This window comes from Microcebus murinus, chromosome 20 (assembly GCF_040939455.1).
Source record: "Microcebus murinus isolate Inina chromosome 20, M.murinus_Inina_mat1.0, whole genome shotgun sequence".
Lineage (NCBI taxonomy): Eukaryota > Metazoa > Chordata > Mammalia > Primates > Cheirogaleidae > Microcebus > Microcebus murinus.
This window is the reverse complement of record NC_134123.1, coordinates 34,826,136-34,959,781: the sequence shown is the minus strand read 5'-3', so window position 1 is coordinate 34,959,781 and position 133,646 is coordinate 34,826,136. Positions and strand designations below refer to the sequence as shown.

General features: G+C 66.9%; 2 protein-coding genes across 3 annotated transcripts; both read right to left on the bottom strand.

Moving 5' to 3' along the window:
* Positions 1-16,209: 16,209 nt before the first annotated feature.
* ZFPM1 (zinc finger protein, FOG family member 1) lies at positions 16,210-78,864 on the bottom strand. Of its 2 annotated transcripts, XM_020282744.2 has the most exons (10): positions 78,742-78,864; positions 54,720-54,824; positions 52,309-52,434; positions 33,483-33,616; positions 24,798-24,900; positions 22,873-23,088; positions 18,967-19,200; positions 18,577-18,672; positions 18,354-18,500; positions 16,210-18,160 (listed from the first exon to the last, which is right to left on the bottom strand). In XM_020282744.2, exons 1-10 carry the CDS (start codon positions 78,779-78,781, stop codon positions 16,389-16,391), a joined length of 2,973 nt encoding a protein of 990 aa, XP_020138333.2. In that variant the 5' UTR covers positions 78,782-78,864; the 3' UTR covers positions 16,210-16,388. The 2 variants fall into 2 exon arrangements, with proteins under 2 accessions (XP_020138333.2, XP_075851978.1); XM_075995863.1 differs by lacking the exons at positions 54,720-54,824; positions 78,742-78,864 and adding an exon at positions 52,557-52,757.
* Positions 78,865-86,462: 7,598 nt separating this feature from the next.
* ZNF469 (zinc finger protein 469) lies at positions 86,463-130,963 on the bottom strand. Its single transcript, XM_075995862.1, has 3 exons — positions 130,724-130,963; positions 101,046-101,110; positions 86,463-99,200 (listed from the first exon to the last, which is right to left on the bottom strand). The coding sequence occupies exon 3, from the start codon at positions 99,073-99,075 to the stop codon at positions 87,802-87,804; it is 11,274 nt and encodes a 3,757-aa protein (XP_075851977.1). The 5' UTR covers positions 99,076-99,200; positions 101,046-101,110; positions 130,724-130,963; the 3' UTR covers positions 86,463-87,801.
* Between the last annotated feature and the right edge of the window lie 2,683 nt (positions 130,964-133,646).

Genomic DNA, 133,646 nt, shown 5'->3' with positions numbered 1-133,646 from the left:
TGCCTGTAGTCCCAGCTACTTGAGAGGCTGAGGCAGGAGGATCGCTTGAGCCCAGGAGTTTGAGGTTGCTGTGAGCTAGGCTGACGCCATGGCACTCACTCTAGCCTGGGCAACACAGTGAGACTCTGTCTCAAAACAAACAAACAAACAAAAAAACAGCCCTGGGGGATCCTGGTGCTAGATGGTGTGTGCTCACTACTGCTTTGAGTATCTTTTGCTGTGGGCACCAAGAGACACAGATGAGGCTATTCATAGATCTTTTAGTAGTAACTGAAATAACAAAGGAAAAACACCTGAACACCCCCCAAATACTTACCAATAGATGATTATAATATTACAATAGATGTAATATTGTAATAGTAATGTATATTTATAATATTGTAGCTGTTAAAAATTATAATATCTGAACTCCAGCTATATACATATATAGATATAATATTCACGTGGTCATTTGTAACGTTGAACTCAAGAGGCAAGCGGCAGAAGAACAGGGCACTTCCATAAGATTAAGGCCATGAGCCTTTTTGGCACCACACCCAGCTAATGTGGTCCTTTTTATCAGCAAGCCTTGGTCGGGAACAGTGGCGCATGCCTGTAATCTCAGCACTTTGGGAGGCTGAGGCAGCAGGGTTGCCTGAACCCAGGAGTTGCAGGCTGCAGTGAGCTGTGGTGACACCACTGAACTCCAGCCTGGGTGACAGAGCGAGACCGTGTCTCTAAAACTAACTAACTTACAAAAGCCTGCCTGTGCTATGGCTTGAATGAGTCTCCCAGACTTCATGTGTTAGAAACTTAATGCTCAAATTCATATATGTGGATGGCATTGGGAGGTAGGGCCTGGGGGATAATCAGGATTAGCTAGGGCCATCAGAGCAGGGTCCCCATGCTAGGACCGGTGGATTTACAGTGGGAGGAGGACAGACCTGAGCTGCCACGCTCCTGCCCTTTCAACATGTGACGAGACACAGTTAGGGCCCTCGTCGCATTGCCGGCACCGTGATAGTGGACTTCCCAGCTTCCAGAACTGCAGGACATAAAGCTCTGTCCTATCAATTACCCAGTCTCAGGTATGAGCTACAGCAACAGGAAACAGACCAAGACACCTGTAAGTTTCTATCTGATGCTGGACACTGTGGATAGATGATTGCAGGGGTGCCCGGACGGTGTTATTAATGTAAGGACGCCTCCTTACTGGCGGACAGACCATCAGATCACCTTGGCCCTGTGCAGACCCGCATGTGGAACGGCAGCCCTCACCCCGGGGAGTGGAACGTCAGTGCCTTCAGAGGACGGCCCGTGACAGTCACCAGCCTCACCACGCCCGGCTGGCCTGAGCCCGTCCAGCTGCTGCAGTTCCCGCTAAAGCCCTTGGTCCTCCGGGACCCTTTCTGCCGGGTTTCTTCCCGGGGCCGTGCAGCTCAGGGGCAGACCCCAGCTCCCTGGGGGATTTGCAGTCTCCACTCCCCTCCACTGCAGGGTCCCCTCAAATCCCCCCGGGGGAGGGGGGTTGGAGCCTCCAGTCCTGCTGCCCAGCACAGCTGCACCTACTGCGTTCTGCCTCCCGGGGGGCAGGCCCTGGGTGCATGTGGGGGTTATTTTATGTTCCCCCTCATAGCCCGGGTCCTGCTAGTTTCAGTTGCTCCCCACGTGCCCCGATGCGTGCGTGTGCAATACAGTCGCATACGTCTGTCTAGCGCCAGAGCTGCCTGGGGGGGGTCAGCCCGGGAGGGTTGGCCAGGGAGGGTCAGGCTGGCTGCAGCGAGGTCGCTGTTGTTCCTCCAACGGCCGTCAGAGAGCGCCGGTCGGCCCTGCGCGGCTCTCAGCTGGGGCGGGGCTGAGGCGGGGCAAGGTGGGGGCGTGGCTAGAGCGGGGGCGGGGCCGGGTCAAGGCGGGGGAAGGACCAGGGGGCGGACTGGAAGGGAAGGCGGGGCCAGTATGGGGGCGGGGTCAGGACGTGGTCTGGGGAGGGCGGGGCGGGGACAGAGGAAGGCGGAGCGTGGGTGGGGTCAAAGGCGTGGGCAGGGCTGGGGGCGGGTCGCGGCAGGGTGAGAGTGGGGAGGATGGGCGTGGCCCGTAAGGGGGGCGTGGCCCGTACGGGGCGTGGCCGGGGTAAGTCAGGGGCGGGGCCAGGGCGTGGTTGGGGAGGAGGAAGGCAGGCCCGGGAGAGACCCCACTCCCCCACCCCCACCCGCAGCCTGGCCCCGCCTCCGATGCGGAGTCCGCCCCGCGTCCGGGCCTCGAGGTGGGCTAGACCGCCTGGAGCTGCCGGTGCGCGGCACCCCCACAACCCCCACCCCCTCCACCCACCCACGGTACCATCTGGCTGCCGCGGTTCTCAGGCCCCGGGGTGTGGACAGGATCCTGTGCCTGGCGGGGGTTTCTTTTGCTCCTGGACGTCAGCCAGCACCAAGGGGCCTCAGCAGGCTGGCCTGGGCGAGGGGATGAATGAATGAGGGAATGAATGAATGAGTGAATCCCACCTTAGCTCCCCGATCCTGGCCTGGACTTACTGCGGGCCTGGAGTTTCTTCTCAGGGACACAGTGCCGCGGAGCTCGGCCAGTGCAGAGCCCACGTGGACCAGAGTGGCCACCGTGGCCAGGCCAGCAACCTGCCCAGCCTGCCACCAGCCCAGGGATTCCTGTCCCTTCCGGCTGGGCTGGCCCTGTGACTCTTGGAACCCACGGGATCCATGGGAGGGGGTGCCTTGCTCCAACAAGGCCTGGAAGCTTCCTCATTTGTGCTCCCTCTAAACCGCTCTGCGGGAGGGAGACCCTGGTGGACAGCCAGAGGCCCAGGCGTCCGGCCCTCAGCACGTGGAGAAGAGCCGCCCAGCTGAGCCCAGCCAGCCCGACAGACAAGAGGGACACTAACACGGTGGCTGCTCTAACCATCGCCTCTTGGGGTGGCCGGTTCCACGGCCACAGAACCAAAGCTTCGAGTGGACCGTAGTGTCTTTGGCCACAGATTGCCGCCCACACGAGGGCCCAGCCTCTGCTAACAGGTTCACCGCCTGAACATAGTAATAACTTTTTAAGCAACCAGCCTGCCTCCGAATCTTCATGCACAACTTTGTATGTCCGCACCTGTCGTCTTTCACGCACTCCCATCACCTGAAGTCCACAGAGCACTCCCCACCCTTCCGTCTGTAACCTGCCACTGCCCACGTCCCCTGACGGGAGATCAGTCTCCTCCAAATGTCCAGGGGTGACACTCAAGATGTGTCATCCAGACACATGGCCACTGACCAACCAGAATGGGCACAGCTGTGGGACCAGACAGTAGCTCTTTGATTCCTGGACCACGGGAGAGGTCTAGAAGCTTTCAGGGGGGTTGGGGTAGCTGAGAAAAACTAGTGTGGAAATAGTTTGCTGGTTTCATGGCCAGTGTGGCCACACTAATGTGTGGGTGCTTGGGGCCCCCATGAGTACACCCTGGGGTGGGGTGCTGTCTGCCACACAGGTTTGGAAAACCTCCTCCCCAGCCAGGTGTTCACACACCTGCCAAGCCCCTGGGGTCTGACACCTTAGGAAGTGTCCCTGTGGCTCCTCCCCACCCCCCACCGCTGGAAAGCAGAGCTGAGCAGCCCCTCCTGCTGTGCCCGCTCTGGCCCTCGGGACCCAGTCCAGGAAGGACGCCAGGAGCAGGCAGGCCCTTGCACACGGCCTGTCCATGATCTTTCCAATCACACATCCACCCACACTTACAGCTGCTGATAAAGAAGACAAGGCATCCCAGTCCCTGGGGGGTACATTCCTCCCTTCGGGCTTTTCTGGAGTCCTGGGGAGCAGGAGAGCCCACCGTGCCCCAGGGGTGGAGGACACCAACCTCCTAGAAGGAGAGATTTCCAACCCCAGCTCTGCGTTTACTAGCTGTGTGACCTTGAACTTGTCACTTTGTTTCTGAGACTCTGCTTTCTCTTCTGCAAAATGGTGACAATAGCAGTCTTGTCACGTGGGCGTAGCTGTGATGGCCACGGAAGATGCCGGGGAGCTTTGCCAGCGCCAGGCACACAGTGAGCTCCCAATCAATGGTTGCTGTTAATATTAAATGTGCACACATTGTGCAAACAGGAGAGAATACTCACCTGTGATTCACATTCTGCCTTTTCACTCAACCTATCGCAAACATCTTTAGGTGCCAACAAATACTTCTCCACAACATCATTTTTAACAGCCAGATGTCCCACTGCAGGGATGCAGCAGCAACCCTCGCCACTTTGAATGGATGTTCAAGTAGCCAGTGAGCCGTCCTGATCGTGGACAGAAGCTATGGAACCCGGGGAGACGCTGTGGGTTTCTCGGCTGCTGCAGGTGGTGGCCTGTTTGCCACAGGACTCTGGGGTAGACAGAGGGTGTGAAACGTGGCCGTGGGCAGAATTCGTGTCGGTGGCAAACGCAGTCTACAGTGTCGGTGGGGGTGATATTTAATGCTGCTCTGACCATCACTGTCCTGTCCTGTCTTACAGAGACGACAGACCCACCGAGATCGAGGGTACGGGAGTGTCGCAGAGGAAGGGCCCCGGGTGAGGCTGGAGACGTGGGCTCCAGCCCCGGCCACGCTGGTGACAGATGAGTTTTCTCCTCTGTCGAGGGGGTGAAATATCAGGGTCCAAAGCTTGCCGTGTGGACTGAGACAGCCCGTGTGTGAACACGTAGCACAGTGCCTAAGCATGCACGCAGTGCTCAATAAATCCCAGCTGTCCTTTGTTATTCCTGTGAGCTCTGTGACTTTGGTAAACCACATCCCCTCTCTAGACCTCCAACCCACGCTGTCTGAGCCTGTCCCATTCCAAGTAAACTCAGTGCCACAGCTTCTCTGTGGGATAATCGGGGTGATTTCAGCACCGCAAGGACAGGACAGCAGCCAGGAGCTGTCTGTGGAGCTGAACTCCCAGGGGGGCTGCCTGGAGGTGGAGGCACAGGGGTGTGGGAGGCAGGCCGGGGACAGCAGAGGGGGTGGCCAGAGGCGGGGAGACCTGTGTCCACTGGGCACACTGAGCCTCTCGTGCCCAGACAGCTCACAGAGTCAGCCTTCCCCGCCCTTCCAGGCAGCCCCAGGTGTGGCCATCCCCTCTGCCACGGCTTTCCCTCCCCCTAAGCCCCCTCCACTCGTCTCTGTGGCCCCGACTTCAGTGGGCCCTAAAAAACCACATCTTTTGGCCAAGCTGACGAAGACACCACTCAGCCAGTGTGCTCAGGGCAGCCTCGGTCGCAATACCCCAGACTGGAAGCTGCCCAGTGTAAGGCTAGTGGTGGGCCCCCCCCTCCCCTCCCTAGAGCAAAAAGAAAAGGCTCACGAGACCAGACTCGCCAAGGACAACAGCCAGGCCCCACTGAAAACAACCACACTTGGATGTCCACCCAGATAAGAAAGTTTTCGGTTCCGGGATTCCGCAAATACCGCCAGCCCCTCCTATTTCTCAATGATTGCCAAAGGTCACAGTGGAAAATCCCCAGCTCTTCTTGCCAAAAGTCCCCCGACCACCCCAAACAGTATAAAAGCCCTAACCCCCTCCAAACAGACAGGACTTCTTGGCCCCCCCCCTTGGGACCCGAGAATCTCGCCTGGGAGCGCTCAATAAAACCATGTTGTTTTGTGTGTGTGTGTGTGTCTCTCTCTCTCTCTCTCTGTTTCTTTCGCCGCCAGAAAACTTCACACCCAGGAGCTCATCACCGGGGCTGTGGATAGACATACTGCAGTCTGAGTCGGTCGTGGAATATTACGCAGCAGCGAACACAGATGAACTGCCCTGAGGCAGGACATGGATGCATGTCTCAATCACATGAAGCAAAGTGAGCAAGACTTAGCTCTGTGTCACTCTGGCCATAAAGCTCACAAAGGGGGCATTTTCAGACGCAGATGCGCACACCAGTCGCCCTGGGGGGACGTTCGGTTCCAGCTGGGTGTCTACGAGGCTCCCGTGTGTGCCGAGACCCAGGCTCCGGCCGGCTCCCTCACCTGGAGGCACTTGCCCCCTCAGGTGTGGGGCTGTTGGTGGGACGCTCACCAGGAGCACGAACGACTCTTGGTTGATCTGGTGACTGTTGTCTCGGGGCTGATGTCCTGCGTACGCCCGACCCCCACGGGAGGCAGAACCGGCCACCCCAGGCCCGCAGGCTCCCAGCCATCAATCCACGTTCACCTCGCCCAGACAACACGTGGCGTAGACTGGGAGCCGTCTGAGTTTGCATTTGCCTCGCTTTCTTGTACCCCTCCTCCCTCGTCTTGCCTGTGATTGGCGAGTGACGCATCCCCTGTGCCCTTCTGGGCTGCCCTGAGCTGCTGTCTGGTTTGCCTGTTATTACTGCAAAGGGCAAAGAGCACGGGGAGAGCTGGCCAGGCACGAGTCTACACCCGCCAAGGAGGTGACGCCCGCAGCCCAGCCCTGACCCATCAGGGGCTATGTCGCGAGTTTGGCGCAGTGGCAGGAGGTTCCCGCGGCCGCTGGAGCAAAGCCACACCCTGGTCTTAGAGCAACACACCGATTCCCGCAGCTCCGAGGGTCACAGGTCGGCACGGACCTCCCAGGGCTGAACCAGGGTGTCGACGGGGCTGGCCATCCTTCTGGAAGTTCCGGGGCAGGGTCCTCTCCTACCTGTTCAGCTTCTGTGGCCACTGCGTTCCCGTGACAGCCACCAGGTCCTCCCGTGGCCCGTCCCTCGGCCCCTCTCCCCGCCGCTCTCGTCCGCTAAGGAGAGCCTCGTGGTTACATTGCGCTCACCTGGGTGATCCGGCATAATCCCCTCACCCCTCGGTCAGTCGGCTGATTCCCAACCGCAGCTCCACCTGCAACGCCCGCGCGCCTCTGCTGTGTGAGGTCACATGCTCCCGGGCCTGAGGATGAACACAGGGACATCTCTTGACCTAGCAGAATAGCGAAAAACAAAGCAAAAAACACCCCACGGACATCTTTGGGGCCGTTCTCCGCCGACCAGTGCTTGTCCGCGTCTGCCTGCCGCGTGCATTAGGATCCGTGTCCCTCGCGGAGTCCGCGCTGCGCTGCGGTTTCTCCGTGCCGACTCGTGGAGCCAGGCGCTGGCCGAGTTGCCGTGGGGCTCGGCTGGCGTTGCCTCTGCTCCCAGCAGGACGTTCGTGTCCGCTGCAGCAGTCCGGCTGCCGCGTGAGCCTGCGGCCTGACCTCCGGGCGCTTTCACCCCCTGGTTGAGCGTAGGAAACCTGCCTCCTGGCCTGCATCGCCGCGGAGGCCCCTGGGCAGGTGAAGGGCACATGCCAGAACAGCGGAGCAACCCGGCGGAGGGATATGTGGTCCCAGCCAGCTGCGGAGCCTCGCTGGGGGGCCTGGGACCACTGACAGCCCTGTCTGGCCCCCACGGCCTCAGTCCAAGCCAGCCCCGTCCCGTCCCACCGCACCGCATTCCGCCCCGGACTACGGGCAGGGCGCGCGGTCCGTGTGACCCGGCCCAGAATCCAGTCTCAGACTCAGAACACCTGGCGCGCGTGGGCGGTGGGCGGGGCGGGGCCGGTGCGGGCTGGCAGTGGGGGCGATGCGTTTTCAGTCTGGATTTGGGGACCCGAGGCTGTGGCGCAGCGGCCAGTGCCCCCTGGTTCCTTGGCCTGCGCGTCCACCTTGTGGGGACGCCTTGTGCTAGGTGTGGGGGCCGGGTCGGGGGGCGCCAGCTGCGTTTCCTGCTGTGTTCTCATCAGAGATATCGTTAAAGATGGAATTCTGAGGACTGGACTCAGAAGCCAGTGGGGGCAGGTGCCGAGACTCCTGCCTGTTGGAAGAGTGTGTCGGCATCCGAGCGGCGGGCCGGGGTCTGGGGCCCACAGCACTGGGCTTCCTGGAGCCACGCAGGTGCGGGCCGGGGTCTCCACTCCACACCTGCCCGGGAAGGAGCACCTCACGTCTCTCTCTTCTCACCTCTAGACCTGTCTGGTTGTCACCGGGGTCAACAGAGCTCTGCCTGCCTGTGGGTAACGAGGAGTGGGAGCAAACGACCTAACCCGCCCCCCCAAGACGGCTTGCCTTCTGCTCCTCCCCCATCTGCCGTGAGCCGGGGATCTGGCTGCACGCCAGCGTGGGCTGGGGGTGCGGCCCCTCCGGCCCGTTGTCCAGCAGAGACGTCACCTCTGTCTGAAAGACAGTGGCCTGGGGACCCTCACCCTTCTCTGCAGGTGGCTTCTGGTTCCTGCAGGTGCCAGAGCTGCCCCCCCAGGACCACAGGTGTCTACCCCAGCCTTCCCCCAGGAGGCCCTGGGCCACCTCCCTGCCATCCTCCTGGGGAGCCACACCCTCACCATAAAGAAAAGCCTGCTGGTCCATTGAGAATGACACATAAACGTGATGTGGACACCTTGGGGCCCTTAATCCCCCCATTCCCTGACTCTGTAACTCCCAGCTCAGGCCAGCCCCAGCCCTGCCATCACACCAGCCACTGAGTCACTGAGCCCCAGGCCCTCCTGGCTGCACGGGGTCCTCCCAGGATGTCAGGGGAGGGGATGAATGAACTGTTCCAAAGTGCAGCAAAGAAACCAACGCTGCCCTTGTGCAAAGAGTCAGTGTGGACTTGGGCCAGCCAGGGCCGACTTCCAGGGGCAGCTTGGGAGCAGGCTGCTCATTTACTTTTTCTTTTTTTTTCTTTATTATTGTTGTTTTTTTCCCTCCACATATGCCATAAAAATGAGAAAAGTTTGCTCATTTAGACCAGTGTTCCACATGCAAACGGAAAGGATTTGTAATGTCATGTAAAACATAACGGTTCGATGCCACTTATAACACTAAACACAGTAATTACTTAGACTGTGGGTGTGAGGCACCGGCATTCCCAGTCGCTCCACATGGTGTCTACCTGTACCCTCATGCAGCCTCCAGACCTGAGGTTTGGTGACAGATGGTGACAGCAGCCCTGGAATAGAAGCCACCTAAACACAAACCTGTGATATGAGAGGAAACCCAGATTCCCCCAGGCTGCAGAGACGTTTCATGAAAGTGGATTTGGTGTGTTCTGTGCTGCATTGTTTATGATTGTGAGAACAGGTTTCCTTTTTCTTAGCTATTTTCTTAGCTATTTTCAAATTTCACCGATCCTTTTTATATTAAAAAAAAACACAGTGGGAGGCCAAGGTGGGTGGATCGCTCAAGGCCAGGAGTTCGAAACTAGCCTGAGCAAGAGTGAGACCCTGTCTCTACTGAAAATAGAAAGAAATTAACTGGACAACTAAAAATATATAGAAAAAGTTAGCCGGGCATGGTGGCACATGCCTGTAGTCCCAGCTACTTGGGAGGCTGAGGCAGGAGGATCGCTTGAGCCCAGGAATTTGAGGTTGCTGTGAGCTAGGCTGACACCATGGCACTCTAACCTGGGCAACAGGGTGAGACTCTGTCTCAAAAACAAAACAAAACAAAACAAAACAAAACACAGTAGAACTTAAAAAAAAACAACAATGAGAGTCTCACATGGATACTCAACACAAACCCCAAGGGAAGAGGAGATGTTGGTGATTTGGGATGTGGCCTTTTGACTCCTGAGGGGAGCGAGGGGTGTGCTGAGCACTGTCTGGAGAGCTCGGTCCCAATGATCGGGAGGCTCAAACAGACCTGCCAGACTTATGTGCATGAAACCACAGTGCAGGCCACAGCGGTTAATGTTTGGTAGTTTAATTATTCTTTGCATCTTCACCACCACCTTCATCATCACCATCATTAGTAACATCACCAGCACCACCATCAACACCTCTATCATCACCACCATCACCACCACCATCATCATCACCTTCATTATCACCACCATCACCATCATCATCACCAGCACCACCATCATGACCTCTATTATCACTGTCATCACTAACATCATCATTATCACCATCATCACCACCATCATCACCAGTACCACCACCATCATCACCACCACCATCATCATCACCACCATCATCATCATCACCACCATTATCATCATCACCACAATCATCATCATCATCACCTTCATTATCATCACCATCACCATCATCATCACCTTCATTGTCACCACCATCACCATCATCATCACCACCATCATGACCTCCATTATCACCGTCATCACTAACATCATCATCATCACCATCATCACCACCATCATCACCATCACCACCATCATGACCTTCATTATCATCATTACCACCATCACCACCATCATCACCACCATCATCATCATCACCACCATCATCATGATCATCGCCATCATCACCATCATCATCCCCATCATCACCACCATCACCACCATCATCACCATCATGACCTTCATTATCATCATTACCACCATCACCACCATCATCATCACCATCATCACCACCATCACCATCATCATGATCATCACCACCATCATAACCACCATCATCACCATCATCACCACCATCACCACCATCACCACCATCATGACCTTCATTATCATCATTACCACCATCATCATCACCATCATCACCACCATCACCATCATCATGATCATCACCACCATCATAACCACCATCATCACCATCAGCAACATCATCAGAATGTGCCTTTTCAATTTTAGAGATGAAAAATATTCCATCACTAATATTCACGGACAGATCAAACAACAGATAACACGCAGATGAAGAGGGAGTTTGTTGAGTACAAAGTAGATGAGAAGAAGTGACCCAGCAGAGAGGAGGGGATGGTTGGAAAGGGGACCTGAGAGGCACAGAGCAGAGAAGCAGGGAAGCTGAGCCTCAACAGCCCTGGAGGCAGAGATGGGGGGCGGCAGCATCCACACAAGATGACTGAGGATTTCTCGGCACCGATGAAAGATAAGAACTCTCAGAATCCCACTACTGGGCATCTACCCAAAGGAAAAAGACATTCTGTGAAAAAGACATCTGCACTCGAATGTTTATGGCAGCACAATTCACGATTGCAGGGATGTGGAAACAACCCAAGTGCCCATCAGTACAGGAGTGGATTAATGAAATGTGGTGTGTGTATACCATGGAGTTCTACTCAGCCACAAAAAGCGATGGTGATCTAGCACCTCTTGTCCTACCCTGGACAGAGCTGTAGCCCATTCTGCTAAGTGAAGTATCCCAGGAATGGAAAAACAAGCACCACGTGTACTCACCATCAAATTGGTATTAACCGACCACCACTTAACGTGCACATATAGTAATGCCGTTCATCCGGTGTTGGGCAGGTGGGGGGAGGTGGGGGGAGGTGGGGGGATGGGTGTACTCACACCTCATGGGTGCGGAGTGCACCGTCTGGGGGATGGACACGATTGAAGCTCCGACTCGCGTGGGGCAGAGGCAAATGTATGTAACCTAGACCTTTGTAGTCCTGTAATATGATGGAATAATAAAAAAGATACTGTATCATTCAGAGAAGGGGAAATGTGCAAACACAGAGCTCTGTCAGCAGGTGAGGGGGAAAGGTGAGATCTCGCCGCGAGATCGGGGACGTGGAACTGCATCCCGGAGGAATGAGGAGAGTGGACCAGAGAGCCGGAGTGAGTGCTCCCGCTGACTTCTTGTTCAAGGACTCGGGGGGAAAGAGAGGAGCGTGGTAGCTTCTCCCAGGGAGAACCTTGTTAATGGGACGTGATGGGGCACAATCTGGCCTCATCTCGGGAACTGGGAAACGGCAGGAAAGATCTCGAGTTTGGGCTCTGCCAGCTCCTTCTTGGCTACTTGGAGCGAAGCTCCGCGTGCAGGCGGGGACGGAGGGATGTGGGATCCTGCCAGTGCCGGTACTTCCCGTCCCTGGCCCGCCGTACACAGAGAGTGGAACAATCTGCAGCTTTGCAAGATGAAAAAGCCGGTCACTCTGCTCAGCAAAAGCGGGACAGCTGTGAGCCGTACCTCTGCACGTGGCCTGTGCGAGGAGGAACGCCAGTGCCCCACCTGCCACCAAAGATGGGGTTCAGGGTGCTGTCTGTCCTCTATGCCAAGCCTACCGTGTTGGCACGCGTGAAAAATCCAGGCAAAACCACGTATGAGCCATGACCGGAGGAACAGCAGGAGCTCTCAGAACGGCTGGTGGGACACACGGCCGCACCGCGGGGCATCGTTTGGTCAAGTCAGCACACACGTTGCCAACGGCCTCCCTCCCGGGTGCACATGCCAGAGACACGCACGTGTGCAGGGTGTGTGTGGGTCAGGAGGTCTGCCCAGTGCACCATTTGTGCCAGCCCCCTTCTCGGGGTGGCCAGGCTTAACGGCGGTCGGCACGGCTGCCAGGAGGCTCTTGAGGGGGGGGCCGGGAGCCACCTGCCCCTCGTGCGGCTGCCACCTGGCGCCTTCCGCCTGCGCCGCGACCGCCCACTGGGTGTGCGCGGAATCTATGGCTTCTGCAGCCCCTGAGCTGTTCTAGGCGAGGCGTGTGGCCAGGCGTGCAGCACCTGGGTCCCAGGCTCTGGCACCGCGTGTTCTGCCGCAGGCTGGTGACATAGCCCCCCGCCAGTGACCTCTAGGGGTCCTGAGTTGGGGCACCTGCTCTGGCTTCTCCTGGCTGCCTGGGGCTTGGGGTTCGACATGGAGCAACAAGACTGCCCAGGACACCTCCAGGGCACAGAGGCCCCTTCCACCTCCCCATCTCAGGCCCAGAGCCGCTTCCCTGTCCTTCTCCCTGCCCCCCTCGCTCCCCCCACTTTCTCCTGGAACGTGCTCCTCCCTCCTTCCAGGCATCAGCAACCGTCCGTGGCTGCCCTGCTCAGCCGCAGAACCCCTGGGCGCTCACCCGCGTGCCGGGTGAACCTCAGAGCAGGATCCTTCGGGGTGTGAGAAGCAGGGCTGGGGAACGCGCACTCCATGCAGGAACGTGGCGGGCGGCTCTTGGCTCTTGGGTGGGGGCCTGGGTGCAGCCCCGCCCCAGTCAGCACAAGTCTCCTTAGCCCGGCTGAGTCTGCACCTGCGGGAGGCTGGCGGGGCCAGGTGCTGGGGTCTGGGGGGAGAATCTGCAGGGAGCTTGTTAAACACAGATTCCCAGGGCCTGGCCCCACTGGGGGCCCCTGGAAAGTGACTCCTCCACTGGCTCAGGTGTCGGGGACCAGGCAGCCCCAGGAGAAGAGTGCTCTGGGGAACTGAGCCGGCTGCACCCCCAGAACCTAACCCTGCCCAGCGGGAAGCCCTGCGCTTCCCCCTGCCCCAGAGGGAAGCGCAGGGCTGCGGCAGGGCGGGGGAGGCTGGGGCTCAGAGGGGACCCTGGCGGCAGATGGGGACTGTGTGGGTGTGTCCTCTTCTGTCTCTGAGCCTCCTGCTCCCTGCTCCAGGACGGCTGCCAGAGGGAGCACCTCCAGGGACTTTGCATGAGCAGTTCTGGTCGGGATTCTGCTGGGGGCCACCCTCTTTCTCCCCTGCTGTGGCCCCTCGCCCCAGGCCCTAGCCTGGTGGTCAAGCTCCCCCCATTGGGCGGTCACCTCTGCTCCCACCCAGAGGCCCAGACTCCCCGAGGTGCCTGGAGCTGTGCTCTGCCTGGGTGACAGGGCTGCTCCAGCACGTTGGTGCTGATGGCGGGCAGGGATGGGGGGCTGCCTTCCCTGCTCCCCAGGGAGGCTTGTGCAGGACGATGGGTGGACAGGCACTGAGGCCGGCGCACACGAGCCTCTGCTGCCCCCTGGTGGCCTGAGGCACCACCTGCGGCCAGTCCAAAGCCAGGCTTTCCTCGGGTCTGCGGGAGGGGGTGGGGGCAAGGGGATCTCAAAGTGGGGGGGGCCTAGGACCAGAAATGACGCCCTGCTCTGCATGCTGGGGTCCTGGGCGTGGCCGACACACAGCCCAGGAGCGGGGCCCCGACCCTCCTGCCCCCCAGGCAGCTGGGGTGGGCGTCGTCCTGCTCAGCTTGGGCTCTTGCAAGCAGGGGGTGTGGGGGGGTGGGGGGTGGGAGGAGCCAGCGCCCAGGGTGGGGCCAGTGGTGGGAACCGGCTGGGAGCAGGCAGACAGGTGTGGGTGTGACAGATGGCAGACACTAGTGGCCGTGGCGATGCCTTGGCCCAGCTGACCCTGGAGTCCTCACTCATGGAGTGGGTGGAGCACCTGCCCGCAGGGTGGCCGGGAGGCTGGACACTGTGCCCGGCAGAGCGAGGTGGCCCTGCGTCCATCTCATGGACATCTGTGTCCCAGTGGCGGGAGGGACTTGGGGGTGGGTGGGCTGACCTTGCAGGGACGCTGCCAGCCTGGCCCCGGCTCCCGCTCCGAGGCCCACCCTGCCCGCAGGCTCTGGGGCAGACCAGGGGCCTTTTGGGCCAGCCTGGAGGGGAGGAGGGTCAAGAGCAGGGCTGGGGCGCCGGGATGGGAGCGGCTTGAGACTCAGGGGTCCGAGGCGCTCAGGGGTGCGGCTCTGTGACCAGCGCCGGTCACATGCAGGATGCAGGGGACGGCAAGGTTGGAGACAGCGGGCCGTGGCCGTGTGCTGTGGCCCCGTGCCGTGTGTAGCGAGTGTGTGGTGTGGTGTCACTGCTCAGAGCCTGCTCAGGGAGAGGGAGCTGGCGGGACAGTGTCGGGCACAGCTGCAGGGACTGGGCGTGGGGGAGGGGAGAAGCCTGGGAGGGGAGGGGTGTGGGGGCTGATCTCAGAGCCTGTGATTGGGGGGGAAGGGAGGTCAGGGGCTGACCTTAGAGCCTGTGATTTTGGGGGGGAAGGAGGGTCAGGGGCTGACCTCAGAGCCTGTGATTTGGGGTGAAGGGGGGTCAGGGGCTGACCTTAGAGCCTGTGATTGTGGGGGAAGGGAGGTCAGGGGCTGACCTCAGAGCCTGTGATTGGGGGGGAAGGGAGGTCAGGGGCTGATCTCAGAGCCTGTGATTGGGGGGGAAGGAGGGTCAGGGGCTGACCTCAGAGCCTGTGATTGGGGGGGAAGGGAGGTCAGGGGCTGACCTCAGAGCCTGTGATTGGAGGGCAGGGGGTCTGGGCCACACTGAGTCACCTTGGCGGTGGACGGTGAGGGAGCCAGGCACCAGGGGCAGAGGGTTGGTGGGGACGTCCACACAGGTGTGAGGGACGCAGTCACTCGTGGACATGTCCAGGCCCTGGAGGGACACCCAAGGGGACATCCCAGGGCAGTGGGGCCAGGTCTGGGGCCCAGAGGAGGCGTGGCTGGACTTGACAGAGAGTCAGGGAGCGTGGAGGGGCTCTGAGGGGAGGTCCAGGGATGGCCCTGGGGAGAACCAGCTGGTGGGGGCAGGTGCAGAGGGGGTCCGGGACAGGGGCGCCAGGCTTCCTGGACAGAGGTGGGAGGAAGCCTGGGTGTGGTCCCCAGGCCCACCTGGGAGAGCGGGAGCCCTGTGTCAGATGAGCAGGGCTGGTGGACAAGGGCATGGGAGACCACTGGTTCCCGTCTGAACCCAGGCCCTGAGCCCGTCCCACCACCCGGGGGCTGCGTGGGAGGAGGACTTGCCAGCAGGCTGCAGAGCCTCAGGGCATCTGGGGCAGAGAAAGGCCACAGCTCAGTGTCCGCTTGCATTTGCTGTTGAGCCGCTGGGTAAAACTGTTCGGAAAACACGTGGCTACTTCCAGCAAAGCTGGAGATGGACAGACGTCTCTGTCCTCCAGCAGAAGGGCAGGCTGGAGGGCGCCCCCACCAGCCAGCGGCAGAGTGGCAAGGCCACGGCTGTGGCTAGACTGTGGTCAGCTGTGTTCCCTGAAGTACCCACAGCCCAGCGGGGACAGGGCAGATGGGGGGGGGGTGCCCGGCTCTGGACGGACCCAGCCACCAGAAGTGCCACCAGACCTGGCTCTCAGAGGGAGGGTCCACCTGCCGGTGCTGTGTCGGGACCTGCCCCCTCGTGGCCGGGAGACCCTCTGGGCCTTGGTCCCCCTGCCCTGCCCACGTCCAAGCCTTGGTGACCACAGGGCTTCACCCTCCCCATAATACACCCTCCCTGCAATCCCTGGCAGTCTGAGATTGGACATGTGACATCCAGGCCCAGAGACCAAGTAAGTGGGAGGATGTCCCGCCAGGCCACAATGACACCCTCCCCTTTGGTGTCTGGTGGCCAAGCTGGCACTGCTGGTTGGACCCTGGAGGGAGGCAGCAGTGGGGCCGGACAGGGGTGGGAGGCGACCCAGGGCAGCTGGGCAGGGCAGTGGTTAGTGCGTGCATCGTAGCCTCAGACTGAGCCAGGGCTCCGTGCAGCTCTCAGGACCACCAGTGTGTGGCTCCCGCAGGGGCCTGTGTGCAAGCCGGGGGTGGCGGTGGGCACACACAGGGCACCCAGGCTCTGGCCAGGGCCCCTCTGCTCACTCAGAGAACCAGGCTACTCCGCCACTGTGCTCATCAAACTGAACTTCTTTATTAAGTGCCAAGGGTCCGGGCGGGCGCTTCCCACCGGCAGCCCCCTCTGCCGAGGCCTGTGCTTGGTGAGCTTCCGGGAGCAGGAGTCCCGGCCGGGCAGGGGCGCCCTGCTCCCGACGGCGTGCAAAGCTTCTCCAGTCTGTAGTGTGGCGCTCACTTCACATGCTCGGCGGCGTGCGAGGAGCAGTAATACTTCTTGTGGGCGATGAAGGTGGACAGGCTGCTGAACTTGATGTTGCACAGACGGCAGTACCTGTGGTTGCCGTTGGGCACGGGCGCAGGCGCGGCCTTGCCGGGGGTCTGCACGCCCTTGTCCGCGAGGGAGGGCTGCGGTGGTGGCGGCGGCGACGCGGGCGGGCCAGGCAGCGGGCTGCTGTTGGCCCGGCCGGGCGGCGGCTCCGGGGGCTCGGGGCCGGGGCCGTCCCCGGGGCCGCGGGGCCCGGGCTGCGGGGAGGCGGCTGGCGAGGGCGAGGGCGAGGCGGCGGGCGGCGGGCCGCGCTCGGCTGGTGTCCGGGCCTCAGCCCCCGGGCCGGCCAGGGGCGCGCCCAGCAGCAGGCCGTGCGCCAGGCCGAAGTGCTGCAGTAGGTCCCCGCGCACGGGGCCGCCAGCCGGGCAGTAAGGGCAGGCGGCGGCGGGCAGGCCGAGCGCGCCCGGCGGCGGGGCGGCGGGGCACGAGTACTTCTTGTGCGCCAGGTAGGCCTCGAGGCTGTGGAAGCTCACGCGGCAGGCCGTGCACTCGTGGTAGTCGGCCAGCGCGGGCGGCCCGGGCGCGGGCTGGCGCCTGGGCTTCTTGCTCAGGTCGATGGGGCCGTCGGCGGCGGGGCCTGGCGAGAGCGCGGGGCCGGGGCCACCGCTTGCGCTCGCAGGCCGTGGCGACGCCGGCGGCTCCGGGGGTGCGGCGGGAGCCGCGTGCAGCTCGTAGAGCTTGCGGCGCCGGCGCGTGCGCACGGGCGCGGCGGGGGGTGCGGGGGGCGCGGGGCGGCGCGGCGGCGGGTCGTGGCGCGAGGCGCAGTAGTAGCGCTTGTGCACCGTGTAGGTCTCGTGGCGGCTGAAGCGGATGTTGCAGGCCTCGCACAGCGTGCGGCTGGGGTCGTCGTCCGCATCGTCCACAGAGCTGCCCGGGCTCTGGCTGCCCTCGCTGCCCCTGCCGCCCGCGCCGTCCTCGGGCGTGGCCGCGCCGCCCGCGCCCTCCTCGCGCGCCCCAGGGCCTGGGGACGAGCGCGCAGCGTCGGGTTCCGGGGGCGGGCCCGGGGGCGCGCGGGCCGGGACAGGGGCCGCCTTGGGCCTGCGCGCGGCGGGCGCGTCCTCGGGCACTCGGCGGCCCGAACAGTAGAGGCGCTTGTGCACGTAGTAGTTGTTGACGTTGCTGAAGGTGATCTCGCACTCGAAGCACGTGGCGCCCTTGGGGGTCCCTGCGAAGAGTCCTGGCTGTGCGCCCGCCGCGCCCTGCTGCAACCGGCTGTGCACCAGCTCGGACATCTTGGCCAGGATCTCTGAGGCTGGGGGCGCCGGGGCCGGGGGCGCCGCACCCGCGTCGGGCCCAAACACGTACTGTGGCAGGAAGAGGGCTCCGGCCAGCCCCAGCTCCCCGGGCACTGGGCTGGAGCCTGGCGTGGGGCTGGACAGCTCAGCCTTCACCCTGACCGGGGCGGGGCTACGCGGCGACGGGGTCCGCGACGGGGCCTGGGGCCCTGGCTCGCCCGGGGCGGCGCGGGCCACCTCGGGCTCCTCCGCAGCCTCCACCTTGATGCTTCTGGGGGCCGCTGGGGACTCGCTGCTGCTCCCATTCTGGGGGGCCACTCCATTGGTGGTCTCCGCCACCGCCTTCCTGTCCAGTCCTGGCGACAGGGCGGGGGCCAGACCCAGGTCCGCGGAGGCCAGCGGGCCGTGCAGGGCCGGGAGCTGCTGGAAGCCCGCCAGACTGTCTGCAGGGAGACGACAGGGGCCCACTTCAGGCCTGGGGCAGGAGCCAGCTGGGCCAGAGCTGGAGGGGTGAGCCCCCGCAGCTGGTTTAGGGCCAGGGCTGCAATGGGCCCCCACCTGCCTTGCTGGCAACCCCCACCCTCCCCACTCCCGGGACACCCAAGAGGCATCAGTGGCGTCAGCCAACCCGCTCACCTGGGGGCAGCTTGGCCGCGGGGTGTCCGGCCCCGGGCGAGTAGATCTCACCCTTAGAGCCGGGCTGGCAGACCATGTGGTTGGTGACCAGGTGGCTGTAGAGGATGTCCCTTGTGGTGGAGATGAAGCCACAGCTGTGACAAACACCTGCGGGCCACGCGGTGGTCAGGGCCCTGGGGCCACGTGCAAGACCCACAGACCCTCGGCCCGCCCGCCCACCTACCGCTCAGCGTGTCCGTGTGCACCTTCAGGTGCCGCTCGCAGTTGGCCTTGGTGGTGAATGCCGACAGGCAGATCAGGCACACGAACGGACGCTCCCCTAGAACACGCGAGAGTGAGAGTGGCGCCGGCAGCCCGGCCTGCCTGGGCTCCAGCGACCGGGAAGGCGGGCACTGGCCCCGGGACCTTGATCTGTGCTGGGCTGTGTGTGTGGGGGCTCCTTAAACTCCTGTCTCTCGGGACGGAAGCCAGAGCCCAGCCCCCAGCTGGGCATCGGACAGCGGCGTGGACCGCCTGCTCCGGGACCTCGTGGGCACGCAGGGCCAGGTGGGATGGGAGGTCCACCCAGTGCCAGTGGCTGGGGAGTGGGCGCGGGCGTGGGGGAGGGGCTCACCGCTGTGGCTGCGCATGTGGATCTCCAGTGAGCTGGCGCTGGGGCAGCTTTTGCGGCACTGCGGGAAGGGGCAGATGCGCTCGTTGGGGTAGGTCTCCTTGGGCTTCTCGTCCGCGGCCGCCGTGGCCGGGGAGCCGGCGCTCTGGCGGCTGGCGCAGTAGTAGAGGAGGTGGGCTTGCAGGTTGCGCTCGCTGCGGTACCAGATGCCGCAGTCCTTGCAGGGGAAGACGTCTTCTGCGGGGGAGGGGTGGGAGGGAGAGGTGGGCGCGGCTGAGGGGGCATGGGTGGCAGGGGGCGGCTTGCGGCGGCAGAGTGAGGGCCTCGCCCTGACCGGCCGCGTGTGCTGCCCGGCTGTAACCACACTGCCTCCTGGACTGCCCTCTGATGGTCCCGTCCCCTCCTGGGGACCTCTGGATGGAGCGGGGCCTCTGAGTGGCCTCCCAAGGGAACTTCCACCAGTGGGCCCTGCAAGGATCGTGGACATGCTAGTGTGGCATGGCCCAGTGCGGGCGAGGGCAGCGGGTGTGTGTACCCCAGGGACCTGGGAGGTCGCGGAAGAGGAGACACGTGTGTGCAGGCGTGTGTGCAGGTGTACAGGATGACGGGATGCACAGGGAACCCACGTGCAGGATCCCTGAGCGCTCAGCCACAGGATGGCAGAGTGTGGCCTTGGGGGGAGGCGGCAAGGCCCAGACACCCCCCCCTCGCCCCCGCACACCTGGCCAGCTCTGCGCCAGCTACCAACTGACTGGCAACTGTGGGGCATCTGCCAAGTTTGCCCCCAAATAGGCTGCTGGTCGCTCGCTTTTCAGGGTTCTGGGGGCCCTGGACGGTTTGGTGTGGTTTCCCCAGCTGGCGAGGTCTCCTAACAGGCGCGGCGGGCGCGTCTCTGTCCTCAGCGTCTCCACGGCAGGGTGTCAAGGAATGTTCTGCTCGTGCCGCCCCTGGTCCCCCCAGCGCCCTTGGCTGAGGACAGGGAGGGCTGGCTCTGCCCGGCCTTGACCTTGGTGTGGGACCCGGGCCTGGGCTCCCTTATCTGGCTCGTAAGCCGGGGCATTTCGAGAGCCCTTGGTATCTGGTTTCTGCCCCTGCGAGTCCATGCCTGTCTCTCACCTGCTTTGTCTCACGTGCGTCCCGATGGTCTCCCCCGCCCCTTTCCCTGCACGGCCACTTTTTCCTCTTTTTTTGAGTGCCGTGGCGTCAGCCTAGCTCACAGCAACCCCAAACTCCTTGGCTCAAGCGATCCTGCTGCCTCAGCCTCCCAAGTAGCTGGGACTACAGGCATGCGCCACCATGCCCGGCTAATTTTTTCTGTATAAATTAGTTGGCCAATTAGTTTCTTTCTATTTATAGTAGAGACGGGGTCTCGCTCTTGCTCAGGCTGGTTTCAAACTCCTGACCTCGAGCGATCCTCCTGCCTCGGCCTCCCAGAGTGCCAGGATTACAGGCGTGAGCCGCTGCGCCCGGCCCACCTTTTCCTCTTGTAAGGGAATTAAGTACGGGTCTGCTGTGGGTGGCCTCTTCCTTCCCCTGCAGTTTTTCTGGTGACTTTTCTGACTCAGATCTCCTTCCTATTGTATTGCTTAGTTCTGTTTCTAGAGTTCCCTTTTATCAGGGCCCCCGGCAGTTCTGTTCTCTCTGCTGAGGCCCTGAGCTGGGATCCAGGACCTCGTGTTTTGGTGCCTGCAAGGTCGTTGCCGGGACTGTGCCTGCCGGCTGGGACGTGGGGAGGGGGGCCCTGAACGTGGCTGGGTGGTGACGCCCCGACCACTGGCCTGTGCTGGGTGGTGCGGCCTGGGTGACCTGCACCCACCCGCGCCTCTCATAACGGGACACAGACAGGCCCAGGATGATGGCGGCGGGGTCCCCAGCTTTAAGCCGGGTCTGACGGGGGCTGGGTCCCAGGGTCCCAGCTGGGCAGAGGCCGGGCCCGTCAGCTGTGCAAGAGCCGGGCCGGGATGTGGACATGTGGACACGACACCCAGCTCACCGCGGCCTCCCCAGTGAACCCTTCCTGGGACGGCTGCCTGGGGCCGGGGCACTGGCGGGAACCCCGGGCCCCAGAGGAGAAAACTGAGGCCGGAGGGGCTGAGCCGGGGCCACGGCTGCCCATCGTAGCAACCAGGGGGAAAGGGGCACAGAGGACCTGGTGGCCACCCCAGCACTCGGTCTCTGGCGAGCCTTGTTCTCACTGAGCGGCGGTTGCCCTGGAGACCACTATGCTGCCAAGCCCTGTGGTCACTTCCCAGGCCCAGCCTTGCTACATCTTGGATGAGGCAGACTCCAGCCACCCCCTTCCCCCTCCTCAGTCCCCCCTTGTCCCGATGCTCTGTCCCCGTGGACTCGCCCCTCCCCCAGACCAGTGTCCACAGGCCCGTGGAGTTCTGACCACGGCCCTGGTCCTCATCCCGTGTCCCTCAGTAGCCTCTGTGGCAGGGGCTCAGGACGCTCGGTGGGCCCTTCTCCCCCAGGGAGGGAGCTGACCACTGTCTACCCTGGCGGCCACGCCTCAGCCCCGGCCTCACGCCTGCTTCCCCCCCAATCCTGGCTGCCTCGGGCTGCTTCAAACTCAGAAAGGTCACTTTTCTTCCAGTTGTGCAACCCAGCGGTGGCCATCGGACAGAAAGAGGGGTTTTATTTTTGAGACAGAGTCTCTGTTGCCCGGGCTAGAGTGAGTGCCGTGGCATCAGCCTAGCTCACAGCAACCTCACACTCCTGGGCTCAAGTGATCCTCCTGCCTCAGCCTCCCGAGTAGCTGGGACTACAAACATGCGCCACCATGCCTGGCTAATTTTTTCTATATATTTTTAGTTGGCCAATTAATTTCTTTCTGTTTTAGTAGAGACAGGGGTCTCACTCTTGCTCAGGCTGGAGTTTCGAACTCCTGACCTTGAGCCATCCTCCCGCCTCGGCCTCTCAGAGTGCTAGGATGACAGGCATGAGCCACCGTGCCCGGCCCAGACAGAGGTATTAAACTAGACCGGGGTCTTACTTTTCCACCTCCAAACCCTGGGGTAAGGTCCCTGCACATCCTGGGACCCCCAAAGTGGCCCCCATGTGGGCCTCAGCCTCGCCATGGGGTCCCCCGAGCGCTTGCCCCCAGCTGCTGCCTCTGCCACTGCATGTCCCCGCTTGGTGAGGCCCCATCTGTCCCTGGAGTGGCGGCTGCCCAGACAGGACAGTGCCCGGCACTGCTGGGCTCAACAGGTGGTATGGGGGTACCCGTGGGATGAGCGGGCCCGGTTCCCAGGCCCCCCCCCCCGCCCCCCGAGGCTCAGACAGCCGCTGGTGACGGGCTCCCCACCACAGCGGGGCTTTGTCTCCCTGGGACACGTGGCCACAGCTGGAGCCACCTTGGCTGCCACAGCTGGGAGGTGGGGGTGCTACCGGCATCTAGCTGGCCCGGGGCCGGAACACCACTCGACGCCCCGCAGGCACAGGGCGGCCCCGCTGTGGGATCTCCCAGCCCCGGGCATCGGTGATGCTGGGCCGGGGGCCTGCTCTGCTCCGAGCCTGGGCCGCCCCGCTTCCCACCGTCCGGCCGAGGCACTGGCCTTCCGGTTTGGCAGGAGAGCTGGGCAGAGGCAGGTCCGTGCCTGAAGCCTGCCCACCACCTTTCCCCACGGTGGGACCCGGGCTCGGGACCCCCCGTCCCCCACACCGAGGACCCGTCTGGTCTGCCCCGGTCTCCGCAGAACTGACGCCCTGCGGTCACTCGGGGCAACCGCGTGGACCTCCCTTCCCTGCCTCTCCTCTCGGTGTTCCCTGCCCCACCAGCCCCTCAGCTTGGTGGCCGCCCCACCAGCCCGGCAGGGGCGGGCCTGTGCTGTGGGTCACTAGCCTGCGGGCAGCACCGCAGCCCTGTGCCGGGGGCGGGGACTCCCGGGGACATGGTGGCACACTCACTGTTGACGACGGCCGTGGCGAGGATGGAGGCCATCCCGGCCTGCTGGGGCAGGAGCTGGATGTCGCTGTGCGCGGGGGCGGGGGCGGGGCACGCGGGCTCTGCCGGCTCCTGCTTCACGGGGTGGCTGGGGGCGCCGCCGGGCTCGGCCGTGAGGAGCACACTCAGGAGCACGCCCGCGGGCACCGGCTTGGTGACCCTGCACCAGAGGGCGTCATCTGCGGGGACACAGGCACGCGTGACGCTAGGACCGTGATGCCCTTTGACCCTCCTGCCCTGTGGCCCCCCCCCCATCTTAAAGACAAGGGTCTTAGGGCCTGCGTGGAAGTGGGGTGAAGGCCACGGCCAGGACGTGGCCGCACCCCACACCGGGTCCACAGCTGTGGCTGGCCGGCTGCCGTTTTGCCGCCCCGGGGGGCCAGGCTGGTGGTCCCCGGCAGGGGCTCAGGCCTGACCGGTCCCTCGGCCTCCAGCCCTGCGCTCGCCCCGGTGGGAGGGCCCCCCTGAGCACATTTGCCAGGGAGCGCCACGTGCAGGGCAGGTGGCAACCGGGGGGCGGGGGGGAGACCGTGGGCAGCCACTCGGGCCACAGGGCGAGACCGCCGGCAGGGGGGTGAGTCGGCTGCGGCTCCCGCGGCGGCCTGCAGGGGGCAGCCTCGGCCAGCAGAGCGCGGGCTGAGCGCGGCGTCTGGCTCCTGGCGCCGCGGTCGCTGTGCGTCCCTGGGAGTGGGGAGCCGCCACCACCTACCACGGGCACAGCGGCCGCCGCCCTGCACGCAGGAGGGGACCCCGCTGGCAGGTGGACGCTGGCCACGCCCAGAGGGCCTTTGGGGCGCCCCAGGGGCAGCGTGGCCGCAACCGCGTCGGCCCTGCAAGGACCCCGTCCTTTCTGAGCGCTTGCCCGGAGGCCTGGGCAGGGAGGGTGGTGCGCACCGGCCACGTCCCGGCCGCTCCTCGAGGCCTCTCCTCGTGGCTCCCTCTGGGTCCTTCAGTGGGGTGTGGGACCCGGGGTGCCCTCTGTCCACAAGCACTCAGGGTGAGGCCCTGGCCCAGGTCCCTCGGAACCCCACTCTGCACACCACCACCCCGAGCAGCAGGGGGGCCGTTCACAGGGATGGCCCCTGCCCCCGCCCCCAGCGGCCTGTGGCTCTGAGGAGCCTGCGTCCTGTCCGCCTGGACGTGTGGCGGGGCCACTCCCTGGCCGAGGTCCAGGACACCCTGGCGGAGCGAGCCCTGTGGCGGGTAGCGACTGATCACAGCCGCTGGCACTCGGCCCTCCCGGGGACCCCCTTGCACCGATGGCCCATGCTGGCGTCCACGTGCTCCCTCCGGCCTGAGCCTCCTCGTCTGTAGGGAGGGGGCCCCAGCCCTGACCCTGAGTCCCACGGGCTGGGAAGGCTGCGCCTCAGTCTCCCCGGGGTCAGCATCTCGGGTGGTGGGGGGTGGGACTGGGGCGTCCCCAAGGCCGAGGGGGCTGCTGGACAGGGCAGAAGCTCTTGTGCCTCAACCCCATTTTCCAGGCAGACAGACAGAGGCTCGGGGAGGCGAGGGACTTGACCAAGGCCCCACAGAGGGTGAGTGACACCGGCGGGCTTGAGCGCCGTCCTCCCGGGGTTCCTGCACCAGCCGGGCCTCGGGGCCCTGCCGCTGGCCCTGTGTTCTCCAGAGACCCCGAGAGCAGGCTGGGCCAGGCCAGGAGGAGGTGCAGCAGGGGCCCCGGCGTCTGCCTCGGTTGCAGCTCTGTCCCCCAGAGAGGGCCAGGTCCGGCCCCCGGCCCCCGACGGGCGGTGGCTGTGACGGCCCAGACCCTGCTGTCCTCCCCCCTCCCCGACAAGCGACAAGCGGGCTGGTTTCCTTTAAGGGAAGAGGAGCCGGGGCCCCCACCTTCCGGAAGGCCGCGGCAGGGGCGGCGCCGCGAGATACCGACCCTTCCTGTAGATCTCCGCGTTGGCTTCGGCCGGGGTCAGGGCCCGGGGCAGCGTGCTCAGCCAGCAGGCCTGGTCCGCCAGCAGCAGGGTCAGGGCTGGGCTCTGGGGGCAGAACACGGGCGTCAGGCGTGCGGCGGGGGGCTTCCGCGCACGTGGGGCGCCCACGAGACCGGCGCCGCCGCCTGCCTCGGGGCGTGGGGGGGGAGGGCAGCTGCCCTCACGCTGTGGGAGGCGGGGGCCCTCCCTGGCTGGGCGCTGCGTTCTTTTGGAACCAGGCCCAGAGAGGTCAAGCGGCCTGGCCAAGGTCACACAGCTGGTGAGTGGCGGGCGGAGGCTGACTTCACACCCGGGTCCCTGTCCTCTCCCCCTGCCCACCTGCTCGGCCCGGGGGCCACGGTCCTCCGTGCGTGGGCCTGTCCACACGGCCCGAAGCCTCCAAGATGAGCTCGGTGGGCCGGGGCCAACCCGCACCCACCTAGACACGGAATTCCATGTCCCCCCAGGCCTGGTGTCCTCCCTAAGGCTGGCCCGGCTCCCGCCCCCTTGCCGTGGGCCGCAGGGAACGGCGGCGTTGTGTTGGGTCAACTCCTAGCCCCCCAGCCTCATGGCCACCCTGGAGAGCAGGGAGTGCCTTCTGCTCCATCGCACAGGCGGGGAAACCGAGGCACGGGGTGGGAAGAGAGAGCTGGTGCCAGCACCGCCTGAGGCCGTGCCGGGCTGTCCCTCTGTGGCTCAGGCTGAGAGCCTGGAAGGGAAGACACTCGGGCCAGGCGGCCCCGCCCCCGCCCCCCAGGCCCTGGCCCCCAGCCCGGCAGCAGAGGAAGCGCACGTGACCCCTGTCCCGAGGCAGCCTGGTGCCCGGAGAGGGCTTGGGTGGGGCAGGCGCTGGGCCAGACGTGGAGGGCACAAGGCAGAATCCCGGCCCGAGAGGGTGGGGGTGGCTGTCGCCGCCCCACCAGCCTCAGCCCCCTCCTAAGCCCCAGCACCCACGTGGGGCTCTGCGCCTGCCGCCCGCGTGGTGGCCCCAAACTGCACGCATGGGTGCCGTGGCGAGAAGCATGCACACGTCCACGCTTGGGGATTTTTCTGCAAACCCGCTCACTTTTTATGCTGTACAGATACATCCTTGTAATGAGGGATGCCGCACGTCACAACCTGGGACCGCAAGACCGGTGTCCCCTGCTGCCACCTGGGAATGCTGCTCCCAGGGGACAGTTTTGTGCACCCTTGTTGTGAGCAGGCGGTCCGCTGGCCGCTGCCGGAGTGCAGGGTGTCCCCAGTGGGGTTCTGGGCCACCCCTGCTAGGCCTGAGCCCCTCAGCTCTCTTGGGCTTTGCTGGCATGCGTGGGGACCACATGGAATGCAGGGCTGGGCCCCGTCCAGGCCTGGCCTCCCCGCTGTGGACCTGCGGCGGCCACTGCGGACCCCACACACGCAGACCTGGGGGCCGGCGAGATAAGGCCTTCGGGCCGGGGACGCCTGGCAGCAACTCCCGGCAAGGTCGGGGCGGCCTGGCCTAGCCAGCGGGGCAGCAGGCTTCTGCGTCACCTGCCTGCAGGTGGCTCAGTCACAGAACAGGCGAGCCAAGACAAGCCAGCCGGTGGGCCGGGGACCGTCCCAGCACGACGTCCCTGCCAGTCCCAGGTTTCTCATCTGAGATCGGGCGCTGCCGCCGTCTCCCCGAGTGCTCTGGGCCTGTCCCCGACCTGCCAGCTCCCACCTCCGTGACCGTCCTTCCCAGGGCCTCCGGAAGTCAGTCGTGACCTGTGTGACGCCCACCTGGCACGGCGCCCGCACGTGCCCCGCCACCGGCTCCGCCACCCCTGCTCTCCTCTCCCTCTGGCCTGGCAGGACGGGGTGGGGGGAGCCGGGCCTGGCCCGGGGCAGCAAGTGACACCCAATGTCACTTTTGGGTGGCATCCCCCCAAAGCGTCTGCTTCGGGCAGGCCGGTGTTGGGCGGGCACCCCACTTTTTCCAGGCGCCACGGGGACTCTCAGTGGGGCAGGGGCAGGGCCCCCCGCTGGCTCGGACGGGGTGTCTGCTGGTCACGTCACGGCTGGGGGAGGGCGGGGGCCGGCGCCTCCCGAGTCCCTGCTGAGGCCGAGCTGGGCGGGCGGCTCTTGGCGGCGGTGGCGGCCCGGGCCTCCCTCCCCCCTCGGCCTTCCCGCGTCTCTAATGAATATTAATGAGCGGAGGAGGTGAAAAAAATTAATCTGCCTGATCCTGCGATGGGTGCCGCGGTAACGATATGAAATCTAATTATTCGTCCCAATATTTCTAAACCCTCAAACTGAGACTGACAGCCTCCCGGTCGGTTTCACGCTTATCACCCGCCGCGGCAGCGTGTTCGCAGCATGATAAAAACACGCACAACTTTGCTGACGCTGCACTGCCCCCGACTTTCCTGGGGAGGCTCCGGCTGGAGAGAAGGCGCCATGTTCCCGGCCGGCCTGGTGACCCGCTGCCAGCAGCACCCCGACATTTCTGGGGCGCCTCCGTGGCGCCTTCCCTGGGCGCGGGGTGCCAGCCGTCCGGGTCCCACGGGGGGCGGGGCGGGGGCCCCATCCCCCACCCACGAGGGACGCAGGTCAGGGGCACAGGGCTGGGAGGCCGACCACACGGGGCCTTCCCAACCTAACACGCTCCCGTCACGCTCAGACAACCCCGAGAGGGGGCCTGTCACCCCCAGGTCTGCGAGACTCCCCGACAGCCTGCCCTTGGCCCCTTGGGACGAGGGGACCACCCACGGCTCCCCGGGGAGAGGCTCGAGCAGCCCCCAGCCCGGAGGTGGCCGTGTGACCCGCCAGCCCCGAGCCAGGTGGCTGGACCCCCAAGTCAGCCATGGCCACCTGCCTGCCCGCCCGCCCCTGGGGCCGCTGCCGGCGCCCAGACCAAGGACGTGGGGTCAGGGAGCAGATGTCAGTTTCTGCTTCCCGTGCGGAGCGGCTGGCACGGCGTGGGCTGCCCGGTTGTTTTCTTTTCTTTCTTTGTCTCGTCTTCTTTCGCCTTTTCCAAGCAGCCTGGCACAGAAGCCCCCTCCCCGGGCCCAGGCAGGCTCCCCGGCCCTCGTCTGGGCAGCGGGTGCTGGGCAGGGTGACCCTCCTTCCCGTCCCGCTCGGCCCTCCTGCCGGCACCCGGGACGTCCCCGCCTGCGCCCCAGGTTTGTCGCCCGGCTGGTCAGGCGTGTCCAGGGCCTGCCTTGCTCACGGACCCTCGGGTTGCCCCGTGCCCCCTGGCGGCCCCGCGACACCGGGCGGCCACCGTGGGTTCTCCCGGCGCCTGTGAGAACGCTCCTTGTCCTCCTGGCAAAGGGTAGTGCACACGATAACCATCAGCATTGCGCCTGCACCGCGTCCGCCGCGGAGGCTCATCGGAGGCCGTTCCCAACCGGCGTGCGTCTCCTGGAGCCCTGGGAGGGGCGGGGCGGGGCGGGAGGGGCCCTCCGACAGCCCTGCAGGAGCTCGGCAGGGGGCCCGGCGCCCCCCAAGTCACTGCAGGGCAGAGGGACTGGGGTAGGTTTGCAGGGCTGGGGCTGGCGCTACGGCGGCCGGCGTGGCTCCCATGGGCGGCCGGCCCCTCCCGAGCCTCCTCACCCCCCGCCCACCTTCAGTGGAGGCCACGGCTGGGCCTCAGTGCCTCTGCCTCCCCCAGACGCTGTGGGGAGCCATTTCACAGGCGGGGACACTGAGGCCCGCAGGGCTGGCTGCGTGGGCAGGACTAGAACCCCCAGGTCTGTGGGACCCCCGCTGCCCCGTTGTCTGTTCGCTCTGTCGTTCATCCCGCAGGCAGAGCCAGGTCTCCCGGGGTGGACGCCGGGGCAGGGAGGCCGGCAAGAGACACCAGGTGACGCCCGGCCTAAGTGTTGGTTTTTGAGACGAGATCCTCCTGGGTTCAAGAGCCCCGAACCCAATGACCCAGGTCCTCAGAAAGGAAGAGGAGAGGCCGGGCACGGCGGCTCACGCCTGTCATCCTAGCACTCTGGGAGGCCAAGGCAGGAGGATCGCCCAAGGTCAGGAGTTCGAGACCAGCCTGAGCAAGAGCGAGGCCCTGTCTCTACTAAAAATAGAAAGAAATTAATTGGCCAACTAAAAATATATAGAAAAAATTAGCCAGGCATGGTGGCACATGCCTGTAGTCCCAGTTACTCGGGAGGCTGAGGCAGGAGGATTGTGTGAGCTCAGGAGATTGAGGTTGCTGTGAGCTAGGCTGACGCCACGGCACTCACTCTAGCCTGGGCAACACAGTGAGACTCTGTCTCAAAAAAAAAAGGAAGGAAGAGGAGATAGAGGGGAGGCCCCGCGGCAACAGAGACAGGCTGCGGTGACCTGTCCACAAGCCAAGGACATGCTGGGCCACCAGAAGCTGGGAGTGAGGCCTGGAGCAGACCCCAAGCAGGAGTGGCTCTGCTGACACCTGGCCACTCGTGTCCATCCATCAGCTCACTTATCCATCCATCCATCCATCTATCCATCCACTCACCTATCCATCCACTCACCCATCCATCCATCCATCCATCCATCCATCCATCCATCCATCCATCCACCATCCATCCATTCATCCATCCATCCACTCACCTATCCATCCATCCACCCACCCACCCGTCCATCCATCCATCTATCCATCCACTCACCTATCCATCCACTCACCCATCCATCCATCCATCCATCCATCCATCCATCCATCCATCCATCCACTCACCTATCCATCCATCCATCCATCCATCTATCCATCCACTCACCTATCCATCCACTCACCCATCCATCCATCCATCCATCCATCCATTCATCCATCCATCCACTCACCTATCCATCCATCCACCCACCCACCCGTCCATCCATCCATCTATCCATCCACTCACCTATCCATCCACTCACCCATCCATCCATCCATCCATCCATCCATCCATCCATCCACTCACCTATCCATCCATCCATCCATCCATCCATCCATCCATCCATCCATCCATCATCCATCCATCCACTCACCTATCCATCCATCCACCCACCTACCCGTCCATCCATCCATCTGCTCACCTATCCATCTACCTATCCATCCATCCACTCACCTATCCATCCATCCACTCACTTATCTATCCACCCATCTATCCATCTGCTCACTCATCCACCTATCCATCCATCCACTCACCTATCCATCCATCCACTCACCTATCCATTCATTCATCCATCCATCCATCCGCTCACCCATCAATTCATCTATCTGCTCACCTATCCATCCACTCACTTATCTATCCACCTATCTATCCATCTGCTCACTCATCCATCCATCCACTCACCTATCCATCGATCCATCGATTCATCCATCCATCCATCCATCCATCCATCCACTCACCTATCCATCCATCCACCCATCCATCTACTCACTTATCCACCCATCTATCCATCTGCTTACTCATCCACCTATCCATCCATCCATCCACTCACATACCTATCCATTCATCCGCCCATCCATCCATCCACCCACCCACCCACCCATCCATCTATCCACCCACCATCACTTATCTATCCAGCCATCCATCCACTCACTTATCTATCTATCCATCCATCCATCCATCCACTCACCCATCTATCCACCCACCATCACTTATCTATCCAGCCATCCATCCACTCACTTATCTATCTATCCATCCATCCATCCATCCACTCACCCATCTACCCATCCACCATCACGAGCATTTCTTCCGTATCTGACTTTAAATTTTGGAGCTGGCTGTGCCCCTGAGGATTCTCTGCTTCGACCCCTGACCGGGCAGTGCTGGAAACCACTGCCGGCTCGGGGAAGGGACGTGACCCCGGTCACACAGCATCGGTGCCAGAGCCAACACTCTGACTCCCGGCCAGGGCTCTGTGCACTCAGTTTCCTTCCTGGGCACTCGTCCCAGCGTCCCGTGCGCAGGGATTGTGGGAGAAGCCCCCTGTCCCTCCGTCACCCCTCTCCGCGAGCAACCCGCAGGCCTGAGACCGGCGGGGAAGGGTCACGGCGTCTGATCCGCCCCTCTCCCTTCCCTGTCTCCAAAGAGAGAAGACAAACTGCCCGGCAGGCGGCCGACAGGGCAATCTGGAGCAGGGGCGACGTCTTCCCCCGGGAAGGAGAGCTGGGACCCGTCAGCCCGGGACGATAAGGGCCCGCCGAAACGTTAGCAAAAATATTTAGACAATGAACGGAGTATCGGGAAGGCGTCCGTATCTTTGAGGAATCAATCATCTTGCACGGTGTGTCTGTCTGGACACTCGGCGCCGCAGCGGAGATAGCGCCTCCCCGGGCAGATAAGGGTTAATCGAGCTTTAATTCTGCGGGAGATAAGCCCGGGGGGAGTGGGGGCTCCTTCCTCCGGCTGCTGCTGCTGCTGCTGCTGCACGGGTCTCCCTGCGTGAGTGACACCCAAGGAGGACAAAACTCCCAGCAGGGAGGCAGCTGGGGGGGAGGGTGGGATGAGAGGTGGCAGGTGGGGACAGGCTGGGCTCCGGGGCTGATGCCACCCTGTCACCGAGGGCCCTGCGGGGTCTCTGGCGGTGGGCAGAGGTGAGTCCCGACTCTCCCTCTGCTACTGAATCCCGAGGACGTGGGCAAGTCGCTAAGCCCCAGCCTTGCCTGTCGCCTGTGAAATGGGGCTGGTGGCGGGGCCGGGAGAGGATGAGGGGCCGCACACGAGGACAGGCGTGTGGGGCGTGCCTGGAACACGCACCCGGGTCCGAGATGGGGCCGACGTCCCCCCGGGAAGGCGCGGAGGAGAGAGGCGCCGAACACACTGAGAGCCAGCCCCATCTCGGCTCCCGGGCACCCTTCTCTCTGCTCCTGGGCACGACGTAAAGTTTTCTTGACCCTTTGAGAGTTGAAAGCTGAGAGCCACGGAGCTCCCAGCCCACCCATCCATTTCTTCTTCCAACCATTAAATGCCTGACAGCATCCCTACGTCTCGGCATCCCAGAAGAGTCAACTGCTGCATGCACGCCTCCAGTGACGGGGAGCTCACTTCCCGGGGAGCCAGCTCTAAACACCACGGCTTCCTTCCCACGGTGGAGCTGAAACCTGGCTCCTTCCTTGGAGCCCAGATCAACCACCCTTGAGCTTCCACTGTGATCCCTCCGGCCGCCTGCCTGAGGCCACGGGGCAAGGTGGTCATGGTGCTGCAGGCTGCAGGTACTGCCGCACCCACCGAGGCAGCCCAGGGGCAAACTCACTCCTGGACGGTCCAGCATCACGGGTGCAGCCGCCTGGCGGGCAGGCATGCCGCCAGCTTCCCTGCCCACAGACCGGCGCCCGGCGCCAACACCTCCTCCCAGGGAGGTTGTGGGGTCTGCAGGCCCTGCCTGAAGGAGCTTCAGGGCGCCCCGTGTCTTGCCCGGGGTCCCAAAGGCTGAGGAGGTGGAGGCTCGGAGCGGGCAGGGCCTGGGCAGGGGTGCACAGTGGGGAGATGGCACACGCACAGGCAGGGGACCCCAGCATCGGGGCCCATGCAAGGGGGGACGGGCTGACCATGCAGGCAACCGCCCCCAGTCCTGGGACCAGCGCCGGCCGCTCTCGGCGGGACCCTCGGCTGGGCTGCTCGTCAGAACCCAGCAGGCCTCCAGCATCTGGCCTGGGCACTGAGTTTCTGATTTGGCGCGACCCTTGACCCAGATTTGGTGGCGCACGGCGGGTGGAGGGGCCTGTGGGCAGGTCCCAGGGTCTGCAGCGGTGGCCCTGCCTGCTTTACCGGCAGCCCTGCGGGCTCTGCTGAGCCTGCGCCCCGGCACCCGCGTTCCCCAGGCTGAGAGTCAGGGGCTCCGGCTGTCAGCTCCGAGCTGGTCAGAGCTGCCGGGGCGGCACCCAGCCTCCCGGTGCAGGGCAAGCCTGGCCCGCACGGCCCCGCCCTGCCTCTGAGGACATGGGGCAGGCCGGCTTGGGTCCCCAGGACCAAGAGCCCCAGCACCACGTGGCACCAGCCAGCCAGTGCGTATCCTGGATCAAGCCGTACCTGAACACCACCTCCAAGGGGCCAAGCCATGGCTGCAGCTGCACGCCAGGATCATCTAAGCCTGGGCTTGAGGGGACCAACCCAGGGTGCCATCAGCCTCCCGGGGCTCAGAGGCGCCTCCCAGGCATCTTCCCACACAAGCCCCCTAATTCCTGCCACACTGGGGGCCCATGCTCACCTACTAGTTATGTTTAAAAGGAACCTCTGTAACCCTCCCGCCCCGCCCCCGCGAGAGGAAACCAGGACGATCTGCCGGAGACGGACGGTGGCCTCAGCAGCAAACCCAGGGCAGACACGGGGGCCTCGTCCCAGCAGGAAGGGAGCTGCCTGTGCAGGCTCTGCCCGGGGCAGGGGCTCCGTCACCGAGAGATCAGCGAGTGTGGCGAGGCCACGAGCACCTTGGGCACCGGTGCCCCGTCCCCCGTCAAAGACCCACGTGGACGGGAACAGGCTGACTCTCCCCTGTTGCAGCCCCCCGAGGGCTGGGACACCCGGCCCCGGCACAGGCCTCTCCCCTGTCCCCCAGCACCACTGGGTCCTGCTCAAAGAACACCTCCTCCAGGAAGCCCTCCCGGGTTCCCACAGGCCCCACCTCCTCCAGGGCGCCCTGGGCCCGGGCAGTGAGCCTCTCCCCGGCCTCGGGGTCCCGTCTCAGGCCCACGTCCCCTGCAGTCCCCAAGCAAAGGGGCCGGGGGCGGGGCTCCTTACCGGTTCTGCCTGCCGGGGGGACGAGGCTCCGGTCTGCACGTTCCCGGCGAAGGGGCCCCAGGACAGGCCGGCGGCGAGGCTGCGCCGGGCCCGCACGCGCCTCTGCCCGTCCTGCAGCACCGGCTCCAGCTCGTCTGCGGAGAGACAGGCAGGCATGAGGCGCGCCCGGCCGGGGGTCCGCCGCCCCCTCCCGCAGGGGGTCTCCCAGGGCAGGGCGGGCGTCCCGGGCCGAGGCTGGCGGGAAACCCCCGCTCGTGGCCATTCCCCGGGGCCTTGGGGCTGGGCAGGTCCACGTGACCTCGTGTCCTGGGCTGACCGGTGGCCCCCAAAGGCTCGTCCCCCTGCAGCTGTGACCGCGGCCTCACTCGGAGGCAGGGGCTTTGCAGGTGTAGGAGGGTTACGGCCGCCCCGGAGCAACTGGGGGCGGGGCAGAGCTCCCAGGAGGCGTCCTCATGACCCCCACGGACAGGCCACGGAGAAGGGGGGCGCAGAGGCCCGGGGGGTGCAGCCACGAGGGCCAATGTGGCCTCAGGACAGGGAGGACAGACACCCCAGCCCCGCGTGAGCTCATCCGCCAGGCGGCCCAGGACACCCATGCCCGCCGCCAATCCCGCCTTGAGCCTCGGCCTCCCAGGGGACGGCGGGGAAGATGGCAGCCACCCCCTCGGTGGGGGTCCCTCCCCGGCCACACACACCCTCTGCCGGGAAGGCCGGGCCACCCTGCGCCTCTCCTGCCGCCTGGGCTGGGGGCCCACGGAGGCCTCACGTGGCCCGGCCCGGCCCTGGCCGCAGCGCGGTGGCGGCCCCACTTCCTGGAGCCCCGATTGGGCCGGCTGTGGCCTTAATGGGCCGATGATCAGATAACGGCCGCCTAATGGCGCAGATAACATGTAAATGCCCCGGAGGCCCCGTAAAGCGTCTTAACTGGGTCTTTGTCTCCCCAGGCAGATAAGGTGGCAGAGGCCCAGGCAGGCTGGCCCGCGCGGAGCCGCCCCTGCGTCAGCCCCGGAGAGCCGGGCCAGGAGGTGGCAGCCGCAGGCGGGCTCCGGCCCTCAGGCTGCCCGCAGGGGCCACGTTCTCGCCAGCCCACCCAGGATGACGCCAGCTGGGCCAAGGCCCAGGGCTCTGCCACCCGCCATCCCGCTCCCCCGCAGGGCTTGGCACGGAGAGGGCGGGACCCAGCCCGGGGACAGGGACGGGTGGCCCTGAGGGGACACCGAGTCACCTGTTCCCGTCACGTTCCCCCCCCACACACACACAGACAACACCAAGGCCCCTCAAGGCCACGCAGCTGGCAGTGGGTGCTGGGGGGACATGACCCCAGCACCTGGCTCCAGAGGTGACCCCAATCACTGTGACCGTGGCAGGGTCCCCGTCCCTCCTGGCCTGGGTGCACCTGTGTCTCTGCCCCGCCGGGTGCTCAGGGCTGGGCGTGGGGAGGGCAGAGGCTGTCCCCAGGGGGGGCTGGCTGGGCATGGAGGCCATCTGTCTGCCCAGCGTCGGGTCCTGACACCCCCCGCCAACCATGCCTGCACAGACCCCACCCCACTGGGGGCGCTGCGGCCAAGGGTGGGCGCCCAGAACCCCCCGGACGGGCCTCTTCTCCGCCTGGGGCCGTGTGGCCGGGGCAGGGCTCAGAGAGGACCCACCCGGGGCACCCTGAGGGCACAGCTGGCCCACGGGTGCCCACGATGGCCTCCGAGGAGCGTCCACACCTGTCCCTCTGGTCACTCCCGTGGTCACTCCCAGCCCCCTCTGCCTGCGGCCCTGGGCTCTCGCTTGCCCCCAGCCCCCGGGGGAAGGGGAAGCGGGCAGGGCCAGCGCCCGCCCACCGCCCGCGCTGCGCCCACAGGCAAACGGCCCTGCTCCCTAATCGGAGCCCCGGCGAGGCCTCGAGCCCCCAGATAAGCGCGCGGCTGGCGTCTCCCACGGCTATCACGCGCTGCCAGAGAGGCCTGGCCCCGATACGGGCAGCCGCTCCGCACTCCCGGGGCCGGGGCAGGCGGGGAGCCCGCCCAGGGGCCTCCAGGGAGCCCAGCGGGCTGAGGGATGTAGGGCTGGGACCCGGCAACGGTCGCCATGACAACCCACCGCCCTGGTCCAGGGTTCGGGTCAGCGTGGCTGAGGTTGGGTGCGTGAAAGAGCGCCTCCTGTGGGCCGCGCAGGTGCGAAACTGAGGCGCAGGTGATCACCCCGGCTCACCCAGTGCCCGTGTGCAGTGCGTGACCCGGGCAACTGTCCACGGTGGCCGGGTGACACCCAGCACCCCTCTGCCCAGTGCAGCTCCTGTTCCTGCCCCGCCCCGCACGGCCCACACAGGGGCCGGCACGGCTAAAGCCCAGCGGCACCTCACGGGGACCCTCTCCCAGCCAGAGAGACCCTGCCCCCGAGAAGGGAGTCGGGGAGGCCGCCTGTGCCTGGCAGACTCGCTCAGGGCCGAGGATGGACGGAGGCCAGAAGGCAGGACAGGCCTCTAGAATGGCCACAGGACCCAGGCGGTGGTGGCCGTGGACAGCATCAGCTCCCAGCCACGCTGACGGGAGCCTGGGCCCCAGGGCGGCCGAGCAGCACCCAGGGTGGAACCAGACCCGGGACTCTCGGCTCGGTGCTCACCCGGTCACTCCCTGGGGGCACCTGGGGCTGGAGAGGGAGGCCCAGGCTCTGCGCTGGGGGCTCCTGGGAAACAGGCTGTGGCCAGACACCCCTACGGGCACAGGTGGCTTCCGTGGTGGGCCGTCCAGGGTGGGCTTCCAGGAGGAGGTGTCCTTCCCTGGCAGCCTCCTGGGACCAACCTCTCCGCCTCCTTCCCTGCTCTGGAGCCGCTGGGCGAGCCCAGCACAGAGAGGCCGCTGCCCGGCCGAGTGCCCTGGCCGGAGGATGGGTACAACACCTTCGGTCCCCAAGAGCCACAATCCTGGGAGGATCCCGGCTCCCGTGACTGAGCCGTAGCCAGGCGCGGCCTGGCCCTTGGGGACCCGCCCCCAGCCTCGCAGACGGGGCCCGAGGCTCAGAGAGGTTAAGCAACCGGCTCTACGACACAGAGCAGGCAGGTGGGGTTTCAACTGGAGCCCCGCCCGGGTTCCAGCCAGAACCTCAGCATCCTTTCCTGGGAGGGCCGGTCTGTCCCATGGCTGACTCTCCCTGCCCTGGCCTCAGTTTCCCCTTCTGCACACTGGCCTCCTCTGAGGAGCTACAGGCCCCGCACAGCACCGGGACAACCCATCTGCTCAGACAACAACCCACACACGGTGCTTCCAGTACACGCTCACGGTCCTGGGGTTCAGTTTCACCCCCAAACACCGGCAAGGAACCAATCGAAAAACTCCTGTGCGGGGCTGACGCCTCGGGCAGTGCCCCTGGGGCGAGAGCGTGGGGAGGAGGCAGAAAGGGGACAGGGCTGAGGGCCGTTGGCTGCAGAGCGCCCGGGCGAGGGGTCGCCGGGCTGACCCGCCAGCGTGGCCAGCCCTGCCCTGCCTGCCCACTGGGGGTCGTGCGGGTGCTGTCTGCGAGCCTCAGCTTACCCGTCTGTACGAGGGGTGCTGGCACGCCGGGCTGTGGCCATGCGGTCTGGGGCACGTGTCCACCTGCGTGGCCACCGCCGTTCTCCCTCTCGGCTGCCCAGGCGGGCTGGGGAGCCGCGCCAGGTGGGCGTCCCAAGGTTTGGGGCCCGGCCCAGGCTGACCTGGAGCTGGGGGCTCCCCAGACGAGGCCTCTGCCCCTGCCCTGGGGTCCCCTCCGCACGGACACGGCTGGCGTGGCTCCGTCCCCACTCCCTGACGTGGGTGGCAGCAAGCCTGCGAGTGAGGGTGCGTCCAGGGGGCCACACGGCAGGGACTGCCACCTCTGAGCTCCCCTCTGTTACAGGGTCCAGGCTCCAACCTGGGCCACCCGCCCCAGCCCCCCCTGCTCAGCCCCCCCCCACCCCCGGCCTTGGCCCCCCAACCTGAGCAGCGGCCCTGGGAGGCCGGCTCTGACTCGGGGGACAGGAGAGGGGTGCTCCTCTGAGTTCGCAGGGATGTCAGTGAGCTCGGGGGCTCCGCCCTGCACCCCTGCACCGGCCTGCCTCGCCTTAGGGGGCCAGGCTCCGTCTGTGCTAATGGCCGGTGGCCGCCTGAGCCCACGGCCCGGCACCCCAGCTGCCGCCCCGGAAGGTGGGCTGTGCGGCCGGCGCCCACGGGGGCCGCGCCAGCTCCCGCCTATCTAATCGGCCATCGCCCTGCCCGGCCGCCCCGTGGCTCCCGCAGGCCAGCTGGGCCCCGCTCCGCTGGGAGCGGCCCTATCTCAGGGATCACGCTGTTTGCCTTTGATAAAAGTCGCAGAAAAGGAAAGAAAAGGGAGTGGGGGAGGGGGAAGCCCCAGGCTGGCAGGTTCTGGAAGCTTCTGTGGGCGTGGGCAGGGAGCGGGAGGCCGCGCACGGGCCGTGGGCGCCCGGGAACATGTGCTCCCAACACGTCCCGCACAGACACGGAAGCCCCGGCCAGGCAGGCGCGCCGTGGCTCCCCGGTGTCGGCCCGAGGGGTACACGCGAGCTTTTGTGGGTGCCGCTGTGCGCAGACACGTCTGCTCAGCCCCCCGCTCGGGTACGTCCCACGGACCCCCTGCACAGAGGGCGCAGTGACAGGTCCAAGGTCACCGGCTCCAAAGTCCAGCCCCTCTCCTGCCCCCATGTGACCCCTACCTGGGGAAGCCTGAGATCCAGGTGGCAGCTGAGGCCCCAGGACAAACAGTGTGGAAGGGCAGGGGGGGGGTGCCACCGCCATGGGGGGACCTGCCCTCACTGCCTCAGCAACGGACCCCAGCCCTGCCCTTCTGGGACTGAGCAGCCCTGGGGAGGTGGGGGTGGGGTGCTGACTCCTACTAACCCAACTGCTAGGGGATGATGTACAAACCTCTGCCAGCCCCACGGGCTCTAGAACTTGGGTCTTTCTCCTGCCCTGCCGCCTCCCGGCCGAACAGGTCGCTTCCCCCCAAGCCCTCAATTTCCTCTTGTGAAAAATGGGGGCTCACAGCACCTGCCTCAATCGTGGCCAGATGATAGACGAGGTGTAGGACAAGGGCCGGTACACAGTGGGTGCCCAATGTGTGCTTAAAACCAGCACAGCCCGTGGAAGGGCCCTGGGGGATGATCCCCACGACGTTGACTTGCCCCAGCCTCGGGCTCCACATCCACAGAACAGGACACAGCGCCAGCCCCGCCTCCCAGTGGTCACGGGGCTCCCTGACAGCTCAGACACGGTGCCACGGGGGCCACGGCAAGGCAGTGGCCACCAGAGGTCGGGTGGGAAGCCACGCCGCCATGTGGGCACCCCCGGCCCAGCTGCGTCGGGGGGTTTGAGAGCTGCACACAAGAGGCAGGGCCTGGGTTCCGTGGACGCGCCACAGGGCCACGGCGGCACTGAAGGCCACGCCCAGACTGTGGTTTTCAGGGCACAGTCGGGAGCCTGGCGGGTGGGTCAGGCCAGGACACGCTGAGGCCGTGTGAACGCCCGAGGCCTGTGGCCGGGACGGCCTCTGGGGCAGCCGGGAAGGGTTGGTCCCAGGTGGACCCTGTGGCCTCCCAGATCTGGTGTGGGGGGGGCGAGGCTGGGCCTGGGGAGAGACGGAAGCAGGTGCTCACGGCCCTGGGTCCCATCCGCTTCTCGGAGCATCCCTGGCCCACCAGCCCCCTTTCTAGCTCCCTGTTTACGTGGGGGGTGGCAACCCAGGCCCGGAGGAGGGAGTGGGTGCCCACGGTCCCAGGACAGGCTTAGGAAGGTGGTCCCCGTCCTGGGGGGACTGTCCCCCCACTCCGGGGGCTTTGGGGCTATGGCTGGGTCTCGGGGCTCGTCTCCCACCTGCAAAGGAGCCCAGCGGTGCTGCCCTTGGGTCCCCAAATGCCTGTGTGAGCCACTGAGGTCGAGGCCACTGTGGGCAGCCACGTGCCCCGCGGGCCTGTCCCACTGCTGTGGAGGGGCCCCAGGGGCTGCCCCCTCTCCCCCAGACCCCCACACCTGGGAGGCGTCTCCCCTTGGGCTGGTTTCCCAGGGAAGCGGCGAGAACCCCCACCCAGGCTGCTGGCAGTGGCCTGGTGCGTCCTTCAAGCCCCACCGACAGCCATCCTGCCAGGACACCCCCCCTCCCCCGTGACCAGGAGACCCAGAGCCCCAAGGGCCCCCCTTCACCCCAGGTCAGAGGTCATCAAAGGGCTTCAAGCCCCAGAACCGTCCTCCCTCCCTGCGAAGTCCCCCCCGGACCCTGACCACAGGGGCCAGCTGCGGGGGGCCGGGCTGGAGGGGCTCCCCACTTTGGGGCGGGACGCACCTGTCGGGAGCCCCAGGGCCCTGCCAGCTGCTGCACCTGCCACGCTCTCCGCCCCCCAGATGCGGCCCCTGCCGGAAGGCCCGCCCCGGGGGCGTGGCGCCGTCTCCCTGCCAAGCTCTGCCGGCTGCTGGGCAGAGGCGGCGGCGGGCGCAATGTTCCCGGAGCCCAGGGCAGGGGAGCCGGCTCCACGTGGGCCACCCAGAGGCCACCAGTGCCAGGCACGGGGCCACCTCCCGGCCGCCTGTCCCCAGAGCGCTCACCACCTCCTAGACGTCTCCTTGTTGCTAACTCTGTCTCCTGGCTGGACTGCTGGCCCCTGGGGGCCGGGCCACCCACAGCTGTGTCCCCAAGGTCCTTAGCATTGCGGGTGCGAGTGCCATGTTTGGAGGTGGAACGGCCTGGGAGAAAGGGCAGCTGTCCCCGCCACGCGGCCCAGCCTGTGCCGCCTCCTCCCTGCGTCTGTTCTCACCTCCCCGACCTCTGACCTCAGGGAGGGCACAACCACTCAGCTCCACCTCCCCACCAGCCGGGCAGCTCCAAGGCTGCATCCACAGAGAGGCCACAAGGGGCGGTGGGCGTGGAGGGGACCCCCACCCCGCCTGGGCCTGGAGTGCCTGGTGGAGCCGCTGCCCACGGCGGCCTGCGGGGGGCGGGGGGAGCACAGGGAGCCCCACCCCGCCCCGCCCGCCAGCTGCTGCCCGCGAACTTCCCTATCTCGAGGAACATCGCCGGGGATTATTGATTTTTTGACACAGAACAACAGCCCATCTTTATCGGGCTGAACCCTGGCCCCGGCTAATGGCAGCACCAGGGCCACCTGGGAACGGCCGGCCACGAGGGCGGGGCCTGCCCCCTGCCTGGGCCCTGCGGACCCCTCGGCACCTGTGGGCAGGTGGCCTGTCCCGGGAGGGGCGTGGGCAGGGGTGGGACGGGCGGGCAGCGGGGCCACATGCAGGCCCAGGGTTGCCCTCTCCGAGCCGGGTCTGTAGGAGGTCACGATGGGGGCACGTCTCAGACACCACCCCTGCCCCCTCCCGGGGCGGCCATTGTGGCTGGACCAGCAGGAGCCCCAGGGAGCCCGAGGCACCTGCACCCTCCACCAGCCCCGGGCCAGGAAGGGCCCTTCCCTGTCCCCACGCCGACGGTGTCTCCTCTCCCCGGCCACGGGGCCTGACACCCTGCCGGTCGCCCCGAGCTCAGGGACCCAGGACCTCTGCAGGCCTCTCTGCAGCTGCACACCCCGAGTACCCCCCTGTGAAGTGGGGCCAGGGAGCCCCTCAGTTGCTGGGCCCTGGGACGCTGGTCTTGGGGGGCCCTTGCATGCTGGTCTCGGGGGGCCCTGTGGCTGAGAGCAGGACGGGGGTCCCGGCCGAGGCCAGGCTGGGGCAGGACGCGAGATGAACTGTCTGCGTGGGAGGCGTTTTCCTCACCGTATCTGCCTCCCATCGGCCTGGGCGCCTGGCCCCGGCCCTGCGGATGCCCCCAGGGACCCTCCTTCCCGTCCGGCCTCTGCCTGCTGACCACCTCTCGGCCCAGCCTGGCCGGCCCGCCCTGCTGCCCGTGCTGGCGGGTGTGGTGGTGGCCGGGCCCTGCCTGCCCTGCTCACGTGCCCCGGGGGGCCTGTCCCTGCCCTGGAGAAGGGGTGAGTGGGAGGGAGGGTCTGGGCAGAGGCCCTGGGGCAGCCGCCCGCCGTGGGCAGGCCCGTCCCGCCTGGCCCTGTGGGGGCGGCCGTGGGCGCTGGCACAGGTGCCAGTGAGTACGTCGTGGCCCACACAGGCCATGGCAACACCGCCACCACCGGGGCCCCCGCAGGACCCGCAGGGCTGCAAAGCCCTTCCAGGAAAACCAGCCCCCTGGGCACCCGCCGACCCCCACGCAGTATCGCCACCAAGCCCACGACACGGCTCCTTCACGCGGGGAGCCCGAGCTCCCCCACGTCCCCGCCAACTGCTAACACCACGCGTGGTCCTGCCTGGAGCAGGTGTCCGCTTTCACGGCATTGGTGGACTCGGTCACCGACGAGAAGACCGAGTGAGGCTCAGAGAGGACCTGGCCACACGGCGAGGTGTGTGGCCGTGAGTTCACACGGGCCGGGCAGAACCAGGCCCGCGCCAGGCTGCCCCCGCCCCAGACACGGCCCCTCCCTCTGTACCTCTGCTCCGGAAAGCTGGGGCTCCCCACTGCCCCCCGAATGGAACGCCATGTCCGACCGTCCAGCCAGAGTCCGGGCCTCCCCGGGGTCCCGTGCCAGGAGGGGTGCTCCGTCCACCGCCCCACCCGCCCCGCTGAGTGATCCTCCCGCCTCTCCCCTGCTGCAGAGACGGCAAACTTAGAGGCCTATGAGGCCACCAGGGCCGGGGCCCCGGGGAGGCGGTGGCAGACTTGCTGCTCTGTCCTTAGCCCCGGGGCTGCCGCCTGGCCGGCCGCAAGCGCAGAGAGACGCCTCTGTGAGCACCCGAGATGCGTTTGCTTCTTTCAGAACCCGGTTTCCCTCTTATTTTTGCAGACGTTTTGCAGAACAGCAAAAAGAAAAAAAACACACAGACGGCCTTGACCCTCTGCACAGCCGCGCTGAGTCTCCTCGCGGCCCGATGCCCGTCCACGCCAGGGCGATTTTTCGGGGATAAACTTGAAGCCGGCAGCGCTGGGGGGCAGCTCCCGTGGGTGGGCGGGTCCCGGCCCAGGGAGGCCGAGGGTCGAGCCCAAGGCCCTGTGGCAGCTCCAAGGTGGAGCACCTGGGGCCAAGGCCCCCTGGCCGAGGCCCACACCCCGCCGCGGGGCACTGGCTGTGGTGGGGGGGGACAGGGAGGTGGGGGGCCGGGCAGGCGCTGGTCCGCAGGTGCCTTTGTGCCCAGTGCCGGCTGGGCTGGGGGCGAGAGGCCGGGCCCCTCCTGAGACACAATAAGCCCGAGATAGCATCTGGCCCTGTCTCAGGCCCCGCGCAGCCCCTCGGGCAGGATATGATCAGCCCTCGTGCTGATGGCGGGCCTTTGTCCCGTCTCCGGGGACCGATCTTATCGCCGCGTCCATGGCCGCCATAATGGGAACCGTGGTGCGGAAATCAGAAGTTACGCGCAGAGAGAGCAGAGTGATGAGGACACAGCACACAGCCTGTGGCTCGGGGCGGGGGGCCTGCCTCTCAGCATCACATAGTGGAGGGGGTCAGGGGGTCAGGGGTCACTGGGGCTGGGGGTCAGGGGTCACTGGGGCTGGGGGTCAGGGGTCACTGGGGCTGGGGGTCAGGGGTCACTGGGGCTGGTCCCCACCTGTCAGCTCGCCGGGCCACAGTGTCCTCGCTGACCAAGCCCCACTCCCTGGGCCCGAGCGGTGACCCCGTGACAAGCACAGACACGAGAGGTGGTGGAGAAGCCAAGCCACTGTGGGGAGGGGACGGACGGCCTGAGAGAAGCCCCGACCCCGGACCCCGAGGTGCCGCTGGGGCCGGGGGACCCGCGCCGACCCCCCGTGCATGAGAGCCGCGTGCCCTGCCTGCCCGGCCCACCCCGTGAACGAGGCCCCTGGCCCAGCATGGGGCTCGACAGGGCCCGGTCTCCAGAGAGGGGGGACAGCCGGCAGCCAGGCCCGTCCTCGTGCCAGCGGGGCGTGACGGTGACGGCGCCAGTCACAGCCACGGTGCCACGGCCCCTTGCACTCGTGGTGGTGACGGCGTTAACGGCAACCATTGGTGGCAGTGCTGGGACAGTGGTGGTGTCACAGCGGTGCTAGTGACTGTCCCCGTACGAGTGACACACACAGTGCTAGTGCCAGGGACAGCGCTGGTGGCTGTGCCGTGGTGACAGTGACAAGGGCAGCCATGGCGGTGACCACTGGCCAGCGACCCCCCTCACCATTTGTGCGGCGCCAACCCCGTCCTCCCGGCGAGCCTGTGGCCGTTCACGGAGGGGTCGGGCTCCGGGGTGGGTGGACGCCCCAGGCCACAGGGTGAGCCCGGGAGGCCCAGGAGGGAGGCCTCTGGGAGGCAGCGCCGAGGCTCCCGCAGGTGAGGCCCGGGGGCCCGGCTGCTGGCGACGGGAGGGCTGGGCCGGCCAGGCAGGAAGCCGGCGGAGGGCGGAGGAGGAAGCCGGCTCGATTGGCGCCCGTGACCGAGATAGGCCGCCCTGGCCACAGACAGCGGCTCCCGGAAGGTGGTGAGGTCAGCGGCCAGGCCCGGCCCACCCGCCGCCCGGACGGCCGGAGAGCCGGGGCGCCCCTGCTCCTCACAGGGTGTCCGAGGCCTGCCGCCCTCCCCAGTGTCCACACCCCCAGGGGCTGGGGGAGCCCCAGGGGCCGGGCCTGGGAGAGGTGCATGGGGCCTGGGAGGCAGGCCTCGGGCTCGCTGCCCACTCCCCTCCCCCGAGCAGGGGTGAGTGGCTGCCCGGCCTCTCCGGCCAGACGGACACCTGCCACGTCTGAGTGGCGTTCCTGGCGCCTGCGGCTAGTCCGCTTGGTCTGCGCGGAGCTGCCGTCCAGCCTCCCCCGGGTCCCCTGTGTCTGCCGGGGGCCCTAGGGTCCACCCCTCGCATGGCCGGCGGGATCCAGGAAAGCCCCGTCCCATGGTGGACCCGCCCCAGCGCCCCCTGGCACCAGGCTCCGCCCTGGCCCCGCTCCCCGCCGCCCCTCAGCCCCAGACACGGCCCAGCCAGGGCCTTTGCACGCGGCCGGGGAGCTCTCTGCGCAGATGCCCAGAGTCACCGGCCCCCGGGGGCTCCGTAGGGCTCAGCCTGCGTGTCCCGGCCGCTGTCTCGCCCCCCCCAACGGCTCTCCCCGCCACGCCGCCGCTTGGGGACATGGTGTCTGCGTCCACCTCGAGCACGCCAGACCCCAGTACCTAAGGCTGGCACACAGCAGGCGCTCAATAAGTGCAAGTGCCAGGCAGGGGGTGTCTGGGGACAAGCCCTGCTCCCTCCCCCCCACCGTGGCCGCTGGACCCCAGGGCGGAGCCGGAGTCAGAACCAGGCCAGGGAGGCGGCTCCCCCGTGGCCAGGGCCCGTGGCGGGAGGCCAGCGCTTCCAGGGCGCGGAGATGCCCAGCGTAGCGGCCGCTGGGGCGGGCGTGGCCCAGGTCAGGCCCGTGTGGCCCCGTGGCCCGGGGGGCCGGCTCGGGCTGCAGTTGGCCCCGAGCTCCGTTGGGGACACAGGCCGGTGCAGGCCCCACCGGCCAGGCCAGGATGCTCGGGGAGGGGACGCGGGCGGCGTCATGGAAACAGCTCAGGCCGAGCCGAGGTGTCCATCTGCCTGCAGCCACCCACGGCCATGCTGGCCAAAGCCTGTGACCTCTGAACCCGGTTTCCATGACAACCGCCCTGCACTGGCCACTCGGCCGTGGGAGCACCCGGGCCTCTGCCTCTCGTGGCGCCTGCCTGCGTAGCCGTAGCCGGGCGGCTGGTCATTGGACGTGGCTCCAACGTGAGCTCAGCGAGGCCCCCGACCCCTCCCTCCCCACGACCCTCCTGCTCTTGGCCACTCCGGGCCTGGACACCTCGTCCTGGGCCCCCGACGGCGCACCTGCAGGGGGCAGGCCGGCCTGCGGGGGCTCCGTGGACGCCGGGGCAGGGGGGAAGTGCGCCCATTGCGCAGACGCCCGGCCCCGCGAGTCGGCCCCCCGCCCCGAGTCCCGGCCACTCAGTTGAGGAGCAGGGAGGTCAGGACAAGAGAGAGGGGACATGTCCCTTCAAGAGGGCGTGCACTGGGCCAGGGACGGCCCGTGGGGACCCCCTTCCTCGGGACGCCCGGCGGGGGGCGTCTCCCATCCATCCGCCAGGCCTGGTCTCGTGGGCTGACCCCGGGCTGACCCCTGCGTCCTCGGCCTCCCTCCCCCGCCCCTAATCTAAGACAAATAGGCGCTATCGGGGCAGTGCCGGGCCCGCGATAACGCAGAATAGCTGGGATGGTTTCCCACCCACACGCGGCCGCGGGGGGCGGGCGGCCGGCCCGGTATCTGCCCATCTCGGGCTGTCCGTCAGCACGGCCGCCCGCCCCCGCCGTCGCCCGCGGCGATAACAGACCTCGAGGTCTGCACAGAAACTCCGGCCGCGAGATTAGTCAGACAGCGTGGCCCAGATAACCGCCTGGCGTCCTCGCGCAGGCCGGGGGGCGCGGGTTCCCGGCGTCCGGCGGCCCCCCGGGACCCTGGGGCGGGGGATCCGCTGGGCCCAGCAGGAAACAGCCGGCAGATGCCTCCTCCCAGGGATGGCTGGGCCTGACCGTCCGCTGCCTTGCGGCCGATCAGACGCCTCCTCACAACCCCTCCGTAGCCCCACTCTACAGCCGGGAAAACTGAGGCATCACTTGGAGTCCACGGCACTGAGCCCCAACCCTGAGCCGCCAGCGCCCCGTGCTGTTTCTTCCCACCGCCCAGCCCCTAATTCTCCAGCTAGGACACGCTGCTGGAGCCTCAGGCCCTTGGCACGTGACGGCTCCTCGTCGGAACACCCTCGCCCCACTCTGCTGTGTCCTTTATTTAGCCCCAGCTTGGGGACGGGGCAGGGGCGTCCTGCAGTGCCGTTGGCCCTCCCCTCTGTCACACCCAGCCCTGACCCTCGGGTGTTCCCTCTGTCGGCGGGCAGTGCTGCAGGGACACGGCCAGCTTCCCGCTCTGGCCTCCAGGGCCTCGGAGGGAGCTGGGGACAGAAGAGGCTGCAGCTGGTGTTCAGCAGTTGGATCTCGCTTTGAGGCCAGGGAAGGGTTCCCGGCCCCGAGACAGTTACGGGCGAACCAAACTCCCCTTCTGGGGCCTGAAGATCAGACGGCCAGGCCAGGGGCAAGAGCGTGGCTCTCCAGGCCGGGGCAGCCACCCCAACGAAGCCCAGAGGCCCCCCATAGTCACGGCACTGCGTACCCCCAGCAGCACGGCCTTCACGGCCGAGCCCCAGTTTCCCTAACTGTAAAATGGGGTCTGTAGGCCAGGTGCTGTGGCTCATGCCTGTCATCCTAGCATTCTGGGAGGCCGAGGTGGGAGGATCACTCAAGGTCAGGAGTTTGAAACCAGCCTGAGCAAGGGGAGACACCCGTCTCTACTACAAATACAAAGAAATGAATTGGACAACTAAAAATATATAGAAAAAATTAGCGGGGCATGGTGGCGCGTGTCTGTAGTCACGGTTACTCGGGAGGCTGAGGCAGGAGGATCACTTGAGCCCAGGAGTTTGAGGTTGCTGTGAGCTAGGCTGACGCCGCCACGGCACTCTAGCCCAGGCTCTGTCTCAAATAAAATAAAATAAATGGATTTGCTATCACATTCCTTGGTGCTAAGAGTTGGTTCAACACATGCTGCTAGTGCTCAGCAAAGAGATTTCTATCAAGTCCTGAGGACCCAGCGGCCCTGTCCTGCTCTGTGGCCCAGCAGTGTGTGGGTGTGGGTCTCTCTCTGTCCCCTGCCCTCCACACCGGCCCCGCCCAGGGTAGCTTGGACTTCTGAGTCTCAGCCTGAAGCAGGGCCACCCCAGGCTGGGGCCTCAGGGGCTGGGAGGGCCCCTTGCTCAGTCGTGGCTCAGGGAACCCCAGGCTCCTCCCTACCGAAGGCCCAGGCTTTGGGGAGCAGGCCCTCCCTCTGCCCCAGAGCCAGGGTGGGTGGGGCTGCGGGGGTGGGGCTGTGGGTTCTGACCCCCCATGGGGGTGGTTTGCTCCAGGAGGGACGTGGACTGCCACCTCTGGGGACGGACACAGAATAAGTGTCCCCATCGCACGCTGCCTCCCGCCCCACCCCCGCACGGCTTCCTTCTCAGGCCTGGCTCCAGCTGGGGTTCCCCCTGCCCCTGCCCTCAGGAGAGAGCCGGGGCCTGGCCAGCTGTCAGGGGCAACCCCACCCACCATGCACCTGCTGCCATGACCCACCTGCTGCCCACCATGCACCTGCTGCACCCACCACCCACCTGCTGTGCCCACCACCCACCACACACCTGCTGCCATGACCCACCTGCTGCAACCACGCACCTGCACCCACCACACACCTGCTGCCACCACGCACCTGCTGTGCCCACCACCCACCACGCACCCACCATGCACCTGCTGCACCCACCACACACCTGCTGCCACCACCCACCATGCGCCTGCACCAAACACCCCTTGGCCTCCCACTGGCTCAGCTTTGCCCATGGAAAACCCTTCCGGAGGCCAGGCAGGATTGTCTCCCGAGCCCACCGAGGAGGTCCACATCGTGCCCCAGGGCGGCAGACCCCACGGCACGGTGCCCGGACAGCCTCTTCCTGCCTCTGGGGAATTCCAGGACTGAGGGCCCCGCCCTGCTTCCATGTGGCCAGGGGTGGCCCTGGGCTGGGCGGCCCATCCACGTGGAGCTGGTGCATGGGGTGGGAGCCAGGGCGCCACCGCTGCGTGTGTCCCGGGAGATGGCGTGCGCGGGTGGCCATGCTGCTCTGTGCCGTCTCCCGCCCGTGGGCCTCAGCTGAGGCCTGAGCTCCCCTGGCCCGAGGCTCTGCCCAGCTGGGCTCTGTTCTGTGACTTAGCCGGTTCCCAGGAAAGGGCTCCAGGCCCTGAGACTCGTACGGGTGATGGGAACCCCACGCCTCCCTGCCTTGACCCACCCCCTGCACCCCGGAGCCCGGGCTGGCATGGCGCACCCCACACCCGCTTTGCTGGCGGGAAACCCACGCGGCCCCCAGGTCCCCTCCTGCTCCTGGCCAAGGACGGCGCCACACGGACAGTCCTGCTGCAGGCTGCCCCCCCACAGGGTGCCCCCCCCCCGGACAGACAGGAGGGGTCCGGGTCCACAGGGCAGCCGGGGGGGAGGTCCCGTGAGTCCAGGAGGGTCTCAGCCCCGTTCCCGGCCTTCCTCTGTCCCCCGGCTTCCTGTCACCTGCAGTTCCAAGTGCACAGGCCCCCGGCGAGCCCACGCCCACCACGCCCCACCCTGCCCACCGCGGGGCCGCCCTCCCTCCTCTCCCTGGCCGGGGACCCCTCCTGCACCGGGAGGCCCCTCTGGGGCCGTGTCCCTGTTGGAATCGCCACTTCCTCACGGACTTCGGGGCTCACTTGCGGATTTGGCTGGATCTCCGGGAGGGAAGGGTCTGGCCGTCTGTGCTCTGATCCCAGTGGGTGGCTGCCACGCCCCCCGCGCGGCTCTGCCCCTGCGCCATGGACGTCCCTTGCAGCCCCGCAACCCCGCGGCGGGCAGGACGCGGAGGCCACGCCGTAGTGTCGCCACAGCTGGGCCCCTGGGCTCCCACCCGGAGCCTCCTCAGTGCCGGGCGGGCGGTGGGGTGGCCGGGACGACAGCCTAGACGCGGGATGCTCGCTCCCGCCAGGCCCTGCTCTCTCACGGTGGCTCCGCCAGGCGGCTGCTCCCGCAGGCCCATTTTGCAGATGTGGACACTGAGGCCCGAAAGGCCACGCGGCCATCTGCGTCACGGAACGAAGGTGCGGGTCTGTGCTCCTGCCTCTCGGGAGGAGCTTCCTTCGGTCGGAGACGGCGGGACCCTGGACCAAAGCCTCCCGCAGTGGCAACGCCCGGAACTTGTGAGAGTGAAAACCAGCAGCACTGAGCACCGCCCCAGCAGCTCTTTGGAGCTCTGGGGTCACCAGGTGTCAGGCAGGGGCATGGGGAGCTGGGGTGGGGGCTGTAACAGGGTCAGGAGCTGACAGGAAGCCATGGCGACGGCCATTCGCACACCCTGGGAAAGGCACTCTAGTGTTTATAAAGCGCTTGCACATCCAAGAGCTCACTGGAGTTTGCAGTGTGTGTCGAGGCCTCCTGGGCAACCCAGGGAGCAGAGAGGCGTGGGGAGCCCCCTTCTGCCTGGTGCATGTGGGCACCTCCTGGGGTCTGCAAGGAGCCTTGACCCCCCACGAGGCAGGGCAGCCTTGGGCACCCACCGCAGCACTGCAGAGCAGCACCCAGGCCAGGCCTCTCCACGGGGCTCACGTTGGCGCCTTCTGCCCTGCTGTCGTCTCAGCCGCCCTCCCTGGGAGATAGATGGGTCTGGCCGGGGTGGGGGGGCCAGGACACCCATGCCCTGGGTCGGGCCAGCGTGGACCAGCACCTGCTCAGAACCGAGCCCTGGGCTCTGGGCCCTCCCCGGTGGCTGGGTCCCACGAAACACAGGACGGGTGGGAAACCGAGGCTCGGGCCCAGTCACCTCCCAAAGCCAGGTGGTGCAGGGGGCTGGGTGGGAGCCAGGCCTCCCTCGCCCCAGAGAGGGGAGGCGGGGCTGCCCTGGCCGGCCTCGCCAGCAGGGTCTGGCCTGCACTGTCCCCCACTGGGGATCAGGGGTGGAGATGCTGCAGACCAGAGAGCAGGAAGCAGATGTGGGGAGAGGTGGGGAGCCGGGGAGAGCCGGGGAGAGCCGGGGAGAGCCGGGGAGAGCCAGGGAGAGCCGGGGAGAGATGGGGAAAGATGGCGAGATAAGAAGAGATGGCAGAGATGGGAAGAAATGGGGAGAGATGAGAGAGATGGGGAGAGATGGGAAAAGATGGCAGAAATGGGGAGAAATGGGGAGAGATGGGGAGAGATAAGAAGATATGGCAGAGATGGGAAGAGACAGGGAAATGGGGAGAGATAGGAAGAGATGGCAGAGATGAGAAGAAATGGGGAGAGATGGGGAGAGATAGGAAGAGATGGCAGAGATGGGAAGAGACAGGGAAATGAGGAGAGATGGGGAGAGATGGCAGAGATGGGGAGAGATGGCAGAGATGGGAAGAGACAGGGAAATGGGCAGAGATGGGGAGAGATGGCAGAGATGGGAAGAGACAGGGAAATGGGCAGAGATAGGGAGATGGCAGAGATGGGAAGAGACAGGGAAATGGGCAGAGATGGGGAGAGATGGCAGAGATGGGAAGAGACGGGGAAATGGGCAGAGATGGGGAGATGGCAGAGACGGGGAGAGACAGGGAGAGAGGGGAGATGGGGAGGGACAGGGAGGCAGGTGAGGACGCGGGGCGGGCAGAAGGCGGCCGAGCCCTGCTGCACTCAGCCCGGAGCCCCAGGCGGGCGGGAGATAAGAGCTCGGGGCCTCCCCGGCTTCCCGGCGGGCGATAGCGCGGGTGTGCGGGCTGATAGGCGTGCCGCCGCGGCGGTTGGCGCAGCCGCATATCTGCCCACCGCCGGCCGCCCGCTGCCCCCGTCCCCGTCTGCGGGTGCCGATAGGGCGGCCCGGCCCGCGGCGCCAGAGCACAGGAAGCCCGGGAGCCCGGCCCCGACCACGGCTGCCCCGGCCCTGGCCCTGTGGCCGCCACTCTCTCCCTGGAAGCAGGGCGGTGACCCGGCGCGACCGGCTGAGGGCTGACGCCCTCGCTCAGGAGCCCGCAGCTGGGCCCGGGGCCAGACCCGCCCTCAGACCCCGGCCCGGCCGCCCCCAGCCGGGGACCTTGCACGCGGCCTCTGCCCGGCAGAGCGGGGCCCGGCGAGGGAGTGTGGGAAGTGGGGGCCCACAGCGCTCCCGGTGCTACAGCAGGGGAAACTGAGGCAGTCGGCGCAGGCCCCCGTGTGAGGCCAGCATGAGCTGTGCCGACACAGCAGGGGGCGTCTCTGCCCTGCCCGAGACCCCGGACAGGCGGGTGGCTTGGCGGGGAGAAGGCAGTGTGGGCGCAGCTCTGCCAGGGCAAGGCCCTCCGCCGCCATCGCTGGGCCCCGACGCGTGGGACCCCAGGGATCAGCGGCCATGAGCCCCCCGCCCCTTCTCCCGCCCCGCCCCGCGCCGCACCAGCAGCCCAGCCCCTCCCTCCCCGGCACGGCAACGCGGCCACCGCAGCCCCCACCGGCAAGACCCTCGCCAAGCCCCGTTCGCTGCTCCACAGACGTGGGCTCGCACGCCCCAGCCTGCTTGCTCCCGGCTGTATGCCCAGTATACAGCAGGTGCTCCATACATGCTTGGTGCATCCACACAGGTGCCGGCCCGAGCACTTGGCCTCCGTCCCCTCCCTCCCTTCTCCGAGGACCTGCCGTCGGTCCCCGCCCTGCCCCGCCAGGGTCTCCTCGGTGGGCAGCCCCGGAAACCCACCCCACTTTCCCGTGATCGCGGCGGGTGGGCTTTGACGCGGTCCCCGAGGGGCGGCCACAGGGAGAGCCCACTCTCGGGACCTCTGGGGTCGGAGTTCCTGCTGCAAACCGCAGAGGCCCAGGACACGGCCGTGGCCCAGGCCCGTGGACGGCCAGCCGCAGCCTCCCAGGAGGGGGCGGGGTCCTCTCTGGCCCCGCCCAGGCCCGGCCCCGCCCGGTGCCCCAAAACAGCTCTGGATCCCAACCCAGCTGGGAAGGCCACCCAGGTGGCTCTAGACAGGGCCCCTCTGCCAACCCCTTTGCCCGGCTGTCCCACCCCCTGGGACGCCCTCCTCTGTCCCCTCCACAGCCAGGATCAGACCCGAATCCAGCTGGGATCTAGTGCGGGGAGCACAGGCATGGGGCGCCTACCTGCAGCCATCCCACCAGCCGTCCCACCAGCTGTCCCACCAGCTGTCCCACCAGCTGTCCCACCAGCCATCCCACCAGCCATCCCACCAGCCGTCCCACCAGCCGTCCACCAGCCAGCCTGGGCATACAGCACTGCCTGGCCGCGCCCCGCCCTCCTTCGCCTTACCTGGCCCGCTCCAGGGGCTGCCCAACTCCTCCTCCTCTTCCTCCTGGGGCCTGGGCTCCGTCCCCTCGGTCTCCTCGGGGGCTCCTGGGGACGTGGGGGGTGGTGGCGGTGGGGGTGACTTCACGTCTGCAGAGAAGAAACCACCATCACATCCCTGCCCGGACCCCGGGCCCCCAAACCGCCCCCCACCCTGTGGCGGGAGGGCTCCCGAGGTCGGGGTGGGAGGTCGGGGTGACAAAAACAGTCACCTCCCCGTCCGGGCCCGTCCTGGCTTGCTCTAACTAGGGTGGAGGGGGCAGACATCCCAGTTTTCCTGTTGGCCTTCAACGCCCCTCATGGCTGCCGTCATTAATCGCAGCAGTGATAGCTGTTACTCCGGCCGCTATTGACACGTGGGGGCCGGGATGGCCCCCTGCGCGCCCAGGCCGGCGGCACCTGCGCGGCCCGGGGCTCCCGTCCCCTCTGCCGGCAGCCGGGGGCCCCAGGCCAGGCCCCGCGCCCGGTTCCAGCCCAAAGGGCATGTTTGCCTTCCCGGCCGGGGCTGATAACCACCGCGGCCCCCAATCGATGCACTCCCATAACGCCCTCCCTTGGTGACGTCACGCGCACAGCGGGTTATTAATGCCCGCGATAAGGGCCGTGATTAGCATCAAATAAATCAATCACGCGGTATAAAAGTCCCATTATTTTTGGCTATAAATCAAAGTGGCTGGCACCCGAGCCCCAGCCACCACGAGGGGCCCGCCGGAGCGGGGCGGCTCTCCCGCACTGTCTTATCACGCCATCGCGGCGTTATCGCCGCGGCCTGTGCCAGGTGCAGCCCGGGCCGATGTTTCCAGCTCCCCCGCCCCCGGGCGGCCCCCCCCCATCAGATAGGGAGCCCGGTTCCCCGGAACTCCGGCCCCGGCCGAAGTCCGCCGGCAACGCGCCTCCTGCCCTTTGGCGCGGCCCCTCTGTGGGGCAGCACCTCACGGTGACAGCGGTGGCAGGGCCACGGGTGCAGACGCAGGCTCGGGGCTCGGGGAGGGCTGAGCCAGGCCAAGAGCCCGGCTGCGGCGTCACCGGGCAACGTGCTGCCGTGACGATGGCAGCAAAGACGATGATGAACGGCGGCCTGTCCGGGGGCAGGGAGGGTCCCCGGGCAGGTCTGAGGGTGACGGCTGCCTGGCTTCGAGTCTCCCAGGCCTGGGACCCAAGGGCTTCCCTGCTGCAGACGGGCCGGGCCAGGCCGGCCGGGGGGCGGGGTTCAGTGAGAAGTCCCCTCCACCAGGGACCGAGGTCTGGCTGGGATCTCCACGGGCCCCCCAGCCCCTCCTTGGCTCGCCGCAGCGCCCTGCAGGGCTCTCTGTGCCCGCCTCCCACCCTGCCCCAGGGCCTTTGCACTTCCTGCTGGTGCCTCCACCGGGTAGGCCGGTCCCTGGGGCGCACGCGGGTAGCTCCTACGTCCGTGGGGGTCTCTGCTCAATGTCACCTCCCCCCAGGGCTCTTCCCAGGCCACCCCCACCTCTCCTTCCCTCTGGACACGCCACCCACTCCCTGCCCTCCCAGACGGCTGGCTGTGGTGATGTCCCCGTCAGGCTATTGGCGGGGGTGACTCAGACTCTGCCTGCAAAGTTCCACAGCAGAGCGGCTGCGAGTGCGGGTGGGGGAGCCAGGCGGAGCCCCCCGGAACCGGCCGCTGCCCTTCCAGACCCGGGAAACCGGTGCCGACCTCCTCTGAGGCTCCTCCTCCCGGGGAGTCTGGGGTCCCCCTGCCCCCCCCCTCGGGTACCTGGGCCCCGCAGGCCTCCTGGAGTCAGGTCAGTTCACTTCCGGAGGGTGAGGAGGGGCCCTGGGGATACCCTGACCCTGGGAAACTGCCCCCAGGAGGGCCGGAAGGGAGTCTGGGGGTGCCGGAGTGGGGGTGCCGGGCAGGCAGGTGGGGAGCCAACTTGTCCTTACTTAAGTGCTTACAGGCTGTGCAACCCTGGGCAAGTCACTCGACCTCTCTGGGCCTCGCTGGCTCATCTGCGAGATGGGTGCACGCCTCAACTGTGCACAGAGGCGAGACGTGCGGCAGGGCCCTCAGCCCCCGGGGAGGGAGGCCTCCGATCCCCATTTCATAGAGGGAAACTGAGGCTGGGGAGGGGCGTGGCTCTCCCGAGGTTTCCAGAGGCCCCTATGAGTCCCCGACTGACCCCGGGGACCTCCATCCAGGCCTCAGTCTCCCCGTCTGCAGCACTAGGGTCTGGACTGCCCAGACCACGTGCTAAGGTGCGTGTCTGCCCCCCCCCCGCCACGCGGCCCCCCCAGGCCCTCTTGGGGACAGGCCTGGGCCGGCAGACACCGGGGCCTGTCCTGGCCGTGCCGGGTGTGGTCGGCCCCCGACCACAGGTGTGGGATGCGGGGAGGGAGGGCTCCGCTGGACTCACCTGGGCTGCAGGGGCTCCGGGGCTCAGGGGCTGCGGCCTCCCGCTCTGCGAGGCCGGCGTCCGCGGCCCGGACCTCCTCTCCGGACTCCATGTCTCCCAGGGAACCTGCAGAACAGCCCGCGGGGGTCCGTGAGGCGCTCTGGGGCGAGAACCCCCGCGCCCGGCCCCCTGAGCCCTCCCCGAAAAGGCACCGCCCTGGGTGACCGGGCAGGGCGGGGATCAGCCGCCCACGGGGGTCAGAGGCCGTGAGGGGATGACCCCCGACCCCTGCAACAGGTGCAAAGCCTCAGGGTCATCTGGCCTGCCCTCTGACGTCTGCTGGCCGCTCAGACCCTGCCACTGCCAGGGCGAGGTCCCGGCCCCGCCCTGTGTCTCTCCCACCCGCTGCCCCGGCACCCCGGGACCCGCCCCGGCACCCCTGAAGGCCCAGGAGCAGCACCAGGGCCTGCCGGGTTGGAGGCAGCAGCGGGGCATGGGGCCACCCCCTGCCCCATGACCTCCCAAGTCCATCCTCTGCAGCACCTGACCTGGCCCTGCCCGAGGCATGAGGTGGGGGGGCACCCAGGCCACGGCCCCCCAGCACCCAAGCCTGAGAACCTGTCACCAGCTGTGAGTTTGCACCACGGCAGGGCCGGACGGTGAGTGGGGTCAGGGCAGCGGCTCCGGGGGTAGGCCCATGCCAGGGTGGAACGACCACGTGAGACAGTGAGCTCCCCGTCCCTGGGGGCAAGCGAATGAGCAGACGGGGAATTGCCTGGGGCGTGTGCCTCGGTGGTGCCGGCCTTTCTCCGGGAACATGATAAAACCCGGTGCAGCCCCGGAGACACACAGAGGGCCAGACCCTCCTCGCCAAGTCCCCAGCCATCCCCCCCAAAGTCCCCAGCGTCTGCCTGGCCCTGGCCGTCCCCCACAATGTCCCCGGTCTCCCTGCAGGTTTTCTTTTTCTTTTTTTTTTGAGACAGAGTCTTGCTCTGTTGCCCAGGCTAGAGTGAGTGCCGTGGTGTCAGCCTAGCTCACATCAACCTCCAACTCCTGGGCTCAAGCGATCCTCCTGCCTCAGCCTCCCGAGTAGCTGGGACTACAGGCATGCGCCACCATGCCCGGCTAATTTTTTCTATATATATTAGTTGGTCAATTAGTTTCTTTCTGTTTATAGTAGAGACGGGGTCTCGCTCTTGCTCAGGCTGGTTTCGAACTCCTGACCTTGACCGATCCGCCCGCCTCGGCCTCCCAGAGTGCTAGGATGACAGGCGTGAGCCCCCGCGCCCGGCTACCCCGCAGGTTTTCCGGGGAAAGGCAGGAGACGGAGGAAGAGGGCCCTGCAGGTGCCTGGGACACCTGCCCACCCGTCACCGTGTCACTGTGGCCGGCGTCCCCCACGGGCCCCGGCGGCGGGCTCACGTCAGCACGGCCCCCAGGGGCGCTGGGATGGGGCCCCCAGGTGACTTCTGGAGCGGCCGTTCCGAGGGGCGTGTGTGTGGGGGGAAAGCCGCCGTCCTGTCTCGATTTTGGCGTCCCTCTCTGATCGCCGCGGCCACCAGGGCCAGGCGCTGCTCTAGGACTGCGACAAACTGCCGGACCACGAGGGACCGCGGGGGGAGGGGGCGGCCAGGACCAGAGCCGGCCTCAGACGGAGGCCACCGTAGAAGTGCAATGAGGGAGGCAGGCGACAGACGGGAGATGCTGGCGGCCGGTCTCCAAGGTGACAACGCTGTCGGTACCGGACCATCGGCGGAGAGCAGAGAGCCGGGCGTGCCAAGGCCGGGGGGTGGGGGGCCGGGGAGGGGAGGAGAGGAAGGCTGGGGCGGGACTGAGGACGAGAGGAGGGCAGAGGCCCGACCTCGCCAACCTCAGAGGCCACGGGGACGAGCGGCCCCTAATCCCGGGGCACTGGGGAGCCATGGAGGGTCCCAGGCAGGGGGTGGCGGAATTGCTTTTCCCAGCTGCGGTCTAGCTGCGGACCGCGAGTCCCGGCCTCCCAGAGCACGACAGAGCTGTAATTACGGCAGGGGCTGGGCCTGGACCACACAGGAGCCAGCCCCGGGCTAGCGCCCGCGGTCCCTCATCAGCACACCCACACGGCAGGCAGCCGGGCTCGGCACACCCAGGACTGGTCTGACGCGTGGCCCTGGGACAGGCGCCGCGACCTGCGTGACCTCGGCAGGCACAGGGAAGTCGGCCTCCCCAGCCTCCCCAGCCCACCCGCCTGCCTCTTTCTAGAAGTCTCTTCCACGGCTGGTCTGGAGCAGGGAGGGGCCCCGGCCCTGGCAAATGGGTCTGGGGACGTCCAGGACCAGACCCGGGGCGCTCGGCGGCAGATGTACCCACCCGCACCTGCTGAGCCCCAGGAGGGCAGCCCTGACGCCGGGCCCCCCCTGGGGGTCCCGCAGACGCCCAGGGAGGCCCCGCGCGTGAGACGCTGTGGCGGGGGCTCTCCCGTGCTCGGAGAACAAAGGCGCGCGCTCTGCACAAAGCCACGGCAATGAGCGTGGAGAGGCCGCGGGCGGATTTCAGTTCCGGCACAATCACCGTGGCAGCGACAACGCTGCAGACGCCGCCAGCTGCAAATCGCTCCACCACGCCGGGACGCGCAGGCGATTCCTGCCCCAGGCGGCCTCGGCCCTGCCGGCCGCCCCCTTCTGTGCACACTCGGAGTCCAGGGCTAGTTGGGGGCGTTTTTGAGCCACAGCTGCTGCCTCCCCTGACACCCTGCGCTAGGAAAGACCCCCCCACTCCTTTGGGGTCCCCCCCTCTGCCCAGAGACCCCAACAGCTGGGCCAGGCTGACCCCCAGCCAGGCGGGTGGGTGGATGATGCATATTGTGTCCTGGCTGTGTGACCTTGGGCAAGTCACTCTCCCTCTCTGTGCTCGGTTTCCTTGTCTACAAACGGGACACATAGGACGAAATGCGCCGTCCACCCGGGTGGTCACCAGGGCTCGACAGGCAGTGAGTGCTCGGCAGACAACGGTCACTGCCACCCATGGTTGCCGCCAACGGCTGGCAGGCCTGGGAGGGGGCGGGAGGGTGGGTGGGAGACCACACAGGGCCCAGGCTCCCCGTCCCGCAGACAGGGCCCTCCCTGACCCCGAGGAGCCCGGGGAGGACGGCCTGCCTTCACGCCGCTTGGGGCGCAGGTGCCCAGGCTGGTGTCAGCTCAGGTGTCCGCGTGCAGGGGTGGACACTCCGGATGCCCGCCCGCCCCCCCACCCCTCCCCGCCCGGGACCCCCCCAGCCTGGGCCACGTGAGGTCTCCACCAGCGCCCGGGCAGTGCTGGGCCCGGCCCCGAGGTGCCCGGAGTCCCCGGGTTATCGCGGGGAGCAGGCGGCCGCGCGCCCACCCGTCCCCTGCTCATTAAGCCGGACGCCGAGATGGAAATGAAAACATAATAGCTATTTGATGGGGGCGAGATAGTTTGCATATTGGCTGGGAGCTGATAGCGGAATTTCATCAACTCCCTTTCTTCATGCTTTAAACGGAATTACGGAGACGGGCTCCGAGCGGCGGGGGGATCCCAGCTCCCTCCCGGGCCCCCCGCCGACAATTAACGCGGCCCCTCCCGCTGTGATGTGGAGGCGTGGGGGGGGGCCGTGGCACGATGGCCACCGAGGAGGGGACGAAGCCCCCACCGGACTGCATCCAGACAGGGTCACGGACGGGGCGTCTGAGCCAGCTCCCAGCGAGGTCCCTGCACCCCCCAGGCGCTGTGGCCTTGGGCAAGCTCCCCCCACACAGGGCTACGTGTGCCCGCCGGGCACAGGGCCACCTCCGTGAGGCCTCGCTGGGCCCGGCCCTGTTTCTCTGAGTCTGCACAGAAGCGGGTGCAGGCGGCTTCGAGGCAGGGTGGACGCCGGGCTCCCGGCTGCCCGGGGTGGCGCAGAGCCGGGAGAGGGGCACCCGGCCGACCCCGCCGTCAGGGACAGACCCAGGCTCTGGCCCGGCCTCCTTCCGTCACTGCTCTGCCACCCACTCCCTCCCCAGCTCAGCGCCCCTTCCTGACACCCCCCGCCACGCCAGCCCTGCACCCGGTGCTGGAGATCTGGGGGGGGGAGACCAACACCCACACCCAAGGGAAAAGGGGGAGACGCTAGCATGGCTGTGGCCAGGACAGAGAGGCAGAGGCGCCATCAGGGGAGGCTTCCTGGAGGAAGTGGCAAGGGAGCGGAGGTCTGCTGGGGAGAGGAGGTCACCAGCATGGGGTCGGGGAAAGCAGCCCAGTGGAGGGACAGCAGGCGCTGAGGCTGGGGGGACGCTCCTCCCTGAGCCGTGTCCTCATGGACCACGGGGGGTGGCAGTGTCAAGGGGGGGTGTCAAGGGGGGGGTGGTGTCAAGATGCCAAGCACAAGGTCAAGGTCGTCGCTGCACCTGCTGTGGCGGTTTCCACCCTTTGGGGGGGGTGGGTGCCTCATCTTCCCCTGGGGGGCGGAAGGGGTGAAGGACAGGGTGGGGGTGGCGCCCGAGGCCAGGGGCAGGGCCGTGGGGGCAGAGGGGAGACCCCCGTGCCAGCCTGCTCTCCTCGCCGGCCCTGGGCCGTGGTGGGGGCACGGCCGGGGGGGGGGGCTGGCCTCTGGGCACAGGGCAGCCAGATAAGGCCGATAAGGGACAGAAAATAGCAACAGATGCAGACTTTCCCACCACCGGGCAGCGGGGCAGCTCGGGCCACGGAGGGGCAGAGGAGACGGGCAGCCCTGCCCTCCCCCAGGGGCTGCGCCTGGACTGGCCTGGGTCTGGGCCACTGCGTCCCAGATGCCCTCGGTCCCCCAGGCGGGCCCGAGAGGCAGGTGTGCAGCCGACCCCCCGGCTGGTGGGGCAGCGTGACCCTGGCGGGTCCCTCCCTCCAGTCCACGGACACAGACCGGGGCTCCGAGGGCAGCGGCCGCACCCCCAGCCCCGCGGCCTGGACCCGCTGCCCACGCCCTCAACACGGGCTTGAATGCACAATTGCGGGGGGCGCCAGGGCTGGGCGGGGAGGGAGAGCCGGCTGGGTGCCTGGCCGGGCCAGCCCTGCGCTGATGGCACCTTCCAGCCCGTCCCCGGGCGACTCACCCACCAGGTGGGCTCTCTGGGCGGAAGTGCCCTGGAGCTGCCCCTCCCCAGCCAGGGCCCCCACCTCCTGCCCGACAGCGTCTGTCGCCCCAGGCCACCACCAGCTCCACCTGCAGAGGAAGGAGCCACGGCAGCCCCCAGGGCAGTCCTGGGGGGGAGGGTGCAATTCTGGGGGTCCCCCAATCACAACAGCACTTCCCGTCCTCAAAAAACCCCAGACTTGGTGTCACCCTGTTTGATCGATGGGGAAAACCGAGGCGCAGAGCTGTCGTGTCCTCGGAGTCCTCACCCACCTGCTGTTCCCACTCAGGGCTCTCGAGAGGGATGGGGCGCAGCAGGTCTGTGTGGCTCCCAGCCCGGGGCCTTGTCTCTCCCCTCGCCGGGCCTCAGTTTCCTTTCCTGGCCCCTGGCCTTCCTCCTGTCTGCCGTCCCCTCTGACTGGCCCCAGGGCCAGGGCCTCCGGGGCTGTGCCAGCTATTTGCCGTGCGGCTGGAGCCAGGCGCCCTTCCCTGCCACGTGGGGGTCCACGGGCCTGCCTGCCGTGGTGCAGGCCTGCGAGGTGACCCTCCCCTGGCGCCATGGCTACCGCCGCCCAGATCCCTACAGACGCGTGTGCACAGCCCTCCACAGTTTATGAGGCTCTGCCAGGACCCTCGTTGGCACCTGCCTGTGGGAAGGGAAACCGGCTCCATTGCACAGATGAGGAAACTGAGGCAGAGAGCAGCCTGAGCTGCCCCTGCCTGGCCCCATCAGGGGTCTCAGGCCAGTTACTGACTCTGCTTCTCGGGGCCAGGCGGACTCGCAGCCGCGCCAGTCTCCGGGGCTCACGGGGACCTGCCCAGCCTTGGTTTTCCCATCTGGCAAATGGGTGTGGACCCACCAACCTGCAAAGAAGCGTCAGGCATCCCAGCAGCCGGGGGTTAAGAGTGAGTGGACGGGTCCGCAGGGGGGGACAGGACCTCTGACACCACGGAGGGCTGGGGGCACGCACAGGGCGGGGAAGACCAGGTGGGCGTGGGGTGCCGGCTTCAGGCAGGGTGGCCGTGAGGGCTTCTCGGAGGAGGTGACATTTAAGCTGCAAAGAGCCCAGGAGAGAACAACACCCCAGGCCGAGGGCACCGCCAGGCAAAGCCCATGGCATGTTCTAGAAACTCGAGAAGGTGGAGGTGGGCAGAGAGTCCAGAGCACAGGGGTTCTTGCGGGGAGCTGGGGTTTTATTCCGGTCACCGCGGGAAGCCCCTGCCAGACACCAAGTGACTGCCAAAAGCTGTCCGCTGTGCTGCAGGCCTGCCTCCGCCTCCAGGCAGCCCCCCAGCTCTGGGCCACCTCCTTGGGCTCCCTCAGGACCCTCCCCCTGCCCCGAGTCTGCCCCTTCTCCCTGGCCGGGCCAGCGGGCCGGTCCCACACCCTGTCCCCAGAGGCAGGGCCGGCGGAGCAGGCAGGCGGCGGGGAGGAGGGAAGAGAGCCGGGGCCTGAGAAAGCGCAGCCGCGCTGATAGGGGCGAGATCGGTTTCAGCCGGAGCCGCGCCTGCCAAGTCCACATCCTATCGCGGGGCCCGCGCCTACTCCACATTCATCACCACTGAACTCAGAGACTTTATCGACGCTAGGGGTTGGCGCCATCTCTGGGCCCGGCCACTCCCGGCCTCCGATGGGGCCGATAGCGGCTGATAGATTACACGAGATTGTTTCACTCCGCAGAGCTGATTACCAACGCTCCTTGGGGGAGGGGGCGGACCACGTGGACCGTGGCTGGGGCCGGGGACGGGTGGCGGCGGGGTGGAGTGGCCCAGACCACGGCATGGGGTGAGGGCAGGGCCAAGGCCACGGCAGGGAGCTGGGGGGAGGAGGAGGAGGAGGAGGAGGAAACTGCCCCAAGAAGTGGGCTCCCCGTGCGGCCTGGTTCTCCCTCCAGATGGGCGGGCGTGGCTAATGGGGCTGCCACCTGCGGCCAGGTGGGTGGAGGCAGGCGGCTTCCCAGAGGGGACTGGCTCCAGGGACAGACCTGCCACCTGCCAGGCGGGGCCCAGCCCGAGACCCGAGGGGGCCCTCGGCAGCCCACCTGCTCCCTCCGTGGACCGGCCCGTGGGCACGTGGCCCTCCCGCGGGGAGAGGGCCTTCCCGCCACCCTCTCCCCAGCCGGGCTGAGGCCTGGGAGAGGCGGGGAGCCCAAGGCCGGGGTGTGGGGGGGGAGCCCCAAGAGCCCCCTGAGCCCGGCGCTTCCCATTCACGCCATCACGCCACTGCCCGAGGGGGTGGTTTCCACCTCCTCTTCCCGGCCAGGCCGACCCAGGGACGCCTGGTGTCTCACAGGCGCAGGACTTGCACCCGCACCTGGGGCCCGGCGTCCAGACCCGTGGCCAGGACCCTCGGATGCTGTTTGGGGGGAAAAGATGACATCGCACCCCCCAGGTCAGACTTCCTCCCTGCTCGGGGTGGCAGGCAGGGTCCCAGGCTGCGGGACGACTTCATCCCAGTGTACAGATGAACAAACCGAGGCCAAGGGGTGGGGGTGGCGGTGGCTTCCTGGTCCCAGGGGAATCTCGGCTCTGCGGGGGGCCGTGCGTGGACCTCCTTGCCCAGGGTGCGGGAACCTCGGGGACACCGGGCTCAAACCCTGCTGGGCGCCCCCCATCCCCCGCCCCCAGCCTGTTCCCCCATCCCCCACCCCCAGCCTGTTCCCTCAACTGAACGCTGGGAGCTGAAGCATCGGCCTCCAACCTGGACAGAATGGGCGGCGCCAGGCTGAGGACGGCCGCAGAGTCCCCACTGGGGGTGGCCGTGACGGTGGCTGGGGGGGGGGTGAAGGTGCTTCATGCCACAAACTCGGAAAGCGCAGAGGCGGCAGGCTGCACCACAATAAAACACACAAAATCAAAACAAAAGCGACAAACAGTGGCGCCGTCTCTGCAGGCGCTCTGCGGGGTCCCCCCGCCTGAGGACAGGGGCACGGGGACACGCCTCCCCCACCGCAGGACGTTGGCCGGGGCTCGCCGGGGCCCGGCCCTGCGTCTGGGTGCCCGGCTGCGGGTCCACCAACGGGGCGGGGGCCGCTGCGTGGCCACGACAGGCAGGAGGCCAGACGGGGTGGCCTGTCCCGAGAATGTGCCCCACAGACCCCCGCCGTCCATCCAGGCTCGGCCCTGCTGGGGAGGCCAAGTCCTGGGGTGTCCGGGTCCCCTCCCTGCAGCCCGCCTGGGCGCCAGCCCCCCGTGAGTGCTGTCCACTCAGCCCCAGGGCCCCCCATTTTATGGGAGAGCACACCGAGCCTCAGGGGTTTAAGCGGCAGGTCCCAGCGGCCCCCCGAGAACCCCGGCGGGCAGGGCTCGGCACCCAGGCCGCGCCCCAGAACCGGTGGCTCCAGCAGGCACGAGGGCTGCATCGACGGTCATCTCGGGGCCTGGACGTGACGGCCTTGAGCCAGACCTCCGGCCGATGGCCACGGGAGGGAGGGTAGGGGTAGCCCTCGTGGGTCAGCGGGTGGGGTAAGGGTCAGCCCTGCTCTCGTCCGACTCCCCGCGCCACCGCGGCCGCGCAGAGCAGGTGGAGGGGAGACGCCTGGTGCCCGGCCGTCGCAGAGGAGCCCAGAGGACTCACACCCTGGGCCCGGCCCCGCCTGCGGCCTCTGGGCACAGCCGCCACGTGGCTGGCGGGGGCACGTGAGGACAGGAACGCCTGCCTGAGGCCAGACTGTGCGGGCGGGCGGGCGGCTGGAGACTGAGCCGCGTCCCGAGTGCTGCCACGCTGCGGCTGGGGTCCCCGGGGACGACCCCATTCTCTGCTCAGAGCGTCCGCCCCGCTGGCCCCTCTGCAAGCACGCTCCTCCCCCCGCCACCCTCGCCTGCCTCTGCCTCAGTGGCACCGCCTGCCCTCCGGCCACCTGTCCCCAGCAGGTCCCCCCTGTGGCTCTGCGTCAGACACGCGGGACTCCCCGGGATGCGGGCTCATTTCTTCCTGGGTCCATCCTCTCTCCCCACCAGGCCGGGGCTGCGCGAGGTCACCTGGGGTCGCCAGGCCGCGGCCCTGTCCGTCTGGAGAACCGGACCAGCGCCCTGCCCAGGTGGGGGGCGCGCAAAGCCAGCAGGGGGCCCCAAGGGGCGAGTCGCAGCCCCACGCGGTGACGGGAGCCCCTGCTCCCCGCTGGCGATGGCCCAGCACCCCGAACTCCACGGCTCTGTCTGGACAGCGCTCGTTTTGGGGGGCTCTGCCTTCTCCCGGTTTCCTTTACTCCTGTTCGTCTGCCTCCTGGGACGGGGCAGGCGCGCCGAGTGGATCTGGAAGTCAACCAGGGGAGCATTTACGGAGCACCTGCTGTATGCCCTGCTCAGTCCTGGGGGAGCCAGAGCTGCCCCCCTGGGATGGGGACCGGTGTGAGGGGAACTTCCCAAGGGAGGCTGCCAGGCTGCCGGGCTGGCTCTGTCCCTGACCCTGGGGTGGGGGGCATCGTCACCCACTTCACCAGACAGGGGACCGAGAGCCCAGAGAGGTGAGGGGACCCCGCCGGCCGGGGTGACGCCTGGGTCTTGTCCAACGGCCCTCCCCATTTCCTCCCATTAGATCTCAGCCCAGACCCTCCCCCTCCCCTCTGCGATTTTCCACTTGCCCACGTTGAAAGACGCCCCTGCGTGCGGCTGATTTTGGGGTTGGGAGCCCCGTGGCGCTATGGGAGCTGGGCGTGGGGGGGGCGGGCTCCGGCCAGGACCGGGGCGGGAGGGGCCCACCCAGCCCCACGTGGCCGGCGAGACACACCGTGGGGTGCAGAGTGGGTTTGGAACACGACCCAGGCCCCCTCGAGTCTCCTGGCATGTGAATTCCTGACAACGGAACACCTGGGAGACCCCGCGTTTCTGGAATATGCCACAGCCACAGAGAAGAGAGCCCCCAGAGGACGTGCTACCTCAGCCCTCATGGTGCAGATGGGGAAACTGAGGCCCAGGGAGGGGAGGTGGCTTGCCAATGAGCACGGAAACCATCCCAGGAGGCAGACAGACTAGATCTCCTCCCGGTGTTACAGATGAGGAAACTGAGGCGTGGCAAATGGGTTGGGACTGTTGCCCATTAAGATGGCGGCACGGAGGCCCCGCAGGACGGGCTCTGGAGGAAAGTCACCGCAGGAGAGGGACCCAGACGCGGGAGGCCAGGGAAGCCGGCCGTCCCAGGCTGGCCCTGCCCCACTTCTGAACGGGGCCCTCCAATTCAGGCTGTGGGGGTCTGGGCTCTGAGGGTCAGCAGGTCCCCCAAAGGGCAGCCTGTTCAACCCGTTGGCCAGGCAAGGGAGTGGCCCTGGTGGGGTGGCCTGTGGAGCCTGGGGGTGTCCCCAGGGGACCCCACTCCCACGGCAAGGGCAGCCCCTGGGGAGGCTCCGCCCTCTTTATGGAAGCCCGCCCCATGCACAGCAGCGTGGCCAATTGCTGGGCCTCATTCCCGCTCATTTGCATGCCCCATTTGCATTGGCTGCAATCAGACAGGTTGTGACAAGTGGCTCCCTGGCTCTGGGGGGCTGAGATCCAGGGGGTCCCAACTCTGGGGTGCTGGGATCTCCTAGTGGGGCCCAGGTCTGAGGGGCTGGTATCTAGGGGGACTATGCCCTGGGGGGCCTGGGATCCAGGGGGTTCCAAATCTGTGGGGCTGGGATCTAGGGGGACTATGTCCTGGGGGGCTAGGATCCAGGGAGTCCCAACTGCAGGGAGCTGGTATCTAGGGGGGCTGTGGTTTCGGGGGCTGGTATCTAGGGGGGCTGAGGTTGAGGGGGTCCCAGCTCTGGGGGGCTGGGATCTAGGGGGACTATGCCCTGGGGGGCTAGGATCCAGGGAGTCTCAACTGTAGGGAGCTGGGATCTAGGGGGGGTGTGGTTTAGGGGGCTGGGATCTAGGGGGGCTGTAGTTTGGGGGGCTGAGGTCGGGGGGTCCCAGCTCTGGGGAGCTGAGATCTAGGAGGACTGTGGTTTGGGGGGCTAGGGTCAATGGGGTCCCATCTGTGGGGGGATGAGATCTAGGGGGGCTGTGGTTTGGGGTGCTAGGGTGGAGGGGGTCCCATCTGTGGGGGACTGGGATCTAGGGGGGCTGTGGTTTAGTGGGCTGGGGTCGAGGGGGTCCCATCTCTGGGGGGGCTGGGATCTAGGGGGGCTGTGGTTTGGGGGGCTGGAGTCAAGGGGGGTCCCAGCACTGGGGGGCTGGGATATAAGGGGGGCTGTGATTTGGGGAGCTGGAGTCAAGGGGGGTCCCAGCACTGTGGGGTCTAGGCTGGGGCTGCGCTGTGGGGGTGTCGGACTGGGGGTGACCTAGGCCCAGGTCTGGGGAGAGAAAGAGCTGCGTGGGGGACTCTGCAGTGCAGGCTGTTCCCTGTCTGGTAAAGCTCCGTGACAGCCATTCACCAGTGACTCAGGGGAGACACTGACCCAAGGTCACACTGCGGGGACCTCGCCCCAAGCCCGGCCCCTGCACCCCTGGCTGGCTCTCCCCGCCTAGGCAGGGCCTGTTGGGGGCCACTTCTCGTTTTCGGCTGCCCTGCCCCAGGGACGGCTGTTGTGGGGCCTCCTTTGCAAAACGATGATGATGGTGGTGGTGGTCTGCGAGGACCCGACCCAACCGCGCAAGTCTCCTGCAGAGCCGGGGGCACCGGCTCCTCGAGGCGGTGGCAGCGGCGGTGGGCGAGGTGCCGAGTGGGCTCCGGGGGGCGCGTGCGTTTGTTCCTGGCATTGGGGTGGGCTGAGATAAGGAAACAACTGCTCGGGGGAGCGCGCAGGCAGATAGATAACGCGATAGGCGCCTCCACCGCACGGAGCCCATCGCCCTTTTTATCGCAGTTCCCTTTTCTCTCTTGCTTGCTGGGGGGAGGGGACACACCCCGGCCCACCGCCCAGGCCGTGGGACTCGGGGCGGCCGGCTCACGCCCTCCCGCCGCGTCCAGCACACCCAGGACCAGCCCAGAGCCCGGGGGGCGCAGGGAGCGGGGGGGGGGGCCCCAATGCCGCAGGGCAGCAGCAGCACTTGCCCTGGGGGGCCCGGCCACCCAGCACGCCCCTCGGCCGCCCCCCAAAAGGGACCCGAGGATGGAAGGGCCAGAGGAGGGAAGCTCCTGCCCAAGGTCACACAGGAGGGGAGGGTGGGGCCCCTCTGGCCTCGGGGAGGGGTGCTGGGCACGGCTGGGGGACCGGCGGTACCGGGAGACGCCGGGGAGCTGGCCAGAGTCAGCCAGGAGCTCCCAGACCTTAGTGTCCTCAGCCCCATTTTACAGATGTGGAAACTGAGGCTCAGAACAGGACCGTGCCCGAGAACCAGAGCGAGGGGGGGCCGGCCCTGGGTCTGGGAGACTCCTAGACCCAAGGACAGACATGTCACCTGGAGCCGCCTGGCCACTGTGGACAGGGCAGGGCCCTGGGCCTCTGCAAACGGCAGCTGTTTGCCAAAAACCGTTCAAGAGCTGCAGTGTCCGCAAGGGCGGGCAGCGGGCAGCCCAGCCCCAGGGACCCTCGGCCCACACGGGACCCCAGGGAGCACCCACTGCTGCCTCCGGGTTCGCTGAGACCTGAATTTTTTTTTTTTTGAGACAGAGTCTCACTCTGTTGCCCAGGCTAGAGTGAGTGCCGTGGCATCAGCCTAGCTCACAGCAACCTCCAACTCCTGGGCTCAAGCCATCCTCCTGCCTCAGCCTCCCGAGTAGCTGGGACTACAGGCATGCGCCACCACGCCCGGCTAAGTTTTTCTATATATTCTTAGTTGGCCAATTAATTTCTTTTTATTTTTAGTAGAGACAGGGTCTCGCTCTTGCTCAGGCTGGTTTGGAACTCCTGACCTCGAGTGATCTGCCCGCCTCGGCCTCCCAGGGTGCTAGGATTACAGGCGTGAGCCACCGCGGCCAGCCCAAGACCTGGATTTTTTTACCCAGTTCTCCCATCCCACTCCTCCAAGGCTGAGGAGGCTGGAACTGCAATGGTGCCCGCTGTGCAGGCAGGGAAACTGAGGCCGAGGGGTGTCACATACAGGGTCCGAGCTATAGTCACTCCATCCTACACTCACTCCCCCCCATGTATGCTGGAAACAGCTGGCTTTGTTTAGAATATTGAAACAAAACCAAACCCCAAACACCGCAAGAATCCACCTTTCTCACCAAGGAGACTTCTTTCTGGGTGCAAATGAAATGACCCCCCAAAACAGGCAAGCACAGAGGCAGGCCAGTCTCAGCCCACACCCTGCAGCTCCCGGGACAGGGCTGTGTGGCCACCAGCAGTGGCCTGCCCTCTCTGTGCCTGGCGGGAGAGGTAGGGTGTCCGTGGCTGTAGATACCCCAGAACCCCCCGGCCAGGATGGAGACCTAGACCTCGACCAGGCCTCCAAGTTAGAGGCCCTTCTGCCGCCTCCTGTGCTGTGTGACCTAGGGTGAGTTACTCGACTCCTCTGAACCTTGAGTTCTCCAAGGCTGCTGGGAAGACCCACTGCCACCGTGCATCCGAACCCAGGCCTCGCAGGCAGCCAGAGCTCAGTAACTGCCCGACAACGGCCACCCCTCATACGGTCCTAACCGGGGAGTCCCAGATCCACCCCCCGCCCCCGGCCTCCTGCCTCGGGGATCCCGCAGACTCTCGTTTCCCCGAGAGTTGCGTAAAAAATAAATTCAGAAAGAGGGAAAGCCGGCCAGCGTCCCTGCACCCACTGGGAGCCTGGGGCAGCTCCTCCGTGGGCGCTCGGCTGTCCCCAGGGGACGCGGCCGCCGTCGCCAGGGCCTCAACCTCCCCTCCTGCACGGCGGGCCCCGCCTGCCCCCCCGAGGCTGCCTCACCTGTCCCTCAGCGGGAGGATTAGCCGCACGCCAGGCCCTAATCGGCGCTAATCGCGGCATCAGCGCCGGATCTCGGATCAGCTGAAGGAGGCGGCTTTATCCAGACAGACGCGGAGATGGTACCTGAGTCCCATCTGGGTGCCGGCTGTCACTTGCGGCCGGGAAGGCAGGACGGCTGGGGACAGGCTGGGAGACAGGCCGCCAGCCCGGGGGGCGAAGGCGCGTCCCCGACACTCGCCGGGCTCTGCTCTGGGGGCCCAGCAGCCAGCAGGGACACGGACGGGGGACGCTCCTGCCTGGCACTGCGTCCTGCCAGCAACCCACGGGGAGGGCGCTGTGCTGGCAACTATGTGACAGGTGTGGAAACTGAGGCACAGACATACCCCCGCCAAGGGTTTGAGCCGGGGCAGCCGGGTTCAGACTCCTGGCTCTTCCCCCAGCTGCCCCCCGCTGCTGGGAGGTGCGAAGCCCCCCTGCCCGGCCCCCGCGTCACGCCAGGTTCTGCCTCTCCCGAGCCCGGCCTCCCCCTGCCACGGGCTCGCTCTGGGCCCGGGACCCCGTCTCGAGCAGAGGCCGCCATGGTGGTGCGGGCCGGACGCTCTGCGGTTCAGCCCAGGGGGGGGGGCCGGGACAGGCTGGGAGCCTCGGCCAAGGGCGCCCCTCCCGGCCCCGTCCTCCCCGCCCTCCTCCCTACCTTCTTTCTCAAAAACATAATTTATCTGTGTATTATCAAGAAATCCAGACACTTTAATCAGTGAGCTATGAAGTCAGAATTTCCATCCTTATCTCGGGGAGGAGTGGAAACGGAGGAGATAGGGAGCACTGGTGGGGAATGCTAATGGGCGGGGAGCCGGCCATGGGCCGCGCCGCTATCTCCCCATTATCACGGCGGTATCTCGCCAACCATCTCGGCGCAGTAATGGGGCCAGTTCAACTTTCCCAGTTATCACGGGAGCTGAAACCTGTGCCCGCCAGGGGCCCGGCCGGGAGACAGCGCGGGGCGGCCGGGGCCCAGCCGCAGCCGGGAGGGAGGGGGGTGGCCGGCCAGCCGGGGCCCTGGGGGTGTAGGTGCCCACTGACCACCACGGCTGCCACAGGGGTGTGGGCGGGAGGTCCCTCTGCTGTCTGGGGAAACGTTCGGTTTTGATGGAGCCGGGCATGGGCCTACTGCCCGGGAGGGGAAACTGAGGCAGCCTTGCTCGCCCTCCCGCAGGGTTCCAGGGGGCTGGGTTGGTCCCAGGCCTCTTCCTGAGCTGGGCAGGCCCACCACGATGCAGAAAGAGGGTGGGGGGTGTGGGGGGGGCGGCTGGCAGGGCGGGATGTGAGCACTCTCTCCTTCTGCAGGGTCCCCTGAGCCCACTGGGACAGGCCTGGGAGCAGGAACGACCCGAGACAAAGGCAGCTGGGTGGGCACGTCCTAGCGGGCTCTGCCACCGCAGGTCCCGACCTGGGGCTCAGCTCACCCGCTGCAGCCCCACCCTTCGCTGCGGGGGGGCTGCCCGCCTGTCCACAGGCCCCCTCGTGGGACCGAGCACCAGGGCCCTTGAACACCATTGGGAGGAGGGAACCCCAAATCCACTTGTTCCAACCCCCTGGGGACTAAAAGGGGTGGGTGGAGTACAGAACGAGGGTCTCACTCGAGCACCCCCCAGCGGGCCTGAGTCCCATCCCCTGGCTCTGGGAGCTCTGGGACTCTGCCAGGCCCGGCCATGGCTCTGGGGTCCACCCCGCAGTGCCAAGGCCCGGGGGAGGGGAGGAGAGGGGCTGCCCGAGCTCAGGCAGCCGGGAGAGCCACACGCATGCAGGCGTGGACGCCGCCTGGAGCTCAGCAAGGCCTCAGTTTCCCATGCCTGAAAGTGGGCTTCCTGGAGCCCAGCCGGGAGCAGGGAGGGGTGTCCCCTAGCCACCGCCCCTGTCGCACCCCGCTCTCCCCACAGAACGTCTGAGGGCGGCTCCTCCCCCAGCGTGGGGAGCCTGTGAGCTCCAGGGCTGGGTCTGACCTCTAGACTCTGAGCCTCAGTTTCCCCCTCTGTGCCCTGGGCTTCCCTCAAAGGCTGCGGGGAGCAGCATGTGAGGTCCTGGCTATAAGGCCAGGGCACGGTGCTGGGCACAGGCAGGGACCGAGTTAGTGCGCAGAGAACTCTCGCTGTGGCCCGGTGGCGGCTGGGTCTGCAGTTCCCCCTCCCCCCAGGGGGCTCGGGCCTGGGGGCTGCACGTTGCTTGGGGAGGCCGCGTGAGGCCCGTGGCCGGCAATGGCTCTGAGCCTCGGTCTCCCCTCTCGTCACAGGGTCTGATCGCCGGATACCAGAGGAGGCCATGCAACCCAGGACCCTCGGGCAGCCCCCCTCAGATCCTGCTGCAGGTAGGAGCCGGCGCCACCTGGTCCCGGGCCCTCCCTGCCTGCCCCCCGAGTGGGGTGCACGGAGCGGGGCTTGGAGGAGAAGAGGGGAAGCAACGCAGGAGGCTGCGGCAGGTGCGAGTGCCTGGGGCGGGGCGGGGCGCTGGGTGGGGTTTGGAGGTCAGGCGACAGGAGCAACGGACACCCGGGGAGCCCAGTGGTCGGCGCAAGGGGAAGGGTGGGGGGGGCCTCTCCTCCCACAGCTGGGCCCAGCTGCAGGTCGGGTCCCACCAATCCTCACGACCCTGGAGGTGACCGTCACCGCCCATCTCGCGGTGGGGACCAGGGCTCAGGGAGGCGCAGTGAGTCGCGTGAGGACCTGGCTCGCGCCCCCTGGGTGCGCGCTCTGCAGACACGGAGCCATTTGCGATGCGTTTGGGCACGGCATTCAGCGCTGATGCTGGCTGGCGGGTCTCTGACCCCATCCAGCCCTGGGGTCCGGGACAGAGGGGACCAGGAGCGCCAGGGCGGGGGCTGAGCTCTGGCCACAGCCGGGCTCACAGAAGCTGCGCACCAGCTCCCACTCCGCAGGTGGGGAAGTGGAGGCTCGGAGCAGCCACAGGCCCAGGGCAGGCGGGGGGACGGGGATGGGGGTGGGGGGGCCCTGCTTATCTGTCTCACTGGGCTCTGGCCAAGGTCAGTCGCCGCATTCCTGCCCCGGCCGGGCCACTGCCTTCTCCCAAACAAGGGGCCCTGAGGAGGGACAGGGAGGAGGGGAGGAGTCCCGGCTGGAGGGGCCCCTGGGGCAGGACGCGGGGCCGGTGGCTGGGGGGCTCAGTGGGCACTGCCCAGAGAACCCTCTGGCCACCCCAGGGGCCCACAGACCCGGCTCCCGTGTCTCACGGCTTCGAGCGTGTCACCACCTCGCAGGGCCTCAGTTTTCTTGCCTGTGAAATGGGTCGACCCGCACTGACAATGACAGTAATGGCAGGTAGGATTCCCGGGGCAGGAAAAGGGCAGAGGGGACCTGGGTGTGGGGCCGGCCGGCCAGGGTGTGCTGCAGTCGGGGACAGTCCCGCTGCCCTTGGAGCACTAACTCCAGGGAGGGAGGGGAGGCAGGAGGCTCTGAAACATCCGGCCTTGGAGCTTCTGCTAAATACCAACAAGGCAGCCGCCACGTCCACCGGCAATCCCTGGGCGACCCTTCACAGCATGTGTCCAGGACCCGACCCAGCCCACGGAGGACGGGGAGGGGTGTGTGTGCTTAGTCGGCCCCCACCTCCAAGGCAGATACCGAGGCCAGAGAGGAGGCGTCTGCCCGCCCGCAGGGTCAAGAGGCCAGGCCAGGACTGAAGGCTGCGCCCTCACTCCCACCCGGCAGTCCCCCGTGGCAGGGACAAAGGCTGGTTTGCAGCCAGGACCACCTAGGGGTGCAGCCCAGGCTGGGGAGGCATGGCCCCTGCAGCCAGGGACAGGGGGCGGGGACCCGGGGGCCTCACCAAGCCTCCGCCCCCCCCATCCTCAGCCTGCCCTGTGGCCATGTGGGCAGCCGGGACACGGAGCCCCAACCCCGGTCCCACCTGACCCAGGACTCTGGGCTTGCTCCAAAGGGCTGCAGTAAGTGCCTACTGCATACCGCGGCCCTGCTTGAGGGGAGGGGCTGTGTCATTCCTGTTGCACGGATGAGAAAACCAAGGCCAGCGATGTCCTCGGCCGGGGGCCAAACCCGCCACCCTCACTCTGGGGTTCTCAAGCCAGGCCCGGTGCCGAAGCAGCCCAGGCCTCTCTCAGAGCCAGACCGTTCCCCACTTCCTGTTGGCCACGGGCAGGACCCAAGTCCCAGCCCCTTGGAACCTTCTTCTCATCCTCATTTGAAAAATGCGGCATTGGAACTGGGGTGTGCCCATTGAACAGATGGACAAACTGAGGCTGACAGGGGGCCCAAGGGAAGATGGCGCCTCGTGCAAGGAACCACCTAGGCTGCTTCCCGTGGAGGCCCCACTCTTGACCTGCCTTCCAGGCCGAGATGAGCCCTCTGCCCTCCCGGCCCTGTCAGTTGTGGCTGGGGACCCCCGCCAAGCCCTCTCTTTCCCGCCGGGCCTCCAGCTCCCAGGCTGTGGAAGGAGCCCAGGGCCCCTCACTGGGCTGCTGGGCCCCGGAGCCCCCAGCTCTGGCTGGCTTCGTCCAGCTCGGGCGGGGAGGCGGGGAGGTGGAGGAAGAGCACAGGGACCACCGCCAGCCCCCTCCCCTCCAACCAAGAGGAGACCCCAGCCCAGAGGGGGCAAGCCACAGGTCCAGGCAGCACAGCCCCGTGTCTGCCTGGCAGTGTAGTTGGAATGAGCAGGAGGGGAGGGCTGGCCGGGTGGACGGGGCAGCATCAGGGGCCGCCCGAGACCAGGGCTGGCGGACCAAGCTCTGGGGACCGGAGGGCCAGGGGGCCCTGCTGGGCAGAGGGACTTCTGTCTCCGACCAGCTGGAAAGCCCGGGTCTGACCGAGCAGCTGAGGGCGAAGAGGTGGAGGAGGAAGAGGAGGAGGAAGGCGTTGGTGGCAGCTGTGTCAGGTAGCAGGTGTTTCCCTTTGGTTCTCACAGGAGTGCTGGGGGTGGGGGGCAGGGACTACCGCCGTCCCCATTTTGCAGATGGGAAAACTGAGGCTCACACGGGCAGGCCATGGCCAGCAAGAGGCAGAGCTGGGATCTGAGAAAGCCACCTCCATGTCGCGCTGAGCGTCCCTCTGGTCATTTCATCAGAGTTCCCGAGAGCAGACCACGGAGACAGGGCAGACCCCAGCCTGCTCCCGGGGTGCTGGGGGGACTGGGCAGGGCCGGTGACGGCACAGGCTGGCCCCCACGGTGGCCGGCAGGGGCTCCGAGCACCGGAGCGGCCGGCCGGAGGCACCGCGGCCAGCCCGGAACGCAGCATTCGAGGCACCAACGAAGCCAGAGAGAAGCCACCAAGCCTCAGCCCGGACGCCCGGCCCCGGGTGCCGCTGGCTGTCCTCGTCCTGGGTCCACCCACTGTGCCTGCGACTCGAAGGCAGTAGCTAAGCTCGCCCAACGATGCAGCTGAGGACCCGGAGGCCCGAGCGGGTGGGACGTGCCAAGGTCAGGCACGCAGAGTGCAGGCCACGCCTGCCCGGGAGGGAGCAGCAGAGGATGTCGGGAGGTCAGTGCATGTGTGGCTGCGGCCTCAGTTTCCCCCTCTGTGAAATGGGGCCAGGAGGTGCTGGGCGCCTCCAGGAAGATCCAGGGGTACGGTGGCCCGGTGGGCAGGAGCCTGGCCAGGCGCCCGGGCGTGCCGGGCGGGCTGGGGTCCTCGGGGCTGGCGATACCCATCGGGGAGGCAGCAGCTGCCTCCACCAGGAGGCCTGCCGATGGCAGATAGACCCGCGGGGGCATTATTCACGAGCCCGTCAAGCCCGGGAACGTCTGGTTGGCATAGAAACAGGAGATAAGGGCACAATTAATGGCATCACATTCCCTCCTCCTTTCTTCTCCAACTGACCCATTTAAATCCCTGGCGTGTTCGGTGCCACGCTGGGTTCCTGGTGACCTCCGGGGAGGGGCCGGCCGCGGTCCCAGGCCCCGGGCAGGGCTGGGCGAAGCCTCCCGGGGTGCCGCCCCTGAGCAGGAACCCCACAGGAAGGAGGCCACCTGCCAGCGTGGCAAGGGCGGGGCTGGGGCAAGACCCCTGGGTGGGGCGGGCCTTTGCTCCCAGAGGCCCATTTCAGAGATGTGGAGACTGAGGCCCCAGGGCAGGCAGAGGATGGCGAGAAGCAGCGTGATGTTGACGGACACGCCGGTTAAGAGCCCGGCCCAGGATCTGGCACTTTTCTCGGGGGAGAAACTTAACTTCTCTGTGGTTCAGTTTCCCTGGGTCCAAAACGGAGATAAAAGTAGGGCTCCCTGCGGTTAACACGCGGCCTGGCATTCCCGAGTATGAGCTGTTAGTGATATCTGTTAGTGATACGGTCGCCAACCGGAGCCTCGGGGAGCGGCCTGCCATCCCTGAGGCCCAGGAGTGTGGAAACCACCAACGGCGTGGAGCCAGGGTGAAGCCCACGCCAGCCTCGGGGGTGACAGTGTGGGCTCTGGTGCCCCCAGACCCCTGCCGGAGTCAGGTTCAGGGGGCCGGGCGCCTCGGTAGTCCCTCCGGGTCTGTAATTCCCTCTGCTATACGCCGCTCCGCCCGACCCCAGGACCCTGAGGCTGGCCACGCCCTCGCCGCACAGCTCGCCGTAGGCGCTGCCCATTCAGGGTGACCACGGCCAGGGACGCCTGGGCCAAGGACAGCACTCACACCCCTGCTGACCTGGAGTGGCAGACACGGCCACACCCGTGGTTCGGAGGGAGGGGGAGCGGGCTGTGGAAGTGACTTGCCCGGGTGTCGGGGCTGCCCAAGCCCTCTCCTGCCCTGCCTGCTGTCACGCTGGGGTGGGGACATCGCCAGGAGGTCCCCGGAGCCTTGACCCCTGGAGCCCCACCCCCAACACTGGGCAGGGAGTGTGGATGGCTCCCTGCAGACGGTCCCTCCTGTGCAGCAGAGACCAGCCCCTGGCCCTCCTGCCTAGCCCTGACCCGGCTCTCTCTGGAACTGGCACCTGAGCCCTGGGGTGGGCGGGCAGGCGTGTGACTTTGAAGCTGAGAGTGAATTACTCATCCTGTGGCTACCAATAATTTGTTTAATCAAACTCTGAGAAGGTGTGAAAAACGCCCTCCTCTGAGAAGGAGCAGCTGGGGTGGGAGGGGCCCTGGGGAGCCCCAGGCTCCTTCCAGAAGCCCCTCCCCCACCAGCCTAGGTTTATGCAGCTTCTGGGACCCGAGGGCTCTGCACCCCCCCACCCCCATGCTCCCAACAGCCCTGGGGGGACTTATTCCAGTCCCAGGCTCTCAGGGAGGGAGCCCGGAGCTCCCACCCAGCCTCTAACACCCTCCCGGCCTCATCCTCCCCTCAGCATCACTCCCCGGACAGCCGGCAACCCGTCATCCCATCACCCCATTTTTCAGAGCTGGAACCTGAAGCCTGCCAGTGCTGGAGGTCACCCCCTTTCCAGGAAGCATCCCCGGCCGGATGCACCCCGCTGGTCCCCACTCTCAGCCTCACTCCTCGATCCACTCACCCCCACTCACACTGGCCAGGGGGCTGCGGCGAGGCCCAGTGCTGGTATACAGCAAGTGCTCAATAAACCCGGCCGAGGCAGCTCTGCAGACTTTCCTTCCCAATTTGGGGGACCTGCTCAAGGAGATGTCAGCGCAGTGGGATCCCCCAAACAGCCCCGCCGGGGTGGAAAGCACCTTGATTTTCCTTTTCAAGAAAACTCCAAGCAGGTTACTGCCTGACACTCGCCAGGAACCGCCGGCCCCGCCATGATTCACGGGGACACACCCTCTCCCCCCCAGAGGTGACAGACCCACCTCCCGCTGTCCTGCGCCACCGACAAGGACCCAGCCACTGTCCTCCGACCCCCACCCGCCCCAGCACAAAGCCAGTTTTCTTTCATTTTCACGGACTGTCCCGCCAGCCACCGGGCGAGGATCAACTTCTTGGGAACGAAGTGTGTTTGGGGAGAAAACTCCAGACGGCGCAGCGCGCGCCGCCCGCTCCCCGCCCCCGCGCCCCAAGGCCCCGCTGCCGCCACGCCCCCGCGCGCCGTCGCCTCGGGCCGGCGGGCCTGGTGGCCGCAGATAAGGCCCCTTATCGCCCCCGCGATCGCCATCGGCCGACCCGCCAGGCGCTTATCAGAGCGCACATCGACCCGGCGGGAGGGAAGCGGCGGCGGGGGGCGCGGGGGTCCCGCGCTCCCCTGGCCCTGCGCTCCGGCCTATCGGCGCGGCCATCTGGCCGGCCAAGGCCGCGCTCCGCCGCGCCCTCCCGCCCCCGCGTTTGAAGTTAATAAATGGAAAGCCTATCGCAGCCACCATCGGCCGCGCCTTATCAGCGCGGCACATCTATCTCGGCGCGGAACAAAAGGCGCACGGAGGCGCGGGCAGCTGCGCCCCGGCTTTGATGGGGGCGGGGGGCCCAAAGCGCTCCGCCCCTCCCCCTGCACCCGCGGCCCGGCCCCAGGTGAGGCCCGGGCAGCCGGCGGCGCCGCGAGGGCCACCAGCACCGCCGCTGGCAGAGGGCGGCCGGGCGCCGCCGCTTGGTGACAATCGGCCCTCCCGTCTTAACGTGCTCAGATCTGCCAGGGGAGGAGGTGCCCCGGGCCGTGAGCTGCGTGGAGGGTCCCGGCCCCGCCTCCCGGTCCGGCCTTCCCGGCCTGGGTACTGCGCGCGCGCTCAGGGCGGGCCAGAGGGCCCGGGTCCCGGTCCCCAAGTGCGCGCTCGCGGACCAGCTCTCCCAGCGGGTTGGGCTCTCGCTCGGCTCTCGCGCCCTTATCAGCGCTGGCGATCGGTTCCCAACCTGCGATCTCCCCGCGCGGCTATCAGCATTTCTCATCACCCGAGACACACACACACACACACACACACACACACACACACACAACCGCGCAGGGGAGGAGGGGAAAGAAACCAGAGAGCCAGCGCAGATCGGGACCTGTGGGTGGTTTTTAATACTTGAGTTGACATGATAGAAGGCGACTTTCGGAAAGCAGGTCCCGCTTGCACTGGGGGGAGTCGGGTTACGGGAACCGGATTCGTGCCTGCGCTCCCGCTCACCGGGGACCTCCCACGGGCAGCCCACATGGGGTCCTGGTGGCAGTGGTCATGTGGACAGAGGTGTGCCCAGGAGCCTGGGGCTGGGCAGCAGCCGCCCCACTCGTCACCTCCCAGCGGGCACCGACGACCTGCGGGTCTGCCTGGGGCGGCAGCCTGGGAGGACGCCTTGCGCCTGGCCCTGGCCTTGGAGGCGCGAAGTTAATGGCCGCGGCGGGGAGGGGTGCTTCCTGTGCGCTCTCTCCCCTGAGTGGCCCCAAGAGCCAGGGGCGCTCTCGTGGGGGCATGGCACTGGGGACGTGCAGCGGTCCCTAACCCTCCCTGCCCATGTGCCCACTGTCGAGAAACTTGGTTGCGGGCAGGGGCAGACCCCAGCCTGGGCCAGGAGCCCGGAGCCCCCTCCCTGACTCCAAGCAGCCCCCTTGGATGCCAGGGTGTGCCCGTGGGCACCTGGGGGCCCCATTTGCTGCCCATGCCGCCCTGGCCAGGACACTTGGAGGGTCCAGGAGATGTCACTGGCAGGCAGGGCTTGGGTTCAAGACAACGCCAGAGCGCCAGGGTCTGGGTGGCTGGAGCCGAGCACAGCGGCTGCAGCGGCTGCGCGCCAGCCCCCCACCTCCGCCAAGGCTCTGCAGCCGGCCGGGTGGCAGTGGGCGTGGGCTGGTCCCCGCCACCGGGCCCAGCGTCTCCACGCGGTCCCAGGTGTCCCCTCTCTCTCCTGGGTCTCTCCCCCTCTAGATACAAAGCCTGGGAGAGTCAAGCGCCAGATAAGATCACAATTTCAGCCCGTCCCGACAGAGCGATCGTATCAGGATGGGACTTGCAGAATGGAATATTTTAAACTTTATCTGAGCCCAGATCGGGCCGCCTATCGCCGCACCATCTCGGAGATGCGGGGGAGGGGCAGGCCGCGAGGTGGCCACGCACCGCCCGGCCGCGCCCCCGACCACCCCGCTCCGGCCCCCGGGCGGCCAGAGCCTGGGCCAGACCCGAGCCCGGCCGAGACGCGGGGCCGCCAGCGGAGATTAGATTACGGGGCTCGGCACCGCGCGGGGGGCGCGGCGCGGGGTGAAGGTCGCGGCGCTGGCTGGGCGGCGGGCGGGGGCGGCGCTGAGCGGCGGGGCCCGGGGGCGGCGGGGCGCGGGGGCCGGCGCTGGGTAGCGGGGCAGGGGGCGGCGGGACCGCGGGCCGCAAAGTTTGACTTACGCTTGATCTGCCGGGGGTTGCTCTGTTTCCTCCTGGACATGTCTCCGGCGCCGCGCGCCCTCCCGGCGGCCGCCTCTAGCCCCTGGCGGGCGGCGGCGGGCGGCGGGGGCGCGGCGGGGCCGCGGGGCGGCTCATGCCCCCGGCCCCCGGGCTCCGCGGCCGCCCCGGCCCGCGCCCCAGCCCGCTGCGCCCGGCGCGGGAGCCGCTGGCGCCAACGCGGAGGCCGGAGGCCCCGGGCCTGCGCTGCGGGCGCGCGGACTCCCGCGGGCGGCGGGCGGGCTGGTGCCGGCTCCTGCGCTCCCGCGCGCGCCGCCGCCGCTCGGCTTTTCTCAATGGGACCTGCGCGCGGCGAGCGGCGACCCGGCGGCCACGGCGAGCGGGCTGCGGGGGGCGGACGGGCGGCGCGGGGCGGGGCCTGCGCGGGCCGGGGCGGGGCCTGTGCGCCGCCGGCCGCCGAGCCTCTCGCCCCGCCCCGCGCCCCGGCCCCGCCCCCGGCCCGCCTGGGCCCTCCCCTCGCCGGCCCCGCCCCCGGCCCCGCCCCGCCCGCCAGGGCCTCTCGCCCCGCCCCCGGCCCCGCCCCCGCGCCCGCAGGCCTACGGCCTTCTCCCCTCCGCTCCGGCCTGAGGCTGCGTGCCCAGCCCGGCTGAGACTCGGCGACCTGCTCCGTCCCGCTGCCGCGCGGCCCTGCATCCCGCCGGGGTCCAGGCCTCCAGGGCCCCGCCCCTCGGAGCCGGCTCCGCCCCCACAGCTGACCCGACCTCTCAGGGCCCCCGAGGCCCCGCCCCTCCGTTCTGTAACCCCGCCCCCAGGGACTAGGCCCCGCCCCGGGCCCGTGGGCCGGGCCCCCAGCTTCACCTGCGCTGCGCGCGCGGGGTTGGTGGGGCCTGTCCGGAAGGCCCGGCGCTGGGCTGGCCCCGGGTGTGGGGTGGGCTCTGCACGGGGGCTTCCCTGCAGGCAGCACTGGCTGCTCCAGTCCCCGGAAGCGGGGTATGTTCATGAGGTCCCCCTCTCATTTTCCAGGCAAAAAATTGTGGATCAGGGACTGCTTGCTCAAGGTCACAGGGATTGAGGACAGCTGTCCGCCACCCCCAGCTGGGTGGTAGCATTATAATTTTATCTTACGCTTTTAGAGGTCGGGTCCCACTTTGTTGCCCAGGCTGTGGTGCAGGCTCAGCCCCCTGGGGCCCAGGATCCCCCCCCACCCGGTCTCGCCCAGCTGAGCCGTACCAATTTCTTTTAATATCCTCCACCTGCGTTTGACGCCCGCCCCGGCCCCATATTCCTGAGAAACAAGCAGTTAGCAGAGCCCAGGGTTGACAGGAAGGACTTGGCAGGGCAGACGCCTGTGCCCCACCCACCCGGTGACAGATAATGATCACGTCATACAATCATCACCGTCCACGTCACATGCCAAGGCTTGCTGCCAGCCGGGTGCTCTCGGGAGACCTCATCTCATTCCGAATTCTGTGCCCTGTGCCCGGCTGCATGGGCCAGGAGCATGTGCCCAGAGCCTGGGCTCTCTCCCTGCCCCTGCCGCCACTCCCAGGGAAGGCCACTGTGCAGGAGAGTGGCAGGCAGGACCGGAGGCGGGGGTCCGCCCCTGGGTCCCCCACCTGTTGAACAGACAGGAGCTCTGGGCCCAAGAGTCAGTAGTTGGGCCCAGGGTGCTGCCCCTCCTGTTGCTCCCTGCCCGGGGCCAGAGAGGTCTGGGTTTCTCCCTGGGCCTTCCCTCCTGCCCAAAGGGAGGCCACTTTACAGATGGGCACCTGGGAGCAGGTGGCCTTGGGCTGGCACCTGTGCCGGGTCTGAGGCTCCGTGCCCAGTGAGTGGCGGCCAGGCAGGAGCGGCTGGACATCTGTGCTGAGGTGGGCTCTTCGGGTCAGCAGGATAAAGGGAGCAGGACACTACATTATTGACATCCGTCCAGGCTGCAAGGGAAGGCAGGTGTCACTGTGGCCACTCTTTTGCCCGACCTGGCTTGTTTCTGTGATCCCAGGTATGCATAAGAAACTTAGGCCCTGGTCAGGAGTTCGAAACCAACCTGAGCAAGAGCAAGACGCCGTCTCTACTAAAAATAGAAAGAAATTAATTGGCCAACTAAAAATATATAGAAAAAATTAGCCGGGCGTGGTGGTGCATGCCTGTAGTCCCAGCTACTCGGGAGGCTGAGGCAGGAGGATCGCTTGAGCCCAGGAGTTGGAGGTTGCTATGAGCTAGGCTGGGCTCCTCCAGGCCTGGGGGGAAGTGGGACACCCCGATCACCCCGAAACTAACTGCACCATCTGTGGGGCCCATTGCAGAGTGAAGATAGGAAAATGTGGAGTGCCTTGCTCAGAACTGGAGAATTCCAGGGCACCAATAACAGAGTGTTAAGCCAAGCTGGGGTCTCCCCCACCTGGGCACTGGCCCCTGAACCCCATGGCCGAGCTGAGCCAGGGCTGCTTTGGGAGCACATTCCATCTCCCTGCCTGCCCCCCGGGCGGGGTGTCATGACAGAGGAGAGAGCTGTGGCTCAGGAGGGCAGGGACTTGCCGGCACCCCTCGGTGATGCTGGGGGACCTTGCACACACTGCCGCTACACCTCAGGGGGTCTGCTGATCGTGATGGTAAACTGAGGCAAGGGGAACCGGAGAGGCTGTCTAGGCCTGGAGGAGCCCAGAACTGGAGCAGCCACCCGTGCCCGGGAGCCGGGGAAGGCCTTCAGTGGAGCCGGGGTCCAGGAGGGGCCTGCGGGAGGCCCTGCTCAGGTGGGAGGGGAGCACTGGCCACCCCGGTCCTACAGGCTGTGCCAAGGCCCCTGTGTGTCCCCAAGCTGTGCCAGGATTCTCACCCAAAGCCACCAGGGGAGAAAGGGAATTGGGTTTAGCCTGCCTGTGGCACAGCTGCCTCCCTGGGTTCCAGGACCTCGGTGGGCTGTGCCCTGCTGGCCGGGTCTGAGCCGCTGGGTCCTGGGCCTGCGGCAGCTCCTAAACCCCTCCCCCCCCCCGGGAGGTGCCCGGGAGCCGGGCCTGGAGAAGCCCGCTGTGGACAGTCCCAGGTGGCCACCACAGGGCCCTGTCGTTACTATCATCGCCCGAGTTTCCCTTGGGCTGGCTGTGTTCTCTCTCCGGACCGCGTGTGCAGACCTCTGACAGCCGTGGCCGCCAGGGTCCCCCAGGCAGGACGTGGCAGAATGGGGACAGGTAAGAGGTGCTGTCGTGGTGGTGGCCCAGACATGCCCTCTCCCCTGAGATGACTTCGGCCTGAAGGACACGTTTCTGGGATCCGAGCAGATCCGAGCAGGGGGGTGTCAAGGCCGGGCCCGTTGCAGGCGGAGAGGCGTGTGTGAGCAGACATGTATTAGCTCAAGATTCCTCCCGTCCCCGGAGTCTCAGGGTCTGGTGTCTGGGCCCTGCCTCCGGGTTCTGTTTTGGGGGCAGTTCTCTCTCCTCTGCCTTGTCCATTCCCCTACGCTTGGGGGCAAGGTAGGAGGCACACTAGCATGGCCTAAGGGGCTCCCCACCCCGCCCAGCCTCCCCTCCCCGTTCCGGCCCCGTTGCAGTGCTTGGTTCTGCACGTGGGAGCGTGCCTGGTGGCGGCCGCCACACCAGCACGAACCATGACACAACACCTCCGAGCTGCGCCAGGTCCCTGTGATCTTTACCACCCCCTGGGGGGTGCTCCCATCCCCCCATATGACAGAGGCAGAAACTGAGGCTCCGAGTGGCCCAGCTACTCTTCGGGGGCCTGCAGTTTGGACGTGGCAGGCTAGGGTGTCACCCCAGGGCGTCACAGTCCAGAGCCCGGGTCCCCAACCCTGGCTGGGGGTTGGAGGCTGGCTTTGACCCTGGCTCTGCCTCTGGACACTGACCCCGGGCAAGTCCTGGGCCCCTCTGGTCCTGTCCCTCAGTCCTGGGGATGGTGGGGCGGAGCTGGATGCACCCCCCAGGAAACGCACCGCTGGGGGCTGGCGTGGACACTGGGGGCTGCGTCTGGGGAAGGGGCCAGGACCTGTCCGGTGACCTCTGCTTGGCCGGGCCTCCCCTCTGCTGCCTCTGGTCACCCCAGGCCTGGAGCCGCCAGGCAGCCGTGCCCGGGGACCAGCCTGACATTTGTCAGCACCGGCTGCTGAGAAGGGTTTAATTAACTTCCTGTTTCAATGGCGGGATAATGAGTTTTAAGCACCACGTGACTGCATGAGGGGGTCAAAGGGCAGCGAGGACGCCAACATAAATTAAGCGAGGAGCTGGGAGGCTGCCCGCGTGGAGGGGGTGGCTCTGTGGGCTCCCAGATGCTGCCCGGGCCACCCCTGATGCTGTGGCCGGTGCTACGGCTGCCCCTTGGCCACTGCCGGCTGTGGCCCTGTCCCCAGCACGGGACCCGTCCCGTCCCACCACCCATCGATCGCCCGGACGTCCGAGGCTCGGCCAGGACCCGCTGGACAAGCGCCCCCACCCCCAGCCTCACCGTCCTCCCCCCTCTGACAGCCAGGGACACCGGCTCCTACCTGGGGACCGTCCCCTGGTCGGCTGAGAGTGACTCTTTCACTCACTGCCCAGGTGTGTCCCACCGACCCCGCCAGGCACGGTGACACCAGGCGCAGGCATCTCCCAATCTCGGAGACTGGGGTGGTGCAGGGGACGGGCTTGCCTCCCTGCCCCCTCCCTCCCCTCGTCCCTCCTCTTTCAGTGGGAGGGACCTTGCAGGAGGCCTATGGAGACCCCCCAGAGAGGGTGATGCTTGAGTACAGACCTGCAGGCAGGGAGGGAGGGGGACCCCCGGAAACCTGGGGGCAGCAGTCCAAGCCGAGGGGGGCAGGCTGTGGGCGCCAGCTCACACCCCCCCAGCCCGGCAGGGCAGGAAGAAAGAGCTGCCCGGGCAGCCCTAGGCCACTCTCCCTGCCCCACCCTGCCCCGACTGTAGATTTGGGAGGGAAAGACGGGGTGGTTGTTCTAAGCCACGGGGCGTCGGTCGGGGTGCTGTGTCGTGTCGTGCAGCCGGACAAGCCCGAGACATGGGTAGGAGACCAGTTCACAAAGGTGTCGGGACCCCGTCACGTGGGGCCCTGGGGACAGGGCGGGACTGTGTGGCTTCTGCCCTGGGGACCCTCTCAGATTAGCCCTTGGCGTGTGCTTTCTCTCTGAGCCAAACGCTGTCTCGCGGCATCCTGGGAGATGTCACGGACCCATTTCACAGGTGGAGAAACAGCCTGAGGGTGTGAGAGCCCGCCCCGTCCAGGGAGCCACCCAGGGTCAGGGCCAGGAGGGTTTTGGTGACGGGTGGGGAAACTGAGGCTCAGAGGGCCGAGAGTAGCCCAGAGCCCCGCTGCGCCCGGTGCCTAATCTCGCTGTCAGAACACGCCTGCCTTCTTCTCTCGGCCTGGGCGTCTCCCGGGCAGGGCGGGCGGAGGCGCAGGCCGCCCACCCCCAGCAGACCCTGGGCCTGAGGGGGACGCTCCTGCCTCCCCTCTCTCTGCTGGGGGCCCCAGGGGCGGTGGAGGCAGCAAGCGGCCTGGAGCTGCAGCCCAGCAGGCCAGGCTGCGGTCAGTGGCCCTGCACTGCGCAGAAGGGGCCCTGGCCCCCGGCGCCCAGGCCCAGTGCAGGCTGGGAGGAGACGGCCGTGGGCCTCAGCACGGCTGTCCCGGTGGACTGCGGCCCCCAGGGCAGGCTGTGGCCGTCCCCCACTCCCCAGCTTCCCGCCTGGAACCTGCAGTGGCCGCTTGCTGCCCACCTGCCAGAAGGGGGAGACACAGGGGCTACAGGGGCCTGGCCGCGGCTGGATCTCCAGGGCTCACACCTGACGCAGGTGACGAGGGCAGAGGGCCTCCAAGTCCCTTCTTCACCTCCTGGGGGCACTTCCAGGACTCCGACATCGGCCACCCCGAGTCACAGGACACAGCCCCTTCCCTGGAGGTGGCGTCTGCTCCCGTGTCTTCCTGCTGCAAGAGCTCACCTGCCGGGGCCCAGCTTCCCGCTGCGTGAGCTCAGCCGTCCACACCTGCGGGGGGACCGGCTTCCCGAAGGCAGCTGTGGGCCCGTAACAGGACAGCGGATCGTCCTGAGCAGGGAGGTGTGCCTGGACCCTGCCGCTCGCTCGGCAGCTGCCCTCTTCCTGCTGCCACCTGCGGCCCCCACCCCCACCCCGTCGCCTCCCCCTGGCCTGAGGCACCTCTGCTCTCCCGTCCTGTCTCCTGGGCGGGTCTGGCCAGGCTTTGAGATGCAGGAGCAGGTGCTGCTGGACGACAGTCACTGTGTGACTTCTCTGCACGCACGTGGGGTCCCGTCCACCCCCGAGAGGGGCCGGGCGCCCCGGGCCTCCCCCCAGGGACAGGGTCCCCGAGAGCCTGGCTGCCCGCGGGGCCCAGACTCGGGTCTGCCCCTCCCCTGCAGCTCCCAGCTCAAACGTGGGTCCCCCAGGGACCCCTGCCCAGGGGCCCCTCGAGGGCCAGGCCCCCGACACCCAGATGTACCCGGAGTCACTGGCGCCGAGTCCGTGTGTGTGCTGGTCCGTGGTTGCCTGAGTGTGTCCCGGGGGCAGGCAGGCATGTTTGCGTGTAGACACGTGTCCACGTGTGAACACTTGCGTGCGTGTCCCTGTGGGTGAGGCCATGGGGGTGTGTGCAGCACACGCGTGTGCCCGCCGGTGCTGCCAGGGGTGCCCCCCATGTCTGTTGCGTTTGTGTGTGAGGTCCCCGGGTGGTTGGCAGGCCGGGTGGGGGAGGGGCAGCGCGGTGCCCCGAGGGTGCCCTGGCCGGGTGGATGCTGCCACCTGGTGGCCAGGCAGGGCCATTGGCGCCCGGGGCTGCGGCCACACAGTGGGGTGTGGGGACAGGGCAGGGCTCCCCACGCCAGTCCCTGAGCAGCGTCCCCAGGCACCAGCTCCCTGGGGAGGGGCCCAGAGCCAAGCCCCTGCTCCCCTTCCAAGCCACCCCGTCCCTGCCTCGGTTTCCCGCCTGGACACGAGAGATGCACCAGGGCCTGGGGCTTGTTAAACACCATGTCCTGTCCTGTCCCGGTTGGAAATCGGTGCCTGGGGAGGGAGCGTGCGGCCGCTCATTCGTAAGATCCCCCCAGCTCCCCCTGGGGCGGGGTGTGGCCCTGCTCCCCTGGCATGACGGTGACACAGGACGGTGACAGGACGTCAACCCTGGACCGCAGAGCTTGGAGTCCAGCCCTCCCTCCCCCGTGTGTGCTTCCGGGTGATGGAGCAGGGGGCGGGGGCTCTGTGCCCACCTGGGGTGCCGATGGGGTGAAGGCCCCGGCTGGCGGAGCAGGAGGGGCGCAGTGACAGCAGCGGCCAGCACTTCCAGAGAACATTCCGGACACAGCGGTCTCAGGAGAGGCCGCTGCAAGCTTGGGGGCCCCCAGAGAGCAGGTTTCGGGGGGACGTTTGGACGCCTGCTGGGCCATCCACTGGTGCTGGGTGGGGGACCGTGGTCAGGGGGCTGGCGAGGCCCGGTTCCGTGCTCTGGGGGTGCAGGCAACGCCCCTCACCCCCGGGGCCCCAGGTGACACCTGCAGAGGGGACATGGCCCAGCCGACCGGGTCCCCGTCTCCCTTCTGCTCCTCCTGGGCATAGGGCCGGCAGGGACCCGCTGGCTGGGTGGGGTGGGTCCTGCCTGGGCCTGGCAGCCCCGACCCCCACCAGGTCCCGAGACCCTCGAAGAGCCACGTTCTGGGCTCAGGCGGCGGCGGCGGGGGGCTGGGGGGACAGATGCCACGAAACCGGGAGGTCTTCTGTGAAAATAGTGGGAATATATTTGAAAGGATGAGTTGGCCGTGACGCTTACAGTACGACCGCAGGGCCTTTGCACGCCCAGCTCGCCGACGAGGGGTTTCGCGCTCGGCCCACGGCGTCTTCCGGAATGGTGACGTCGGCCCCATTTGGTCTCTTTCAAAAATAATCAAAATAAAAACTTTTACCATACACATTGCACCCAAGGTAAAAACTAGAAAACAGAGCAAAATGGACCGAGAACGTTAGAGACGCCTATGAGAGGAGGAGGACCCTCCGCCCCGCCCGCCGCCTTTGAAGACAGGGCCCTGCGGAAGGACTTGTGTGGGCGCCGGGCCGGGTCACGTCAGTGCATGGGACGCCTCCCGCCCGGGGCAGCCCCTCCACGGCCCCGGCCTGAGTGTCCCCGTCCGGCTGCTGGGCCCCAGGCCGGGGAGGCCTGGGCGGCTCACGTGGTGCCTGGGCTGCCATCCTCCGGCTCCTGCCTCACTGCCCAACCCCAGGGACCAAAAAAAGAAAAAGAAGAAAAAAAAAAAATCAAGGAAGCCTCATTCACATTACAACATGGAAATAGCACCAGAAACTTAAGAGTGGAATTGCTGACACCTGGACCTGGGAGTTCCGCGCGGGAGTGGGAGGAAGGCTCTAGAAGGGCAGGGGCAGGGGCAGAGCTGGAGGGTGACCAGCTCTCTCCATGTTCCTGGGAAGCTGATCTCCCCGGGGGTCAAGGTGCACTGGAGTCGGGCGTGCCCCTCGGCAGCACGGACAGTGGCCGGCCTGGCCCTGTGGTCAGGGGAGGGGGCCCGCTGTGCTCCAGGGCCAGGTAGCACAGGGACGGCCCTGTGGGTGAGAGCCCGCCTTCCCCACGTGGTTTCGAAGGTCACCTTGGAATTGCACCTGCAGCAGCAGCAAGACTAAGAGGGGAGCCTGCCGCCAGCCGGCTTCCCTGCTAGGTGGTTTGGGGTGGGGGTGGGGGGCTGTGCAAATCTTCCCTGGGTTCTGCAGCATGTGGCGCCCTGCCGACAGGGCCCACGGGGGCGGGGGCTGGGGGCTGGGGGTAGGCTGCTCTCTCTTCAAGTACTTGGTACCAAGAAAACAGCTGCGTGGTCTCAAAGGGGCTGCAGCTGCTCCGTCCCTCACCCTCAGCCTTTCAGCTGCCCGCCCCAGACCCTGCTCAAAGCATCGCAGTCTCGGCTCCAGCACCAAAGTCTTGAGTGTTTGCGTGGTTAAGTCCGGTGGCCACAAAGGGAACCGTGTCAGAGAACTGAGGCTGGCTGGAGGGAGCAGCGCGGACAGGAGCCCACGGCCGGGCTCCCTGGCTCTAGCCCGGGTGCTCGCTGCTATAAATTACTCAGAAGTGTCTTTCTTTAAGGGAATCTTGAAGCCAGTCAGTCTCTGCCCGAAGAGCTGGCTGAGAAGGTCACTCTGGGCCTCGGCGGTCCGGTAGCCGCGGCCGGGGGGGTCAGGACTGTGGACAGCTCTGCCCCTCCGGGGGGGCCTGAGCGGGGGTCTCTCCTGGGCGAAGGCCCTGCCCGGAGCCTCCTTGGGCTCCGAGGGCTGCGGCCTGGGCTTGCTGTTCTGGCTACTGGGTCTGGGCTTGGCGGGGGGCACACGGCTGGGGGTCGCCTGCTTTCGAGGGGCCCGGGGAGGTCTGTCGGGGGCCGGCGGGGCTCTCCCCAAGCTCCCCACATTTTCGCTGCTTGGCAGCCCCGGGACCTGGCCCTTCCTCCTCTTCTCACCGCCCCCGCCCTTCTCCCGGGGGCCTGGGCTCCGCCGGGGCCCCTGGTCGCCAGCCCCCCCGGGCCCCTTGGTGCAGCCCTTGGCTTGGGCTTGCGGGGGCGTCTTGTCGGGTGCGGGGCTGTGGCCAGGGAAGCCGGGCCTGGCCGGGGTGCTGGCTGTCTCACTTTGGAGCTGCCCGCTGGCCGGCTGGGGCTGGCTGCCACCCCCCGTCTTGGTGCTGGGGCGGGGGCCCCCACTGCCCTGGGAGCTGGGCCCCGGCCTGTCTTTGGGGGTGGTGGCCTTCGTCCCGTTCTCGGTGCCGCGGACCAGCTCTCCGGGCGCCAGGCTCCCCGAGGCCTTCCGTGGCTGCAGGGGGAGCTTGGGCGCTGGGCTGGGGGTGGGCGCCGCTGACCTGTCCTTTGATGAACTCTGGCAGCCACCCGGCCTGGTGGCAATGCCCTTGTGGGAGGGGACCCCCGTGCCCCCCTCAGGCACCACGTGGCAGGTGGACGCTTGCTTCTCCTTCTGGGGCGGGGAGGGGTCTTCCTGGGAGTGTTCAGGGCCACACTTGCCACGGGGGCTGGGGACCCTGCGTCTCCCCGAGGGCGGGAGAGGAGCCCCCTTTCCCTCTGTGGCTTGGCCCCTGGCGCCTGGCCGGGGCAGGGGCTCCCCGGGCAGCAGAGTGGACTGGACGAGGAGAGGCCCGGGGCTGCCTGGGGGAGCCTCATCCTCCGGCCTCATCTCCAGGGCTCCGTCCGGCTCATGGCCACCGTTGCCCTCAGCCAAGGCCGCCGGGAAGGGAGACAGAGCGGGGGGTGGGTCCTCCTGGAGGTCAGGGGGCAGGTCTCGCCAGCTCACTGTGGGGCCCCCCGGGTCTTCGGGCCTCTCCAGGGTCTCGGGCGTTCCCTCGGTGGAGCCGGGAGCCGCCTCCGGGCGGACCTGGAGCAGGGCTGGGCTGCTGCCCCCAGACAGTGGCCCGTCCACGCCGGGGCCCGGGGGGCCGCTGGGCACGGCCACCCTGCGCCGTTTGCTGGGCAGCGCGCCCTCGAGGGCCGGGGCCTTCTGCGCGGGGGCTCCCGGCCTCCGGACCCCGCGGAACGTGAAGGGCTGTTGGCCCCGCCGCAGGTGCTTGTCCATGTGGCGGTCGAACTGCTCCTTCTTGGCGAAGGTGTAGTTGCAGGAGCTGCAGGCGAAGGACTTCTTGATGATGTGCATGACGTTGGCGCAGAGCTCGCAGGCGTACAGCGGGGTGTGCTGCGGCTCGCGCGGCCCCTCCGCCCCGTGCGCCGCGCCCAGGTGCGCCAGCAGCTCGCGGTGCTCGGCGTAGACGCGCGGGCAGCGCGCGCACAGGTAGACGCGCTGCGGGCTGTGCACCGCCAGGTGCCGCTGCAGCTTGAAGGGCTTGGGGAACCGCTTCCCGCAGTGGTGGCAGTCGCGGGACGGGTCCTTGCAGTCCGCGTGCACCGGGACGGCCTGCAGGAGGGGCTCGCCGCTGGACCACGGGTCGGGGGACGGGCTGGGGGGCGTCTTGCTGGGGCCGGGGAGGGCGGCGGAGCTGCCGGCTGCGGCAGGGGTCGCGGGGGCGGAGACGCCGTCCGGTGTCGCGGCGCCACCTCGCGCCCGGGGCTTCGCGCGCTCCCTCGGGCTCTCCTTCCCCGGCCCCCGCGCCTGCGCCTTGCCCCCGGCGCGCTTGCCCCTGTGGGGCTTGGATGCTGGTTCCGGGACGCTGCTCAGGAAGGCCGAGATGCCACCGCCGCCGCCGCCACCCTCCAGGCACCCGGGCAGGTCCCCCAGGCACCTGCGCACCTGCCCCCTGCGCGCGAACTGCACCGCGTGCTCCCGCAGGTGCTGGTTGTACATCCAGACGTCGGCCACCTCCTTGAGGCACATGCCGCAGGCCCAGGGCCCCGCCTTGCCCTGCAGGTGCTTGTCCTGCAGGTGCTCCCGCAGCAGCTGGCGCGAGCCGAACCTGCGCTCCACGCACATGTAGCAGGTGGGCGGCGGCGAGGGGCTGTGCGCCAGCTTGTGCAGGTCCAGCTCGGCCAGCCCGCGGAAGCGCTGGAAGCACGCCCTGCACTTGTACGAGGCCCTCCTGCCCTGGGCGGGCGGCGGCTCCGGGCCCCCAGCCCTCCCCGGCCTGGCCGCCACCTCCTCCGTCCTTTCCTTCCGTGGCCCCTGTGACATCGCTGTGGCCTCGAAGTCGAGGAAGCTGGTGCCGGGGAGATCCGAGGGGTCTTCAAAGGGTCCCAGGAAGCACAGGTCTTGCACCTCAAGCTTGGGGCTGAGCACCTCAAAGTCCGAGGCAGGGAGCGAGGTGGCATACCCCTCCCTCTCCAGGTTGGGGGGCTCAGGGCTCACGTCCCCGAGAGAAGAGGGTGTGTCATCCGTGGGGACCCACAGCTCCCGGCCTCGCCACGCAGCGGGGACCATGTGCAGCTCGGGGAGATCATCCTCGGGGCGGTGGGCGGGCGCCTTCTCGGTGCCGGCTTCCCCGCTGGGCTCGGAGGCCCACAGGCTGAGCCCGGGCACCTTGCTAATCAGGAACCCGTCGGGGAGGAAGGACTCTGGCAGGCCGGCGGCCTCGTCCTCCCAGGGCTCCTCCTGCGAGAGGCAGAGGGAGCCTGAGTCGCTGAGGTCGGTGGGCAGGCGGGCGCAGAGCAGCGGGGAGCGGCCCCCAGCCTCGCTGCTGCCCGGCTGGGGCAGCGGCGGCGGGCGCCTCGGCTTCTCGCCTCGATTCCCGTACACGCGCGGGTTCCTCTTCTTGCGGGTCAAGCGGCCGCACAGAGGGAAGAGCTGGGAGAAGGAGACCTCGTCGTCGAACAAGCTCAGAGGGTCCCCCAGGCCGGGACTGGGAGCCCCGGGAGTGGGGTCCTCAGGTCCCGGGACTGCACCCCGGGCTGCCGGCTCGTCCAGGAGGCCCCTCTTAGAGCCGGGGGTCTCGGGAGGACCCGGGGGGCTCAGGGGGGGCGTGTGCCCCTCCCAGACACCCTCCTCGGGCCCGCTCTGGGCCCCTCCGCTGTCCGCTGCAGACTTGCTCCTGGCGGCCTGCGGTGGCTCTCCACAAGCCACCGTGCCGGCCTCCGGCGGTCCCCAGGGCTCCCTCACCAAGGCTCCCTCGGGCCCAACCGGCCATTCCCCAGCAGGTGCCTCCTCCATCCTCCGTTGACATGTGGCCTGGTCTCTGGATGTCCCCTCTGCACGCAGGGCCCCCGTGCCCGTCTCCGCGGCGACCGTCTCCAGGGTACCCTCCATCCCCCGGGGCCCCAGGTCTCCTTCCAGCGGGAGGCGGCAGCTCGGAGGGGCCGGGCGGTTGGCAGCTGCAGCCGCTGGGCTCCTGCGGGCTTTATCCAAAATCCCATCGGGAGGGCCCCGAGCTCTCTCCCGGAACCTCCTCGCTCCCGGCTTCCCTCCTTTCTTCTTTGATTTCCCCGCTGAGTGGCTGGGGGGCTCCGTGGGTGGCGTCCGGTCCTCTCTCTCCTCTGCCTGTTTGGGAGGGCGCTCGCCCGCCCCCAGTGGGGCTGGTCTGCCGGGCTCGGGGGCCGGGGCCTGCACACGCACCCCATGCTCCTGCAGGCCTGGGGGGCGAGGCTGCTGGCCGGGCGGGGAGCCCGGTGTTCTGGGAGCACCGAGCCCCGGCCTGACCTCCTTGGAGCCCGGGGCGGAAGGTGGCCTGGCCGCACGGCAGGGGCCTCCTGTGAGCGGGTGACGTGCTCTGTCCTTCCTGGGCGCCCTGTGGCTCTTCTTCCCGGGGGGCCGGCTCGTGGTCGGGGCAGCCAGGCGCGGCTGGGCGGTGGCCTTGTGCAGCTGGTGCTTCCTCGCTTTGTGCCGGCTCAGGCCCGGCCTGGAGCGGAAGGAGGCCGAGCAGACCTCGCAGGTCACCGGCGGCCCCCCGGGGGCCTGGCCCTTCCAGAGGCCATTCTCAGTGGACACCGGCTTCTTTTTAAAGCTGTGCGGCCTCTGTTCGGGGTCTTGGGGACTGAGGGGATCTTCTTGGGGCACCTGGTAGGGGACATTTCTGTGGCTTTGGGGGTAGCGGGGCCTGGAGTCTCCGGCTGTGCTGCTTGGAAATGCGGTACTGCCCAGGCACAGCCCTGCGGAAGGGCAGGTGACCGTGGCAGGCACCTCGGTGACGCTGGCCTGCCGGGCCTCAGGCGCCCCCAGCTCCGGCTGTCCCTGGCTGCTGGCCCCCGACTCACCTTCCAGGCAGGTGTGGCGGTCTGGCCCTGCGGCCCCCAGCACGGTGGGGTCAGCGGGCACAGCCAGGACATCCTGCGCTTCCTTGCGGCCTAGTTGGGCGGTGTTGCTTTGGGAGAGGGAGGAGGGGTCTTCCGGTGACCCATCGGGGCTGGTGGGGGCTGGTGCCCCGCTGCATGGGGTGTCTGGCGCCTGAAGCCCTCTGGCGGGCCATGTCTCATCTTTGGCGGGAAGGCTGGTCACTCTGGGGGGAGTGGCCCCCACGGGGGGAGGCGGGGTGTCACGGGCAGGAGACTGCCCTGGTCTCTCTCTCCTGGATGCCTCTGGAGGTCTCCGAGTGCTGTCCCCCGAGATGCTGATGCAGCCAGGCTGCGAGGGGGGGTCCCCTAGGAGAGGGTGGTGAGCTAAAGTCTCCTTAGGGTCACAGGATGGGGCAGCCCCTGGGGGCCCCCCAGCTCCATCGCCCGTGGGGGCTTGGACACAGCCGGCCCCTCCCAGAGGTGCCCACCCAGGGGGACAGGCCGGCAGGAGCCCGGGGCCGGGTGGGGACACCGGGAGCAGCCCCCTCTGCTGTCCTGTGACCCCGGTGGCACCAGAAGTCCAGATAGGGGGGTCCTGCTGGGGCAGGTGTTTGGGGCTGCAGGGACTTGGGGTGGCTGGAGTGGTGGGTGAGGGGGCACAGGCGCCCAGGCCCCCGAGGGGTGACGATGGGCCGGGCCCCGAGAGTGGCAGCTGCTTGTGCAGGCCTGGGCTGGCAGTCTTCCCCGGACTCTGGTCCTCAGCCCCACTCTGGGCGTGGGCTGCTGTCGGGGGCTCTCCCGCAGGGAAGGGGCGGCTCGGGGAGGGCTGTGCCTCCACCTGAAGGCCCGAGGCCACCCTGAGTCCCTCCAGTGCCGCCCCAGCACCCCCGGCGGGCCTGGCCAGCGGTGTTTCAGGACCCGTGCCCAGGGACGGGCTCTCTGGCCCCCCAGCAAGCCCCCAGTTATCTGGCCGAAGCCGGCTGGCTTGGCCTTGGCCCTCAGGCCCCTGAGAAAGGCTGAGCAAGCCCAGGTGTCCATCTGCCTTGGGCCCCAGCTGACGTCCGGCCACTGCAGGGACAGCTGTCCCCTGCTCACCCCTGGGGGAGCCCTGGGTAGGGCTGCAGGCCACGTCCCTGCCCCTCACACAGTGCCCTTCCAGAGCCGACGAGTCCCCTCGCAGAGGGCTCTGGGCAACCGCAGGTGGGCTCTGGGCAACCGCAGGTGGTGGCCCCTGTCTGCCCCAGGTGTCATCTGTGATCCCACCTGCCTCGGCCCCCAGGAGCTGGAGTTGGGGGTTCGAGGTTGGGTCTTGGGGCCTCCCACCAGGGCCAGCGTCAGGTGCACAGGCCGGACCCGGCACAGGGACAGCCTGGGCCTCTCTGCCTGGGGGGGCAGTCAGCGAGGAGGCCCCCGCCGGTGCAAACTCAATACCCTCAGAGCCGGGACCCCCTGCCAGGGGGTGCAGGAGCCCCCCGGCCCCACCTGCCCTGCCCACAAAGGGCCCCTGGGCGGCTTCGCTAGGAGGGACCCCAGGGGGCCCGGTGGCATCCAGAGGTGGCACCCCATCACCCTGAAACGCAAAGCCAGGTGCCAGGTGGGCGCTGTCTTCACTTTTAGGAAACGGAAGATGGCGGTTTGGGCCGCGCTTTGCCAGCCTCTCAGCAGCCAGCAGAGGCCCCGGCTGCCCGCCCAGGGCCGGCAGGGGGACGTCCGGGGGGACCCCACCTTCTCCTCCCGCCTGGGAGACTCCGGCTTCCTGCGCCAGCTGAAAACTGACGCTGTTCCCTGGGGGGCCGAGAGAGGCCCCCAACGCCAGGTCTTCCTGGGAGCCGGCCCAGGGGGCGGCCGCTTCTCCCGCAGGGCGCGAGGCTGGGTGGGGCCCCTGCCCCGGGCGGCTCCCAGGAGCCCCTTCCGTGGCGTCCTCGGCTGTTTCTGCGCCTCCCCGGTGTGGACTCGGTTCCCCGGCACCCGCGAGCTCAGCCGCGTCCCCGTGGGGGCCGGATGGCTCCGTGCCGGAGCTCGCGTGCGCCCCGCCGGCCCGCTCGGCCTCTCCACGCTGCCCCGGGGCCCCGGGCGAGCCTCCGCCTCTCCCCAGCTGACTCTCCAGCTCGGTGACCAGCCTCCGGATCTCCAGTTCCTCCTCTGACAGGCTGCGCACGAAAGTGGCACCGTGTCCGTCTCTCCTCCCAGGCGCGGGGGGAGGGCTGGGCGTCCCCTCCCCGGGACACTTGTCCCCGAACGCCGCCCCCGCCGAGGAGAGGCCGGGAAAGTGGCCGGGCAGCATCGGGGCTACGTCTTCGAGCAGCAGGAAGGAGGGGTAAGGTGGGTCGAGCCGGGGCTTCCCTGGGGCAGGGCCGGCGCGGGCAAGCGGCACGTGGCCGTCGTAGAGGGGCGGGCAGAACCCGTCCACGGCCAGCCCCGCGAAGAGGGACGTGGACTCCAAGGTCAGCGGCGACCCGGCTTTGCCTGGGTCCGTCTCAGCTGAGTAAGGCGGACGCTCCGGCAGCTTTGGTGCCAGGGAACAAGTGTCGGCCCCGCCTGGGCTCAGACAGGGGCTGCTCCGGGCTGGCGGGGCGTCCACGGCGGGGGGCTTGGGGTACAGATCTTCCAGGAGGCAGCCGGCCAGGTCTTTGGGTGCAAGGAACAGTTCCCTGGGGGGGCCGCTGTGGGGATGGGGCCCCCTTTTGGCAACTGGAACCCCCATGGTGGGGTGTCCGCTGTTAGCATGTGCGGGGCCACCGCCAAGATCAGAGTTCTTTGAGAGTGGGACCGTGGCTTCGGGGTAGGCAGCACTGGTGGCGTTAGCAAGGGGCCCCAGGAACCCTCCTGGCTGGGGGGCAGGGGCGTCCCCGCCGTCACGGGATGCAGGGGGCCTTGTGCACCCCGGGGCGCCCAGCGGACCGCCGGTACCCGGTGCTGGTGAGCTTCCTCGTTGGGGCGCGGCATCAGGGAAGCCTCCCGGTGGCCTGGGGCGACCGGCGTCCTCTCTGCCAGGTGGGGCTCGCTCAGGAGTGGGGGGCCCGGGGCTCCCTGTCACACGGGCGGCTGGAGGAGACCTCGGGACCTCTCCGAGTTTCGTGGGGTCAGGGGGTGTCTCTTCGGCAACTTCAGGCCTCTTGGCCACCTGGGGGACGTCCAGCGAAGGGGGGTTTTCCTCGGGGGGGTGGGTCTCGGTGGGGACCCGTGGGGACTGCTGGGGGGCCGCCGTGGGGTGGTCGGCACACTCGGGGCCTCTCTCTGTAGCCTCCAGGCCGGGCGGGGGGCCTGGGCGAGGGCTGTGTGGCCGCTCCGGGCTGGGGAGCCCCCCGGTGTCCTGCGTCACCGCCTGCCTGGGTTCCTGCAGCTCCCCGTCCGCTCTGGGCCCCGGGGCCGAGTCCCCGTCCTTCCTCTTCTCCCCTCGGTGGTGCCAGCGCCGGCAGCTGCCGCGGCGGGGCCGGCCCCTGGAGCCAGAGCCCGGCTGCTGCCTCCGGGGAAACTCGTCCTCCGACTCGGAGATGTCCTCGCTCTCCCGGAGCCCTCTGTCCTGGGCGCCGCCGGGCTGGGGTCCCTCCGCCACCAGGGAGCCGCGCCTGCCGTGGGCCCCCCGCGCCTGCCGCCGCCGGTGGTGGAGCTTGTTCTTCTGCTGCACAATCTTGTGGATCAGCTCCTTGCTCCAGGTGCCGGCCCCGGCCTTCCTCCTCCTGGCGTCCTTCCTGGGGGGCGGGCGGAGGTGCCTGGGGCTCCTGGTCTCCTCGGGGACAGGGCTGGCCCTGGGGACCTGGGTGTTGGGACCCCCACGGCCCTTGTTGGCCGGAGTCCCGAGGTCCCGGGCGCGGGGCCGCTCCTCCCGGCTGCCCTTCTTCCTCCGGGGCCGCAGGCAGGAGGAGGCCCTGGCGCCTCCCCCGGGCCCCTCGGCGGTGCTGGCCACGTCCGGCTCTTTCCGGAACAGCTTCAGCTGCTTCCCCCTCCTCTGCGGCCGCACCAGGCTGCCGGCCTCGGCCTCAGCAGGGGGGACACCCAGAGAGCGGGTTTTGGGCCTGCTCCGGGCCGGGCAGCCCCCATCTGCGGCGCGGGGGTCTTGCAGCTCCGCCGTGGGGGCGGCGAGCGGGGGCTGGGCTCTGCTCTCCGGGGCCGGCCCCGGCCTGGCCTTGGGGGGCTGTCCTGTGCCGGGGCCTCTGGGGCCGGGAGGCTCCTCGTCGGTGAAGACGTCTATGAAGCTGCTGTCGATCTCCGGGCTGTCCGGCTGGTACTCCATGCCGTTGAGCGCCTCGGTGATGAGGCTGTCCAGCTTGGCGTCGTCCTCCAAGTCCAGCTCCGCGGGGGGCAGCGGGAAGGCGGCGGCGGCGGCAGCGGCGGCCAGGCCGGGCAGGAAGCTCATCCTCAGGGCCTCGTCTTTGCCGTCCGCCTGGACGTCCCCGGCCAGCAGGAAGGGGACGGCCTTGCCGTGGCCCAGCCCGCCCGCCAGAGTGTCGGCGGCTGCCTTGGGGGCGGCGGCGCAGGGCGAGGGGAGCCCCGGGGGGCCCTGGGGCTGCGGGGAACCATCCTTGGCCCTGGCCAGCAGCAGGCCGCAGAACTGCCGGTGTGCCAGGAAGGCAGCCAGGCTGCTGTAGTTGCGGTCGCACTGCCGGCAGGTGAGCAGCACGTCCAGCTGGTCCAGGCTGGCGCTGCTGAGCGCAAAGTGCTGGGCCGGGTATGGGGGCGGCTCGTGGGGGAACGGGGCGCCCTCGGCCCCCAGCCCGTCGGCAGGGAACGGGAAGGCCTTGGCCGGCGGCTCTGCTGGGGGGAAGTGTCGGGGGTGGGCGTGCGGGGGCTGCTCCGGGGACTGGTGGAAGAAGGCGGGGGGCCCCAGCGGGGCCGGGAGCTGGCTCTCCTCCGAGCTGGGGTTGGCCGGGCTGCTGGACAGGGGCGACAGGGAGGAGCAGGTGCTGCCGGCCGTGTTGGTGGCCGGCGACGGCAGCGGCGACTCGCTGGGGGAGGCCCCCACCACCCTGGGCGGGGGCAGGCTGGGGGTCCCCCGGGGTGAGAGCTGGGGCTGCGGCACCCCAAAGAACAGGGGCTGGGCTCCCGCGTCCTGCGCCCCGCTGTAGGAGAACAGCCCCGGGGAGCCGCCCAGCTGGCCTGCGCCACTTCTCACGGCCACCAGCTTCGCCCCGGGCCCCGCCGTCTGGCCGGCCGCACCCAGGGCTCCCTGGCTGCCCCCCTGCCACTCGGGGGCCGCCGTGGGGAAAGGCAGCCGGCTCTGCACCTCCATCTGGTGGGGGCTCGGCCCGGCCGTCGGGAGCAGCTGGGCCCAGGGCAGTGGGGGGCTCTGGGGCAGGCAGAGCCGCTGGCCGGGGCCGGGCTGGCCTTTGAAGAACGGGTTCCTGGCGGCGGCCGGGGGCCCCAGGGCAGGCGTGGGGTAAGGTGCTGTCACAGGGTCCCACAGCGGGGGCAGTCTGGCCGCTGGGGGCCCCGGGGTGGCCAGCTCGGTGTCCAGAGGCCCCGGGCTGGTGTCCACCCTGGCTCCACACGCCTGCCCCGGTAAACGTCTCTGGGGCAAGGGGTTCAGGGGCCCCCTCGGGCTCCCCAGCCCGTCCTGGGCTGAAGGCGGCCTCTCGGGAAGGACTTTGGTCAGGCTCTTGTGCAGACCATCTGAGAAGGGGGTCGGGGCCGGGCGAGCCACCCCCGGGGCCGGGAGGGCACCGCTGAGGTTGCTGGGGGGATCGAGGGTGCCCGGCTGGCCGGGGTAGCAGGGCAGGGGCTGGGGTGCGGGCGGGTAGGCGGGGCCCGTGCCCACGGCCCCCTCTGGCCACGCTCCTGGGGGCTGGTGGAAGGCAAACACGAGGGCCCTGTTGGCAAACTCGTGCCCGGCCGTGTCTGCGGGGAAGGGTTTTGTGCCCGGCCCGGGCAGCTCCGGGAAGGAGAACTGGAAGGGGACCCCCACGGGGCCGCCCGGCCTGCCGCCTTCGGGGAACGGCTCTGGCTCTGTGGGGGGGACCCCGAAATTAGCACCTAGGAAGCTGTTCTCAGCAGCGAGAGGCCAGGAGTCCGCCCCGCTGGCCTGGAATTCCGGGTGGGAGGCCGGCCCGAGGGGGCTGGCGCCCCTGCTCGGGGGGGCCCGCAGGGCGGGGGGCCCGGGCGCGGCGTTCGCTGAGGTATAGTTGGTGGAGGTAAAGCTGGAGGGGGTCTCCGGGAAGCACCTTCGGAAGCTGAGCTCTTCAGGAGGAGGCCGGGCCTCGGTTCTTGGGAGGCCGGGCCTGAGGGGAGGCCGGGGGGCCTCTGCCTCTGGAGGATGGGGGGCCTCGAGCTGGTGGCCCTCGGGGGCCTCGTCCAGGGCGGGTTTGGCCCTCGAGCTGGCGATGCTCGGGCTGTAGGGCTGCTGGGCGCTGCCGGCCGCCCCCGCTGCCAGCCGCACGTGAGTCTGTGAGCGGCTCCTCCCTGGGGGGCCCCGGAGGCCTCCCCCCTTCCCAGGGCCGCCACCCAGGGCCTGGGTCCTCAGGAGCGGGGCCTTGGGCACCCCCTCCCTGGCCGGCAGCAGCTGGGCTTCCGGGGGCTCCACAGCCGGGGCCCCACGGCCAGTCTCCCTGGCGGCCTTGGCGGGCCTGCTGGCCGGGGCGTGGTCCTCGTGGGGGGGCTGGCAGGGGCCGCCCAGGCCACCGGCCACCTGGCACGGCTGCAGGGCCCCAGTCCTGGCCGGGGGTGGTGCTCCCTGGGGCTGCTCTCCAGGCATGGCCCCTCCGTCCGGCGCTAGGAGGATGCGTGGGGCCGTGGGGGGCCACGGGGCGTGGGCTGGGCGGCCATCCTCGCCCCTCGGGGGGCCCGGGGGGAGCCTGCTCTCATGGTCCTGAGCGTGGCCTGTGAGGAAAGGGTAGACGTGAGAGGGGCCTCGGGTGGCCCCGGCCTTTGTGGCTTCCCAGGGAGCCCGTGGCCAGGCCACGAGCAGGCGCGGCTGGGGCAGCTGTCGGGGAGGCCCCTGAGCGCAGGAGGGTGCCAGGCTCAGACAGCACCTGGGAGAAGCAAGAAGGGAGGTTCCTGCCAGCCTGGGCCGCAGAAGGGAGAGGGGAGGGGAGCTTCCTGGGGTCTGGTCGGGGAAGGCTGCCTGTACCCTTGGAGCAGCCGCTGGGCGCTGGCCAGGCCTCGGGGCGGAAAGTCGCCTACTGGGCACACAGATTCCAGACCTGTAGGGCCGACCCAGGAGGGCACAGGTGGGTGCTTACACCTGCCCGGGGGCACTAGTCGGAAGCCAGAGTCTCAGGACACGGGGACTCACGCTGGGCACACCTGCGTCCAGCCGGAAGCTCCCCCGGCATCTTCTTGGGCCTTGAGGGCAGGTACAGAGCCGCCACCTGCCCGGCCGCCGGCCCAGGACGGCTTCCCACACCCCCACCCCCACCCCGCTGGGGGGGCCTGCCCCCGGAAGGTGCCGGCTCCTCTCCTGAGCCTCCAAGACGGCGAACGTGTCTCTGACCAGCGAGCAAAGCTCTGCCTGAGACCAGCAAGCTCCTGGGTCGGTGCTGAGATCTGGGGGCCGTGGTGGCCGTGGCCGTGGCCTGTGTCTCGGCCACACGCTACCCCCTCGCTGAGCCCAGTCCCATGCCACGGTCACGGTCACCGCGACCCCCCTGCTGGGAGCACCCTGACTCATTCCCTGGGCCACAAGCCAGGGCCACGTGGCTGGGACGTGGCAGGGACCGACCGCCTGTCCAGGGGAGCCCCGGGCCGGCTCCCTCCGCTCTCATTTGTCCTTGTGGTTACGATGTGTGGGCTCAAAACTGAGCCTCACCTGCTCTACCTGGTGCTCCCCGCTGTGGGGACCTGCCTCCCCCCCCCACAATTTGGGGCAGGGTCTCCAGGGTGGGTGCAGTACCAGCACCTGCCAGCAGAGGGCAGCCCCCTGCTCTGCCACCGAAGCCCAAGGAGAGACTGGCTGGGTGGGGGACCGGGTCCCACATCCTCTTGAGTCCCCTCCCCGTCTCCTCCCACCAGCCTGCAGGGAGGGAAACCTCCCGCCTCCAGGCCCCACCGCCAGGGGTGAAGGTCTCTGGGCAACGTTTGTTGAGTGACTAAACGATGGTGCTGATGGCAGCAACAGCGCTTCCCAGGGTGGCTTCCTGTGTCCTCCGGTGGCTTGGACGTCGTCCCCACTTAGGGGTGACGGGTCGAGGCCTGAGTGACTCACCCAGGGCTCCCAGCCAGTATTGGGGGGGTCCTCCCAGGAGGGGGCCTCCACTCGGGGCCTGGCTGCTGGGTGTGGGGGCAGCAGCTGCTGGGGTGTCTCAAGAAGCCCCCATCCCATGGGCGGGACCCACCACTCGAGGCCAGGAGCCTCCAGCTCAGAGTGGGGACCCAGCCCAGCCGGGGCACCAGGCAGCCTTCCTGGAGGAGGTGAGGCTGCACTGAGTCCTGGCTGGCCGGGAGGAGGGTCGGTTTGACGGGGAAGGGGGCTGAGGCCGCCGGGGCCGTGGCTGCCGCTGGGGGAGCCTGAGAGGCACTGTGTCCCGCATACCCACAGCCATGTCGGCCGGGGACCGGGAGGCGGGTCCGGGGGGCGGCTGGCAGCCCCAGCCACTGTCCTCAGCTGGGGTGTCGTGGGGGGCGGCTGGCAGCCCCGGCCACTGTCCTCAGCCGGGGTGTCGTGGGGGACGGGGGCAGCTCGGGCCGAGGGGCGGCGGGCCTCCACACCGCTGCCCTGCCACATACCTGGGGAGTCAGGGGCCCCTCAGCTGCGTCGCGGCTCGACTTCCTGAGCAAGGAGGATTTCTCGGCTGCAGAGAGAACAGAGAGCGAGTCAGAATCCGAGTGGTGCTTGGGCCTGGAGCCCCGAGGTGCGGCGGGAGGCGGGGCTGGCTCCAGGGCCCCTCGGGGCACCCGGAAACTAGGGGGGGGGCGGACGGGGGGGAGGGGGCCAGCGGGCAGCTCAGCCACCTGGGACCCCAAAAGGCTCAGGGGGTGAGCAGGCTCCCTTTGCCATGGGCTTCACGGTTATCGTACATTTCTTTATGCTACGTTTTTATTTATGCATAGATTATGCATTCATGGGGCCCCCAAACCCAAGACCTGATTAAATAAGGTCAGCAGGGAGATGGCTCAGGCCTCTCACCCGCCCTTACCCTCTCCCCGACCCCGCTACGGGAGCCCGGTCTCATGCCAGAGCTTCCTGGTGCAAACGTTAGTACAGACGAATGAATGTCCCTGTGTCCCTCATTGTTTTTTTTTTTTTGGAGACAGAGTCTTACTCTGTTGCCCGGGCTGGAGTGCCGTGGCGTCAGCCTAGCTCACAGCAACCTCCAACTCCTGGGCTCAAGCGATCCTCCTGCCTCAGCCTCCCGAGTAGCTGGGACTACAGGCATGCGCCACCATGCCCGGCTAATTTTTTCTATATATATTTTTAGTTGGCTAAATAATTTCTTTCTATTTTTTTTTGAGTAGAGATGGGTCTCGCTCTTGCTCAGGCTGGTCTCGAACTCCTGAGCTCAAACGATCCTCCCGCCTCGGCCTCCCAGAGTGCTGGGATGACAGGCGTGAGCCACCGCGCCCGGCCCGTGCCCCTTCTTCTTGAATGAAAAGTAGTCGACCGCGCTTGCTAAGCTGCTCCTGACGTCTCCTTTAATAGCCTGTCCTGGGGCTCGGTCCACAACCTCCCCTGGAGGGGTCCCTGCCTGTCCCCACACCTGGCCGCCAAGCACGCTGCCGGGTGCTCACGTGTCGGATCCCCCGACAGACGCTGGACTGCTTCTCGTACTCGGCGCTTACGAAGGACTCTACTGAGAACACCTGCAGGTGAGCACAGGTGGACCCGAGGGGCCAGCCGTGTACAAGCACAAAAGCACCTGCGACGTGGACAGCCTGCCCGGTGAACCTGCCGTGGTTTTAAGATACAGCCGCGGTGGGGGGAGTGGACGGGTACGTACACACATAATGCGTGTGGTGCACACCAACTGGGGGATGGACACGCTTGAAGCTCTGACTCGAGAGGGGAGGGGTGCTAGGGCAATATACGTAAGCTTAATATTTGTACCCCATAATATGCTGAAAAAAATAAATAAAAAATAAAATAAAATAAAAAGATACAGGCCGGGAGCGGTGGCTCACACCTGTAACCCTAGCTCTCTGGGAGGCCGAGGCGGGAGGATTGCTCCTGGTCAGGAGTTCGAAACCAGCCTGAGTACGAGCAAGACCCCGTCTCTACTATAAATACAAAGAAATTAATGGAAAACTAAAAATATATAGAAAAAATTAGCCGGGGATGGTGTTGCATGCCTGTAGTCCCAGCTACTCGGGAGGCTGAGGCAGGAGGATTGCTTGAGCCCAGGAGTTGTAGGTTGCTGTGAGCGAGGCTGACACCACTGCACTCACTCTAGCCTGGGCAACAGAGAGAGACTCTGCCTCAAAAAAATAATAATAAAATAAAAAGATATATCCCTACGTTCTCCGGCCCCGTCCTTTCCAGCAAAGGCGGCTCCCTCCACTGGGCGCAGGCTGCGCTGGGGTCCCCGGATGTTGCAGTGAGTGTCGGGGCAGTGAGTGCGTGGGGCTTGTGAGACCGGGCTATGCAAGGCATAGCAGCCCCTCTGGGACCCCGGGCATGGGACACGCCGACTGCCACCCAGCCCTGCAGAGGGGCCCCACGTGTCCAGGCACCAGCCTGCCGCAGCCGAGGGGGCGAGGAGCGGTGTCAGCCCAGCTGTCAGATGCCACCGCAGCCCCCGCCGACCGCAGGATAGAGCTCGGACACAGCCAGCCAGCGCCTGACCCTCAGATGCCATGCAGCAACAAGAGTTTGTGGTTTCAGGCTGCTACTTGTTACACTGAGACAAGCAACTCTAACCCTAACCTTAACACTAACCCTAACCCTCTAGAATCCACCCTAACCCTAACCCTGACCCTCTGGAATCCACCCTAACCCTAACTGAGATGCCACCCTAACCCTAACCCTGACCCTCTGGAATCCACCCTAACCCTAACCCTCTGGGATTCCAGAGGCCCTAAGGTCGGTCCCAGCGTCACGGAGGAGGAAGACAGAGGCCAGAGAGGCCAGAGGACCCCCGACCCTTCCCGGCCGTCTCCATGCCTGTGCCCATCGCTGTGCCAGGCGGGTGGTGCGGCCCCATTCACACCCACCCCCCCACCCCACCCCCGTCACTGGGAAGAGGCGCAGTCCGCGGACGGCTGCAGGGGCGCGGGCTGCAGCCAGAGAGGAGGCGTGACGTGTCCAGAGCCCTCTGTGACCGTGCCCGAGGGCAGCACTCGCCGTCCCCTCCGTCCCCTGCCAGGACAGCCGGCGGGCGCTGTGCCCGCAGCACCCGGGCCCCCCCCCCGGGCACACGCTGCCCCCCGCCCGGGGCACGAGGACCTGTGCTCAGTCCTCAGGCCTCGGGCGGGCGTGGGGGGCCTCCGCTCCCGGCCCCGCCCAGGCTCCCGGCCAGGCCCTCGGTGCCACCGCGCCCTCGGTGCCACCGCGCCCTCGGTGTGGGTTTCAGCGGCCTGGGGCCCCTTTGATGCGGGAGATCCAATCCCTGGATCCGGGGAGCCCCGAGGGGCGCGAGCGGCTCCTTTTCTCGCAGAAACAGTAACCGCCGGCCTGAGTACCCCGTAACTCAAGACCGCAGCTGGGAGGGCTGGCTCTGGCCACCTCGGGGTGGGGCCGCCAGCTCCAGAGGCGGGCAGAGCCGCCCGGCACCCCCCCACCCAGCGCCTGGCCTCCGCGCCCACCCTCTCCCCTGCACTTCCACTCTGTGAGCTGGGCGCCCCTGCCCGGGCCCTCGCCTGGCCACCCAGGCCCCTCGGGGCTCTCGCCCGAGCAGCTCCCCAGCTCGGGCCGCCCGCCACCTTCTACCCCGTGTTCCCGATGCCCGCACTCCTGCAGGGGCTGGGGCCACTGGGCCTGGGTTCCAATCGTGGTGTTTCCGGGACGCAGGGCCAGCCCAGAGCCTCTCGGAGCCATTCCCTCCCCGTCACTTGGGACCGATCTGAGTCCTGACCTCACAGGGGCGACACACCCAAGCCACCTCCCGGGCACCAGCACCCAGTAAGTGCCTGGCTGATGGTTGCTCTGAAGGGGGCCACGGCTCTTCCAGGCAGCCCTCCTGGATCGCCCGGGTGCGAACGCTCACGTGTGCGTGTCCACCCAGCGGCATGTGTGTTGACTCTACCCGAAGTGACAGACGCTCCCATGGCTCTGGAGGGGCCGTACGTCCGGGGCTGTCCCCGAGCCTTGCTGGGAGCCATGCACACTGGGCTGCACCGTCCAATTGGGGCTCCACATACGACCTCGGGCCTCCTGGCCTCAGTTTCCCCAACTATGAAACGAGGGGTTGGATCGAACGGGTCTTCACGCCCGTCCCAGACACAGGGATGTTGAAGCTCGTGACAGAGCCCCCCTCAGAGCCGCCGGCTCCCCTGCCCGCCGTGGCCTGTCCGTGGCCTGTCCGTGGCAGCCAGTGGGCGACTCCTCCCCCGATGTTCCTTCTGTCCCTAGGGCCACACTGCGCTGTCCCTCGTGGCGGGGACCGGCTCTCTGCCTCCTGCCCTCGGCCAGGGAGTGCGAGGCGTCCGGCGCTCCCGGCTGTCGAGGCGGGCCAGGGTGGAGGCGGGGCCGGAGTGTCACCCGCGGGCACACGGTGGGGCCGGGCCCTGTCCACGCCCAACCCCAGGGCCCGGCTCCCGGCGCCCCCTGGGCCCCAGCTGTCGCCAGCCTGGACAGCAAACAGGAGGCACCGAGTACGAGCCCCAGGGCGGGACTGGGGCCAGGAGGGCTGCTGTGTCGCAGCCTGACCTGGGCGCAGAGGGGGAAACTGAGGCTCAGAGAAGAGCACAGCCCATCCCAGGTGACGTCGTGTGTCTGGAAAGCAGAGCGGGGCACAGAATGCGGGCGCCTGGGTGGCGCCAGCCCCACCCGGGGCCGGCCTGGTCCAGTCTGATGGCCGACTCCCTCCGGCCTCCAGCTGCCCACGGCAACGGAGCCCGCCAGAGGTGCGCTGTGCTGGCCACCGTCCCTCACTCAGCCCGCAGCACTGCTGGCCTTCCACCCTCCCCAGCAGGCTGGCCGCTCCCCGACGGGCGTGGCGGGCGAAGCCAGATGCCTTGTGCGCCAGCTCTGCTGGGCAGGGGCCCCCGGAGCCTGGTCGCCTGGGCCCGCGAGGCTGGAAGAAGGGAGGCCCTTGGTCGTGCCCGAGGCCCACGCACCTGCCTCTGCCCGGCATGCCTCGCAGGCCGCCGGCCTCGCGCCCGTGCTGGGGAGACGCCGGGGTCTCGGCGCTGCGGTCCCGGCGAGGGGCGGCGGTCCTGGTGCATTCCGGCACAGAGTTCACAAACGTCCCCTCCCTTTCGCTTCAAAGGCGGCCGCTTTGCTTGAAAACTATCTGTTACCTGAGTGCTCAGATAAACCTGTGCAGGTAAAATTATATCTGAGATAGGGCCCGGGGGGCGCGTTTGAGAACGCGGCGCGAGTTATCAGCTGCATTTATCTTAATTACTTCGGGGGAGCGTGGAAGCCGGCGTTGGGGGGCTGGAAGTGGGGTCCGTCCGGCCTTATCGGGGCGCGCATTTGAGATCCTCTAACGGGAGGGAGATAAGGAGCCGCGTGGGGAGAAGATGATGTCTTCGAGAGTGACAGGGAGGCGGCTGGCGGGGGTTTGCGCAGAGAGAAAGAGTCCTGTTCCCCACCAGGATCGCGGAGAGCTGGCGCGGGGCAAGCGGCGGGCACCGCCACCCTCCCCCGTCCCTTTGTGCCACAAAGACCAAGATTTGGGGGTGCACGACGCCGATCCCGGGGATAGCTCTTCCTCCCTTACTGGATGTCACGGCTCAACCCTCTAGGCGGCTCCAGCACCTCCCTCAGGGCTCCTCCCAGACTCCCCCAGCCTCCCGGGATCAGCCTCCAGCTCAGCAACACGCCACCTCCTCCAGGAAGCCCTCCCTGACCAGGGAGCTAGAGTAATGACTGCCTGAGGTTGCTCCCACCCCTTGAGGCCCATCCTCAGTCCCGGCTCTGCATGGTGGGTGCCCTCACTGCTCTGCCACCCCATGTCCCCTGCTGGCATCACCAGGGTGGGGCTGCGTGTGTCAACTCAGCCCCATCCCAGGCCTGGCCCGGGGTCAGTGCTCAGGGCCCCTGCACATCCATGTGTGCACATGTGCACACACATGCATATAGCCACGTGCACATCCACGTGCACACACCCATGCACACACCCACATGTGCACACCCCACGTGTACACACCCATGTATACACATAGCCACGTATGCACACCCATATGCACACTGTCCATACACTCAGGTGCACATAGCCACGGGTGCACATCCACACATGCATATCCACGTGCACATAGCCACGTGTGCACATCCACACATGCATATCCACGTGCACATAGCCATGTGTGCACATCCACACATGCATATCCACGTGCACATGGTCACGTGTGCACATCCACACATGCATAGCCACGTGTGCACATCCACACATGCATATCCACGTGCACATAGCCACGTGTACACATCCACGCATGTATATCCACGTGCACATAGCCACGTGTGCACATCCACGCATGCATATCCACGTGCACATAGCCACGTGTACACATCCACACATGCATATCCACGTGCACATGGTCACGTGTGCACATCCACACATGCATATCCATGTGCACATAGCCACGTGTGCACATCCACACATGCACATCCATGTGCACATAGCCACGTGTGCACATCCACACATGCACATCCATGTGCACATAGCCACGTGTGCACATCCACACATGCACATCCACGTGCACATGGTCATGTGTGCACATCCACACATGCATATCCACGTGCACATAGCCACCTGTGCATATCCACACATGTATATCCATGTGCACATAGCCACGTGTACACATCCACACATGTATATCCACGTGCACATAGCCACATGTGCACATCCACACATGCATATCCATGTGCACATAGCCACGTGTGCACATCCACACATGCATATCCATGTGCACATAGCCACCTGTGCATATCCACACATGTATATCCACGTGTGCACATCCACACATGCATATCCATGTGCACATAGCCACGTGTGCACATCCACACATGCATATCCATGTGCACATAGCCACGTGTACATATCCACACATGCATATCCATGTGCAGAGCCACGTGTGCACATCCACACATGCACATCCATGTGCACATGACCACGTGTACATATCCACACATGCACACGCACACCCCCACAGGGGAGCAGGCACGCACGTGGGCACACACACGCACTCCCCTCAGGCCATAGAGGCTGCAGGCTCAGCTGTGGGGCCCCTTCTGGGGTCCGTGATGCTGCCCGTGCACGGCAGGCTTAAGTGCGTGAGTGTGCACTGACTACTGGGCCCTCCCTGCCAGGCACGCGGCCTGCAGGGACTGTCCTGGGGTCAGTGGCCCCAGCAGAGCCGAGGTGGATGACGCCAGTGCCAGGTTGCCCCACAGCGGAGAGCCGGCTCGTCCAGGGCGCTGGCCAGGGCGTGGCTGTTGGAACCCTGGGGATCCATGGAACCCCCTTTGAAAACCAGGGACGGGGGTGCGTTTTCCTCTGTCTGGCCCATTGGGGAGTCCCGCCCCGGGATTCTAGATCACGGCTCTTGCAGGGAGGGGGCCTCGCTCAGCTGCTCCCACCACAGACACGTCTTGGGGGACGGAGGCTGCCAGAGGGGAAGGGTCTGGGGACGGGGGCCGTCCGGGTCCCGCCAGCCCGAGACCCCGGGGAGGGAGCCACCCCCTCTGGTTTTTGGAAACCGAGCACGTCTCCCAAGCGCAGCCTCTGCTCGGGAAACGGAACAACGGGGTCCCGGTGGGGGTCGCTGCCGCCCCGCCCCAGCTCGGCTGTCTCCCGAGTGGTGTGATTAATGAGCCCGGGGCCGCGTTAATTACTCTCCTGCCTCCGCAGGCCCCAGAGCCGATCAGCCTCCTGATTCAATTAACAGTGATTATGATTGGGCTTCCTGAGGACGGGAGGATTAGTGACGGGCGGGTGGACGGACGGGCGGGCGGGGAGGGGCGTGCCCTGGTCTCGTGCGTCTGCCGAGTGGGGGGCCCGTGTCCCGGCCAGAGGAAGGACCCCGGACACGCCGAGTGTCCCGGCGTGGCGCCCCCAGGCAGCAGCCCCGCGAGCATGCCGGGCTCGGGGCACACGCGGGTAGGGCTCCCGGCCCATGGGGAGACCCGGCCCAGGGTGCAGCCGCCCGGCCCCTGGGCCGCGTGGCACCTGCGTGGGGCTGGGACCTGCCCCTGCGCCGGCCACGCCCGGGCTCTGTCCTGCTCCCCCCACCCCCTGCCTCTCCTCTGGTCCCGGACAAGCCGCGTCCGCGTCTGTCGTCCTGTCCCTGGAAGACGTCCGGCGGCCGCCCGGATGCCAGCTGTGACCCTGGGGACGCCCTTCGGTGGGAGCCCGGGCGGTGTGAGTCCCCGTGCGGGTCCCAGGGTGCCCTGAGCTCCGACGACAGTCCGTGTCCTTCCCCCCGTGGTGGCGGTGGGGGGTCCCTGGTGCTGTTCCCAGGCCCGGGGCTCAGCCTCAGTGTGCCTGGCTGGAAACTGGGCACAGCACAGGCCTGGTGACGTGCTCGGCACCCCCTCCTCTCTCCAGGAGAGGCGGCGGGGCTGGGGTCTTGCTGGGGGTTGAGGGGGGGCTGGGGTGGGCGGTGGGTGAGCCCTAAACGTGGCCCAAGGGTTGGGTCTGAGCTCTGTGGCCCGCGTTGGCCTGACCCACCGAGGTCCCTGAAGGCCACGGATGCTCGGGGCGGCCAACCGCGAGCACTATCTCATGAGTCCTGCAGAGATGCCTGGTGGTTCTGTTGTCCCCACTGCTCAGACAGGGGACAGAGGCTCAGAGAGGGGAAGCGACTTGCCCAAGGCCACACAGCAGGGCAGCTGGGGCTTTGGCCCTCCCATAGAGACTGTCTCCCGCCAGGCTACCCGGGTCTTGGCGTGGCTGGCCCTGCAGGCCTCCCTCGCTGCGTGGCCTTGGCCGATCTCCGGGCAGCTGGAACCCGGGCTGGCGGCCCTGCCCTGGGACCCGCCCTAATCTGGCCGCTGAGAAGCACCCCAAGGGCGCCCTTTCCCCAGGGCCTGGTGTGGCGTGGCCCTGTGCCGCCCTGGCTCCAAAGAGGAGGCTGCCCTCCCCCGGGTTGTCCTCTGGGGCCCGGCCCAGGCCTGAGGGCAGAGGCCGCCGCCCAGAAGGGCAGAGAGGGCCTTGGCGGTGCCAGCCCCAGGCCTCGGGAGGCCGGCGGCCCATGGCCCTGGGGCCCACGCACTGGCCTCTCCCTCCATCGCCTCTGCCCCGCCCCCACCCACGTGGCCCCGTTCCCAGTCCTCAAAGGCACATGGCTCCCCCTCCCCCTCCCTCCCACGCCTTCCCGGAGGCTGCCACCTTCCCAACTTCCGTGGCCACTCCACGGCCTCCTTGGGGCTGCGGTGCCTGGAGCCAGGGGGAACCACAGGCTCTTCATCACGGAGGTGAGGAGCACTTGTGCCCTCCCTGCTGCCCCCTAAGTGCTGGCCACCTGCCAGGCCAGGTGCACCTGCCCCCAGCAGGTGCGAGTGCGGGGGGTGGGGGGGGAGCCCGTGGGTGGGAAGCCGTGGCGGGTGTGAGACCCCAGAGGCCCCGTGGCCTGGGGGAGGGCGGGCAGGCCGGGGTTGAGGGTCTGGGCCGGGGAGGCCTGGACAGACACAGGGGCCTCCGGTCCCCAAGGGCAGACCCCACCCTGCCCGCCCCCCTGGGGACTTGGGCTCCAGGCCCAGAGGGGTGGGACGGGCTGTGTGGGGCCAGCCCCGAGGGACCTGGAGCCTCCACGCGACCTCCGGGGACCCCTGACCCCAGGGTGCAGGGGACACCAGGACTGGGATCTCGGGACGGCTCCGCCACAGCCTTGGGGGGTTCATGGCCCAGCAGCAGCTCGGCCCCCTCCCGACCCTGACCTCGTCCCGCTTGGCGGAGGCTCAGGGTCACCTTCTCCGAGAGGCCCCGGCTGCCCCACGCCACGGCGCCAGCACCCCAAACGCAGGCCCCGGGAGCTGGCCACGGAGCGCAGCGGAGACAGCGGCAGCCTTTCTGATTCTTCAGGAAAAGCCAGAAATCTGGTTTTTAAGGCGAGATCTCCTGGTTTTAAAACGCTGGCCAGAAATTCACGTCAAACAGAAACACCAGCGTGTGGGCTGAGGCCAGCGGGCCGGGGCCGGCCCGCAGGTTGTCGAGCGTGACCTTGCCCTGGGCCGCAGATCCAAGCTGTTCCCGCCCGGACGCCGGCCCCTGCTCACCCACTCGCTCACTCATTCACTCATTCATTCATTCATTCGGGGAAGAGGGGTAGACGTCAACCCGACAGGACATCGCCATGGCTGAGACAGACTCCACCCCACGGCACTGACATCCCAGTGGCCCCGTTTGGGGCAACCTCAGGAGGTCAACAATCGTCCCCTGACCCCACGGCTGGGTACGTTGCTGCTGTGCCAGGAAGGCTCTAGGGGTTTCTGGAACATTCCACTGGAGCACGAAAACCCTTCTTTGGCAAAGGACCTTGTGAGCTCCCTGTGCAGCGGGGCTCAGAGAGGTTGAGTGACGTGCCCAGGGCCACACAGCAGGCGGCAAGAGGGCACCGAGGGTGAGCGCCAGGGCACCTGGCAGCTCTCCTCAGTGGCCCTCACGTGGCAGGGCCGCGGGTGCACCCGGCGTGGGGGACGGCGGCTCCCGGCTGCTCCCCAAAGCCTTGGCCTCTCCTCCCGGGCGGCAGAGGGTGGAGGCCCGGCCTCACCCACCGTGGCGCTCGGGCCTCTGCTCGCAGCCGCTCGGCCCGGACGCCCGCCCTGCCCGGCACGGCATCACGTGACGGGGCACACGGATAAGGCGTGTGTTTTGTAGCTACGTTTAAAACGCATCCGTGAACCGCGTACACATGTAGCGTGTGTGTGCAGTGCACGTGCACACCCGGCGTGGGGGGCGCCCACCCCCTCGAGAATGTCCCTTTGTCAGTCGGAGGAGGGCGGCGGGACACACGAGGAAATGCCACCGAGGGGGACGCCTGGTGGCCAGTGGCCCCTGCGTCAGGCCCAGCGAGGGCGTGGTGTGGCCGTCTTTGTGAGCCAGAGAGTGAAGGCTACCCGGGACAGGCCTTTCCAGAGCCTCAAGACTCCCCGCTGCACACGGGGTGGGGGGCGCAGCTCTCTCCTTGGGGGGAGGGGCGTGTGGGGGGGCTTCCCAGCCAGGAGGGCGCCTGGGACAGGCGGGTAAACTGAGGCACACACATCATACATGTGCACAGACACACGCATGCACACACATGTGCACATACGCCCGGCCGCCCTGAGACATGCTCATGTTTCTGCCCTCAGCCCTGGGCCCCACGGAAGGGCTGGTTTCCCGGCTGGGCCCACCTCTGGCCGGGCCGGGCCGGGTCGCTGGGCCCGGCTGGACACCGCGGCTGGCGGCGGCAGGGCCAGCGCGGGGCCGCTCCCTCCCGCGCCTGTGGAAATCTGTCCCTGGCAGTTGCCACCTTCCAGCTTTCACGTCTCAGCTGGTTTTAATTAGCTCCCTTCACAGTCCCCCACAGCAATTCAGCCACGTTAGCGCTCGCCGGCTGCCAAGACGCTCCAGTGCATGCGTGTGCGTGTGTGTGCGTGTTTGGGGGCGGGAGGACGCAGAGACCGTCTTGAGCTGCTACACTGCAGGGGCTTTTCTGCGTTGGAGGCCAAGGGCTGCAGGGCCGGAGGCGTTCCTGGCCGGGGCGCCGGGCGGGCGGGGCTGGGCGGCCCGGAGTGCCTGGAGCCGCCCAGCCCCGCCTGCCCTTCCTGGGGCCTCTGCTCGGCTCCCGCGTGTGTTTAGCAAAGTCCTGTTTATGCCCCGACCTTGGGGGACGCGTGCCCACCCCCTCCCCTGCCTTTCCAGGCCGGGCCCCCCGCGGTCCCCGAGGCAGGATGCAACGCCCACGTGGCGGCCGGGAAGGCCAGCGGGGCGTTGCAAACTCACGGCCCAGTCCAAGGGCGGTCGCCTCGGCCCCGCCAGTGTGGCCTGGGGGCATCACGGGCTCAGTGTGGCCACTCCTCTCGCGTCTCCACAGAGGCTTGGATATGCCTGTGGACTTCGGATATTGTCAAACAGCTGTGGCATTTATCCATCTACCCGTTCATCCCCCCACCCATCCATCCATTTGTCTATCTCCCCACCCATCCATCCATTTGTCTATCCATCCACCCATCCATCCATTTGTTTATCCACCCACCCATCCATCCATTTGTCTATCTATCCACCCATCCATCCATTTGTTTATCCACCCACCCATCCATCCATTTGTCTATCTATCCACCCATCCATCCATTTGTTTATCCACCCACCCATCCATCCATTTGTCTATCTACCCACCCATCCATCCATTTGTCTATCCCCCCACCCATCCATCCATTTGTCTATCCATCCACCCATCCATCCATTTGTCTATCCATCCACCCATCCATCCATTTGTCTATCCCCCCACCCATCCATCCATTTGTCTATCCCCCCACCCATCCATCCATTTGTCTATCCATCCACCCATCCATCCATTTGTCTATCCCCCCACCCATTCATCCATTTGTCTATCCCCCCACCCATCCATCCACCCATCCATCCATTTGTCTATCCCCCCACCCATCCATCCATTTGTCTATCCCCCCACCCATCCATCCATTTGTCTATCCATCCACCCATCCATCCATTTGTCTATCCCCCCACCCATCCATCCATTTGTCTATCCCCCCACCCATCCATCCATTTGTCTATCCATCCACCCATCCATCCATTTGTTTATCCACCCACCCATCCATCCATTTGTCTATCTATCCACCCATCCATCCATCCATTTGTCTATCCCCCCACCCATCCATCCATTTGTCTATCCATCCCCCCATCCATCCATTTGTCTATCCCCCCACCCATCCATCCATTTGTCTATCCCCCCACCCATCCATCCATTTGTCTATCCATCCACCCATCCATCCATTTGTTTATCCACCCACCCATCCATCCATTTGTCTATCTATCCACCCATCCATCCATCCATTTGTCTATCCCCCCACCCATCCATCCATTTGTCTATCCATCCACCCATCCATCCATTTGTTTATCCACCCACCCATCCATCCATTTGTCTATCTATCCACCCATCCATCCATTTGTTTATCCACCCACCCATCCATCCATTTGTCTATCTATCCACCCATCCATCCATTTGTTTATCCATCCACCCATCCATCCATTTGTCTATCTATCCACCCATCCATCCATTTGTTTATCCATCCACCCATCCATTCATTTGTCTACCTATTCACCCATCCATCCATCCACCCACCACTCATCTACCCATCCATCTACCATCCACCATCCATCCACCCATCTATCCATCTGTCCATCCATCCACCACTCATCTACTCATCCATCCATCCACCATCCACCCATCCATCCATCCACCCACCACTCATCTACTCATCCATCCATCCACCATCTACCCATCCATCCATCCACCCACCACTCATCTAATCATCCATCTATCCACCATCCATCTACCCATCTATCCATCTGTCCATCCATCCATCCACCCACCACTCATCTACTCATCCAGCCATCCACCATCTACTCATCCATCCATCCACCATCCACCCATCCATCTACCATCCACCATTCATCTATCCACCATCCATCCATCCACCATCCACCATCCAGCCACCCATCTATTCACCCACCATCCAGCCACCCATCTACCATCCATCTACCCATCATCATTTATCCATCCACTCATCCATCCATCCATAATCCATCTACCCATCCATCCATCCACCATTCATCCATCCACCATCCATCATCCATCCATCCATCATTCATCTATCTACCATCCATCTACCCATCATCATTCATCCATCCACTCATCCATCCATCCACAATCCATCTACCCATCATCATTCATCCATCCACTCATCCATCCATCCACAATCTATCTACTCATCCATCCACCATCCACCATCCATCCATCCACCCACCCATCTACTGTCAACACTGTAATCCAGGTCTTGGGGCCCCAAGTGCTCTACTCCAGTCCCCGGCTCACTGCAGGGCTGAGGGTGCTGTGGTTTCCTGGAGTAAGCAACTGCATCACTGCCCCCCAACTACGTCACTGCCCCCCAATGCCCCCACCTTGGCCAGAGAGGCCCTGGCATTGCTGGACTGGATGGCTCGGTGCCCACAGCACAGTCTTTAGTTGCTCCCCCTGCCCTGGGTTCACTCCAGATCAGCTCTAGGGTCCCAGGGGGAGAGACCATACCCGTCCCTCTGGGGTCTGAACCCCCCTTTCTGCTGGGAACTGAGGAGTGCCTGAGGCCTCGAGGACCGAAGAGCCGGTGAGGGGCTGGGGCTGGGGGGAGAGCAAGGGGCAACAATCCCTTCTTTTCCCCACTGTGGACACCCCTGCACCCCTCCCCCTCCACTCCCCAGGGCCCCCCCGGCCTGCAGTCCAGGAAGGGCTTCTGGGCCCCTTCCCATCCCCCACTCTGGCCGCCTTCCCTGGCCCTCTGCTCCGACCCTGGCGGTGGTAACCATAACCATGTGCTAGGGTCACTGGAAATGCTCCCAGGTGACCCCTGGGCAGGGCTGGCTCTGCCAGTTTCACCCAGAGGAGGAGCCGCCGGCCCAGTGACGGACAGACCCCGGCAGTCCCAGCTCGCCCTCAGCCCCCAGCCTCTGCGACGGCCCTGAGCTGCCAGCCACCCGCCGACCATCCAGCGGGGGCCAGCCAGCCCCAGGCCCTCCTGGCTGCTGCTCTGTTTTCACAGCTGAGAGGAGGGACCGATCTGGAGCAGCCGGGTCCCTGGCCAGGAGCAGGCCGCCGGGCTCGCCTGGCTTGGGGGTTCCGGAAGCCCGGGGTGAGCAGGCTGCGTCCAAGACCCAGGAGCCCTGGGACTGTGGCCCTTCCTGGCCTGGCTGGTCCCCGGGAGCCCTGCAAGGGCCGGGTATGGGCTGCGCCCCTGCGCCGGCCGACGGAGCCCCGATGTCCCCATCTGGAACCTGGAGCCATCGTCCCTGCAGGCTGACGGCAGCCAGGCTTGGAGCGCTGGCCTGGGCAGCCGAGCCGGCTCTCCCGGCGGGTGACACTGAGGACACTGAGGCTTAGGAGTGTGGCTCAGGGTCACTCGTGAGCTAGGGTAGAGCCAGGACTCAGACCGAGGTCTGTGGACCCCAGAAGCCAGGCTCCCCGCCGGGTGCCGGTCCCCTCCTGCCACGAGGCCGTGGGCTCTGTGCTCCCCAGTGACGGCGCGATGGCAGGTGCTGAGTGGCTCCCCTCGGCGGCCACTGCCTCCCTTTACCCGGCACGTGAGCACTGTCAGGTGGGCCGGCCCCCACTCTTTCCGTGAGGCGAGCACGATGCCGTGGTCCCCGCTTCCCGATGACGGGTCCAGGGCTGGGGAGGTGGAGATTTGCCCGGGTCCTGCGCTGGGGCAGCGGGGCCGCTGTGCCGTGCTACCCAAGGTCCACGCTGGGCCTGGATCTCCCTTCTGGGGAGGGGGCTGCCTGGAGCCCAGCCCGCCCCTGGCTGTGGTCCCCGAGCCCTGGTGCCCACGGGCACCCTCGAGGGACCGAGCACCGTGGGAGACGTGTTGGACTTTGGCCCCAGAGCGGAGAGGGCGGGGCGGGGTGGTCGGTCCCAGCGGAGGGTCAGCATCTGTGTCCGGCCCCAACAAGGGGAGTTCTGACACCAGAAGTGCTTTAGCTTGTCCTAGCGGCTGACGCGGGGCAGCTGGGGGGCCTCGGGGGTAACGCAGAGCTCTGTTTTCCGTGATCGGGGGCCCAGCAGGTCGGCTGTCTCTGCCGTGCCCGCCACCCACACCCGTGCCTCCCCAGCTCCCGCTCCTGCCCGGCCCCGTGTCCCAAACGCGCCAGGATCGAATCCCAGCCACCGTCATCTCCCAGCCGTGTGACACCGGGCAAAGAATCCAACGTGGCCACGGGGTATTTGTGGCACCTTCCGTGGAGACGTGGAGTGTCCCCGCCCCAGCACCTGGCTGGGCCCTGACTTGCTTTGACCAGCAGGACGAGGAGGGGGTGACGTCGTGTGAGTCTGGGGGCTCGCCATCACACAAAGGAGCAGGGGAGCTGAGGGTCCCAGGACCATGGCCTCGGACCGCCGCCAGCCAGGGGGGCAGCTGCCCACCAAAGCGCCCACCCGGCGCCCACGCGGGACCGGCACGAGCACGAGAGAATGGCGAAAAAACGCAGCGTCGCGGTTGTCTGCAGCCCTGGGCCGGGGCTGTTTGTTACGCAGCAGCGGCAGCTGCGACACTTGGCCTCCCTCGGCTTCAGTTTTCCTGTCTGTCGAATGAGGATAGGGACGGAGCCCCCCGTAGCCCCCAGAGGGTGGCTGGGGGACCCAGTGAAACGGGGCAGGTGCAGCTTTCAGCCCGGCGGCTGTGCCGGCACGTGTCCTGGGTCTACAGAAGTGACCATGTTCCAGTGGGAAAGTGATTCCGGCCCAACCGGACCGTCCGTCCCAAACCCCGCCCCGGACTCTCGGGCTGCTGCAAACCGACCCAACCCGAGTCCGCCCTGCACCACGCACGTGCCCCTCCGGCCTCGGCCCTCAGTGTCTTTACGAAGGGCCGGGAGGGTAGAGGGAGGCACCGGCCACGCCAGGGAAGCGACGTGGTCTCAGAGCGAGGGCCTCCCACTGCGCACGTGGGCGGCAGGGGCCACGTAATCACTGCTGGCTGATGCACGCCCTTGCCGAGGCCTCGTTCTGTTCCTCTGACCCGGGTGCGAAGTCCCGCCCTGCCGGCTCCGGGCGGGGCACACGGGGCCCGGGAGGCTGGGCGCTCCGACCACTAGGGCTGCGTCCCCCTAAGGGAAGGCCGGGCGCGAGGGCCAGGCCGCGCCCTGCCCTCCGCTCTCACCCCAGGTGCGGTCTCAGCCGCGTCTGGGACGGAAGGGGTCTGAGGTCATCCGGGATGGGGACTGCCGAAGTTTCGAGGCATTGAAAGCTTAGCTCAGACGTCCAAGAGAAACCCTACGGAGGAGAACCACCCACCTACCCACCTACCCACCTATCCACCTACCCACCTATCCACCTACCCACCTATCCACCTACCCACCTAGCCACCTACCCACCTAGCCACCTAGCCACCTACCCACCTAGCCACCTACCCACCTAGCCACCTACCCACCTAGCCACCTACCCACCTACCCACCTAGCCACCTACCCACCTAGCCACCTACTCACCTATCCACCTAGCCACCTACCCACCTAGCCACCTACCCACCTAGCCACCTACCCACCTAGCCACCTACCCACCTAGCCACCTACTCACCTATCCACCTATCCACCTACCCACCTAGCCACCTACCCACCTAGCCACCTACCCACCTAGCCACCTAGCCACCTACCCACCTAGCCACCTACCCACCTAGCCACCTACTCACCTATCCACCTAGCCACCTACCCACCTAGCCACCTACCCACCTAGCCACCTAGCCACCTAGCCACCTACTCACCTAGCCACCTAGCCACCTACCCACCTAGCCACCTACCCACCTAGCCACCTACTCACCTATCCACCTAGCCACCTAGCCACCTACCCACCTAGCCACCTAGCCACCTACCCACCTACCCACCTAGCCACCTAGCCACCTACTCACCTAGCCACCTACCTACCTAGCCACCTAGCCACCTACCCACCTAGCCACCTACCCACCTAGCCACCTACCCACCTACCCACCTAGCCACCTACCCATTCTTCTGTCTCTACCCTTCTATGCATCCAGCTCACGTTCGTACGATGAGCGAACACGCCTACGTGAACATTCAGACTCACACTCGTGTGATGGGCAAAGGTCACTGACACTGAAGACGCGGCCTTGACCTCCAACCCCTGGGAAGATGGAAATTGCCGGCCCAGTTTCTCTCCTTCCCCGTCCCTTCCCCAAGGGTTGTCATGGCTGCTGGCGGGGCAGACGTGCAGGAAAGAGAGCCCCGGGTGGCGGCTGATCCCGTTCCAGGTCCCAGGGGTGGACGCAGGTCCGTCCCCAGGCCGGGGGGACTGGGCGGGGTGGACACAGGGTCCAGCCGTGGGAGCCTCCCTGGGACCTTGGCCGGGACACTGGAACGAGGTGAGCTGGCCGGGCAGAGGCCTGAGCCCCAGGGGTCTCTCCGCCCCCGTTCGGGAACGTGCCCGAGTCTGGAGCCAGCACGGGAAGGCAGAGCCACGGGCCAGAGCGAGGCAACCGTTTGAGAGCCTGGATCCAGCTCTGCCTGAAGCCCGTTCTCCACCAATCAGTGCGCATCTTCAGTCTCACAAGCCAATAGATTCCCTTTCATGCCATGCGAGTCGTGTTTCTGTCACCTGCACTCGAGAGACTCTGAGTGGGAGGACGCGGGAGGTACAGCTCGGCAGCCAGGCAGGGGGAGGTCACAGGGAGGGAGGGCACAGAGGTGGAGGCGGCAGAGGCAGGCACGGCTGCCCTCAGACCTGCGCTCTGGCTGAGCACGCAGGCGGGGCGTGGTCTCTCCCTCCGAGGCACAGCCGGGCCGCCCAGGGTCCCGACCTCCCAGGCAGGTGCAGAAGACAGGTGCACGCACCTCTGATGGGTCCGGGCCAGACTGTGGCCTGACGTCCGTCAATGTCTCCCGCCCGGTGGGACAGACCTGACCCGCAGCCCTCGCTGGCTGCAGCACGGCCCGGCGCAGAGCGAAGGAAGGGGTCAAAGACTGCAGAGCGCAGGGCTCGCTCCTCTGGGCGCCCACCCCCCTTGCTGGCCGCGCAGCCCCCCACACGGCAGCTCAGCCTCTGAGCCTCCAGTGCCGTGGGGTGGCCGTGAGGGAGGCCGGGACCAGAGTCCGGGCAACGGCATCGCTCAACGCCCGGCCTGTCACACCCCAGAACGGCACGGCCAAACCCAGTGACGGATAACGCATATTGTATATGTGCATATATGCAATTATATGTATTATTGATATTTACACTACCGTGTTTTCCCGAAAATACGCCCGACCCATAAGATAAGCCCTGGCAAGACTTCTAAGCATTTGCTCAATAGAAGCCCCACCCCGAAAATAAGCCCTAGTGACGGGCGTGGCTGCGCAGCGCATCTGCACAACCCGTGCGTGTCGTTGCAGAGTGGGAAAGAACACGAGCAGCCCTTCTCATCCGCCCCGTGAGAGCTCTAGTGTGAGACAGGAGAGATTAGGGCCGATGGTTCTAAAGGAAATAGAGTCACAAGAAATTCAGGATGGGATTCCGGGTTTGGAGAGTGATGATGATGTTCCAGAAGACGATGATTCAACTGTATTTGAATAAATGTAGATGGTTGTACCGTGCTTAAAAACAATAACACGTCCCCTGAACATAAGCCCTTGAGTGTCTTCTTGAGGAAAAAATAAATAGAAAACCTGTCTTATTTTTGGGGAAACACGGTATATATAACATATAAATTACATGTGTGTGCACGTACATGATAATGTATGCATGTACATGATAATGTATGCATGTGTGTACGTGTCTACACCCACCCGTCTCTGCATGTAGGCACCTGTGCATCCATCTATCTATGCGTCCACCTCCCTACAGAGCTACAAAGCCACAGGAGAGACTTCCTCCTGGCCGCGACCTCCTGAAGCCCTGCCCGCAGAGCCCGCCTCCAGGCAGAAGGGTCCTGGGGCTGCTCCACTCCTGGGGGGGCCACCTGAGCCGCCCTGAGGCTGCGCGGGCCCAGATGGGGCAGCAGAGCCCAGACTCCGGAGCGGAGAGGCTGAGCAAGGCAAAGCCGTCCTGGGGGGCGAGGCATAGTAAATCGTCCTCTGGGGGTCAGGGAGCGTTGGGGGGAGCAGAGATTGGAGGCTCCAGGTGGGCACAGGTGTCTGCAGGGACCATGGGGGGAAGAGCCACAGAGAAGCCACGATGACAAGGCCCCGACACGTCCAAGGGGACCCCACCTGTTGTCCTCACGCTCTGAAGACCCCGAGCCCACGTCCCCTCGGGCACTGTGTTCTTTCACTTTCTGAACACCTGCATGACTCCCGGCCTCGGGGGCCGAGAAAACAACAGGCAGAGCCAGCGTTCAGCCAGCTCAGCGGCTGGCAGGGGGGACGCCAGGCATGGCTTGGGGGCAGCTGGGAGCATGACCCCCCCCCCGTCCCCCACAGGCCCCTCCTTCGCTGCCCTGGCCACAGGTGGCTCCCAAGAGCTCACAATGCCACGAGCGTGGCTACAAGGCACCACGCGTGAGCGCGCCCGGCCTCCACAGACCAAGTTCAAAAGAAGCAGAAATGTTTCATCAAGGGTCTTTAAACACGCAGAGTATGTGTTCAAATGTAATACTTTGGTCATGCTGGGTTCAGCAAAACACATCATTAAAGTTCATTTCACCTGTACTCCCAGCACTCTGGGAGGCCGAGGCGGGAGGATCGCTCAAGGTCAGGAGTTCGAGACCAGCCTGAGCAAGAGCGAGACCCCGTCTCTACTATAAATAGAAAGAAATTAGCCAAACAACTAAAAGTAGAAACGATCAGCCGGGCATGGTGGCGCGTGCCTGTAGTCCCAGCTACTCGGGAGGCTGAGGCAGGAGGATCGCTTGAGCCCAGGAGTTGGAGGTTGCTGTGAGCGAGGCTGATGCCACGGCACTCACTCTAGCCTGGGCAGCAGAGTGAGACTCTGTCTCAAAAACAAAAAAAAGCTGATTTCACCTGCGTCTCACGCATACGTGAGCACATCGGACACTGTGGCTGGAACCCCGTTTCCCTCGGACGGTGCAGGTGCGGCCCTGGCCCCGCCCACGCCGCGCGGGCCCCGCCCAGCTCTCCCGAGCACACCTGGCCGGGCCGGGGCAGCCGTGCCTGCTCCGCTCTCCCTTGGAACAGCAGCACCAGCCGTGTCCCATAGCTCGCAGAGCACCGTCAGGCCAGTGGCTGGCCAAACCGGTTATAACCCTGGAGGCAGGACTTGTGACGCCAGGGTTCAGGTGGGGAAACTGAGGCGCAGGCAGGTGAAACACCTTGACAAGAGCCCACAGCCCCATGGCTGACATCCCATCCCACCCCTCTCCCTCTTCCTGAGGACGTGGACAGCACCCCCCCTCCACCTGGGTCCAGCCCACCTTTGACCCTTTCCCCCTCGGGGTCTGGGCGCCACCCACCTCGCCCAGCAGGGCCTTGGGTCCCAGGCACCCCCCGCCCACGGCAGGCAGGCAGATCCCTCCAGGCACCCTCCGGGGACGCTAATTACGACCCAGGCACCAGCCCGGCATAAACACCGCCTAGACATCCAAGAAAAGCAGGCCGCTGGCCGGGGGGATCTCCTGGAGCTAAACGCGGCCTCCCAGCGCCCCGCGGCCCGAGCGCCCGGCTCGCCTCGCAATCGGATGCCGCGGGCCCCGAGCCGACCCCGCGGCGGGCACGTCCCCACTCACCGGGAGTGACCGCCCCAGCCGGGGTGCCGCCGGCTGCCTTTCTTCCGCAGGGCGGGCGCGGCAGGAATGCACGTGGGCCGCTCCGTGTTTAGGGTGTATTTATAGACCCGCCGCGGCCGGCCGCCGGCTGAGCGGTGCCCGCGGGCTCGGCTTCCTGCCAGGCCCCGCGGCCAGATGTTTACCGAGATCGCAGAGACCGCCCCGCCCACGCGTGCCTGGATTTACCCCACACCCGCGCTCCGAGGCGCAACACCCCCCCATCCCCCCGTGCCATGGCCTGGCGGACTGTGGGACTCAGAGAGGAGGTGACAGTCGTCATGGCCCTCGTGGGGTGTCAGCGCGCTCCAGGGACCTGCGCGCCCCTGGCGGGTTTAACGAGGAGCAGCGGAGGCCCAGGGGGAGGCATTCCTGCCTCAGGAGGGAAGCCTTTTCTCAGAGGGAAGGGAGGATGATATTGGGTGGGTTTTGAAGGATGAATAGGAGTACCCCAAGCATTCCAAACGGAGGCAAATAAAAAATAAGTGAAAAAACAAAAAAATACATGCAAGTGCTTTTTGTGAAAAACAAAAACAAAAACAAGTGGAGGCAAATAGCGTGTGCAATGGGGTGGCGTGAGCGAGGAAGTGGCGGGTTTGGGCACAGCCGCTGCCCGGTGCCTGGAATGAAGCACCTAGAGGCACAGAGAGAAGAGACTTCGGTCTGGAAGCTCAGCGTGCACACAGGCGACCAGCAGGGGCTGTGCAGGTGCAGCCCCAGCCCCGAGATCCTGACGCAGCGGGCCCGGGCGGGGCAGGGAATCTGCGGCTCAAGCAGCCCCCGAGAGAGAGTGTGATCCAGGGCCACCAGCCCCACGTTAAGAAGCCGAGTCCCAGAGAAGGAGGAGGCCCGCCGTGGCCGCAGAGGCCTGGTGCAGCTTGCGGGGAAATCGGGCCGGCGGGTGTGAGCCACGTGGCCGGGGCTGGGGAGGGGCCCCCGCGCTGGGGGTTTGGCGTGGGGACAGTCTCTCTGCCGCAGGGCGCCGAGGGACCAGGGGTGCAGGGCTGAGCCACGGACGGAGGCGCCCCGAGAGCTTGTGCGCGGCCGGCCCGGCGGGATCTGGCTGGGGCGGGGGTGGAGAACCCGCACGCCCTCGTGGCGGCCGGCAAGAACCCGCACGCCCTCGTGGCGGCCGGCAAAGAACCAGGCTTACAGATACTCCGCCAGATAAAATGTATTTCCCGTTTCTTTTTCTGTGTTTCTACGTGGCTACAAAATGACCACCCATGTAGCTTGCAATTGTAGCTCAGATTATGTTATATTGTATCGTGCTGTGCTATGCTAATGTTGCATTTCACACTGTCATGCTTTTATATTACGCATTGCATGTTAGATTATACTTATGCGTCATATTATGCACACTATATATTTATTCTATTATGTTGTATATCATATCTTTTTTTTCCCTTTTTTTTAATGGCTAAAGTCACTTGGATCCACATGACTGCATATCATATGTTAACTATATTTTTCTAGATATTTCTATCCGACAGCTCTGACCCAGAGGCTGCAAACCTGGTCTGTACGGGATTCGAAAACGCCCTTTCAAGAATTCCCGGATGAGCTGCCAACCATTTCAAAGGAAGAGGTTTTATATGAAAGTCCTGATTCCCGCCTTCTCTTGAAAGCCAAGCGGAGGCGGCCGTGCCGGGCCCCCGTCCTCCCAGCTGGCGACGCTCGGGAGGCGAGAGTCACGTGCTCACCGTGGCCACAGGCCACGCCGCTCCCTGCTGCTTCCCGTCCCAGGCACCTTCTCACCCGCAGCGTGGGCCTCGGGTCTGGGGCTCACGGTGGCCTCTGGAGGGGCTGAGCCTGGGCCTTCCGGAACCTTCCAGCCCCTTCACTGTACAGAGAGGACCCCAAGGTGCAGAGAGGGGCGCCCCGTGCCTGGAGTGGCAGAGACGGGGACTCTTGGAGTCCTCTCTCTGTGCAAAACGCTGCCCCTGGCCTGGCTCTCCCCGAGGGCTTTATCTGGGTCAGAGGGGAGTCACAGACTCCCGGACGCAGCAGGCGCAGACGGCCAAGTGCACGGTCCCACGGAGCCCGGGTGGCTCCGTGGGCCTCCTGCCCGGCACTACGTGGCAGCTTTGAATGCGGGAGCTCACGGCCCCCCGCGCAGCGAGGCTCTTTCCACGCCCCTTGCAGCGGGGCCGCCCCAAGCTCCCAGGGCCTCCTCCCACTTCTCGTGGCCCCATTTTGCAGATGAGGAAACTGAGGCCCTGAGGTGGGGTGCCTTGCCCTCCATCTCACAGGCAGGAGGTGGCGGGGGCGGTGGGGGGAGGATTCCACAACCCACCTCCCAACCACTGTCCCGTGACAGCGGGCAGGGGACAGGCAGAGCTGCCCCCCATTCCCGGGCAAGCAGCCTGGTTTGCAGAGGCTGACCGCGGCCGGCTCGCTCGGGCCTGGGCGGCTGATGTCACCGGAGCCGGGAGCCTGGGCCTTCCGGAGTTGTCGGCGATGAGCTGCCCAGGGTTTGGGGTCAGCCACCAGAGGCACGTGTCTGTGCCTTTGCTTGGAACACCCTCTGCCTTCCAGAATGCTTGGCAAACTCCTACTCATCCTTCAAAACCCAGCTCAGAGGCCCCTTGCTTCAGGGAGCCTTTCTTGTGTCCTCACGCACTGAACTGCCTCCCGGGTCTCACCTGCTGGCTTCGGCTGTCCAGAGGGGCGACCTGGGGGTGGCGTCCACGCCTCGCCCCCGTTGGCAAGCCCTGGCTGTGGACGCCCCTGCCCGGCCTGCAGACCAGACTGGTCTCAGGGGAAGGCGTGGAGGGGCAGGGTGACAGGATGCACCTCCTAATGCCACTTATATTCTAAAACAAGCTATGTGCACACGCCGTCTCCCTCTGTGGCACCGCGGCCACACACGTGCCAAAGCGTGTGCTCGTCTGTCTCCAGCACATGTTAAACTAGAAACGTTCACAGTGACGCACCCGTCATGCCTGTCACCACCACAGAGCTGACAGATCTTCGCGCGGATGTGCTCAGTGCTATTCGCACAGCGAATGACTGTTTTAAAATTATTTTCCGGGACTCCTAAGTGTGCCACGTGATGGTGCCTTACAATCAGGACAACCTGTGCTACAGCTGGAATGAACCTGAGGCTGGGCGCGGCGGCTCACGCCTGTAATCCTAGCACTCTGGGAGGCCGAGGAGGGAGGATTGCTCCAGGTCAGGAGTTTGAGGCCAGCCGGAGCAAGAGCGAGACCGGGGAGTGCCGGCTGGAGGAGGCAACACGGAGCCCGTGGCCCAGCCTGGGTCAGCGGTCCGGCCCGAGCCCCCCAGCTCTGGGCAGGGGCTGCGGGCGCTCTGCCGGACGGAGGGCACGCCTGTCCAGCTGTGCGTCCCGGACCAGGGAGTGGCTGCGGGCGGGGCAGGTGCGGGCACCCCCTGGGCCGCCGTGAGACGGGCCGGAAGGGAGGCCCAGCCGGGCTCAGGGCCTTCCCCTGGCCACCCGGACCTCGCCCCTGCTCCCCGAGCGGGCCCAGCCACGACGCGCGGCCACGTGCGGTTGCCGTGGGGAAGACACCCTGCACCTGGTGCGGACCGGAGCCCGGCCAGGGGCAGTGCGAGTGCCGCATGGGCGGGCACTGTGGCCTTCTCGGTAGACGGGGAGGGCGGCAAGACAGAGCCTCCCGTCCCTGAAAGACGCGGCTGCTCTCTGCGCCTCGATGTCCCCATCCCGGGGCAGAGCTTGGGATGTCTCTCGTCCCCAGCTGTGCACCCCGGGCCGGCGCCCTGCCCTCTCTGAGCTTGGCCCCCTCGTCCTGGGAAAGGCTCACAGGTGCCTGCCCCCCCCCACACACACACCTGGCACAGGACACGGGGCAGCCCCGCGGGAAAGGGCGCCGCAGCTCCCCAGAGTGACCAAGCGGTCCCGAGAGTCCACTCGGAGGAACCCACGCGAGAGAGACGAAAGCAACGCCCACATGGACACAGGGCCATGGAGGCCATGGCAGCGAGATTCACAACGGCCACGAGGAGGGGACCAGTGGGTGAGCAATGGTGGACGCGGGTCCTTGGACGGTCCGTCCGCACGGCGCAGTGTCACCCGGCCGTCAGGGGGAACGACATGCCACGGCACGACGGGCCTCGAGGACGTGACATTCCATGGAAGAAGCCACGCCAGTCACGAAAGGCCACGCGTGGTAGGGTCCCACGTACACGAACGTCCGGCACAGGCGAATCCTTGCAGACAGAAGCAGCCAGTGGCTTTCGGAGCTGGGTGGAGGGGGAATGCATGGGAGTGACTTCTCTGCGGGCACAGGTTTCTTTTTGGGGTGATGGAAACGTTCTAAAACTAGGTGGCGGCGTTGCCCGCACAGCCCTGTGGGTGTGCTGAGGCCCGCTGAGTGGCACACGGTCGAAGGCTGAAGTGGGCCGGGCGTGGCAGTTCACACCTGTCATCCCAGCACTCTGGGAGGCCGAGGCAGGCAGATCACTCAAGGTCAAGAGTTCGAAACCAGCCTGAGCAAGAGCGAGACCCGTCTCTACTAAAAATAGAAAGAAATTAGCCGGGCCTGGTGGTGCACGCCTGTGGTCCCAGCTACTCGGGAGGCTGAGGCAGGAGGATTGCTTGAGCCCAGGAGTTGGAGGTTGCTGTGAGCTAGGCTGACGCCACGGCACTCACTCTAGCCTGGGCAACAGAGTGAGACTCTGTCTCAAAAAAAAAAAAAAAAAAGAAAGAAAAAACCAGCAGGCTGAATCATGCGGTAGGAGAACTGTATCTTTAAAAAGCTTCCTGCCCCGACGGGCTGGTGCAGGCGCGGAGATGGCAGCCGCACGGGCTCCGGCCGCGCCGGGCAGGGCCGTGTCCTCCCACACAGGGACCCGGGCGTCCTGGCTGCACACCGTCTGGCCCGGGTCCGAGGGAGGCCGCACTTGTGCCCCGCCCGGATGGCAGAGCCGCCGCCGAGCTCTGCAGCGTGTCCCGCCCGGCCGCCGCTGTGCCGAGACCCGGAGCGGCCGGCAGGCAGCAGCGGGCTCTGCTTCCCTGCGGCCACCTTGGCCCGGCAGCCCTGCAGGAATGCGGAAAATGCCGCCCAGGGCCGCTCTCCGCGGTGACATCCTGCAGGCGCTGCCGTGCCCGGCCGGCCGGGGCCCCTCGGTGGCCGCTCATGAATGTGCGCTCTGTCTGGCCGCTGGCTGGGACGCCGGCCCCGCAAGCAGCGAGGAGACAGTTCGGGCGCTGTTCGCAGGCGGCCAGGGGTTGGAATGTCCCCCGTCCCGCCGCCCGCTCGCCAGGAGGAGCCGGGTGTGGGGAGCGGCTCCGGGCACAGCTGCCCATGCGGGTCCCGGCCCCGTCCACACACACGCGCCGGCCCGGTCACCTCCTGCCCCGCCCGGTCACCCCCTTGCTGTGCACACGCACGCTCGCCTGCTCTAGGCGGCCACTCCGGGGTCCCGAGGACCAGGTGGCCTCCCCAGCCCACTCTGTGATGCGAACCTGCCTCGTCCTGCTCTTGCAGCCCGAGGGGCCGAGCGGGACTCGGTCTGGGCTCCGAGGTCCCCAGGCTTCTGTGCTGAGGTCCCCCACCCACCCTGGGGCTGGGGAGGGGTGAGGCCCTCGGGCGGAGGAGACCCTCGCCGCCCACTGCTCAGGGCAGACGGCAGGCCCTTCCGGCTCCAGGAGCTGCTGGTGGGAAAGACGGGGTCAGGGGGTGCCCGGGAGACCCCGCCGGGCGTGCCAGGCAAGCCCCCGGTGTCCCCCAGACAAGCCGTGCCTGCCACCCTCCCGGCCACAGCGGGGCTTATATTTGGAATTCTCCGCGCCCAAGCCGGCTCCGTTCAAACAACAACGTCATTCCCCGCGGCCACTTCAATCCCGGCAAGTGCCCGGGTGAGTGACGAGCAGGAAGCCTACAGTTTGACGTGGGGGTCACAGCCCCCAAGCGCCCGCCGGTGCCAGCCCAGTCGCTGAGCTCACTCTCTGGTTGCCGGGACTTGGGACGAGCCACCACAGGCCAGGGGCGAGGGGGTGGGGCCCGCAGGCTTTGAAGAACATCTGGAGGCAGCGCTGGCCGCGGCCGGCCCCACAGTCCCCCGGCAGCCCTGGGGCGGGTCCCCGCCGCCCGCTTCCCACCCCTCCCCAGAGCTGGCACGGAGCGCCCGGGCCGAGGGGGAAGATCTGAGCATGACACTGGCCCGGAAGAATGCTGAATGCTGAGGGGGCCGGGGCGGCTGACGGCAGCACCTGGTGCGGCACCAGGGGACCTCGAGTCGGAAATGACAGAGGCCTGGGCTCTCTGGGCCTCTCGGGGCAGCCTCCAGCAAGCACATGTGATGGGGTTGCATGTACAGTCCTCAGGAACAAGGACAGCCGTGCGCATACACCATACAGCTCTAGACGGGGGCCACCACTGGTGCTGTGGGTGCCTTAGGGTGCACAGGGCTAGGCACTCCCCTGGGTGGACGCGGCCCTGGGGTGTGCGGAGGCCTGCTGAGCAGGGTACAGGCTGTGTGCTCTTGTGCAGTGAACAACCTGCCCAACTGTCCCAACCCGCCTTTCCTTCCACCCGGGGAAATGGCAGATCCTCAGCTAGCTTCACAGCGAAGTACGAGATAATAGTCAGTCCGCGAGGGCAGGGTCTGTCATCCCAGCCATGGCCACCATGGGGAACAGTGAGGACAAACGAGGAAGCTTCAAAACTCCTTACACACAGACCCTGCGGAGTGAGCCTCCCCCAAACCCGGGGTGTGACCAGAGCAGCCAGCAGGACCAAGCACTCACAGCACGGCAGGCCTGTCCCAGGGTGGTCACTGCATCGGCCTGTCCCAGCCTGGGTCCTTGTAGGGGCTTTCTGATGGGACGGTCGAGCCCCAGAGAGGTCTGGTGACTGGCTGAAGGCCACACGGCCTGGGAACAGCTGTTCCAAAGCACGGCCTCCCCCCGCCCCCCCATGTTCCCAGCCCAGGAGGCTGGCAGGGGAACCGAATTCCCAGTAGGAGTCGAAACCAGAAGGGAGAACTGGTGGGGGTGGGGGGTCGGCTTAGACGTCTGAGGGCCCCAGAGGACTCTGGCATGAACTGACATCTCCGGCACCATCGGTGGTGTCCAGATTTCAGAAGAAGGCAGTGAGGATGTCAACCGTGTGCGAGTGTGAACCTGACCAGTGTGTGCTGCCCCAGGACGGCAGGGCCAGGGTCACAGACACCACAGGCAGGAGCAGGGCTGCCACATGACCCTGTAGCATGATCCAGCGGCAGCCCCACTGGAATGGCCAGGAAGGAGCTTCTGTGATAGGGAGTGAGTTCCCCGTCACTGGAGGTATTCAAGCAGAGTAGGTATTCAACCAGGAGGTGGGGTCTGGTGGAGACTGAAGTACTGATGAGGGAGCTGAAGTTCATGACCTCCCGGTCCCCAAAGACTCTGAAATCCCCGGGCTCGCCGGTCTCCGGACACTGCCCGGGGCTGCCCATCTGGGCTCCAGTCTCAAGCCTCACACTCCTCACCTGAGCCTCCCAGCCCGGCCTCCCTGTTTCCCTCAAACACCCTCCCCCTTTCCCATCACGGAGGGGGGAGGGAGTGGAGAACTCCCGGCTCTGGGCAGGCTCTGCCCTGTGGTCTGGAACCTGCCGGCACACGGGCCGTCCCTCCCAGGCCACCCTCCCAGAGGCTGCCCCACCAGCACTTCCTGAAACCGCACCTCTACCCCTGCCTCCTCCTCCCCTGCTTAGTCCTCCCGGGCTAACTCCGTCCAGGTGTTTTACCTGTTCATCGTGTTTATTTCCAGGAAGGCAGGGGCTTGACTGCTGGGGGCACCTAGGGCAGGCCGGGCACACAGAGGCCGAGATACACATCTGTCCGGCCGGCAGGGAGACGTGGCCGGCAGGGAGAAGGGGCCGGCAGGGAGATGTGGCCGGCAGGGAGACGTGGCCGGCAGGGAGAAGGGGCCGAGGGTCTATCTTGGCATAAAGAAAAGGGGCTGTCTGCAACTCTGCTGCTTAGCGGCTGTGTAGCCTGGGCCCACTCTGACCACTGGTTTCTTCATCTAAAACACGGGGTACCACTCATCCCGTGCCGTGAGTTTCAAACGCCATGATACGTGGCACAGTCCCTATACGGTACCGGCATCGGCTCAAGTCCGGTGGCGAAGCAGTTAACACCTCCGCCTGGGCCAAAGCCGCAGCAGCAGGAGCTGACCGCAGCTTCCCTGCCCCCCTCCGAACACCCCCGCCTCCCCCGCCCCCCGCCGGCCTGTCCCTCCATCCCCGGGGTGCAGGGACAAGGTCTGGGTGGCCAAGGGAAGTCCCCTGAGCCCGGCTGGCCTTCCCTTCCGGCAGCCGCCGCGGGGCGCCGCGTCCCCACGGTCCGGCCGCCTCCCGGGGCACCCGAGCTTGCCGGGGTTGCGGGGCTGGGTGGGGGCGCCCGTGGTCTCTGGTGCAGGAGCCCGGGGCGTCGAGCCCCCAGGGGTCGGCTGGAGAGACTCAGGCCCCGCCCAGGGCGCTGACCCGCCGCCGCCCCGCGCGCGCCCGCCCCACGCCCTGCTCTGAGCGCCACGGGGCCAGCACGCCTGGGGGCGGCTCGGAGGAGGTGGCGGCGGCGCAACCCGGGAAGGGACGCTCGCCCGCGATGAATGAGCCGCCCGCAGCCCTGCTCCGAGCGCCCGCTCCGCTCGCAGCCCCGGGCGCTGGGTTGCACTTTGCCAAGTGCCCAGCGAGCCGGCCTGGGGTCGGCAGCCCGACGCCCCCGCCCGGGCGGATGGGCGGGGGCTGGGGTGGGGGTGGGGGGTCCGGGCCACTGGGCGCGCCACCGAGGGCGCACGGGATGCGGGACCCGGCTGGGGACCCCAGGAGAGCGGCGCAGCCTGGGACACCCGCGCCCCGGCCCAGTCTCCGCGGCACCGCCCGCCTCGGGCGCCCTGTCCCGGAGCCCGGCGGCGCGTCCACACTCACCTCCGCCTCCGAGGCCCGCTCCGCGCGCCGCGCTGGCCGCCCGCAGTGGAACTCCGGGAAGGCGAGCGGCCGCCGGCGCCCGGTCCTCATCCCCGCCCGCTCGCAGGCCCGCCCGGGCCGCCCGCCCGCCCGCCCGCCGGCACCGAGCCGCCCCGCCGCGCTGCGCCTCGGGGCGGGGTGGGAGGGTCGGGGGCGGCCTCCACCCTGCCCAGGTCGCGGAGCCGGCGGCCCGCGCGCCAGCTCCAGCCGCCGCCGGTGCTCGGAGCAGCGCAGCCCGCGGTCTGCCCCCGGAGGCTCCCGGCTTAGGTTACACACTTCGCCGCCCCCTGCACCCCACCCCCACCCCGGCTATTTTTAGCGCCGCTTTTCCTAGGTGTTTGGATCCGAGGATCCACCCTGGCCATGGGGGGCGGATGGGAAAGCTGTCTCTCTCCAGAGCCCCTTCTCGGCGGTCCCCGGCCCGCCCGCCCCCAAACTGGCAGCCCCGAGCGGCTCGGGTGGAAAGGCTGGACTTAGCACAACTTTTAAAGCGGCTGCCATAACTTCAGCCACGCGGCTGCTACCCCATCCGCGCCCGCTCCTGGCCGCGTCTCCAGCGCTCGCTGGCTAGGTACCTGCACGGTAAACACTTCCCCGGGGCTCCTCGCTGGGGGGGGGACACGTCACAACTGTCACTTGGCACCTGCTCGGGGAACTTCGTTGGAGGTTCCCCAGGTGGGCACCCCGAAGGCACAGTGGAGGAGGAGGAGCCCATGGGACACTTCTCAGAGTGGGGGTGGGTGGGTGGCGAACGACCCCCCCAGGCCCTGGAGCCTTCGCCCTGGGCCCCTCCCCCACCCTGGGCCTGCCTCAGCCTGGCGGGGAGTTCTAGAACCCCGAGGGTGGAAGCCAGAGAGGGAGAGGCCCTTGCAGATCTGTCCAACAGCTCCCTTCGCAGATGAGGAAACCGAGGCCCCGGGAGGCAGGGGACCTGTCCGAGGCCGGCAGGCAGAAATGGCTTTGCCAAGGCTCGAGCCCGGCAGACCCCTCTCCTCCCCCCCCCAGCGTGTGTGTGACTGTCCTGGGCTGTCTCGGAGAGGCCGGTCTCAGATGGGGACATGGCCGCCTCCTCCCAGGTCAGGATTGCAGCCCTCAGGGAGGGGACCACAGACGGACCCCCCCTCCCCACTTTAGACGAGCCCGAGTTGGGGACTTGGGGGAAGGAGAGAGGAGTCCCTGCGGAGTGTGGCCGGGGCGCCTCACGCACCCAGTTCAAGCTCCACACCCTTTTAGGGACCCCTTTATTGTGGGGAGCAAGGCGCAGCAGCACGGGGCTTCCCCTGGACACCAGGGCGGGGGCCTGGCCCGAGGCCGCTCCTGTGAGTGATGTCCCGGCCCATTCCTGCACCCTCGGCAGGTGGCCAACGATAGGCTGAAACTCACTATGGGCCGTAGCCGGCTGTCCCTTCCTGCGGCTGCCCGGCATAGATGGCGAAGGACCAGCCGGAATTTCCAGCCCGTCGGCTTGTACGTGTGAACCAAACCGGGCCGGGGCCGGGGGCCGGGGGCTGGGGCGGGGCAGGCCCCAGGGGCCCGCAGCCTGGGCTCGCGTTTCTGCGGCGTCATTTGGGCCCCCGGTCCTGGGGTGTCCCACTCCGGGGAAAGAGGCCCGGAAGGAACCAAGGAGCGCTCCGGAGTGAAGCCGAGTTCGAGGCCCTTGGGTTTCCTGGGGTTCCGGCGCAGGGGCCCCCGGCCCGGGACAAAGATCCCAGAAGGTGTTTCCTTCCCTGGGCTTTCTCCTGGGTCTGCTCTTGTTTCTGGGAAGGGCCGCAGTCTCAGAAACTGTGTGCGTGTTTGTGCCTGTGTGTGCGTGCGTGTTTCTCCAGCCCCGGGGCACCTGAACGCGGCTTGGGCATGAGAAATGGCAGACGCCTTCGCTGACAGCTCACACCCACACCCCGGTCCTGACAGCTGGCCGACCCCGTGCCCACCTGGGCCAGTCACCGTGCAAAGGGACCCGGCAGCCTTCCCGTTTCACAGGGAGGGTTGGCAGCACACCTGAGGCCACAGGGCACAGGCCCGGGGCCACTGTCCCCTCTGCACCCCATCCCTGTCCTGCAGACCCAGCGCCTCACAACATCTGGGGGTGTCTGGAGTTGCTCTGGGCTGTTATCACCGGGGGGCGGCGGCTCCTGGCATCTAGGTAGCGGCTCGAGACTGGGACTCCGCCAAGCCCCCCCGGCACGCACGGGACAGGCCTGGTGAGAAAGCCTCATCGAGCCCCCGGTGCCTCGCATGCAAGGGAGAATCCCGGCGTCATCACCCTCCCGGGGTGGCCCGTGGATTCCTGTCACTGCCCTGGCCCAGCCTGGCAGCTCCAAAGCCACTGGCGAGCCGGACAGCAGAGCCATGTCCCCCGTCCTTGGAAGAGCTGCTCGATTTGGGGTACCCGCAAGGGGTGCTCCAGGGAGAGCTGGGGCTGGGAAGGGCCCCCCGTGTCTGTGAGCCAGTCCCCCCCCTTTTGCTCCCAGGCGTGGACAGAGCCGGAAGGGGCCTGGGTGTCCCAAGCCTCTGCTGTCTGGGAGAAACTGCCCAGCCAGGTAGTTGACTCGACTTACCCAAAGTCCCGGCCACTGTGCCCAGCTCTCCTGGCCTGACTGAGCCCCCAGGCTGCGGGAAGGGGGCTCGAGCCCTGCTGCTGGCCGCCCTCAATGGGGGGCTTCCTGGGCCCCCTCGGGCGTGGGGGGAGCCAGTCGGCGCTCCTGGGCAGGCCCCTGACTTCTGCATGGTTTAAAAATGAAACCGTGTCACCCACGCCAGCACAGGGCGGGAAGAGAGAAAAACCTCCGGAACATTCCGGGGGGCTATTGTCACGTGGCCGCTCAGGCCTGACACTGACGGCCTCGGCATGGGGACGCCGTCAGTCCAGACAGCCTCTCACCCC

Bases quoted from the DNA above. Each gene is read 5' to 3' on its own strand.
- ZFPM1 (XM_020282744.2), bottom strand. From the start codon at position 78,781: ATGTCCAGGAGGAAACAGAGCAACCCCCGGCAGATCAAGC. The intron at 33,617-52,308 runs GTAAGGCGAAGG...GTCTCTCCGCAG, and splicing joins CAGCCCCTGGAGCGGGCCAG to ACGAGCTGGAGCCGGTGCTG. The intron at 18,673-18,966 runs GTGAGCCCCTCC...CGCGTGTTCTAG, and splicing joins CCACATGCGCAGCCACAGCG to GGGAGCGTCCGTTCGTGTGC.
- ZNF469 (XM_075995862.1), bottom strand. From the start codon at position 99,075: ATGCCTGGAGAGCAGCCCCAGGGAGCACCACCCCCGGCCAGGACTGGG.